Source organism: Cryptomeria japonica, chromosome 11, assembly GCF_030272615.1.
Source record: "Cryptomeria japonica chromosome 11, Sugi_1.0, whole genome shotgun sequence".
NCBI lineage: Eukaryota > Viridiplantae > Streptophyta > Pinopsida > Cupressales > Cupressaceae > Cryptomeria > Cryptomeria japonica.
In genome coordinates this window covers 27,937,092-28,081,270 of record NC_081415.1, presented here as the reverse complement: position 1 = coordinate 28,081,270, position 144,179 = coordinate 27,937,092, and the positions used below count along the sequence as shown (strand labels likewise).

The window sequence follows — 144,179 nt, the reverse complement described above, 5'->3', positions numbered from 1 at the left end:
AGTTGGTTAAAGAACAAGTGTCGTATGTGTCTTCAAAAGTGATAGGTATATGCTCTGCCCTTAATTGGGTGATTAAAAAGACAGACTCACTTTCTTTCTTTTCTTGTTAAAACCCCATTTAGAAGGCTTACCTCTCATGGTCTGCTATCACCTAGTAAGAGGGAACAACCTAAGTGGGATTTTCATCTAGCCACTATATAAATTATTTTTGGGGTGATGACGGTCATCTACCATCTGGTGTCATTTTTTTATACTGATGACTGACTCCTCCAATATCCTTGTGATACATAAAACCCCTTTGGGTTGGGAGACCTCTTAATTGAGTGAATTGCCACGTGTATAAACACTAGTATACCTTGAATATATACTAAACACATTTAGTTAGAGACCCACCTGATTCATCTTTGAAAACTACGATAATTTTCAATGCAAGGGCATAGAAAGTTTTGCCCCCAAAACACTCACCATAAGGCTCCCTTGAGCAAAGATAGTAATGCTCGACATTGTATAATCTTTTTAAGCTTTATGAGGTAGGGGGGGGAGATCCCCTATCAATTGACTCTTCAAAAAGGAAAAAAAGTGTACATGCCCATTTAGGTGTGATGACACTTGAGCTAAAGGAGATTCTAGGATGTGGATTGATGTATCACCGTTGAGCCATTGACCTTAGGTAGAAAAGTGTTTGATGTGTTTTTTCTTGTGTGTAGACCAATGAAAACTTGGGATTTGTTTGAGCCTTGAACATACACTCAATGTTTAATTTAGGAAAAATAACCATTTGTGTCTTCTTTGATTGTTGTGATTTCTTGTCATAAAAACAGAAAAATCATCCACAAAAACATTAGAAAAATCAGAAAACTTGACTAAAAAATCAGAAAAGGTTCAACAAAAATAGAAAAAATTTAGAAGACAACCAGAGTTGCACATTTGACAGATCTTTTAGCATATTTGATTCATTATGTAGTACATTTGTGCTATTCTGTAGTGCATTTTCCAGATATTTTAGTACATTTTATACGTCTTGTAGCTCATTTGATAGTTCTTTTAGCACATATGTCACATAGAGTAGCGCATTTGTCAAGTACTGTAGTGCATCTGAAACATATTGTGGCGCATTTGAGAAATCTTCTAGCAATTTTACAAATTGTTTTTAGCTTGTGTTTTAGTGCATTTACAACATAAATCAGAAAATCAAGTCTAGGGAAAAGTCAAACTTCAATTTAGATACCCTTTTTCACAAAGAGTCAGTTTCAGCAAACCATACACTTAGTCTGAATTAGTATCAGACAATTTTTTCAACATACCATTCATTCCACACATAGAAAACAACTTAGACAAAAATCAAGAATCTTCTAGTGCGCTCAAGATCTTCATCATCGCAACTTGGTTAGTTCCCCTATCAGGATTTATTATCCTTCACCAAGGAACTAGACTGGTATCAAATCTTGACAAAGTTAGTCACCATCATAGTGAGATCCATCATCTCCAAATTATCTTACTTTATATCATTCTTTGATAACTATTCCTTAACAATTCAAGACTATCTCTTCAACACAAGATCAAACAAGCACTTCAGGTAACTTGATGCAATCTTATCCGTAACTCCATACTAATCAAAAAAAAAACAAGCATTCATTTGACATTCATACAAAGTTCACACCTTAGCTTTTCCTCATCATTCTTTAAAAATTTGTATGGCTGAAACTAGACATCAAAAGAATAACAAAGAAACAATGTATTCTATGGAAAGGTTCAAAAACTATGTTTGATCCAACAAACCTCTTTGCAGAAACTTAAAAACAACAAGATGATTCTAGTGATAGTGATAGTGATATATCTCAATGACATGTTATTGAGGCTTCACAAGACCCAAAGTTTCACGAGATAATGGAAAAGGTTATAAAAAAAATCAATAAAAGTATTTCCTTATGCTTACTCAACAAGGAGTAAAACTCCCATCCGATTATGATGTCTCATAATTGAAGGGAACAACTAACACAAACAACACCAACACCAACATCAAAACAAACACAAATGAAAATGAGGCAAATACAAATAAAAAGGGTAAGAAAGAGAAAAATCCTTTGATTAATCTTGTAGGTACACTTGTGCAACAAATCCAAGGTTTACAACAACTTGCAAAGATACAAACTAGATCATCACCAAAGCAATATTCGCTAGAGGATATCTCTCTATATCCTTTTGACAGAAGTTTGGTTATGTTGCCTTTCCCTCCTCATTTCAAAATTCTAAATTTTGACAAGTACAAGGGGAAAGGTAATCCATGTGACCACATTAGAGAGTTTTACATTGTGTTCTTGGAAGTCGCTCACAATGAGACATATCTAATGTGACTTTTTTCCCAAGAGTTTGGGTGGCCAAGCTGTAGAACGGATTTAACATTTACCACTTGGAACTAGAGCATTCAATGAACTCGTGGACAAGTTTATAACTCATTTCTCCTACAATATCAAACATGAGGTTTCAATATTATACCTTTGTAATAATAAACAAAGAAATAGAGAATCTTTTACTAGTTTCTCGCAAAGATGGAGATAACTTGCAAGCCAGCATCCCTATGACATACCAAAACAACAAAAGATAGAGATATTTGTCCATAACTTAAATGTTGAATTGAGTTATCAAATACAACTGCAATGTCCACCTTCTTTTAGTAATGTTATTGATAAGGGACTTCTTATAGAAAAAGCGTTTATAGCTAAGGGACAAATCAAAATTTACAATGATACCACTAGTCAAGCTCAACAACAACAATAATGACAAATCAAGATTTTGGACTAAAATAAAAACATTGTGAATGATGGTGTTGTAGATGCTCAAAATCTCAAACCAAAACAACCCATCTTCAATCTATCAAGTTTGTAAGGCAATACCAACAATCAAAACAACAATACATATAAACCAAGAGCTCCATATGCTCCTCATAGAAAATTTACACTATTGGGAGAACCACTAGAATCGGCATTGAAGAAACTTCTTTCAAATAATCTTATAACACTTCCCGAATAAGAGATTATGAACCCATCGTCAAACCATCATGGTGGAATGATTCACATTTTTGTGACTTCCATAGGAGCAAAGGACATAAAACAAATGATTGCCAAAGGCTAAAAAATATTATTCAACACTTGATAGATAGGGGTGATATATCAATTGGTGGTCACAAATCTAATGATGAATATGTGGCTTTCAAGGATCCACTTCCAAACTATGAAAAGGGAAGCCCCTCAAAAATAGGTAAAAATAAAGTCAATTACACAAATGCATCATACGACTATATCATTGATCACATAGTGGAATATGACTCATATGCAAATGTAATTACAATTAAGAACAAACCTGAGTGTAATGTGACCACTCATTGAGGAAAGATTACCCTCCAAGGAGCACCTGCCAAACCATCTTCTGTATCCACTCAATATAATGTCTTATATGGTCTCAAAAAGACACCAACCCATATATCTATTTTAGAGCTTTTACGTCTTTCACCAACTCATAGAGATATCCTAGAAAAATCTCTACAAGAAACTATCGTACCCCCAGACCTTGACTACACACAATTTAAAATCCATGATGGAACATCTCACTACACCTCATTTCTTGTCTTTCATTGAACATTATGATATGACCATAAATCAACCTCACAATGCAACCCTCCATATTGAAGTACTCATCCATAAGCATAGAATCAAATGTGTCCTTATAGATGGAACGGTTGGTTTAAATATATGTAAACTAGTCCTTGCATTGGGGTTTTCTAAAAATGTCATGGATCCCAAAAAGAAGACAACTATAAAGTCTTATGATGAAGAAGAAAGAGCTTCCAAAGGATCAATTGTTTTACCTATCAGAATTGGACAAGTGGAAAAAGATGTGGTTTGTCAGGTGCTTGATCTTGACTTAGCATACAATATACTCCTTGGATGTCCCTGGATCCATAAAATGCAAGTTGTTCCATCTTCATATCATCAATGTCTAAACTTTTCCCATAACTGTGAAGAAATAACTATTCAAAGAGATCCCAATCCTTTTTAATATTGCAATACTATTCGACCTAAACCTGAATTCATTGTACCTAGAAACCATGCTACTTCATCCTCAACTTCCCATACTGAAGCAACTTTATTACCTCCAATGTCCAAATATGTAGAACCAAATCTTAGGCTCAAGGAAAAGGGTATGGGAGAATACTCAATTGAACAAAAGTTTTGCATTTCCTAGTTACCTCCTTCACCCATATCTTATGGAAAACCTATGGAAAAACTAAAATCCTTGGTTCCTCTAAAGAAACCTCAAGTTCCTTTTATCAAATGGGGGACTTTATCAGATGAGAGTGAAGAAAAAGACATCAAATAATGGTTATATAAAGATGAAGGGAATGATTTGAAGATGCCTAAATCAGAAATATAACTACTTGTTGAACAGTATGGTAAGGGCTTTACTATAATGCAAAGGATGGGATGTGATGCCCGTTGGTTCCTAGATCAATAAATCCTAAACCATAGATGATTAGCCACTTTTTCATTAATATTTTAAATATACGACTTGGCCAATAAATAGGATTCAGTTTCAGGACTGAAATCATCTATACTTTTGGCTCTGCAGGACCAAGGTGGGTGTACCTCAACAATATCTTAACAAACTATTTTAATGCATACATGGATATTATTCTTTAAGTAGATTTCCCAATGAAAAAATATACTAATAAAATCTTATAAACTCTAGACTTTGGCTACAATCCTGGTTTTACACCTTCACTTAGCTATTGGGACTAAATTTCAAACTATTATTAATCCTACACCTACTACTACAAAGAGAAATGAAATGGTACTTGATAATGAATGATTTTGGAATAGTTTTAACGAGAAGACCAATGTTTATCCTATGGATAATAGAGTCTAATTGGAAATTAACCATGAACAACTATGTTGTATCTCAACATTATGACTCTTTGTTAAACACTTCATGACTTGCATATAATGTTCAAAGTGAAATCAATATAAATTCCATCACATTCACCCATACATGTATTGTAATATTCTTAGAACATAATTTAACTCCTTTACTTGAAAATATACCTATTCTTAAGAACATACATTCTCCATTAGAGACAAATTACAGTTCCATTAACAAAGTAACCCATACAACACATACACAAATAACATGAGCAATCTAAAACTAATTTCTTCTATTGATTTTCAAAAGATAAGATACATCACAAAATTTGTTCACAACAAATTTGTAGAGAGATAACTTTCTCTTATTTCTTTCAACTCCTAATACATTCTACTTCAAAAAAATTCAAAATCCCTTCTTACTTGCCCTAATTTCCCTTTTATAAAACAAGAGAGAAAAAACAAGCTTCAGGCCAAGTAGGATACTTGTTAAAAAATAATTGCTTGATACAATGGAGTCTTCCAAAAGGCATCTTTCATAAGTACATTCAAAAAATCACCTTAGGAAGAGGGGTTGGAAGGTGCCCGCAATAATAAATCCTTGGAAATGGTGTAGTAGGCCTAGAAGAAGAGGGTTGACCAATCTTCACTCTTCACTCTTCATCTTCTATTGCTGTCAAAATTAAAAAGTTGGTGTTGAAGGCAGCATGGGACTGGGCTAGGTACATGTTGATTGTGCAATCATATAGATACCTGCAAAATAGAAACTTGCAGAAGGAATGTGGCAGACACAAAAAAGGCAAAACCAGTGAGTATTCTTCTTCCTCTGGCTGCTCCTCTTCAAGTGAGCAGTATTGCTTGTGCCAACTGTCTATTTGCTCCATGGTGGGCCAAGTAAAGGCTCTCAAAGTTTACAATTTATCCATAGCCACTTTTGTCCTATTTGTAGGCACAATAGCAGCCTCCACAATTAATTTGTGGTATAAAGAATCAATCTCAAGAATTTTGTTAACAATTAAATGGTAAATATCCTTTTGATTATAGTCCCCTTTTACCAATGAATTCAACACTGCATTAATTGATTCCTCAAATTCAATCTTCCACTTGTCCAAATATTTGATTTGGTTGTGCTCAGTCAAAATTTTGGGGGTATCCCACTTCTACAAACCCCTAAAAGAGGCCATCTTTTCTTTAAACAACTATCTTCATTTTCGATGTGGAGAATCTCTTTTATCATTATGTTATAGTTTTTCCATATCACCCCGACAATTTGAGGTGCAGAAGACACATTTTTTACTGCTAAGAGGACCTCCTTCAGCATAGTGGCTTTTGGAAACCACGTGGCTCTCAATGGTTGAAAGAATGAAAGAATATCACCCAACTGGGTGCATAATTGGAACACAAAATAATATGAGGTGTGTATCTCATTCAATTTACCCATCATTGTATTAATGATCTACAAAATTGTTGCCCTTATAATCTCTAAATACATATTTTATGCATCCTCCTACATTTTCTATAAATCTTCTTTCATTTTTTGCAGATCCTCAAGTTGTTGTCCTGTCATAGAGGCAAAACCCTTGGCTACTATTTATTTATTTAGTTTTACATTTTCTATGTATAGCTCATTATGACTAGCAAAAAGAGCAACATGTTTCTACTTGAGCTCATCATGTTTCTTTTCTTCCTCCTCAGTAGCCATATTTGCAAAATGTGAGGCGTGAAATTCCAATGTAGCAACCTGTAAGGTTGTGGTGTTTGCAAGGGTCCTAACAATTGCATCTCCTACCCTTTGTTGTGTTGGCAAAAACAAGAAGTAAAACTGAGAGGGGGCGGTGAATTAGTTTTCACCAAATTAAAATAATTAAGCACAATCTTAGATCTAATCAACTGAAGCAAAAAGAAATATAACAACAATAAAAGAAACACACATAACACCAATATTTTGACGTGGAAAACCCGATTAAGGGAAAAACCATGGTGGGAACCTACCCACAATGAGATAATCCTCTGCAATAGTATGTGTAAATATTACAATGGGGAATGCACATGCATTTAGGCACACTACCTAGAGCTCATTGCTCAAATTACTAAGGCCCAGAAGGCCCCAACCCTCAGGGAAGGTTCACTACCTTACAATACGATTCAGACTACAATCCGGAAAGAATGAACTACAAAAGTAAATACCTGATGACAGTTTCGATTAAGCTCAAATGTCTACTCTACACCAATCTCTGCTCAACACACCACACTGAAAGATGAATTATTTTGTTCACACATACACCATTCTCAGATAATGCAGACTCAACACCATTATCACCAATTACATGAATATTACACCCATTTATATAATTCATCAACCTTGACTACAAGGTTAGCCAAAGCCATAACACCTAATTACAAAATTACATTATATGATACATAAATCAACCACTAGACCAATATAACGACATAGATAGCATAACATGAACCTAAATCAAATCTTCAAGTACTCATCACCACTGAAAATCTCGCCAAGACCAACCGCAACATGTTACACCACCAAAATACGGCATAACATGAAGAACATCACCAAATCATGAAAATCATCATAAACTCACACAATAATAAATGCAGATCACCAAAATAAATAGGACATGATTAGGAAACACCAAAAAGAATGGTTAGAACCATCCACAATAGTTGCACCAACACCACTTATGTAAACCTCCATCGATCAACATGCTAACATTCAAGAACACTCAACAACAACAACTCAGATAAGAAAGAAAGCTTCTGGAGCAACAAATCACGAACCACTTGAAATGAAGATACACACGATCATCCAAAACATTAGCTCAAAATTGCAAGAAAATATCATCGTATCGGAGCTCATTGGATCAAAAATCAAACTCTGTCAGCCACGGAACAAAATACCAAAACCTCAAATGTAGTCACTGGATCACTTAAATAAATTCTCTGAAACACCAAAACATAAGAATATGTTGACATCAATGACAAAAACATATTCTAGCAACAACAATGTCCAAAAATATCCCCCTTTGGCATTGATGGCAACATATGAATGTGAAAAACAGTCAATGCAAAGGAATGAATCAACATCAGCAAAATCCAACAGGCTCCCCCTAAGATCATGCACACAAAGCACCAAAGATAATACAATTTTGCACATGCTTCTCTCCCCCTTTGATAGCAATGCCAAAGATATAGACTAATCAAGCTTCTCTCTCTAAAAGAAGAAATGATCTTTCCCCTTAGAATAAATTCATAGCTCTTAAACAACTCACTAACTACTTCGGCTGAGTAGTAGTATCAACTCACCAACTCAGACAAAAACATAAGACTGTAAAGTCCACTAGATTGATGCATCTCAATGCACCTTAGTTCTCATTAGGAGGGGCAGAGACCCCTAACTTGTTTCTCAAATGCACAAATGTATCTGCAGGCAAAAGCTTAGTAAAAATATCCACAATCTGATCTTTTGTAGACACATACTCTAGTTTTACTTCTTCATCATTGACTTTCTCCCTCAAGATATTATACTATTAATATATGCTTCATTTTAGAATGCAGTACTAGATTCTTGGAAATATTAATAGCACTTGAATTATCATAGTAAATAATAGTAGGCTCATCATACACAACTCTAATGTCTTTCAGCATCTGTTTCATCCAAACTACTTGAGTACAATTCGTAGCAGTAGAAATGTATTCAGCTTCAACAATAGATAGAGATATAGCATCATGTTTCTTGCTCACCCATGAAAGTAACCACTTTCCCAAAAATAAAGCTCCATTGGTAGTGCTCTTCCGATCATCTACATCACCTGCCCAATCAACATCAATATAGGCACATAGCATAAAATCATCATTATTTGGATACCACAACCCATATTCAACAATTCCCTTCAAGTATCTGAAAATTATTTTAACAATAGTAACATGAGTCTCTTTAGGATCAGCTTGAAATCTGGCACAAAGGCACACAACATGCAAAATATTTGGTCTAGTCTGAGTTAGGTACAACAGTCCACCAGCCATAGATCTATGCAGGGTCTGATTCACTTTCTTAGATTCATCATTTTTAGACAATTGGCATCCAGTTACCATAGGAGTTCCAATAGGCTTAGAATCATCTAACCCAAATTTATTTAACAGTTCCTTCACATATTTAGATTGAGAAATGAAAATACCTTCCATCTGAGATTAACCCTTGCATACCAATCTAGCTTTGTTTCTTACCACTTCGTCAGCTTCATTCAGTTTATTCTTGAACACCCATTTAGTGCCAATCACATTTTTGTCTTTAGATCTTGGAACAAGCTCCCAAGTATTGTTCTTTTCAATCTGATTCAACTCCTCCTCCATAGACTTTATTCAGTTCTCATCCTTACATGCTTCCACAATATCTTTACACTCAATCTTAGAAATCAAACATATCTCTTCAGCAACAAGTCTTCTCCTTGTCATTACACCCTTGTTCTTATCACCAATAATTTGATTCTCAGAGTAATTCAATTTTACATACCTTGGAGTCTTTGGATTGTTTTGATTCTTAGACTCTTAAAGTCCTTCACTGGCAGCAGCAATAATCGGATTAATTGTCTCTACCATATTAATTTGTTGTAGGATCTTAGTTTGTGCAAACTTAGAAGCAATATCTTGTTCATCAATCTCATATCCACATGCTCTATTCTATTTACCAAGACATTCATCAACTTTTACATTTGCACTCTCTGTTGGCAATATTGCATTATAACAAACAATGAAAGATTGTTGGCATTTCAATAAGGATATTGAGAAGGTTGTTGATGATTATGGATATAACTGATTAAAGATGTTTTACTATCTTGATATTATTATTTTGTCATTGATGTCAAGAAATTGATTTTCTAATTCAGTATGATGTAGCCATATCTTGAGAAATATGATATGAAGATTATAAAGGTGTCGGTAAAAGACACAGGAAAGAATATGATGAATAAGGTATTCAATGGGCAACTACTACCGAGTCAGACAATGATGAGATCATGATGTTTAGATTGTTTTAACATCATACATATGTTTTAAATTGAAAGGTTAATACTATACTATGTTATCAAGCAAAGAACCTAGTCGGTAAACCCTAAGGAACCTAGTCGGTAAACCTTAAGGTTATCGCTATCGGTTAATCAAGGCGGAATGTCTACCGAGTGGAGTTTAGTATTCACTGAGTTGTTACCGAGTTGTAACCGAGCTATAACAGAATGCATTAAATGTTTACATGTGGTATTTAATGAAGGAAGCTGATGAGCTGGAGCGGATTAAATGATTGGTAAACTGTGGAAGAAGTTTGTTAACGAATCTAAGGCAATGGAAATTCGACATGAAGATCTACAACTCAGATTGAACCGCAATACCCTGGCACAAGTTCCAAGACTATTATGCAAGTTCCAAGGTGGGGTAAAATGTTTTCAGATCGAAAGATGCATTGAACCTGGACAAGATTGAAGATTCGATGGCTATGATTGATCATGGGAAATGTGATCAAGGAGATTAAGCGGTTACCTAATTGTTTATAAATAGGAAACTGTTAATAAACAATGTATGTGGGCAAGTGTATGCATAGGGATGCTACATAGTGATTATCGAGCACAGAAGCTTGAAGACCTATTAGAATAACAGAGTATAGAAGCCTAGCATATAGACAAGATTAGTTCTATGTCTAGATTGTATTGAACAAATAGGAATCTGCTTTAGCATTTTAGATGTGAAGTTGCAGATAGATTTTTATTACTGTTATTTTGTGAAAGTGACAGAAAATATCTTAACCGAGTGGACTTAACAGTCTTATATGTAAACCCTCTAGCAAGGTGACATTCTGATTGAGTGTTTGAAATCCTTTAACAAGGTCACTTCTAACAAAGTGGAGATCCTAACAGATCTGAGGGAAATCCCTTAACCGGGTCACATCTAAAAATATGTTTGTAATCTTTAATAGGATTTTCTTTTAACCAAGCATACTCTAGAAGAGTATATTTCTTAGTAGGTCCGAAATCCCACTGTGGTTTTTCCCTATTTGTGTTTCCACGTTAAATCTAGTGTTATGAGGTTTATATTGTTCATATGCTTTTGAGTTTGCATGTTTAACAGTTTTGGTTATATTACTGATATATATGTTACCAAGGTTGAATCTGATGTTTTTATGGATGATTAAGTTTGCATGATTCACCCCCCCCCCTCTCATCTTGTTGGCTATTGGATCTGTACTTATATTAAGTATCATAACTATCAATTGGTATCAGAGCTTTGGACTCCAGAAGGAAAGTTTAAAGGCACTTGAGTTAAAGATCCAAAGATGTATAAGAGGGATGCACCGAAGTTAAACAAGTCAAGTTTCTCTACATGGCAGAAAAGGATGAAGCTACATCTATCAGGAGTTGGAGAATATGTTGTATACTATCTGGAGATTGATTTTGTCACACCGAGCACCTATCCATTGACTATGGAAGAGATGAAGGCGAAGCAAGAACATATTCAAGCAATGATTGAAATAACATCTGCATTGACCAATTCAGAGTTTAATGATCTAGAAGGCTGCAATGATGCAAAGGCAATGTGGGATAAGCTCATATCAGTATATGGAGGAGATGAACATGTTCAAAGAGAAAAATTAGACAGTCTGAGAGGACAACTTGAATCTATGAGGATGAATGAAGGTGAGAACATAACTCAGTACAGTACAAGACTAAAGGAGATTGTCAATCAAATCAAAGGAGTAGGTGGAACTATTGAAGAAAAGGATATAACAAGTAAGTTGTTAAGAACCCTTCTACCAGCTTATGCAATCCGAGTCTCTGCAATCAATGAATTGAGGTCTGTACCTAATATGCCAGTTTCTTTGGATGCTACGATTGGTAAGCTACATGCATTTGAGTTAAGTAATTTTGATAACAGTGGATCTTCAGTAAATAAAGTTGAATCTACATTTAGCTCTTTTCATCTTGATGATTACAATGAAAGAAAGTATAAGTGCTCTGAAGGAGATCGCAGTGGAGCAAGTGAAAGATTTTGAAAGAACATGGAAGAAGTACACAAACTGTATGAAGAAATCAGAAAGCAAGAAGAGTTTGAAGCACTATTAGCCAAAAGGTTACCGAGAGGCAAAGGTAAGTATAAAGGAAAACTACCTTTGAAATGTTTCAATTGTGATAAGATAGGACATATGGCTTCTAATTGTCCTGACAAAGATTTTACTAAAAAGAGAGATTACCGAGATGACAAACTGAAAGATAACCATTACAGAGGACACCGAGACTTTAGAAGAAGAGATAGAAAGACATGCTTAATAGCTGATGAGGAATCTAACGATGATAAATCAGATGAGACTGATACAGAGGAAGTAGTTTATGTGGCTATCAAGGATGGCTCAGATGAAGAAAGGTATGAAGAAAAAGCCCTAATATCTCACATAAACACTAATGATTCTTGGATTATAGATAGTGGATGCTCACATCATATGACAGGAGATAGACACAAGTTTGTTATGTTAGAAGATTATGATGGAGGCTATGTTAGATTTGGTAATGATGCAATGATGTTTATTGGGTTGAAGGTTTGAAATACAATTTGTTGAGTGTAGCATAGCTAAACAACACAGGTTGTCGAATAGAATTTCATAAAGGAATTGTCAAAGTTCATGACAAGAATGGAAAGTTAGCTGCTATCGGGACACAAACAAAAGGTAATACATTTCACCTTAACTCAACTCAGAATAAGTGTTTGCATGCAAAGATTTATGATACCCGGTTATGACATAAAAGGTTTTGTCATGTAAATTTTGATAATCTGATCAAAATAAGTAAGAAGCACAGAGTAAGAGGTCCACCGAGTCTTGAAAAACCTGAGAATGCTATGTGTTGAGGATGTCAGATGGGTAAGATGACAAGATCAAGCTTTACAAGTAAGTCTTACACTTCTAAGGGAATTTTAGATCTAGTGCACACTGATCTTTGCGGTCCTATGAAAGTTCAAAGTTATTATGGTGATAAGTATTTCATATTATTTGTGGATGACTATTCAAGGATGATGTCAGTAATGTTTTTAAAGGAAAAATCAAAAGTTTTTCAAATGTTTAAATGGTACAAGGCAAGAGTTAAAAATGAAACAGGAAGACAACTGAAATGTCTTAAATTAGATAGAGGCGGAGAGTTCACATCTGATGAATTCAACTTATTCTACAACGATCATGGTATTAAAAGACAAGTCTCTGCACCAAGAACTCCACAGCAAAATGGAATAGCTAAAAGAAGAAACAGATCTATTGTGGATTGTGCTAGAACACTGATGATTGAAAAGAAGGTGCCACAAACATTATGGAGAGAAGCAATAAGCACAGTTGTTTACACCTTGAACCGAGTTCAATTGAAGAAAGGTACTTTGAAGACACCATATGAAATTTGGTATGATAAGAAACCTAATGTTAGTTATTTTAAAATATTTGGAACTAGATGCTATGTTCATAAAGATTGGTAGAAATGGCAAGTTTGATCAGAAAAGTGAAGAAGGAACTTTTCTAGGTTATTCTTCCAGAAGCAAAGCATTTAAATGTCTCATCAAATCATCTAACAAAATAGTAAAAAGTGCAAATGTGAAAATTGATGAATTTGCAGAAAGAAATGATGAAGGAAATTCCAAGGAACCAGAAGACTATGATGAATTTATCTATGTTCAACCGAGAAGTCTTACCGAGAAGACTGTTGAAGAAAATGAAGAGAATATCTAGTTACCGAGTGATGAAGAAGATCATACAGAGCCTACCGAGCCTGTATTAGCCAAGTATGTCAGAAGAAATCATGCACCAAGTCAGATTATAGGAGATAAGGATGATCCAGTGATGACAAGGAACAAACTGAGACAGAACACATGTTTGATATCTGAATTTGAATCGAGAATAGTGAAAGAGGCATTTAATAGTGAAGATTGGGTAAATTCTATGACAGAAGAGATTTATCAAATCAAGAAGAATGGCACATGGACACTTATCCCAAGACCGAAGGACAAAAATGTAATCGGTACAAAGTGGATTTTCAGAAACAAGCTAAATGAAAAAGGAGAAGTCATTCGAAACAAAGCAAGATTAGTTTGCAAAGGTTATGCTCAAGAAGAAGGAATTGATTATGGTGAAACTTTTGCACCTGTTGCTAGACTTGAAGGAGTAAGAACATTGTTGGCCTATGCTGCTTTCAAGAACTTCAAGGTATATCAAATGGATGTCAAAACTGCATTTCTGAATGGAATATTACAAGAAGAAGTTTTCATTGAACAACCTGAAGGATTTGTTGAAGACAATAATAAAGATCAAGTATGTAAATTGAACAAAGCCTTATATGGTTTGAAACAAGCACCAAGAGCATGGTATGAAAGATTGCACTCTTATTTGATTAAGATTGTTTTTATAAGGACAAGTGAGAACAGCAACATGTACATGAAGAATGATGAAAATGGAATACTGATCTCAGCCATATTTGTTGATGATATTATATTTTGTGGAAATGACTCTTTATGAAAGAACTTTGGAAATGAAATGAGCAAAGAATTTGAGATGTCATTAATCGATGAAATAAAGTATTTTATAGGTTTACAGATACTGCAAATGAAAAATGAGATTTTCATTACTCAATCCAAGTACATAAAGGAAATATTGAAGAAATTTGGAATGGATGATTCAAAACCAATAAGTACTCCTATGACTACCAACTGTAAATTATCTAAGAATGATGAATCTGCATCTGTTGATGAGACACTCTACCGATTCATGATTGGAAAACTACAATATGTTGTTCACAACAAACCAAACATAACACATGCAGTAGGTATAGTTACAAGATTCTCTACAGATCCTAAGGAAACACACATGACAGCAATCAAAAGAATTTTTAGATACTTGAAAGGCACAGAGGATTATAGCTTAGTATATCAGAAAGGAAATGATTTTGATTTAAAAGTTTATACTGATGCTGATTGGGCAGGCAACATTGATGACAGAAAAAGCACAAGTGGAGGAGCTTTCTTTTTAGGAGAAAGACTAGTGAGTTGGCTTAGCAAGAAACAAGGATGTGTTTCACAGTCAATAGGAGAAGCTGAATACGTTGCTACAGCATTGAATTGTACCAACATTGCATGGATCAAACAACTGTTGGAAGGTATAAATGAGAAAGTTACTGAGCCAGTAACTATATTGTGTGACAATACTAGTGCCATTAATATTTCAAAGAATCCTGTTATGCACTCTAAGACAAAGCACATATCTATCAAATATCATTATCTTAGAGAAGAAGCTCAAGAGAAGAAAGTGGTGTTGGAATATGTTAGCACAAAGGAGCAAATAGAAAATATCTTCACCAAGCCACTACCAAAGGACACTTTTGAATATCTCAGAAGCAAGTTAGGGGTCCTGCCCCTATCTTCTACTCACTGACCGAGTTCGGTGAAAGCATCAATTCGATGACTCTAATGAATATCTTTTGGGAGTTGATGATGAGTTATACACTTTAGGATGTTTTCTAAAAGTGTACTGAAATTAATACAAGAAATATTACAGGGGACGGGAATTGAAGACAAATGCTCTGACTGAGACTCAGTTGATACACAACAGTAGGAAATCACTTCTTACAGAAAGAAATTATGTTTTAGTTCTTTATTTTCTTTTTGGCATTATTGTCAAAGGGGGAGAAGACCTACAAAAGGGGAGAAGACTACTATAAAGGAGAGAAGACTAAGAGAAAACTGAGCAGACTACAGATTGGGAAGAAGAATGAAGAAATGAGGAGAAGTCTAATGTACGGGGGAGAGCATTTCAGCATTTCAGAATCACAGCAATCTGAATCTATTAAGGTCAAATCAATTGGTTTTGCCATCAATGCCAAAGGGGGAGATTGTTGGCAATATCGCATTATAACAGACAATGAAAGATTGTTGGCATTTCAATAAGGATATTGAGAAGGTTGTTGATGATTATGGATATAACTGATTAAAGATGTTTTACCATCTTGATATTATTATTTTGTCATTGATGTCAAGAAATTGATTTTCTAATTCAGTATGATGTTACCATATCTTGAGAAATATGATATGAAGATTATAAAGATGTCGGTAAAAGACACAAGAAAGAATATGATGAATAAGGTATTCAATGGGCAACTACTACCGAGTCAGACAATGATGAGATCATGATGTTTAGATTGTTTTAACATCATACATATGTTGTAAATTGAAAGGTTAATACTATACTATGTTATCAAGCAAAGAGCCTAGTTGGTAAACCCTAAGGAACCTAGTCGGTAAACCCTAAGGTTATCGCTATCGGTTAATGAAGGCGAAATGTCTACCGAGTGGAGTTTAGTATTCACCGAGTTGTTACCAAGTTGTAACCGAGCTATAATAGAATGCATTAAATGTTTACATGCGGTATTTAATGAAGGATGATGATGAGCTGGAGTGGATTAAATGATTGGTAAGCCATGGAAGAAGTTTGTTAACGAATCTAAGGCAATGGAAAGTCGGCATGAAGATCTACAGCTCAGATTGAACCGCAATACCCTGGCACAAGTTCCAAGACTATTATGCAAGTTCCAAGGTGGGGTAAAATATTTTCAGATTGAAAGATGCATTGAACCTAGACAAGATTGAAGATCTGATGGCTATGATTGATCATGGGAAATGTGATCAAGGAGATTAAGCAGTTACCTAATTGTTTATAAATAGGAAACTGTTAATAAACAATGTATGCGGGAAAGTGTATGCACAGGGATGCTACATAGTGATTACCAAGCACAAAAGCTTGAAGACCTGTTAGAATAATAGAGTATAGAAGCCCAGCAGATAGACGAGATTATTTCTATGTCTAGATTGTATTGAACAAATAGGAATCTGCTTTAGCATTTTAGATGTGAAGTTGCAGATAGATTTTTATTACTGTTATTTTGTGAAAGTGACAGAAAATCTCTTAACTGAGTGGACTTAACAGTCTTATATGTAAACCCTCTAGCAAGGTGACATTCTGATTGAGTGTTTGAAATCCTTTAACAAGGTCACTTCTAACAAAGTGAAGATCCTAACAGATCTGAGGGAAATCCCTTAACCAAGTCACATCTAGCACTGTGTTTGTAATCTTTAACAGGATTTGCTTTTAACCGAGCATACTCTAGAAGAGTATATTTCTTAGTGGGTCCAAAATCCCACAATGGTTTTTTCCTATTTGGGTTTCCACGTTAAATCTGGTGTTATGAGGTTTATATTGTTCATATGCTTTTGAGTTTGCATGTTTAACAGTTTTGGTTATATTACTGATATATATGTTGCCGAGGTTGAATCTAATGTTTTTATGGATGATTAAGTTTGCATAATTAACCCCCCCCCCCCCCTCATCTTGTTGGCTATTGGATTTGTACTTATATTAAGTATCAAAACTATCAGTCTCCACTATCTTTTTAAACCTCTTATTATAGCACCGGTAGGCCTTGCTCTTAGTAGAATATCCCAAGAAAATTCCTTCATCACATCTTGCATCAAACTTTCCTATATCTTCATCTCTTTTTATATAACATTTTCTTCCAAAAACTTTGAAATATCTAAGTGTAGGAACATGAACAAACCATAACTCATAAGGAGTCTTACCAGAATCATCTTTTATATGCACCTGGTTGAATGTGTAAACAACAGTGCTAACAACTTCCTTCCAAAAGGTTTGTGCAACATTTCCTTCAATAAAAATTATTCTAGAAGCATCCAAGATTGGTTTGTTCTTCCTTTCAACAACTTCATTCTATTAAGGGGTTCTAGGAGCAGATAAATGTTTTCTAATTCCATTCCTCTCACAAAATGTATCAAAATCACCTGACGTGAATTCCCCTCCTCTGTTAGATCTCAAATACTTCAACTTCAATCATGTCTTTGTCTCCACCTTTGCTTTGAATATCTTGAATTTCTCCAATGCTTCTAATTTCTCCCTTCGAAAAGTCACCCATGTCATTCTAGAGTAATCATCAATCAGAAACATGAAATACCTATCACCTTGCATGCTTCTCACTCTAGTAGGGCCACACAAGTCAATATGCACAAGATCTAACAATTTTCTTTTAAATGATGTTCTTGTTTTCTTCTCCAACTGACATTCTTTACATACCGGATTAGAGGGATTCATAATCTTAGGCACATCTCTAATAGATTTAGTAGAACTTATTCTTACCATACAATCAAATTTAATAGGACACATCCTTCTATGCCACAGCCAGTTTTCATATATTTGAGCAATCAAACAACTTTTCTCATCGACATTCAAGTGAAAAATATTACCTTTAGTCTTAGTCCTTGTTGCAATCTCTACACCAGAGGCATTCAGAATCCTGCATTTACCATTCTTGGATTGCAAATCATATCCCTTATCAACCATATGTCCAACACTTAAAAGATTATGCTTTAATCCTTCAACATATAAGACATCATCAGTGTTATTCTTACCATCAAAATTTATAGAGCCTCTACCACAAATCACACAAGCTTTATCATCTCCATATCTTACTATACCACCATCATACCTTTCCATACTTACAACTTTTTTGTTATCACATGTCATATGATGTGAACAACCGCTATCAATTACCCTTTCATCTTTCTCTTCAATCTTAGCAGCCAAAGTTTTCTCGTTAACAATGCAACTTGTAGGATTCACTTATACTAGTTCATCTTCTTTAATAGAAATAAAGATAAACTCATCTCTCGAATTCCCATTGTCTAATTCTTCATCTATCACACCTTCATCAGCAGCATAGTAGCATCCCTTCTGATTTATGTACTTTTGGTAGGGCTTGTAGGGCTTATCATTCTTATCATGCTTCTCATATATATCATGCTTATCAAATATATCATGTCTTTCATGCTTATCATACCTAGACATTCTTTCAAAAGAGCTAGAAGCAAAATGTCCTATCTTATTACAAGAAAAACATTTCAAAGGTAGCTTTCCATCATACTTATCGGCTCCCTTAGGCAATCTTTGAGCAATAAGTGCTTCAAGCTCATCTAGCTCTTTCTCATGCTCTTCCATCTCTCTTAACTCTCTTTCATATCTTGAAACCCTAGACAAACTCTCTCCTAGATCATACAATTGCTTCCCAGATATAGAGGCTTTAAATGCAGTCTCAGATTTACCATGTGATTCTCCAAATTCGCTCAACTCAAATGCAGCTAACTTACCAACCAACATATCTCTTGTCATAGTAGTCACACTTCAGATCTCATCAATAGTAGCAACTTTATCTTTATAAGTAGAAGGAAAGGATCTCAATACCTTAGCAACAATCTCATCTTCTTCAAGAGTTCCACTAGCACATCTTACGTTCATAACAAGCTCATTCATTTTATCCATAAAGGTAGTTATGTTCTCATCTTCTCCCATCTTTAATGTTTCATATTTTCCCTTCAAGCTCTTCACTTTAGCAACTTTAACTTGTACATCACCTTCATACAAGACCTCAAGATTCTTCCACATCTCATGTGTAGTCTAAAGTCCCATCACATTAGTCATCTCTGAATTAGTCAAAGCACTCAGCAACACTTCCTTAGCTCTTATGTTATGCTCAGCTTCCTTGATCTCATTAGCAGTAACTGGTCCATTTGGAGGAACAATGTAAAAATTCTTTGTAATCTTCCAAAAAATATTTACCAAGACACTTCAAATGAACTTCCATCCAGTCCTTCCAAACAGTATAATTATTTCCATAAAATCTAGGACTCTCCTTCTTGAACACATAAGTTTCCATCCCGGATCTTCTCAAGCGGTTAACCTTCTTCCAAATAATCTAGCTCTAATAACACTTGTTGGCAATAGAAAGAAGGAAAAATGAGAGGGGGGTGAATCAGTTTTCACTAGATTAAAACAATTAAGCACAATCTCATATTTGATCAACTGCAACAAAAATAAAGATAATAGTAATAACATCAACACACATAAAACTAATATTTTGACGTGGAAAACCTAGTTAAGGGAAAAACCACGGTGGGAACCTACCCGCAATGAGATAATACTCTGCAGTAGTATGTTTAAATATTACAATGGGGAATGCACATGCATTCAAGCACACTACCTAGAGCTCATTGCTCAAATTACAAAGGCCCAGAAGGCACCAACCCTCAGGGAAGGTTTACTACCTTACAATAAGATTTGGACTACAATCCAAAAAGAATGAACTGCAAAAGTAGCATCTGCTAATGCCTGATGACAGTTCCAGTTAAGTTCAAATGTCTTCTCTACACCAATCTCTGCTCAACACACCACACAAAAAAGATGAATTCCTTTGTTCGCACATACACCACTCTCAAATAATATAGACTCAACACCATTATCACCAATTACATGAATATTATACCCATTTATATAATTCATCAACTTTGACTACAAGTTCGGCTAAACCCATAACACCTAATTACAAAATTCCATCATATGATATATAAATCAACCACCGGACCAATATAATGACATAAATAGCATAGCATGGACCTAAATCAAATCTCCAAGTACTCATCACCACCAGAAATATCACAAGACCAATTGTAACACGTTATACCACCAAAATACCGCATAACACGAAGAACATCACCGGATCATTAAAATCATCATAAACTCGCACAATAATCAATGTGGATCACCAAGAAAAATAGGACATGATTCAGAAACACCAAAAAGAATGGTTAGAACCATCTACAATAGTTGCACCAGCACCACTTATGCAAATCTCCATCGATCAACATGCTAATGTTCAAGAAAACACAATAGCAGTAACTCAGATAAGAAAGATAGCTTTCAGAGCACCAAATCACAAACCACTTGAAATGAAGATACACATGATCATCCAAAACATTATCCCAAAACTGCAAGAAAAGATAACATCATATAGGAGCTCACAAGATCAAAAACCAAACTCTGCCAGCCACCGAACAGAAATACCAAAACCTTAAATGCAGTCAACGGATCACTGAAACAAATTCTCTGCAACACCAAAACACAGGAATATGTTGACATCAATGACAACAACATATTCTAGCAGCAGCAATGTCCAACATGTTCTATCTCATGCAACACAATTGGCTTATCTGTATTGGAAGCCTTTGACCAAAGTGCAAACACCTTAATGCTAGGATTAAACCTTGGTCCTTGCTTTCCAAATTCTTGGGCATATATAGGGTCTCTTTGCCTCATTACTTGATCAAATACAAAAAAAAATCTCCAAATTCCACCCAGGAACTAACATCATGCCACTATTTTTAATCATCTCCTTGGCCTCCTGTGGGGTGCAATCTATATTATCCTTATCAAAGTTTGCAATTTCCTTACCAGACATATTCTTCAACTTCTCCTTTAAACAAAAAGCTTTGAATTTTAGGGTCTTAATAAAGTTGTCATCTGACAAAAACTAAGTTGTAGTAATGATCCTTTCATATTTATCCTCATCCGTAGGGATAAAGCCAGGAATGATTGCTCTATCCACATCCAATGGTATATTTCAAGCTTCATCATCTCTAAAAGTTTATCTTGGAGGGGACGGCAGTAAAAAATTTGCATCCACTTCATCATCTGCTATCTCAACAAAATCAGACACGATTGCCTTCCACTTGTCAACTTTCCTAATTACCCCTACAACTAGTTGACCTACTTGTGGAATTTTTTGGGAGGGGACAACTTGCAAAGACTCTTCAACTAAATTTTTGTTTCCCTTTACCTTGAAAGATGTTGGGAGCACATAAGTGGGTATGTCCTCCTCATTTCCCCTTGTTGGTTGCTCTACCTGGGCTTCTATTTGTGTGATATTTACAATTTCTTCAAAATCTCTCATTTTGTTCAGCATTCTCGCAAAATAATTTTTAATGTTAAAACAAAAACCTTGGAAGTTGGGATCCTGCTCCCTTCTAGCTTGTTCCATACTCTTCAGGATATCCCATTTCTTCCTTCATTGGATAGCATCACTAGGATGACAATTCCTTATTAGATCTTCATATTCATCATGCTCATTGGATATGTCAACCTTCATCTTTTGGGTTCTAAGCTCATTGGTGTATCCTTTTGTATCATAATACCAATATTTTGCAATTATAAGGCAATATGTGTCCACCATGAGATCCTGCACCTTTTCCAAAATTTCACTTCCCACATTAAAACCTTCATACACAATCATCTAATGGAGGTGTGTCCCCTTCTTCTCTATTTGAACCCATTTATTTTCTATACATAGCATAATTTTCCACATGATACTCTGTGATGAGTTAGCTAAGAGATGCGAATGAGATTGAGGTGCCACGTCAGCTTTGTGCGCGTGAAGGATTTCCTTGAGGATCTTGCATGAGGAGATCGAGAGCATTTGGAGTCTACCTCGGGAATGATCATTCTTCTTGGTGGTATGAAAAGAAAGCATGATGAGTTACTGATTTCTATGTGCGATGATGAATGAACAATACAGATTGTCTTGTGATATGTTTGAAATTATAATACTCTATGTAATGTGTTTGGACGGTCAGGATTGGACCGCCTGTGTTGTAAACCTAAGATTCTTAGGGATTAGGGTTTATGCTACCGACCTAACTATTGTCTATAAGGTCGATGATATTTGCTATTGTAAAGTTGTTGGCAAAAGTTGTGTGTGTATCCGAGTGATGGGATTAGGGTTTATGCTACCGACCTAACTATTGTCTATAAGGTCGATGATATTTGCTATTGTAAAGTTGTTGGCAAAAGTTATGTTGAAAGAGGAAAACTACAGAGTGTGATAGCAGAGTAGAGGAAATGAAAAGGATCTGCCTTGGCATGTAGTGTTGTTATCGGATCAAAAATTTTACCTATTGTCTTCTAATCATTTCAACAGTTGGAAAATCCCTTTACCAGGTAGCTTTAATAGGCTTATTGTAAAACTTGTAATCAGGTGACTCAAGATCATTGAGCTCTTCAAATCCTCTAGCGAGGTAACCTCTAACAGGGTTTCAACCTTTAACAAGGTATATAACCATCCCTTAACTGGGTGGTCTCTAACAGGATCGGTTCCTAACAGTACTTTTTGTAAAGTGTTTAATCGGACTAGGCTCCTAATAGGGCGAGCTTCAAAAGAGTTCAAAAACAAGCTTGTGGGTATTCATCCCCACCATGGTTTTTCCCATTTGGGTTTCCACGTGAAAAATTTGTGTGTTATGTGTTATGCATTTTTCATGTAATGTTTATGAATTATTTGGTTGAAAGATTATGCATGTAGAGTTAATAGGTTATGGTATTACTAGTATACCACATACATATGTTTATGGGTGAAGTTGATATCAAGTATTGATCATATTTGAAGTGTTCAAACTTATTAGTTTATGGTATCTGATGTCTTACTGTGTTTAGCTGGTATTGTCATGGTTAAGTTCAGTAATGGTGACAACCAGTTGGTATGCTTTAACTAGATAAGTTGTTGAGAAAGTTTTGATTTACATGTACTGATTCACCACCCCCCTCTCAGTACCGGTTGGGGTATCTATTGTTCATCATTATTCATCAATTGGTATCAGAGCAAACCCAGGTCCTCGTTGATATAATCTTAACCACTTGAGGTAAAAGATCTTGTTGTAATGATGAAGAGGGAAGGTCGTAAGTTCAATAGAGATAACTTTAAGATATGGAAGGATAGAATGAAGATTTACATCAAGAGTATGGGTGCTCAACACTGGAGCTATGTTGAGAATGCCTATGTGACTCCCACTGGCACTCTGACTGATGATCAGAAGAGAGAGATCCAAGAAAATGGCAAGTCATGGAAGCCCTTATTAGCAGTCTGTCAAATATTGAGTTTATTAATGTACAAGACAAGGACACACCTAAGGATGTATGGCATGCACTAGAAAACATCTATGGTGGTGATGAGCATGTAAAGAAAGCTAAGGAAGAGATCCTTAGAGGTGAATTTGAGGATATGAGGATGGTTGAAGGTGAGACCATTCAGCAGTATGGCATTAGGATTAAGACTGTGGTTGGAGATATCAAAAGTGTTGGTGGAACTATTGATGATACCATTGTTGTTAGTAAAGTCCTTAGATCATTGTTACCAATCTATGCAATCAGAGTTGTTGCTATCCAAGAACTAAGGTCTATTGATAAAACCAAGGTATCCTTAGATTCTATCATTGCAAAGTTAACTACATATGAGTTGAACAGATTTGATGGCAGTGTTTAGAAGACTGAGTCGGCCTTTAAAGCATCTATTGTACCATCTAGAAAAGGAAAAGAAACTAGTACCAGTTATGAATCTAGACAATGAAGAGATATGGATGATGAAGAGTCTCTAATGGAGTTTGAAGCTCATATTGCTAAAAGACTTCCGAAGGGAACTGGAAAATATAGAGGTAAACTTCCTTTGAAATATTTTTCCTGCAACAAGATAGGACATATAGCTATTAATTACCCTAACAATGACAATAAGGATAAACCGGAGAGGTTTAGAAAGTATAAAGGAGGAAACTAAATAAATTGTCTAGTTGTTGTGGATGAAGGTGTCACTGATGAAGAATCAGAGGATGAAGAAAATGAAGGTATAGTGTTTGTAGTAGTAAAGGAATAAGTGTCTGACAAGAAAGCTCTTGTCTCTCTCATTGACAATTCTAATGAGTGGATAATTGATAGTGGTTGTTCTCACCACATGACTGGTGACCGAAGAAAGTTTCTGTCTCTGGAGGAATATGATGGAGGTGTTGTCAGATTTGGCAACAAAGCACCATGCTTGGTGAAAGGTAAAGGATCCATCTCACTGAATGGAAAGAGCAGTGCAGATGATGTCTACTGGGTAGAAGGTCTTAAGCATAACTTGTTGAGTGTTGCTCAGCTGAATGACAAAGGACTAGTTCTGGAATTCAAATGCGGAGTCTGCAATATAATTGGGAAGAGTGGTGAACTTATTGCCACCGGTAAGCAAACCAGAGGTAACCTATTTTAGTTGAATGCCAAGATAAGCTGGTGCCTAATGGCTAAGTTTGATGATAGTTGGATATGGCATAGGAGACTCTGTCATATGAACTTTGACAACATTGTTAAAGCTGGTAAGATCAAACGGTAAGAGGATTACCTTTGTTGAATGAACTTGAGAATTCTTTGTGCAGAGAATGTCAACTTGGGAAGATGTCTTCCTCAAATTTTAAAGGTAAGTCTTTCTCAGTAGAAAATTTACTTGATCTTGTGCATACTAATTTGTGTGGTCCTATGAAAACTAGAAGTATTCAGCGAGATAGGTATTTTACGATTCTTACGGATGACTACTCAAGAATGATGTGGGTCACATTCTTGTAAGACAAGTCTAAAGCATTTGGAAAGTTCAAAGCTTTTAGAGCATTAGTACAGAAAGAAAGTGGTAAAAAGATAAAATGCCTAACAACTGATCAAGGAGGATAAATCAAGAGGCAATTGTCTGCCCCAAGGACACCACAATAGAATGGAATAGCAGAAAGAAACAACAAGACTATAGTTTAAGCAGCTAGAACAATGTTGATCCAAGGAAAGGTTGCTCACACCTTTTGGAGAGAAGCGGTGAGCACTGCATTCTATACTATGAACCGGGTACTCATCAAGAAAGGCAAAGATAAAACCCCTTATTAGTATTGGACCGGGAAAAATCCCACTATGAGTTACTTTAAAGTATTTGGTTGTAAGTGCTATATCAAGAGAGGTCAGCATTTGAGCAAATTTGATGCAAAATGTGATGAAGGAATATTTCTGGGATATTCCACTAAGAGCAAAGCTCTCAAGTGCTACAACAATAGAACTCAGAAAATTGTTGAAAGTATGAATGCCAAGGTTGATGAATCCCCTGGGGAACTTGAGGAAACATGCAATGAAGAAGTGGAAGATGAACCGAGTATAACCTTCTGGGAATCGGTTAAGAAAGAAACTTGTAAAGATCTTAGTGTTCATGTACCAGTAGAAGCTGCAGTAAGAGAAGAAGAAGAAGTAAGAGAAGGAGAAGAAGAAAAGCTAACAGATCAGGCTAGAGTCATTCCTAGATATGTGAAGTTGCATCATGATCCAAAGTAAATCATAAGAGATAAAGATGCAGGGATACTCACAAGAAGAAAAGTGAAGGAGAACTCTTGCATTATTTCTGAATTTGAACCCAAGACTTCCAAAGAAGCTCTTATAGATGAAGACTGGATTAAAGCAATGGAAGAGGAGCTAGACCAGATGGAAAATAATGCAACATGGTCTTTGGTGCCTAGACTAGAATATAAAAAATGTCATTAGTACCAAATGGGTCTTCAGGAATAAGCTAAATGAAGAAGGCACAGTTTTAAGAAACAAGGCTAGGTTTGTATGCAAGGGATATGCTCAAGAGGAGGGAGAAGACTATGGAGAAACCTTTGCTCCTATGGCTAGACTAGAAGGTGTTCGAATACTACTTGCACTTGCAGTATTTAAGGGATTTAAGTTTTATCAGATGGATGTGAAGTATTCTTTTCTGAATTGGAATCCTAGAAGAGGAAGTCTATATAGAGCAACCAGAAGGGTTTGCCTTATCAAAAGATAGTGACATGGTGTGCAGGTTACACAAGTCCCTGTATGGACTGAAACATGCACCTAGGGCATGGTATGAAAGACTACACTCTCATATTGTGAAGATTGGATTTCAAAGAACAAGTGAAGATAGAAACATCTACTTGAAATCAGAAGGTGATCAGATTTTGATCTGTGAAGTGTTTGTGGATGACATAATCTTTGGAGGAGATGATAAAATGAGTCATGCATTTGCAGATGAAATGAAAAAAGAGTTTGAGATATCTTTGATAGGAGAGATAAATTTATTCATTAGTTTACAAATTCAGCAAATGAAAGAGGGTATCTTTATTACCTAGTCCAAGTATATCAAAGAAGTATTGAAGACTTTTGGCATGGAGGAAAGAAAACCGGTTGGTACACCGATGGTGACTGGTTGTAAACTGACTAAAAAAGATGATTCAACACTGGTGAATGAAAAGGAGTATCGGTCAACAAAACCTGGAGGAAGAAACCAAAAATCTTGGAAGAGGAACCGGTTTCTGCACCTAGTGTGGAAATATCAGAACTGGCAAACTAAGCTTCAAAAGGCTTAGGGGGAGCAAATGGTGAAAAGTTTTCGAACCCCCGGTTTACATCGGTAAAAGACCTTAATCGGTATGTGATACCTGTCGCTTGGCAGAAGATCGGAAACGGTCAAAAGGCAAATTAGGGTTTACGCCCTAATAGAGGAGTATTAATGGCGGTAGGTGAGAGACATGTATAAAAGAATTTTTCAAATCATTTCTCACTATTTGTTTTCAAGCGAAGCAAAGTTTTTCAAAGAGCAGAGCGAAGAAAAGGCAATTTGAACTGATATTTCAAGAAATTGACAAATTGCGAAGGAGATTCAAATTCAAATTGCAAACGGTCAAGCGGAGAACACAAAGCGGTGATTCAGCAACCAACGGAGTGTGGAGTGAAGGAGAATCAGAAAGCCCTAAATTCACGTTTTAAAGGTATTTCTCGAGTTCTTAAAATATTCTACAATGGCTTCCGCATCTCATACTAGTTCTAGTGCATCCATTGAGTCTGAAAGTTTCATTCAAAGGAAGTCAAAGTATAATGCCCTATCACAAGTTCCGGCTGCAGTGATAGTAGAAGAGGGAATTTTTTACTATATTGATTGCAAGATTAAAGACCTAGGGTCTCTAGCCATCCACTCCCAACTAGGTCTATTTTGTGGAAAGGATAAGAAAATCAAACCGAAATATAGTATCTTAGAGAAGAAGAAACTCCATAATGTTGTATACTTTCTGGAAGACTTTATAGAGGATCATATTAGGATCATTTTGAGCAGAGTTCATGGTGACAAGATGTACCTGGAGAGGATGCATGATATCACGCCACAGGAAATTCATGCAGTCACCGGTTTCTGCAACACAGGGGAAGTGTCAGCCTTAAGGACAATAAGAAAAATGGAAATGTCAAGGCTCACCGGTTCAGTGAGTGATTCATGAGGCATGACAGTCAACTCCATCAAGGATGATCTGGTTAAGTATGCCTGCATGGTGATAGGCTACAGAACATTCTCTGTCAGTAGAATTAACTCTGTATCTGCTGCAGTGGTAAATGTCGCTTACCGAATGATTAAAGAGGATGCATCATTTGACCTCTGCACCGGTATGCAGAGGCAACTCCTATCTAATCTGAAATCGATCAAACAGGATAATGCACTGAGATTCAAGTTCGGACAACTATTGTTTGGGTTGTTCTTCTATTTCCAAGGCTACTTTCCTGGAGTAGGAGATGTCCAGTGGTCTTCTGACCAACCGGTAACCAAGCAGATCAAGGAAAGCATTCAAGCAATCCGAACTGGTTACCCTGATGTGCTGAACAAGTATTTTGATGAGTTCAAATGGAAAATGAGTCAAAGGATGAGGATCTCAAGTGACATCATCAATAAATATGAAGATGACATCTCTTTCACCATCTACGTGGACAAATGCTTAATGGAGGTTGTTGAGCCGAGAATGGAAGAAGTGGAGCCAATGGGCTATGAGGTGATGTATGATATGTTGGAAGGGTATGCCTCAACCCTTATTGCCTCACCTCTTGATCCTAAGGCAAAGAGGACCAGAACCTATCTAGAAAGGATTGCACCGGTCAAGGAACCCTCTGTTAAGAAAGGAAAAGAACCGGCAGCAAAGAAGGCAAAGGCAGTGCCTGCAGCATCGACACCGGCTACTACTGCAACTCCAAGAGTGACCAAGCAGTCACCTGTAAAGAAGAAACTGGAAGTGGCACCGACAAAAGTCTTTGAAAGAAAAAGGAAGACTAATTCAAATAAACTGGACTCTGAAGAGACTGAGTTTGAGGAGATGCCACAGAAGGCCAGATAGACGAAGAAGATGAAGAAGAATGAATCGGTAGCGTCTGCACCGATAAATATTGATATCTCCTCATATAAACCTTTGACACATTGTCAAAGAACAATAAAGAATATTAGGAGAAAATTACTTCATGACTTAGTAGATTATTATGATGATTTTAGTGATGAAGAGAAAAAGAAGCAAGAAGATGAGAGGAAAAAGAAAGAAGAAGAGGATAAGGAAGAAAAGAAGAAGAAGGAAGAGGAAAAGAAGAAGAAATAAAAGAGGAAGATAAAGAAAAGGAAAAGTGGAAGGAAGAAGAAAAGAAGAAGAAGGAAGAGGAAGAGAAAGAAGAGGAGAAGAGGAAGGAAGCTGAGAGGAAAAAGAAAGGAGAGGAAGACAAGGAACAAGAAAACAAGAAGGAAGCAGAAAAAAAGAAGAAGGAAGAAGAAGACAAGGCAGCGGAAGCAGTGAAGAGCACACAGATGGAGACTCTGAAGGCAACCAGGAGTCAAGCCAAACCAGCTGATATCTCAAGTCCTATCGATCTCTAGTTTGCAAGTGAATCGGAGCTAATGCAAAGCATCAAGGTTGTTCAAGAGCTCCTTGAAATCATTCGAAGGAAAAAGGAGCAAGATATAATTCAAGCAGCTGTAGACAGCCTTACCGGTTTGATCCCTGGTACCAATCTTCCCAACACTGAATCATCACTAGCAAAGCTTAAGCTACTATGTGCAGTAGTGGTTGATTAGGTGCAGAGCCTGGAAGAAGCAGTTGAGGCACATATCAAGAAAGAGCATCAAAAGGCTCTTAACATTTCTCTGGTGAAGAAGTTGAATGAACTCCGATCTGAACTGTTGAAAGACCAAAAGGATATAAGGGATGCTTTGGATGAGGGAAATCTGCTACTAAGCAAAATCTGTCAACCCCATCTATTCTATGATGGTGTGCTAGCTAAGAAGCAAAATCTTCAAATGGACTTGCAGTCTTACTTGAGCACATTTAAGTCATCTTATGATTCCTTTGCAACTTATGGGTAAACCGTTCACCAGTTTCAGATCCAGTCAGCCAAAATGGAGCAAGAGATCAGCACACGGTCTAGATATTTGTAGGAGCTACAACTGGTTTTACTTCAACGTCTACAAATTCTTCAGAAGTGTTATCTCAACCTTGATGCCTTGACAGTTACATAGGAAATGAGCACAGTTGATGCCATGGAAGAACAGGTCTCCCAAATGCAAACAGAGAAAGAAGTGGCCACCTCCCTACTTGAGTCTTGGTCTCTATCAATGAAACAATTTTTGCAAGACTATAAATCAGTTTTTGACAAGTATTATTCCTTGTTGTCATAAACTTTTATTATTTTAATATCAAATGGAAACAAGGTTGTTCAGTGGTACTTTGTCATTGTTGGCAAAGGGGGAGAAGTACTCTATTTTGGAGAAGTATAGGGGAGAAGTATCTGGTTTTAAAATTTTGCTATATGCTTTGATATATGCTATATGCTCTGATATCTCAATGTTTATGCTCTGTATGCAAAATTTCTATACATTGTATTGATTAAGGGATAGTGTATATGCTTAGGGGGAGCAATTTTGTTAATGGCATGTTTTTGTTGTAAAACACTTAGATGTCAAAATTTTATTTTCCTAAGTGTTTCCATCAATGCCAAAGGGGGAGATTGTTGGTATTTTTGATGTTTATGTTGTGATTATCATTGATGGACACACACTTGCATTGAGATTCCCTTTATATGTATGAGCTAGAGCTCAACCGGTATCTGTTCCAACCGGTATGTTGTATTCTAGTCTTTAGACTATTGGTGATTTTGCAGAATGTGTTTCCCGGTCTGAAGTGGCATGTCGACCCCAAGCGGTTCGTAGGTCTCAAGTGGTACGACGGAGCAAAGCGGCATAACACATTCTTACCAGTCTTCATTTTTGTCAAACCGGCAACCGGTATTTTGTATGAACCGGCAATACTCTGTGATGAGTTACCAACCGGCATTTTGTGATGAGTTACCAATCCACCGATTGTTTGACGGTGCCAACACACTGGCGGTGCTTCTTGTGTCGTGTTACTGAGTATGTCTAGATTCATTGAACCTAGGAAATTTAAATGTAATCCTTTTGGACCGACATGAAATTAGACTCCTTTAAAAAGACATCATGTCTAGGGTTTTAGGTTGTTGCGGAAAGGGTTTATGTTGTGACTAGGGTTTAAGGCGGTTGATGAGTTGTTATAAGAGCGATCTTTTCTGAGAAGATCAAGTTGTAATTGAGTGAGAGATAGAGAAGACTGAATTAATGCTAGAATGCATTAGCTATGAGCTATACTGGATCTAACCAAGCAGTCTGTGGTATTAGATATATCAAACACTTGTTGATTACTCACATCTTTGACAAGTTTGCAACCCTTAACCGGGTAGGCCCAAAAGCCTTTTGTAAAATCCTCTAAAAAGGTGGTTCACCTCTGTGAATCTAAAATCCTCTATCAAGGTAGTCTTTAATCGGACTTATCTCCTAACAGAGATTGAGATTCCTAACAGGATCTATTCTGGTGAAGAACATTGTAAGACCTTAACCGGTCTGGTTTCTATTCTGCAGATAGTGACGTGTGAGTTCCATCTCACCGTGGCTTTTCCCATTTGGGTTTCCACGTCAAATATCTTGTGTTATGGTTGTATTGCAAGCCTAATGGAGACAAATACCGCTATTTCCAAAGAACTCTTTGAGTCAAAGGAAATACTTGCTAAGTTCAACAAGAGCACTGTTAAGCTAGAGCAAAAGCTTGAGTCATCTAGACCAGCAAAGAATACCAATGGACTTGGTTTCTCTGGTCATGAGGAAGGAGAATTCTCAGGAACAAATGCTAAAACATCAAAGAAACAACCGGCATTCAAAGGAAAAGGTAAGCAAAAATTCAAACCTGTTTGCTTTAACTGTCTTAAAGAAGGACACACTGCCAATGTATGTAGGAGCAAAGCCTACAATAATTTTCCTTACTTTATTAACAATGTAGCTAGATCCAATAAGTTCAATGGTCATTGTTATGCATGCAACAAGTTTGGGCATAGAGCATTTGAATGCAAGTTTGTGATGAATAACACTGGAAGATATCCTCAGAGGACCCAAGGAGTTGGTCCTGAACCTTTTGTGAACAGGAACCGCAACCGGTTTAATGTCTTCAATCATCAGCCAAGAAGAAATGGCTATCAACCGGCAATCGGATGGAGAGCAAACTGTTGGGTTTGTCATGGTCATAGTCACACTACTACTACATGTAGAAGGAAGAATGGAAACATGAACAATGGACCTTGGAGAGCACCTAGAATGATTTTCTATCATTGCAACAAACCGAGTCATGCGGCAAGATTCTGCAGAAGCAGAAAGAGTGTATCTGATGATATACCGGTCACTCCGGAAGGAAAAATTGATGTTGAAATAGTTCAAGCGGACATGAACAAAACCTGGAGGAAGAAACCAACAATCTTGGAAGAGGAACCAGTTTCTGCACCTAGTGTGGAAATATCGGAACCGACAAACCAAGCTTCAAAAGGCTTAGGGGGAGCAAATGGTGAAAAGTTTTTGAACCCCCGGAACCTTTTTGGACCGCCTATGTTGTAAACCTAAGATGCTTAGGGTTTAGGGTTTATGCTACCGACCTAACTATTGTCTATAAGGTCACGGGCAAACAAATTGCTTCCTTTATCCTAAAGTATATCATTTGTCACTATGGAACCCCTCTCTCCATTATCATTGATAATGGAAGACATTTTAAGAATCAGGATGTCAAAGAGATTTGCGACAAATTCCATATCCAACACTGTTTTTCTACACCCTACCACCCTCAAGGAAATGGCCAGGCTGAGGCTTCAAACAAAACAATCCTGAAAATATTGAAGAATACAGTCAATGATATATGTCATGATTGGAATGTCCAGTTAAACCCTACCTTATGGGCTTATTGTATGAGTATCCAAACACCCACTAGTGCCATACCTTATGCTATAGTCTATGGTTCTTAAGCCATCTTGCCCATAGAGGTCGAGTTACCTTCTCTTTGAGTTTTGCTAAAAAGATTGATACCAGATGAAGATTATCATGTTTCCAGACTGCAAGAACTTGAGTTGTTAAATGAGCAACGTCAAAAGGCTTTCAATCATCTCAAAGCTTACCAACATTGCATGTCTAGGAGTTATAATCACATAGTGAAGCCTTATGTGTTTCAAGTTGGTGATGTTGTACTTAAGGAGAATCCCAAGAATCAATAGGATAGAGAAAAGAAAGGGAAATTTGAACCAAATTGGTTGGGTCTTTATCTCATTGTGGTTGCTTATGGATCAAAGGCTTATGAATTGTCCACACTAGAAGGTGAGTTGTTGGATGATCCCTTCAATAAAATGCATCTTTACAACTTTTATACTCGATCTTTTGGAAAAACCCTAATACAAGGGAGAAAGTAAAATAAAAATTTAAAAAAAAACAATAAAAAGTGCAATAAAAGCAAGTGGTGAAAACCTAGAAACAGGCACTACTTGTGATAAACTAGCTCTTCCAATTGTTTGGATTCTAAGTTCTTATCTATATCCATAATCATTATATATATATATATATATATATATATATATATATATATATATATATATATATATATATATCCCTAATAAAACCTCGTATCCATATCCATTTGAGAATATCCATACTAAAAATCCTATTTGCATTCATTTTTCATATCCCTAATAATAGTAATCCTATCCATATCTTACCCATATCCATTGTATATATGCTACCAATAAAGTTTCATCCTGGCTTGTTTACTAGTGTTGAATCCATTCCATAATAAAGTTTTTCATCCATCTCTGCATATCCCTCCATCCATAATAAATTGGTCCTTCTCTCGACTACGGGCAAATCCTCAACCTGATTATAGAATTGGATCCTTGATGTCACATTTCGAAGGGTATCAATCGGAATTCTAATATAGATTTCTAGACAACAAGTTGTTGGATATTGTTGCTACTAGGATATGTTGTTGTCATTGATGTCAACATATTCCTATGTTTTGGTGTTGCAGAGAATTGTTTTGGTGACCTGATGATTATAGTGAGTTGATCTGGTTGGTTTATGTATTTTCTATGTTGAATCAGATACTTCATTCTTTATTGATTTCATGATTTGTGGTGATTTGATCGAGTTGAGGATTCTGGTATGGAGATTGGTTTTCAGTAATCAGTGTTGCAGTTTTCTGGTGTTTGATCTGTTGGGCTTCGATATGATCATATCTTGTGTTACGGATTTGCGAGTGTGTTTGTGATGTTCATGTGCATCTTCATTTCAAATGGTTCATGATTTGATTCTCTGCAAGCTATCTTTCTTGTCCGAGTTGTTGTTGTTAAGTGTTCTTGAGTGTTAGCGTGTTGATCGATAAAGATTTGATTAAGTGGTGTCAGTGCAACTATTGTGGATGGTTCTAACGTGCTTGTTGGTGTTTCCTAATCATGTCCTATTTGTTTAGATGGTTTGCATTGATCATTATGCATGTTCTTGATGATCTTATGGGTCCGGTGATATTCTTCATCTTATGCAGTATTTTTGGTGGTGTAACATGTTGCAATTGATCTTGGTGAGATTTCCAGTGGTGGAGTGTGTTTGAGGAGTTGAATTAGGTGCATGTTATGTTGTCTATGACATTGTATTGGTCTGGTGGTTGATTTATGTATTGTGTAATGTAATTTTATAATTAGGTGTTGAGGGTTTGGTCGACCTCGTAGTCAAGGTTGATGATTTGTATAAATGGGTTTAATATTCATGTAATTTGAGTGTTGGTGTTGAGTCTGCATTATCAAAGAGTGGTGTATGTGTGAACAAGTGAATTCATCTTTTGGTGTGGTGTATTGAGCATAGAGTGTTGCAGGTCAGACATATGAGCTTAACCAGAACTGTCATCAAGTGTTAGCAAATGCTATCATTGCAATTCATCTTTGTCGGATTGTAGTATGAATATCTTTTTAAGGTAGTGACCCTTCCCCGAGGGTTGTATCCTTCTGGTTCATTGTATTTTGAGCAATGAGCTCTAGGCGGTGTACCTAAATGCATGTGCATTTCCCATTGTAATATTTACACATACTACTGCAGAGTATCCTCTCATTGTGGGTAGGTTCCCGTCGTGGTTTTTCCCTTGACCGAGCTTTCCACATCAAAAATATTGGTTTTATGTGTGTTGCTATTATTGTTGTTATCTTTCTTTCTATTGTAGTTGATCAGATCTAAGATAGTGCTTAATTTGTTTAATCCGATGAAAACTAATTCACCCCCCCCCCCCCTCTCAGTTTTCCTTCCTTGTTGCCAACACAAGAAACATAACAACAAGCTTTAAACAAAATATTAACATGGAACATTGGCATTCTACATCAAAACATCTACTGGAATGATCATATATGTTATGACAAGAAAATATATCTATGGCAAGAAGGTTCAGTGGTTGTGTTTTGATTTTTGTTATCGTGATTCTTATGCTACTCAAGGATGTTTGAGACTAGAGAACCTATGATGGAGCATGGTTACTTTCTTTGTTAGCGTCTTATGGATTATTCTTTGGTAATGTGTAAACTCATCTAAGGACATGATTGGCAAAAGATCATCGAGGACATTATGGGTTTATATATGAATAGGGATAATCCTTGTATGTTGAAACATGCAAGTGATACTCAGGTCATCTCAAGTTAATTATATATAGATGCTTGTATTAACTTGCTAAATCAAAACCCATGTAAGAGATACTCAAGTCATCCTAGTTTAATTATACCTAGGTGCTTCTATTTTCTAATAACATTTTAAAAGCTCAATGATGAAAAGCACTCCAAAAATATGTGAGACAAGATGACATTTCATGCATTTAGATTAAGTGTTGCATTTCATTATATTCATTATAAGCATTTTTCATTCATAAGGTTATCCCTTATTTATGCCATGAGATCAGTGGTTGTTATGTGTATTCATTAACATTTTATGATTGAGTATACTAGGACACAATAAAAAACACCATTTTCATGTTAGTTGCATCATTCATATCATTTTGTTATTTTTTAATTATTTGGTTCATTCATTCATTCATTGTCACTATTTTCTATCTCGCATGTACATTGTTATCATTAATCATATCATCATCATACAAATAGGTCAATCATGAACATATAAGATCATAATCGAATTGCATCACAATACATGCATCCATTTCATTTTAGCATGCAAGATATCATACATCAATAAATCACATTATATATCAACAATAAATAGATCTTATATTCATCTCATATAAATGTATCTCACACGTACAAAATAACCATGTATCACCATCATCACATTTTGTGAGTATTTTTCATTTTAATCAATCAAAATTAAAAAATCCATAATTATCATTCGATCATTCATAGCTCATATGAACATCATTACATACAAATGCATCATAAACATGTAACCATAGAAATCATAACATCATAGATCATCATACCAGTGTATATAAGCATGATAGAATCATCATCTAAATCATCATAAACATCATTATAGGTATCATCATATATGCATAAAAAAAAATCAACTCATAAAACAAATATATAGAGTCCATCAAAATACTCTACATATCATCATACAAGAATAAAATGTCCAAGTATACAATGATATTAACATCAGTATCTAGAGTCAAAATTTGTATATCAAAAATGAATCAAATCAAGTCTCATCCTATGAGGAGCTGCCTCCAAATGTTGATGCTCTCTGATGACCTAGTCCAGTGGCTCCTACTGCACTTGAAGGGCCTGCCCGTGGATCTCCTCCAAGTGGATGTGGTAGTCCCATGACACTTGCACTCTCAGTATGTGTATGCCCAAATCTCTCATGGGAAGTCTTGGCAAAGCTCCCTACTCTCTGCTCCAAAGGTATTGTCTTCTCATTTAGAGATCTCCAATATAATATATCCTTCCCAACCAAAATCATCTCCCTAACAGTATCACCCAAGGGCCCATGAGCTGCAATCTGTTGTAATGTATCTAGAAACGCCCCCCCCCCCCTAGCATAATGTTGAATAGCAATATCCCTCTCAACTATAAGATCATGTAACTATCTTTGTAGCTAAGTAATCAGCACTAGCTACGCTATCTATGCTCTCAGAGCTGCAATTTGTCCCTCATCCTATCTAGGAGCATCTATATGCAGTTGTGCCTGTAGCTAAGGTTGATTTGGTACCTATCCCTGAATGTCCACCTATGCCTGTATCTTTGGAGGGTCTCTAACTACTCTCCTCTATCTCACAAATTGTGGACCCTCATCCCCACCCTCATCATCCCCTCCCATGTCTCCACCATCACCTTTACCTCCCCTATCTCCTTCACATATACCTCCATCTCTCTCAGCTCTATCACCTCCTCTACCACCTCTACCCCCATTTCCACCCCACCATCTCCTCCACCTCTGCCTCCTAGCTATACACCTCAGCATCTCCTCCTCCTTGGTCTATCATCATCATCATCATCATCATCATCATCATCATCATCATCATCATCCTCGTCCTCATCCTCCTCCTCCTCCTCATCATCATCATCATCATCATCATCATCATCATCATCATCATCATCCTCGTCCTCATCCTCATCATCATCTTCATCGTCATCGTCCTCGTCCTCATCCTCGTCCTCGTCCTCGTCCTCGTCCTCATCATCATCGTCATCGTCATCATCATCATCATCATCAAATTGAGGAGGAATCTCACCTAGCCCTGTAAGTCTCGAAAATGGATGCTCATCAAAATATTGTGCATACTTTGACGTCGTCTTCGCATCTATCACATGTGGTTGTAGATCCCATGTCTAATATGGTAGTAACAAAAAATCAACTCGTGCTTGCTCAAATGATACAAAAGGATCCCAATCTGGTATGTCCTTGTATGTTTCAGGATACTCTGTTGTGCCCTGGAGCATCCCCCATGTTCAGCCAAATAGACGATAAACCCAAGTAATCAGATGCCTATCTATCACATAAGGTGTCTTCCCTATCAACCATCATGATTCAAATATAAATGGCAACTCTAGTCACATAAATATGTCCAACTTAATTAAATGAATATTTGCTATTTATTTGATTAAAAATACACTAGCCATGAGTTAATTAAATTAACATTTAATTAATTCATCTTCAAAATATTCTCCTATTGATTAAATAAATTATTCAATTTATTTTAATTCATTCATTAAACCAAGTTCACAATCAATTAAATGAATAAATCCTATTTATTTCATTTAAATCCTCTTTCCTCTTTTAAATAAATTAAATAAAACGTTTATTTAAATCATTAAATCCCCCCCACTTGCATTTTCCTACAAATGCAAATTGCACCTATTTATTGAAATAAATGAATTTTATTTTAATAAAATCCTATTTTCCCTCACCCACCAAATCCACTTGCATTCCTAAACCCCCTTCTAGATTCTTCTAACCCCTTCCTAATTAGCCTAATCCATCCACTAATTATTGTCACATTCCTAAGCAACTTGGAGTCACTTCTCAAAGACTTCAAAGTCTTTGAAAAACATTTAATGCTTTGTGTGTTCAACAATTTAACCTCCAAAGTCTTCCAAAACCACTAATGGCTCTTACATGACCATTTATGGCTCTTACATAACCATTTATGGTTATTTCAACTTGCACTCATGTGTCTCCTCAAGCGTTTATTGCTTTGACCATGGTTATCCCTTTTGCCTTTGCACAAGAGTTTATCCATTGGATAAAAGCTTTATTCTTTGAATAAAGAATTTATTCATTCAACTAACCTTGACCCTAACCCCCAAGTTAACTCCCAGGTCATGTCAAGCATTTAATGTTTATTCCCTCTCCTCTCAACCTATCTCACATTGACACTTATCATCCTATGATTGGGTTGAAAGCCCTCACATGGATCTCAAATCATTCAATCCTGACCCTTCAATCTCAACCATCCATTGCTCCATTTTTCCTATAAATAGAGCTCACATTCCTCATTTTCAAATCCTCAAGCCTCAAGCATCTTGAAAAACTTGCATGCATTTAAGCTATAGGCATTTTGAGAGAGCATTTTAGCATAATCAACTAATAATATTGTCATTTTGGTTAAAATAAATCATTTTAGTATCAATAGCTTAGTATTAGCTTCTTTATTTACATTTAGAGCAAATACTTCAATCTCAAACCTCCATAAGCATCCATAGTGCAAAAAGTTGTTGAGAGCTACACTATTATGGAACTTGGAGAGGAGAGGAACAAGGGAGAAGAAACCAAGAGCATGTTAGGAGGCATTTGGAGATGCCTCATCATATTTATCTTCTTAGTTAGATATTTTGTCGTACTTTTGATATCTCTTTTGATATGCCTGTTTAGATTAGTTTTTTATTGATTAACACTAACGGTTTCTTGTGTGTTGTGTGTTATTTATCATTGACTAACCTTCCCTTTTTGCAGAGCGTCAACAACTATGTGTCATCATCCTCCCACAACTCACAATCAACATAAGGTCTCCACGTCACTACATCAATGGTATCCATGGCATGCCTCGAATACTCTAGCTTTCCCAACTTAGGCTGGGAAACTAATCCATGATAAGCATAAATATACGGTTGTCCTACTCCTTTGAATCGCATGCAAATAGACAGCGTCACGGCGATATGCTCCCATGACCAAATCTGCAAAAAAGTGACCCTAGCCGACAAATTGGTTGTCCCATCATATACAAACTGATGTAGGTCATGATATAGATGTGCTAACAAAAAAACTCCCCACGCATATCGAGTCACATCTATAACCATCTTCTCCAAAATGCGCCCCCATCCAATAGGTAGCCCACGTGATCTCCTCCTTGGACATATGAATCCACCAATCAAACCTACTAGTACTGACAACAAGGGCTCATAGTACTGGACTATGTCATCCCATCTAAATTTTGAACCATCCATGTCATCATCCTCAAAAACTCTTTGTAATGTCGTTGTCCCACCTCTCTCATATTGATCATTCTATACCAGCTTTCCTGAGATAGGTATCCTCAAAATCCTATAAACATCCTCTAATGTAACTAAAATCTCACCGGTAGGAAAATGGAAGGTGTTATGCTCACTATGCCATCTCTTAGCAAGTGCTATCAGCAATCCTTTGTTCATATGAATCCTAGGCATGTATAGCACATACAAGAGACCGCACAATTCTATCCACTCTCTCGCCACTAAATCTAGATCCGTCCACAAGCATTGTGTCTTCGAGAATCACTCCCTAGACATCATAATGTCTAAATCATCCTGCAATCAATCAACAGTCATGAGCGCTAATTATCACATGAGTTGCATCTATCCTATTCAACCTAGTAGGTACACAAGTACCTAACCTATCAACTCTTTGGAGACTCTATATATCTCACTGAGCTTCTATCAGTTGGCAGCCATCAATCATTACACCAACTCATCACCCAAAATCATCACTCTATGCAACTTCATCAAAAGCACTACTTTCTCAAGAAAAAGCATTAAAAGAATATGCATATGTGCCCAAATTGTAAAAATGCTACAATACATAGCAAAAGTGCTAAATCCTAACAAAGGCATAAAAATAACATGCATATGCACTAAAATAGTAAAAGCTACTTATTGCCAAATGTGCTACTTATTGCCAAATGAGTTAAAATATGATTCAAATGTGCCAAAACTTTACATGCGTTAAAAAAAGTATCAAAAGCGCAATTTCGAGGCAAAAGTGTTAAAAGAAGTAACAAAAGCGCTAAAACATCTTCTAACACATTCAAAACCAAAATTTTTGGCCTAGCATTAGAATATATTAAATGCTCAACAACAGGCAAATTCAAGATATACGTATTGGGGGACTGTACTCCTCGGGCCTCTCAAAGCGGCGAACGCGCTCGAACCAATGTTCGTGCACTGGAATAACCATCTTTGCTGACAACACTTCGCTCTACTCACTCACCCTTCTCCACAAATCTCTCCAACTCCACGTGTGAAAATCACTTAGATGTGGACCCAACCTTGCTATATATAGCCAATTTAACCCTAATTGGAGGTGTAATGACTGTGTGCTGCTGGGGCAACATTTCACAACTCTGAAGCCTATTTTCTTTGATTTCTTCATCTGATTTCTTCTATTTTCTCATTTGTGAGATCACCCGACCTTTTCATGCTTCACCCCAAATTTTTTCTAAATTTTTAATCAATCGATCTCCCAAAGGGGCATATTGACATCATACCAACACCAGAGGCAAACTGAAACTTGATTTTTTTTCTTTGAAAAAACATGATAAAACACATTGTCTCAAAGAGGGGTGAAATGTATACACTTAAAAATGACTAGAGATAATTAAATAAATATTATTTATTTATTTAATGGCTTAATTCTTCTATTAATAAATAAATGAAATAATTTATTTATTTGATTCACTTTCCTTATTCCTCTAAACCAACTTATTAATTAAATATTAATTATTTAATTAAGATTCATCGTAATTCTTCTAAAGTCTATCTTAGTTAAATAATCTCAAATTATTTAATTATTCATATAACCTAAGTCTTCAATTGAAAAATCCACATTCCTCAATTATCTTCAACATCATCCCTAGTGAATAGGATGAGGAAACTTATGTGTCCTCTTTGTTAATTTTAGCAATTAGATTAACAATAAATAACAGAAAATTAGAATGCAATGAAGAACAAACACATAACACACAGATACCCTAGGAAAACCTCCCTCTTGGAGGAAAAACCCAACATCAAATTTCAGATCTTATTATGCATTAATCAGAAGTATCTTTGCAATGTGCTTCAACACTTTTAAAGCAATCAGTAAACTATGCACAGTAGTATAATGTCTTCAACCTAGGGCAAACATACAATGATGAACTTATCTTTAAGGATCTGATGTTCGCTGTCACAAGAAGGGTTGTTGTCTCTGAGATGAAGTTCGTTGCACCTAGGGTGAAGTTCACTTCACCTTCAAGGATAATTTGCAGCCTTCAAAGATGTTTCACTGTCACTAAAGAATGTTTTGCTAAACCCTGCTGATGAAGGAGGATATTCACTAAGCATAGATGTATTCGTTGTATGTGTTCACTGAATGAATTTGTTGTGTGTATGATTATTATACAATGATTGATGCCTTGTATATATAGGAGACTTAGCCCAATATTCATAGCAAGATATAATTACAAATTACATGTATTTGATTTGCAAGGTAATCTAAACTGGCTATTATTTCAACACTCCCTCTTAGCTAAACAGGATTCAATTAGCTATAGTGTAATCATGCATCATGGACTTCTTTATGAGATTCATCTTATACTGCCCGTAGAGGACAAATGTAACCTGCAAGAAAACAATCAAAACTTTCCATTTTGCATTGTCCGCAGAGGATGGATCCACCTTGCATTGCCCGCAGAGGGTGACTCCACCATGCATTGCTCACAGAGGGTGGAAGATGCTACTTGATGCATCACTGAGACTGAGACTCCCTCTCAGTCGTAGCTAGATTCTCCACAATTCCAAGCCTATCTCTAAAGTATTCAAACTTCACACAAGCAAGGGGCTTGGTGAGAATGTCTGCAACCTGCTCCTCAATGCTGACATATTTTAGCTGTAAGGCACCTCTTTGTACCATATCACGAACATAGTGATAGTGAGTATCCACATGTTTTGATATGTCATGAAACACAGGATTAGCAAACATTTTAATAGAACTTTGATTATCACAGTGAATAACTGTGGGTTCCCAAGGTTGTCGAAACAACCCAGCAAGAAGTTTTTGAAGCCACACTGCTTCTCTTGAAGCGACACTAGATGCAATATACTCAACTTTGGCAATACTCAAGGCTATTGAGGACTCTTTCCTACTGGCTCGAGAAATCACAACAGAACCCAAACTGAAACAGATACCTGAAGTGCTCTTCCTATCTGTAAAAGTTCATGCCCAATCAGAATCTAAGTAACCTTCCAAGCTAATGATAGTGTTGATTGGATACTTCAGCCCATAGCCAACAGTTTCACGTAAGTGTCTCAGAATATGTTTGGCTGCAACAAGGTGAACATGTTTTGGCTTGTTCATAAACTGGTTGAGTGCACTCACCGCATAACAAATGTTTGGTCTAGTGTTCACCAGGTACATCAATGATCCCATCAATTGCCTGTACTCAAAAGGATCTACAAAATCAAAGTTAGCTGCAGATAAACTCAATTTCTTCAAGTTAGTTTCCATAGGAGTAGACATAAATTTGCAATCCAACATTCCAAATCTATTCAGAATATCAACAGTATATTTTCCTTGACTTGGAATGATTTCATTAGGTCTTTTCCATACTTCTAACCCTAGAAAGTAATGCATTAGACCTAGATCCTTCATTTCAAATTCAGTAGCTAATTGTTTCTTACATCTAATGATGAGACTATCTTCACCAATTAGACATAAATCATCCACATATAAAACCAAAATTAGCATTTCATTACCAAATACTCTAAAGTAAAGGTTAGGATCAGCATCATTCTTATAGAACCCTAGACTTACTAAATACTTATCAATTCTTTCATGCCAAGCTCGAGGGGCTTGCTTGAGGCTATAAAGAGCTTTCTTTAATCTGCACACAGGAAATTTTTTGCTATGAATCTCATAACCTTCTAGTTGCTCAACATAAACTTCTTCCTCAATGACACCATTAAGAAAGGTTGTCTTTACATCCAACTAATGTAACTTCCAACCTTTCGCTGCAGCAATAGTTATAATAGTTTTAATAGAAGTATATCTAGCAACATGAGCAAATGTTTCCTCATAATCTATACCTTCCTTTTGAGAAAAACCACGAGCAACAAATCTAGCTTTATATTTCTCAATACTACCATATGTAGCATGTTTAATTTTAAACAACCATTTAAAAGAAACAACAAACTTACCTTTAGGTCTAGGCACAATATCCCAGACATCATTCTTGATGATGGATTGATACACTTCGTTCATAGCTTGTTTCCATGTTTGTTGGTTCATAGCTTCTTCTATGTTTGATGGTTCAATCTCAATTATATTGCACATCATTGTAACATAGTTTGAGAAATTCTGAGGTCTTCGACTTTCTCTAAATGCTCCTTTGGGAGCTACAAACTGTTATGCTTCTTGAATTGTGCTCCTAACCCAAAGTGGTCTTTTCTTGCTAACTGCAATATCTCTAGGTCCATCAGTTGGATCCAAGGGCTCAGAAGGATCACTAGAATCAATGTGTTGAGGATGCTCAATAAGCTCCCTCTGAATCTCAAGGTTAGTATCAATATCCATATTTTGATTATCAACAATTTCCGTATCATTGTTAGCAAGATAACCTTTAGATTTCTTAAAAGCAATATTCTTTTCAAAAGCAACATCTCTACTTACCTCAATATACCTTTGTCCTGGAATGTAGATGCGAAAAGCTTTGGAGGTCTCACTGTATCCAACAAGTATGTCTTTCTTCCCGGATTGTTCTAGCTTAGTTCTATTTTCCTTTGGAACATGAACATAGACAGGACTTCCAAAAATCCTTAGGTGACTAATGTCTAGTTTGACTCCAGTGAAGGCTTCTTCAGGAGTCATGTTCTTCAATAGTCGACGAGGACATTTTGAATATATATTGCAGTTTTGGAAGTCTCGACCCATAAGAAGGTTTGAAGATCTTGATCATGAATCATGGCTTTAGTAGCTTCAACAATGGATTTATTCTTCCTTTCAGCTACTCCATTTTGTTGAAGATTGTCGGGAATGCAAAACTCCCTCTTAATTCATGTCTCTACACAAAAATCATAAAAGGTAATTGAGGTGTATTCAACTCCATTATCGGATCGTAACACTTTAATTCTTTTACCAGACATATTCTCAGCTAAGGCTTTAAATTCTTTGAACCTACTTAGTACTTCATCAGATTCTTTTGTTTTCAGAAAATAAATCCAAGTCTTTCTAGAAAAAATCATCTATGAATATAACATAATATAGAAATTCACTGAGAGAAGGAAGTGACATAGGTCCACATAAGTCAGAATGGACAAGTGCTAATTTTTCCTTGGCTCTACTTTCACTTTTCTGAAATGGTCTTTTAGTGTTCTTACCTAATGCACAACCTTTGCAAGTATCATCATGAAAATGACTAAGTTTAGGCATACCTTTAACTATATTTTCAAGTGAAGGAAGTGCCTGGAAGTGAAGGTAACCAAGCCTTATGTGTCATAGCTAGCTAGATTCGAGAGCCTCATGAATGAGTGTTTGAACAGGGTGAGCTAAAAGTTTATACAAACTATCATATATATTTCCAATAACACGAGCAAATTTAAAACTAGATTTCTTAGGCCATGCAAGTACTCCACCCTCAGAAAATGCTACTTGGTAACCTTTATCTTCTAAGGCAGAAATGGAGATTAAATTTCTTTTAGTTCCAAGAACAAATAAAATATCACTAAGATGCAAGGAAATACCAGATTCTAAATTTAAAGATGTATTACCAAAACCTCTTACCGAATACCAAGCATCATCACCAATTACCACATGAAGGTTGGACTCTTTCTCCATTAAGTCTGAGAGGTGCTCCCAGTACCCCGTGATATGCCTGGATGCACCACTGTCTATCAACCAAGTGTTGTTGTCAGTTGGCACATTGTTGGATAAGGCAGAAATGAAAAGGAAATCTTCGTTATCCTTTGAATCTGCAACTTCATTCAGGTTTGCTTCTCCTTGCTTGGGTAGATTCTGACACTCCTTAGCATAGTGTCCAAATTTATTGCATCTAAAGCAACGGACATGTGAAAGATCCCTTGGCTTCTTCCTTGAAACATGAGCAGCAAGAGGTTTGAAATCTCTATTTCTTTTGAATTTGTTTTTCTTCCAATGATCACCCTTCCTTTTGACACATTGAGATGCAAGCATGTGATGGTCACCTCCATGAGTGCCCATGAGCATTCCTCTTGCAGCTAAGCATGATTCTTCTTGAATGCAATCAGACCGAAGGCGATCAAATGTGGCAAATTCAAATCTTCCGCTTATGCTTTGAATGAATGGATCCCAAGAATCAGGAAGTCCATTTAGTGCAATCATGACAATGTCTTTGTCCACAACTTCATTTCTAATGGAGTTGAGTTGATCCTTCAATTCTGAAATTTTCATGAAGAAAGACATTACTGAATCTCTCTTACCCATTTTGACTTGTAGTGATTGTTGCCTTAGGGTAAGTGTTCGGCTTATGTTGTTGATCTCATACATTCCCTCTAAGTGTTTGAACATCTCCATGGCTGAAGGTAGCTTGGAGATGATTGGGACAAGATGATCCTTTACAGAATCAATTAGAAACTTCTTGGCCTTAAGAGCATTCTTCTTGAATTGCTTTAACTCTTTTGGATCTGAGGGCTCAGGCAGATCCTTATCTTCTACAAACTGTAGCAAATCAATCTCCTCAAGGGCAAGGAGGGCACAAACATTCCAAGAGGTAAAATTAAGAGCCCCATCAAATTTGTCTTCTACTTTCAGACCTGTCACCATCTTGAAAATAAAACAGCAAATTGAAGGTGAAAGCTTACTGTTAATCTAATTACTTAGAATGAACTTAAAGCTCTGATACCATGTTAATTTTAGCAATCAAATTAACAATAAATAACAGAAAATTAGAATGCAATGAAGAACAAACACATAACACACAGATACCCTGGGAAAACCTCCCTCTTGGAGGAAAAACCCAGCATCGAATTTCAGATCTTATTATGCAATAATCAGAAGTATCTTTACAATGTGCTTCAACACTTTTAAAGCAATAAGAAAAAACTATGCACAGTAGTATAATGTCTTCAACCTAGGGCAAACATGCAATGATGAACTTATCTTTAAGGATATGACATTCGTTGTCACAAGAAGGGTTGTTATCTCTGAGATGAAGTTCGTTGCAACTAGGGTGAAGTTCATTGCACCTTCAAAGATAATTTGTAGCCTTCAAAGATGTTTCATTGTCACTAAATAATGTTTCGCTAAACCCTGTTGATGGAGGAGGATATTCGTTGTATGTGTTCACTGAATGAATTCGTTGTGTGTATGATGTTATACAATGATTGATGCCTTGTATATATAGGAGACTTAGCCTTTTAATTCTCCCAAGTCGGCTTGCATGAAGAACATATTTAATTACAATTCAATGCTTTAAGGTTGGCACCAAAATTGAAATAGCCCTCACGTTACAAGTGACCTTAATATAGGTCAGCCCCAACACGTTTTAATACAAGTTACATTCAATATAGGTCTTGCCCAATATTCATAGCAAGATATAATTACAAGCTACATGTATTTGATTTGCAAGGTAATCCGAACTGGCTATTATTTCAACACTCTTATTTCCTATATACTCTCTCACATCCCTACATCTTAGAGGGTGGTTTTGTCCACATCAACCTAGTCAAAGTGACTCATTATCTACTTGTCCTAGGAAGCCTAAATCTTCTCCAACCTCTCTAGATTGTTGACTCCTTCATGTCTTAGGAAACCTATATTCTCTCCAACCATCCTACATCTTTCGAGTTCTCATCCTTGGTCAAGGTGAGCATCTAGTCATGTGTCTTCTCTTTCCATCTTTTCCTCTATCTTTTCATTGTAGGAGGAACATCTTCCCCCTTTGTCTCTCACATCTCAACCAAATTCTTCTCAACCATTCATAATCTCAAGATTACCTCTCAACCCATTCATCTTTGCCACCTTGGACTTTAGCCATGGAAAAACTATAAAAGGAAGCCTTCAACCACCATTTCAAGCTAGTTAGTAGGCATTCAAGCATTCAAGTAATATTGCAGTCAAGCACATCCAAGCATCTAAGCAATCAAGCATTTTAGTTATCATAGCATATCCATTTTAGTATCTATTATCATTGCAATCATAGGATTAGAATCCGCTTTTGCATTTCATATTCCACATAGTTCATTCTTGTGTAGTCATCTTGAAACCATAAGTGCAATATTCGGAGAGCAAATAGCAACAAGGTCACATAAGATAGAACAGAATGGAACTTCATGGGAGCAACTAATATATGTAAATTAAGCTTTGTGTTAACAATTTCTTCTTTGTTTCAATTTAGTGTGTTTTAGATTAGATAGCATCCTAGAATAGATTTGTAACTATTTGGTAGTTTTTAATATATTTCACATTTAAAGTATCACAACATGCTTTGAATATATAATGCAATTGAATATATTTGAATTTATAAATTATTGGAACCCTAACACTTAGCAAATAATTGGTCTTATGCATCACATTTCAAATGTTGACTAACATCATTGCAGTTTATGTTGGAAAGACAATTGTCCATTGGTAAGTTTGTATCGTAAACATCATTGCAGTTTATGTTCGAAAGACAATTGTTAATTGGTATGTTTGTATCCTAATGAACTATAATTCTTATTTTAATTAAGCTTGTGATTTTAAGACAAGATTTAAGTTTATACGAAAAGAGGGTATTACATGTTTGGCTTCTACGACTCTACCCATATTTCTTATAGATGTGTATATATAATAGATCTCCTCTTAGATACACATTTTTCACGTTGATAAGTCCTTACAGAACAACTTGCAAATATTTCCTTTAAAAACTTAGACCCTTCCAATCTTTAACATTCTGAATGAGAAACTAAACTTTTACTACCCTTTTTCGAACCTTGTAACTCGAACAAAGATAGTACTTTTCTTACCATTAAATACTTAAAATAAAGAAATATAACAAAATTCCAGCATGAATATTAAGAGCTAGTAAATTAAGCTGGAGGAAATCTGCACCTTCAACATTTTAAAAAGTTTGATTCAAACTGTGTTCTGAAAACTGCAATTCATCCTCTTATTTCAATGCGTAACCTCATATGGATTTTCAGGTGTATAAACTTGCATACTTTGCAAATTAATTAATACTGGTCTCCAAATCTTACACACTAGCAAACACATATTTCTTTGACAATTTCCTGCACCCCCTACTATTTAAAATTGTCATTTTAACGTCTGGCTATGGTGAATTTGCATGCTGCTTTTCAAAATCTTCAACACGCCCATTCAAAATTTAATGCCCAGCAAAATTTTCAAAGCGCCAGCAAATGAAATGGTAACGGCCAGCAAATACCACGTCAAACTTCTCGTGAAACACTGATAATTTCTTCAAACAGTTTCGGGGTTTTACTCTACTCTTCCTCCTTTCCAACACATTTTAAATTTTGAAATTTCATTAAGAAAGAAAGAAATATATCGATAGTTTTACTATGCCTGTGTTAGATTGGTGTATTAAAACATCACTTTAAAAACAAACAATACAATATACTAACAATCCATTTTTCTTTGCGAGCAACTTCTCCATTGCTTCCTCACAGGCCTAGCATCATGAATGCTCCGATACCATATCAGAGATTAGGGAAGAGGTTAGAGGGGAGTTTAGATAATAATACGTTAATATATTCCATTCAATAAGACACTACATATTTATTGGATTTCTATATCCTATATTACAGAAAACCTCTATGACAACAACTAAATATATGAGTTGTTTGAACGATCCACATAACCAAAATCTTACAAAAATGATAAACATGCTAACAAACCTAACAAATAATGTAACATTCCTAACAGCCATAATATATACATGAGTTGTTAATACAACTCACCTTACCTCTTCATTCCCACACTATTATTCTAACCCATGTGAACACTAATATGAATTCCTAACAGAGTTAGTTACAAACCTATTGCATGACTATTTTCATTTAAAAATAAGATGTTTATAACGTAAGCACCTTTGAAGGTTCTAGATGTAAATTTCCTCTTAACCTTCTTATCACTACATCATATTTATTTGCACATCATTTTAAATAAAAATTAGATCAACCAGAAATAACAGTTTTTTCAACAGTGTGCCCTTGATCATTGTATGGCTATAATTTAATTCTTTTTAATTATAACAAAGGTGCACAAACGAGTTAGTGTAGAAGCAAGTTACCGTGGCATTTGAAGTGTTGTACTCAAATTCCTTAAGGGGCAAAGATGAGCCCCCAAATTTTGGCCTCCCAAACTTTGATCAAAACAAAGACAAGGTGCAATTGGTGACCTCGGTCTTGCAAATCCACATCATGTGCATACAGAGACATACATAAAATTTGTGACCTTCGTCTCTCAAATCCGCATTATGTGTATACAGAGACATACATAAAATTGGTGGCCTTGGTGTTTCAAATCCACATAGACATACATACATTAGCATATATTCGTCAATATGTATACTTGAGTGTGTGTGTGTGTGTGTGTGTGTGTGTGTGTGTGTGTGTGTGACAAGGTGGCAACTCAATCCATGATAATTTCATTTTTACCATGCCATTAACTGCCAATAAATGAGAAATCAAGTGACAGAAGTTATCAAAGAAAAGGAATCAATTGAGACAAATTTCTATAACCACTTAAAACACCTGCAATTTTACCTATCTAAGTTTGTAACTTTCTATTTTATTTTGATCCATTTCCACTTTCCCTCTTGCTGAAAATTAATAACTTATGCAAGGGACTTATAATCCTTAAATAAGGTTCCCCCACTTAGAGGTGAGCGAAATGTCTGAAATATATTAAAACTTCAAGAATGTAAGATTTCTATTTTTCTCAGTGACCCCAAGATAAAAACTATTTGAATTCTATAACATAATTGGACACTCCTCAAATGTGTATGTACATTCACTTCATATTTTGTAGGCAAAGAACTCCTCTCATATTAAACAAGAAACTTACATGTATAGCAGTTGCAGTCACAGGATGCTCAAAAATAACCACCATTTCGAATGATGCAATGCCCCCTGCCTGGATTAGTGTTGGGTCAAACAAAACAGTTATGTGCCTCAAGTTCAAGTCATTACACTCATTCAAGGCTATCAAAGTGATGAACCATCACAGATGCCCATTGAATTGAAGTTATTATGAGATAAGTTCCTCAAGGGCACCAAGCAAAATTATACTCCATCAAGGATCCTAAACAAGTTGTTTATGACCTGAAAAAAAACCAAAACTTTTACTATAAAACTTAAATTGGCATTGCATGGCAAACAATTGAAAATCTACAATACATCAGTGTTCTAAATACTAAACCAATGTCTTTAGAATACAAAAGCCCAAAATAAATAAATACCTAGAAATAATCAAACATAGTTGTTGAAATGGAAGTAAATGGCACAAGGAAAAAATTATCGATAACAGAATACAAAACAAAATATTTAGAATAAATAATACATTTTATGACCTGAAAAAAATATAATATTATATGAAACTGAAGATGGCATTGCATGTCAAACAGTAAAAAATCTTATGGGCATTGGGTTCTAAATTCTAAGCCAATGTCTTAGACTAAAAACTGATGTGATTTCCTTCCGTTTTTATAAGGAAGGGAAAGAAATCACTCGTGGAAAAAGCCCTATATAAATAAATTAAACATGTGTAAGGAATGCTAGAATTCAGAAGATACTTTGACAAATTCGATCAGGACTACAGTACCAATTTGACTAAAGATGATTGGAAAGAGGAATAATTTGAATAAGGTTTGACAAATTAGGAATGGAAGAAAATAAAAGAAGCTCAAAAAACACATAATCAAATACAAGCTTTTGATGTATCGACAAACATGTTAGATACATCCTATTAAAATGCATTCTGAAACTCTCCACCAAGAGTTCAACAATAATTACTATTGACGTGTGGGACAAAAGGGCCTTCCTTGACCAACAAGACTAGACTTTAGAAAACTACATTTGCTGAAGTATAAATTCCTTCGGGAGCTTTCTCTAGGAAGAATCTATAAATTGCTAAGGGTGAATAATTGGATTTTACTTGTGGACTTGATGTGTTAATTATGTGGTGTATCTTAAAGTGGTAGTATTGGTTTGTGTTAATTATTAAGAATTCTTGTCGCAGATTCTTTTGTACATATTAATTCATTTCTTGATCTGCTTCATAAACAATTTAATGGCTTACAATCAAACCATTTGCCCTTGATTATTCTTGGAAGAGAATTTGCAAGGCATGATTTCATGAAAGTAATTCTACACTCCTATTAGGAGAATTGAATAATTTTAAAAACAATCTCTAGCTATACACATTAAAGCCAGTTTAAATTGTTTCCAACAAGATGAAAATGTTTTTTAATAATTGATATCAGATATGCCAATGAATCTCTGACACTTAGGCTGCTTTAACCCAAGCTTTTTGGTATGATATTAGAAATTTGAAACCCATCACCACGGGAGGAGGATACGGGATTGAACAGATTATTAACATAGGACATCCAAACAAAACCAATGACTGCTTAGGAAAGATAGAAAATAGTTGGATTAGTTGCCTTTTGTGGCATAAACTTATTAATCAACAAGAAATAGCATGGGCTTGCAGCTTGCATCCCATTGACAACTCCTTAGAGAGACAATTAGATAATTATTGTTATTTCCTCTCATGGATGTGCTTTTGGTTAATCTACTCAAAGGGTGCCCATATAATTACATTTTAATTTTTATGTATTTTGACTACTGTAATGAAGACAGGACAGTTTTTAATTGACAAAACAAAATACCATGACAATCCCTATTGTAATAATGAGTGTTAAAGTTTGAAAAAGAGGTGTCAATATGATTGAATTCTCAATAAATGCTATAACATGTGAGAAGATGCCCCAAAAATGCTTGACCTATATCTCAAATTAACAAAAGCATACGGTATAAGAACATACAACACAGTTGCTGCTTGCATATCACTTGGAGCTCGTTTTGACTTATGTTTTTTCTTCTCACGTTTCTTATTCCTGCAGCAGTGAGACATGGCCCACAAGATCTTCATCAAAATAGACATTCAACCATTGCATTCCTATAAGATTATACCATAATTAATGTCCAGAATTCTCTTAAATCTCAATCTCTTAGAAGAAGGTTGATTACATACTCGTCTTGAAGCCCTGAATTCCGACAATGCTTAAGCTTTCTGTCAACATGTTTCATATCTTTTGCTATGGGAGTCCTGCCCACCTGTAATGGAAAACTTAGAAATTTTCAACTGCACAATACAACTGACTTAAATTCTCGATCCTAAAGTTACAAAAAATTTAAATTTTTTCTAATTTGGCATGTGGAGCTCAAAAGACTTGGTGCTACTCTAGCATTAGAGTATACCACAACATCAATGTCATTAAGAATACTGATGAATTCATGTTCAGTATAAGTGTTATTCTGCCGGCTACATATACGCTTCAGATACCTGTAAACAAACAATATAAACAGTAGTCAAAAGCATACAAATTGGAAAAGATCCAAAACAATTACAATTTTCCATCAGAATTTATAGCATAATCAACGAGCAGTTGCAAACCTGTCAAAATCAAATGCCGCATATTCTTTATTAACTCTCCGTAAAGCAGCCAATGCTAGCTGTAAAATATAAATTACCCAATCACCAAAAGGCCTAAACAACTACACAGGATAAAATGAAACCTCACTGCTATACAGTTTACCTTTTCACCCTATTGCATGCATTGTACAAATATTGGAACAAAATTGAGAACTATCCCTATAAACCTCCCAGTTCAAGGGCAATCAACTTTAAGTATCAATCTTAAAATTAAATCTGACAATGAAATTACATAGAAAACAAATGATAAAAAAATACAGAGATTATAGATAGCTGGTAAATAACAAAAAATGTTCCAGAATACTTGAGCAGAAATCAAAAGGCAGGCTGTGGCGAACAGCGTACTAGTTTGCAGTTACAAACTAACTAGCAAAAGAAAACTACATCAGTTAAGACAATAAGCACCTACCATGATATCTTTTCGTATTGCTGCAGGCATATCATTGACAATGCAGACAATACCCAAAGGATAAAGCGAAATATTGCCTTACAGAAGGAAAAAAGGCTTATACTGAACAATTGCATTACAACTTCCTTACAACATAAGCAACTCACTGCACAATTCAGGCTAGGCATCACGCATGCTAATCTATTTCATTTTTTCCCAAAGAATAAATGGTCCAAACAGTACAAGTCAAAACTGTAAGTTTTCTTCCTATTACTAAAATGCATTAGCATAGGCTGAAAATGCTTGCAATCCTCAATTAAGTTCCGGTATATTGTTAATCAATGGCACAAGGGTAGCAATCTAGTATAGCACATCTGTTCTTATATCTCATGGAACACATAACCAATGTCTTCAGCAAAACTGCAAATCAAATATTAGAAGTCACTCACAAAGCAAATATGATGATATACTTTCTCACGGTATTGTTTAGTTTTAATGGTAAATGGGAGTTGTAGGATCCCTCAACTATGAGAGACAATGGTGAGTTAATACTCATGCTTTCTTTTTAACACTTGCATGCATTTATCAAAGCACGCCCAGTGATTATTGTGAAGTGGAAAATTGAACCCTAGTGACTCCCAACCTAGGAGAGAGAAAAGAAGTCACTGTGATGATTTTCACTTGGGAGATACTCCACATTCAAAAGAGGGACGTGAATCCACTAGATCCAAATCCAAAGGAAATAAGGATATGAATACCAGATGGATTGCAAGAATTGTAATGTGATTTACCCTCTTTTGTAATAGATATGTTGACTTGTTGACTATGTAGAAAAGAGAGATAAAATGGATGAAATAAGGAGCTACCAATTCGGGACCGCATTGTAACTTCGGATCTAGGACATTCAGACTGATACAGATCTGCCCTGCAAATTTGGAGAAAAGTCGTCGGGACCGTGTTGAAAGTGTACACGGTCCTCCGGAAAATCCGTGCACCGAAAAGGGTTTTTCCGTCTCTGTAAATGGAGTCCAAACCTGCAATTATAGCTGCGCACCTGCAACCTACACAGAAAAGAAGGGAAGAGGGGTTGTGGATAGGGGTTTGCCTCAGTCAAACCCCAGTTGAGGAATCAACCTTGAAGGAAAGTAATTGCAAATGCTTAAATGTAAATGATAGAAATGTATACATTGTAGATTTGCAATTGATTGATGATGATTGCTTTGCTTCTTGAATGTGATCACAAATGTTGTATGAAATGGCATGTAACATGACAAAACCCTAACACACACACACACATGCTTGCAAATGAATGTTGTAACGTTGCTCCAATGAATGAAGAAGAAGACTTGATGGATTCTTGAAGACTTGAACACTTGATGAAGACCTTTCGCTTGAATTTCACCTATCGTGTATTTCATGTCTATCGAATGAGGGAATTGAATCTCCTTTTATACATGCACCAGAGAATTAATTTTCATCCATCAAAAGCTAACAAAGAGAGATTGAAATCCCCGAAGAGCAACCCATCTTAGGGCCTCCCTAAGAGGGAGGACAGGGGCCCACGCCCCTGTCCTGCCCTATCTGGGGGCCCGGATAGGGTCTTGAGGCAGCATGAAGGCTGAAACAAGGGGAGACTTAGAATGAAAGCGCAGAGAGGGGTCTTGATCGAGAGAGAGATGCAGTCGCTTAGGTGAGGACCTAAAATGTGGTTGAAATTGTGGGGGTCGCAATTTCATGAGGCTACAATTATGAAAGTGAGATGCAAACCCAAATCTTCATCATGGTGGTGTTCCATCTTTACAACTCACCCAGTGGACTAAAGTCAAATATTTAAGGTAATTAGAGCAGTGCTTGTAATGTTAACAAGGGTGGGCTTGCGTCTGTAATTTCAGCGTCTGTCTTGTGCTGTTTGCACTAATAAGTTCAATGGTCCCTCTCAGTGTCCTTACAGCCAGTTCAAGGAGTCCAAGAGCTCATGGGAATAGAATCTTGGGGTTGTGGTGTGAAACTCAAGGGCCAAGGCTCGGGAGATTTTATTACATAGTAGTGGACTTTAGTCTGTAATATTAGAGCATGTGTCCCATGTGAATTTGCAATGGGAAGATTGACTTCTACCTCAAGTTGTCCCCGTAGCCACTTTGAGATGATTGTAGTTGTGCTGGTCCACTTTCCCCTAAGAGAATCAGTTTAATGTTAATTCTGGTTTTCACTTTCTTTGTACTTTTGCATCACAACAACAATACCACTTCATTTATGGTGTTTGACTAAAAACGTAAGGCAGATATATCCAACACAGGAATTCCATCCTCCTATATGTTTGTCATTTAGCAACAGCTACAATGGTTCCTAGCTTACAGACCACTGGTTGTATGCCTTGGCATTAAGTTAGCTAACATGCACTTTGAATTATCTTCGTCAATATCTTCACAGCAGAGTTTCTGTCTGCTATTCTTTGGAATCCGTAGATAGCTTATCTAAAGGTGCATGTATCCATTGCACTGCACGCACAAGATTTCAATCACCATACAAGATCGGTTTCTGTCCTCCGTATGCTAATATCTACTAGAAAATATATCCATCTTATCAAACAGCCCCACCAGCAATGCTTATGATAAAAAATTTACTTCATATACCAGCTACTCATACAATCAAATGAAATTTTGTCCAACAAGCTAGAGTACGAAATTTCCTTCTTATGCCACTATCTCCTTGCCAGTTTATAGAGGTTTATTGCCTTCTTGGGGCCTTCGCTGACATCTTACACCTTCAAGAGGATGCCAAACACCTCACAGCAATGCTACTTCTCACTTGACTGATGCAACTAAGTACAACTGCAATCAATTACAACAGAAACAAACCCCTTTGCAATGTCCCACAAGGGGTAATATAGCTTAGCTCACACATCACAAGAGAGTTCCAGAAGAAAAAGAAAACATCTTAGAACACCAAGAAACAAATGCTAAGTGCACAAAACCTAATTGCCTTCCAACATCAAGTTGGTCAATGACACCATCTTGCGTGTTTCCCAATGAACGGAAAACGAAAAAACTGAGAAGAGGTGCTGGCACAAAATTCAAAAAAATCGAATCCCAATGCAGGAGCAGAGGCAGATGCAGGTACAGACTTCAAAAAAAATGAAGTACGGCGGGCACGAATTTCAAGAAAAAAATTCCGGCTGACCTAGAAAAATTCGAAGACAACCCAGAAATCCTTGCGAAAAACCCAAAAAGAATCTGTTGTCGGAATCTAGATCCACTAGCACGAAAATCGAGGCAACCATAAAATTCTGACGACGACCCAGTTGAGATCTCGAAAAACCCACCACGAATCTGTGCTCAGAAAAATTTTCGACTGAATCTGGAGGGTCGAAACCCTAGCCGAAAATGCAGATTTCCGTCCAAAAATGGCAGAAAAAAAATCTGCAGGCGGGAAAAAAACGCAGCGTGGTTGCACGAAATGCAGGAGAGACGGGTCGCGGGAAAGGGCAGAAAATAGAGAGAAAAACCTCGTAGTTGCAGCCAAAACGAACTGTCAAAGTAGCAATTTCGAATAAACAAAGAAACTTTTCAAAAAAAAAACTGTTAAAAATTCATGACGAATTTTTAATTGAAAAATTATTTCGAAAATAACCAAGGCTCTGATACCATAATACAGATGCAAAAGCATATGGATTTCAAAGAATCGATGTTGTTCAATTAATCGAGGAGACAAAGCTCCTTTAAATAGAGTTACAAAGACGATGTTTCTAAAAGAAACAATTGTTAACTAGAGGCGAAATTAGAAACAACTTAAATGACCATTAATAACACAAAGAGAAAGATATTATTCTAATACACTCAAGTTGATTTCCATATTACTAGGGATATGTTTTCACAAATTTTTACCCCTTGTAAACCTATCCACAAAAAATGACTATAAGCCTTTCTGTAGCTGCCCCTATAATTCGTGGCACAAATGACATAACCAAACCCTTACACCCCACTAAATTATTTTTGTCTTTGTCTTTAGTTGTTGCAAATTGCATAAGAATTTTTTATGATTGAATATGCCCATTGCATTAGTTTTTAGGAGTTCAAAAAGGAATTCAAATGGGTTATTTGAACCCCCAGTAGCTGCAACATTCCAACACTTGAAGAACCCCAAAAAACTCTAGATTTTCTCTTGAATCTCAACCTCTATACCTTCACTACCACAATCATCAACTACTCAATTGTTTTCTTTTTAAATACAGCTCCAAATGCAAACATAAAACAAAAAACCAAATAAAAACTCCCTAAGTGCTTGAAACTTTTAAATAAACAACAAGGAATTTGAAAAGATTTGTGCAAATGAATGAAGGATAGTAAACTTAAACTCAAATAATGTAGTTTTGATGCTCTCTTGTCTTCTTCTCAATGTTCTTGTTTCTTCTGAGTGTTGCTCTCTTTCTTTGTCTTCTCACGAAATGCAAAATGGCAAAATGTGGATGCTTTTTTTGGGCCATCTGGGCATCCCAGCTGTCCCAAGTTGTAAAAGGGTGTGGGGATCCTTGTGAGCCTCTTGACCCTTTTATTTTCTCATTTTTGCGTTTTTTTATAGATTTGCATTTTAAAGGCTGGCTTGTAGGGGACTCCTGGCCATCCTTAGGATGGTCACGAGACATCTAGGCATCCCTAGCTATCCTCGGACCCATTTCCTACTATTTCCAAACATTTTTGTACTATACTAGGGACATTTCCATTTTTTTCTGATGGTAGGGAACAACTATATGATTTTTCCTACCCATATCCACACCCCCAAAACTTTTCCAATGGAGGATAGCAAAAACAACAGAAGGGACATGTCCCTAAGGCACATGGAATCAATTGCATCACTTATAGCAGCCTTTTAATGGACTAAAATCAACATAGGATAAAAATTATCTTCTTCACCACAATTACAACTGGCAACATATTCACACTTCCAGCTGCTACAAATCTTAATCCTTGAAAATGAAGATAGTTTTGGCTGCATTAACCCTGCTAATTCAATATGCAACTCTCCTAAACGAGTTTGTTCCTTACATATACAACTCAACGCTATAAGTTTCAACAAACTCCTAAAGCTTCTACACCTCTTCAATGGCTTGACTCTAATTCTCACTCATATTGCGTTGGCTCTCACTTTGGCTTTGGCTCTTGGCTCTGGCTTTTCAAACCACAAGTATGCTTGAACTTGCTCTCTAACTCTGCACTACAATTGATTAGAAAACCACTACACACCATGAGATGCTAGCAAACTCAAGCATAACAAAAGGAGCTGCTTTGATATTACCTACCTATAGTGACAAGAAAGGACTAACTCTAATACCACCTTCCCCAAAAGAAAATTGGGTTTTGATACAACTTTTTCCAAAAGCAAAATTTCTAACAGTTGGTATAGAATGCTCTAATACCGTGCAAGATTTGTCCATGGAGATAGCTACCCAATATCAATGAACTTCAATGAAAACACAAGACCCACCCAAAATGAGAGAATAACTCTATTCTATCAAAGGATGCAAATATACAATATGATCACATGATTGAGATTACAATGCAAAACCCTTGTATATATAGGCAAGAGTGAAACATAAGACAACATAAGAATATGAGATGTCTTAACCTTATGAATTACGACAGAAAGAGTGAATGCCCTAAATAAACTTAAGAAACAAGGCGTGAAAAGGACCTAAGAGGTAAATAATTAAGTAATATACCTCATTCACATCAACAAGATTGGCTTTGATACCAATTGTTTTGTAAATAGGAACGGCTATGATGCACTTGCAAACATCAGCAATACAAATTTAATGAGAAGCTCTACAAACTCCCTCAACATGAACCAATACTACCTATAATGAATGTCAATAGATATAACAGGTACAAATCAAGGAAAAAGAAGAGAACTCAAAAAAGGAGAAATAAACATGCAAACACAATGATTCGACCTAGAGAAAAACCCAACTCAAGTGTAAAAATTCAATATAGAAATGAAATAATCTCCATTCCAATATTGGAAGCTTGGTTACAAATGAACAAATGTGCCAACTGGCTACAACAAGCTCCCACAACTGGTTCTCAGACCTTGACTACACCTGCAAGTACTTTAACAAATGGATCTTCTACTCCACACTTCCAGCAGTCCAAGAAACTGGTTGCATTAACATTACTACTTTAATATGCAACTGCTAAATAGGTCTGAATGAAGCTCATCCATCACACTTATAGCAATATTCTTTGTCCTTCCTTTAGCTTCCTTCCTTTAGCTTCCTTCCTTTATGGTCAAAAGTGTATCTTAACACTTTACATTCCTAGGGGAAATGGAAATATGAAACACCAAGAAGAGGAATGTCAAAGGACACTTAGCTAGCCATTCAAAACAAATGATGACATTTTACATCTTTTAAATAACTATTGACACGTTCAGCTGCATTTCAGTCAGTTTTAATGCAAGAATAATTTATCAATACAATAATCTTTCAAATGGAACCAACTTCTAGCTAAAGGTCAAACACAACCCATACAAGTAAAATCGCACTCTTATCAAAGATGCAATTGTGAAAAAAATATATATATTTTGTGACTGAAAATCACGGCCTATAGCTGTCCCTTCACTAGAATAAACATCCATCTTTTTCCTGAAATCACACAAGCTTTCAAGAGAAATTCAAATATGCGAACACTTTCAGGTTTTGATGCCATATGAGCTCTATTTCCAAATTTGCAATTAATGAGGGCAATGGTCCAACTTTTTTCCGTGACATTTTCCTTAAGCTGAATGCATTCCTCCTTCCCCCATTTGTTTCCAAATTGGACAAGGAAAGGTCCCCAAGGTGTCAAGACCAAAACACAATACCTAGAGTTGTCACTGAAAATTGCAGCACTGCTACAGGTGAACTTCCAGCTTGATACAGGTGAACTTGCAGCTAGACTCTGCTGTTTCATTTTTCAGATCATTTAGCATTCAAAATTGCTTAATATTACTAATAATTATTGCCTAATCCTTTTATAAGTTTGTTTGACAAAGAAGAAAAACTTTTTCTTTTAATTTTGCTCTTTGAATTTTCCAACTCCATAGAATCTGAATAAGTATCAGCTATGTCACTAGAAACAGAACTTCCAGGTTTAGTCACATTCTAAAAGTTGTTTCTCAAAGACACAGCACGTGTTAGGCCATTTCTGGGTGATCTAAACTGCCAAGCAAATCAGAAAAACATATTAAATTAGTTCCTTAGTTGTCTATGACATAGTTGAACTACTCGCGACTCGGCTCGACTCGCCAAGCCCCTGGGAAAAAAACTTGTGGAAAACTCGAGGAAAAACTCGGCGAAAAACTCGGCAATGTAAAAACACGCTTAATTTTAATAAAAAATGCATTTTTTTTGCAAAATTTAATGACAAGATGCATCCAATGAGTCGATAAATAATAACACAAAAGAAACAAGCTGATTCTAGATATATTTAAATGCAAAGTGTCTACAAAATCGTATCCTCATGAGGAATGCTGATGGCTGGAAGCAAAATAGTAAATAGTTTTTGTAAAACCAAAAGTAAATACATCATTACAAATTACAATTACAACTTCCTCTTCCCAGCTCTAGGTCAAACTAGAGGAGAGGTAAAACTAGAGGGTCTAGTCCTAGAAGTCTGTAGTGGGCATGACTGTGCCTCCTCGCTTGGTATGGCTGGCTCATCCTCCATCCTGAATGAAGCTATGTCTCCACCTGCTTGTGGCATTGGCAATGACTCCTCATCCTCATCCTCTTCCTCCTCAATGTCATCCAGCGTGAAACCAAATCCACCCCCCTCCTCCATAGCATGCCTCTCCAAATCAGTGTTGTCATCCTCAGAAAACAATGGAGGCTGCTCATGTGATGTCCAATCACTGTAAGGATCTATATCATCCAAGTCAAGTGGACCACCTAGTACTTCCTCTACCTTCCTTACGCGCAATCGAAGATCATATTGCACAAAGACAAGGTCATTGAGGTGTTTTTGAGCTAGCTTGCTCCTCTTCTTCGTGTCGATGGCTTCAAACAAGCTCTAATTGTGCTCACAACTGGATGAACTACAAGGTTGACATAAGATTCTGAGGGCAAATTTTTTGAGATTTGGGGTCTTTCCACCCCAACTTTGACACCAAGCGTCTGCAAATTAAAATTAGGTTGAAAGTAGCACCCCTTGTCGGGGTCTGAGGGTGAGAAAAAGAGGGGTAGAGAGATAGGTCTAGATCTTGGTGGAGATCTACAAACGCACAATATTTGAAATTTCATCATTCATACTCATAGTTTCAAACTTTCAACTCTAAAATGTAGAATACCAAGATTTCTTCAATGCTAATTATGTTGTTATATGGACTTGGAGCATAATCAGACTCGGAGGTTAAATTTTCCCTACTTCCATCAACGCAGTTTCCCCCTATATTTTTTGACAGGGGTTTGGGGGCAGCGCCCCCAATTTGGGGTCAAGGGGCATCGCCCCAGGAGGCCAAAAATACTTTTATTATTTTATAAAGGCGTCGGGTGTCGTAAAGTATAAGAAAGGAAAAAGACATATCGAAATACCACTTATACTTAAATGTTATATTTCATGTGTATATTCTGTTGAAGAGAATGAAACTGAACTGAAAAAACAAAAATTAATAATTTTGACATGTTTGGGCCTCTCTTTTTTTAGTCTAGCCGAGTTTTTAAAGAAACTCGCGAGTTTTTTCTGTGAGTTAAAGTCAGAAAAACTCGGCGAGTTTTTGAAACTCGCTGAGTACTCTACGAGTGCGTCATCTATGGTCTATGATACAGAAGTCGTTACTGTGCCTACAATTCTGACTTTTGATCTGTCATCCTATACTCTCCACTGAAAGGCTTTACACTCGGTCAGTCTCCTCTTGGGTCTTTCAAATATTTTTGCTTCACAGATTTGCTTTCTGGAATCTTGTAATTGATCCTGGTATTCTTATCTCAGATCTGTCTTCGATCCCAATGAATTTGAACAGGTCATTTGCATCAGTACACTTCAAGCCATAGAATATACATAAAGCCAGACTATGTCAACTATAGTCTTTCATATGTTAAGAAAAATGAATTGCTTATAGATTAGTTTGATGGTTAACCACTAAACCACAAATGTGCAGCAAGTTCGATGTAATTATTTGAGATCTTGGATCTCAAATCTTGACCAAATGAGAAGAAAAGGCTGGGATGAGGAAAGCTATAGAGCTAGCTGACAAAGACAAATAGATAGTTATCCTCCATGAACATTTTTGGAGCTCTTCCTTCTTTGGACGAATTTGTCAAATTGGTAACTTCTGTCATCTAGGTAACTCTTAGTTCTAGTCTCTCCACATTTGCCTTCGTTGTAGATATAAATATGTTTTTAACTTGAAATTTGTGTCTATGTTTACATCCCTCTTGGTGTTATTTGGTGGGTGAGGTTTTCAGTTTTTTAATTTTTTATTCTTTTATTTCCTCACTTGTGGCTCAATCTCTATCTTGGAATTGGTGTTTGTGATTTATTTCTTAATGCCTAGGTACAGTCAAGGTAGCCTGTTTTATGGCATATGAACTGGCAATAAATGCAATTGTTTATGGAAGGGATGGAAAGAATAGTAAACCCTTTTCTGGTTTAAATGCACAAGGCCAAAGGAGGGACTGGTGGGGATGAAGGTCAGGGATTCAGGAAACATTTTATTCAACTTGTGCAAGCAGAGTAACATACAGTGTTACCAACGTCTGAACATTTCTATGCAAGAAGCTACCATGGAGGAGTGATCAACAGCTTATTTGAAGGTGACACATCCACCAAAAGAAAACAGGGATGTGTTAAGAAGCCTTCTCTTCCCAAGAAACTGCTAGTTTTTTACCTAATCCACCAAATTTTGACCACAGAATTCACACCCATTATCTGACCTAAGAGTTACAATCTAATGACCTAACTCTTTTTCAGCTAATGCCTTAAACTTCTAAAATTCATTAAAGACATCTGAATTTGCTTTTAGAAAAAACACCCACATTTTTCTACTGAAATCATCTACGAATGGAAGAAAATACCTAGCACCAGTGACCAATGCCATATTCATTAGTCCACAAACATCTGCATGAACCAGCTGCAATACCTTAGATGCTCTCCAAGCTTGTCCATCTGAGAAAGGAGTTTGATGTTGCTTCCCTACTTGGCAAACTCAGCACACACCATGTGTCTACTACTGAATCTTAGGTAAGCCTTCTACCAAATTCTCTTGAGCCAACTAAGAGATGATACGTTAAGGTGCCCATACTGCTGATGCCAAAGTGTGCTTATGGAAGAGCTCTTCGCAGCCATTGCAACCTCCTGAGACTAGCCAATATCAATCAGCCTATACAATCCATAATCCTTGAGGCATCAGCAATTGTCTTTTTGGACTCCTTATCAATAATGTGGCACTTGTGTGCACTGAAGATGACATCCAACTTCGAACAATAACGCATCATTTGACTAGTAGACAACAGATTAAGCTCCATGCCCGGAATATAGTATACATTGAGGAATATGAGATTCCTCCCACTAGATGTTATCTAAACGTTGCCCTTGCCAACAACCATATACTCTTCACCTCCTCTAAAGATCACTATGTCGGAGCAAGCCATGTACTTCATGAACCAATCTCTTTGTGACTGAAATGTTGAGAAGCTCCAGAATTAATGTACTAAGCTAATGATTTCACTTGGTCTGCCAGTCTTTTGGCCATAAAAGTGTAAAAGGCAAACTCCTTCTGCTTAGCGTGCTCTCTAACATGGGCCTTCTGTTGAGACTCTCCATAGTTGGATTGCTCATCAACCATTCGTTTGCAGCATTGCTTCTTCATGTGGCCAAGCTTTCCACAGTAGTGACATGTGATAACCTTTTTGGATCTACTCTCAAGTTTGCTATGTCCTTTTGGCCAAAAGGACTTGCCTTTACCTTTGCCTTTGTCCTTGGCTTTGGCAGTGAAGGCCTGTTCTACAGTTGATGATTCGTTGTTGGTCCCAAACTGTTGTTTCCACCTTTCTTGCTGCAGAAACTTGTTGCACAGTGTAGGAAACTTGAGGTCAACATTTGTGCATGTAATGTCGAGTGTCTCAATAAAATGTTCATATGTGTGGTAAATTTTTGAGAGTGATTACCACCATGCCTGTGCAACCAATAGCTTCTAGCTGATCACATATATCCCTGATCTTCATAAGATGCTCCTGCAGAGACATCTTATCGTCCATCATTATTGAAAACGTGTTCTTTAGAAAGAAAGCTCAGCTCTTGTCTAACATCTCATTAAGATCCTCCAGAAGCGTCCATATATGCGATGCTGATTTGCCAGATGGCACTTGTGGAAGTATGTTGTCGGTGACTAACTGTTTGATGAGCATAACTACTTCCCAATTGTGTTCATCGTACTTGTCCTGATCTTTTCTCGCCACCTTTGAACAAGGAGTCGTACCCAGAACAACTTGCTCTAGACACCAGCATTCAAATATTGTGAGCATGTGTTGTTTCCACGTGTTGTAATTTTCTCGTTGAAGCGTTGATTATTCTCCAACATGAAGTTGATCAAAGATGCCATCCTTCATGCTTTCCAAGACAAAAAACGAGGTAATGCTGCAGCAACAATGAACAAAGCTGACTTTTATGGTCAAAAAATAGTCAAACCCTAGCACAAGCTTCAAGGCAAAGATCCCAAGACACGGATCCTGAGGTGCACATCAAAAAATAAATCCTTAGTGCAGAAAAAAACATGAGCTCAAAACCCACAACCAGAAACCCTAAGTGTGCAGAAGGAGCCATGAAAAATATTTGAAAAACATTACGGAAACCCTTGCAGAGGTCCTAGGAGAAAATACCACGCATAGTAAAAAAGGGCGAAAATCATGTAGAAACCCTTGACCATGATTTTGTTGCACCCACGTTCTACTACACCTATGACCACAGAAACCCTCAACCACTATTCTGCTACACTTCTTGACGCAAGTAGATACATTGTGGGAGAAAACACCATACACACAGCCACAAACTTTGTGAAAAACTCACAAACAAGTGCGCAAAAACAAATGTCGCTAGAAACCTCATTTGCGTGAAAAAAACAGACAAGAACCCGACAATTTTACAGACCCTTGTCGCTGCAAAACCTTCACACGCAGACAGAAAAAGTAGTCCATTGCAGGCAAAAGAAGGAATCCATAGCAGCCAAGGAAGAAAACCCATCACAAACAAGGAAGCAAACCTGTCACAAACAAGGAAGAAAACGCATCGCGCAATCTTCATGGGCCTTGCAATCTGCACACAACTCCTTAATGTTGGAAGACGTCGTGATTTTTAAACAAAGCCTTCAAAAATTGTCTGAAATGAACCTGTGATTCTTCAGCAAGAGAACCCTTTGATTTTCAGAAAAAAACAAATTGTGATAGAGACCCTTGAAAAAAACCATTGATTTTTATTGTAAAAAGATCAAACTAAAAAACTTCTAAAAAATTCTTTCGCAAATTTTAGGATATCCCACGAATTTTATTTGAAAAAAAATCGCCAAAAAAATTTTTAAAAGGCTTTGATACCATGAAATGGTAATTGTTTGATTATTTATGAGGTAAAACGAATTACATATAGGCAATTACATTACGATGTTTCTAAATGAAACAATTGTGAACAGAAAACTGAAATAGAAACTATCTAATCAGACTAAAACTAAACTTACGACTAACTAATGACCATTAGATAATAAATAATTACTCTAATAAGAATTAGAAAATGATTTTTCTAACATGACAATATTTTGCTGTATGGCAAGTCATATCTTACTTCAGCTAGGCAAGTCATTGACAACTACAAGCATGAGTGATGCGATTACACCTGAATTTGGCTACATGCTTGAGGGAAAAAAAACAAGAAAAAATCAGCACTTCCATTTACTTTTTTTTTTCTCAGAAAAGGATGCATTTTTGTCTTCCCTTCCTCAGAAGAAAGGAGTGTGTACTTTCATGATCCTAAACCCTTGAGGGGAAGTAACCACCCAACTTTGCTTAAGATGTAGGATTAAAGACAACTGACAATGGCTGATTTTATAACCAAATTTTTTATTTCTTTTCTTTCATTCTTGTAAGAGCTATTTGGACATTTGAAATCAAGTAAGTGCGTATCTTGTCTGGCTTTCTTCTAAGAATGAATATGAATGACTCTAGCAAAAATAGCTTTAATGATAATCAGCTCCATTATGTAAAGATCAATAATAATGTATATGTTACCCTTCATTTCAAAATATAATAGTTTTTTCAAGCATAAATGGATGACTGTAAAACATAAGACAGTGACCATAAATAATATAGCGAAGTTGATGATGAAGTACAAAATCCCACTGGACGATATTTTGTATCGAAGTCTAATGTAAACCACCTCAATTTCAAATTGATCTCAAGAGGGGAAGAATGTAATGAATATAGTTACCTGTCCTGGAGGAAAAATGAGAGGTGCATCAGTTAACATGTTCTTGTCTACATCAAATTTAGCAGCTTCTCTATGTTCCTGAAAACATATGTAACATTTCCTTAAGAAAAAATGAAAATATGCTTTCAGTTGACTAACTGGTTCAAAATGCAATATTTTGTTCCTGGTCAACTCATAAGAAACTTTAGAGAACACATCAGGAAGCAAACCAGCTATTGATTGAAGTAAATAAGCAACATTCAATCTAACATGTATAAAGTCTGTTAGCAAATAAACACTTCCGGAAAAATAATGAAGTATATTAGTATTGATAATGCAAAGAATTTTACAATAACTGATCTTAGGCATGAAGCATTGGGAGTTTGGAGAGGTTGCCTGCCAAAACAAAATATATCTATAACAGCTACAGTCCAAAAGGTGGTAGAGCCATAGAATTACAAGTATATCTAGAGACAAAAAGAAGTCCATACCATAGCTATAACAGATAGAACTCAGAAAGAAAGAACGAAAGAAAATAATATTTATAGTCCACAAGTGATCAAGATTAGGTCAAAGGAAATGGAAGGTACAACTGTTGCAATAGCAAAATACTAGAGGAAAAAGGGAAAGCAAACACAATTAAGCAAGAAAACCAAAGAATACACAAATGGTGATAGACGGCGATAAACATAAAATGGTAACCCCAAAATAAGTACAAGTATAAAATATAATACATGTGCAGGAGTACCCTGCAAAGCTGTGGGCACAGATGAAGATCAAAACTGACAACCCACACAGGAAGCCAATCATATTACCATCAATCACTGTTGAAGTAGTGATGCAGAATCTCAGAATGCTAGTCTTGGGAGTCCAGAGCTAAGGAGGGTGAGCAGGACAATCCTAGGAGGCAGACATTTCCCCTAGAACATCCCAACACTAGAGGCCAAAGAAATGCTGGTGGTAGAACAGAAACTGGTGATATGAGCTTCACCCAAAGATTTACCAAGATTAATTGAGATATAAAGGATTACACTGTCAGTTAACAAAGCGAGATAGAGAGCAACGCATATGTATTATAGACAAAAATTTAAAGATCACATCCCATAATTTTCATTTTGTTCCCTTGCTCCGATTGCAGTTCTTGTTAGCAGATACACAAATGAAATCTTTACACCTAAACAAGTGCAAAGTACAGTTTAAGGCTGTCATCAGTAATCTCAGTTTCCACAAGAGTGGATCAATTAAATAACTAGCATACCTATATTTTATAAATAAAATTTATGTAGAAAACGACAAGAGATATCAAATTTAAAAAATCTTTACCTTACAATAGATTAATTAATTTCATATGATTAATATTTATTAAAATTTAGTCTTATTTTAGGATATGAAATAATTTGCATGCAAAAAAACAAAAGATTCTTTTAAATCTATATTTAAAAAACATAAATTTTTGAATTAAAATTTTCTTTTAAATCTAGATTTAAAAATATAATTTTAGAATTTAGTCTTAGAATATGAAATGATTTGCATGCAAAAAAATATAATATAAGTTTCTTTTAAATCTAGATTTAAAAACATAATTTTTTATTATCAATTTGTGTTTGCATAAGCTCTTTTGAGTGCCACTTAGTGAAAAAATAGATATTTAGGTGCTTTGTTTCTTTTCTTGATTTCTTATGGCTTTTTGTTTTTCTTACAAATGTTTTTTTGGGTGTCATTGTAGTGTTATACCTATCGGAGTAAATACATAATTAGAGGGAATCCTAAAGAGGTACAAAAAGTGCATGGAAAAATCATATTTAGTATAACCAAACCCAAATCTGAAGACAAATGTGTTGGTCATAGCTGCTGCTAAGATACGTTGCTGTCATTGATGTCAACATGTTCATGTGATTTATTGCTCCAGTGATTGCAGATTGGTTTATTGGGATCATAGTTCGGTGTATGGAGTATTTCTAGCATCATTACATCTTTTTGTATAGGTTTTGGTGATCCGGTAGCTTAATTGATCATATTGTAATGTCCCCTACTTGGTTTAGGCATGTTTTGACCATAATTAATCTATTTCCATATACTTATGACTTCAACTAAATTGGTTAGAAGACAAATCTATCCTAACAAGAATCAAATCGTTGATATTCCATAGTTCAATCAATTAATTTATTAATAAGTAAATTGTTCCTCTATCATACATCCATAATAAGTTTACAAATCCAGATCCTTACCTATCTTAGGACCATGCCCTCAATGTTTATGAGTCATTGATCCCTACCGTGTCTTGGGACTCATACTATTAATTGGATTTAGACCGCCACTCTTTGAAAAATCTCAATTCCCAACTTCTTGAATACTGACAGCAGTACCAAGGATTATATACAAAAAAAATCTTCTTACTGTTTATTATCTTATGAGATCTTTTTGATTTACAATTAATATGTATATGTATTCTTATTGATATTACATCAATATTATCCTTATTCTAATTTGAACAAATAAATACATTATATTATATTATAAATCATTTATATATTTATTAATTACCAATTATTAATACATTTACTATTATCTTTTGTATAAATCACTAATACCACCACCACCTAAAAACATAAGTTGTTAGTATAATGGTGGCTGTAAAGGCAGACAGATCTGACATGCATCAGATCTGGTCTGACACTATATATTAAATATGACTGTCATTCTTATTGCAGTCTATATTAATATTACTATTAAATTCTGCATAAACATTATTAGGCACATATATAAGCATATGTATTAAGCCATCCTCATGCATACCACCGAGAACAAAAATGTTTGCTGTCTATGGCTTGCCTAATAGTTCCGATTCTCCTCTTCTATTTGCCCACGCCCCTTTCTAACTGATTTCATTTCCCTTGTATATCCTCTACGTACGCATTCAAGAAAGAATTGCATCCTTTTCTCACCCAAAGGTTGTGATAATAATCACATCTTCTTCTATTTAAACCGATTCAAAACAATCAGTTAAGTCAAGTTTACTAACAGTTTTGATTAATATCATTAGTATCGATAATAAAGCCTTTTTACTTCACGATCATAATATCATTACTACCGATGCTAGTAAAGCCTTTTCTCTTCACGATTTTAATAAGTAATTCAATAACACTTTCTTATCGCCCTAATATACTCTTAGGACAATATATTCAATCCTTCGTAATTTAAACAAAACTGTGACTGGTGATGATCACGTGCACATACTCTTTCACGTCTTTGTTTTGGGCTGTAAAAACTTACTTCACGTCTTTAGTGTTTCTGCAACTTACTCAAATATGAATTCATTCTAGAGGAATTATTTCTTTAATGGAAATTAAATATAGATCATACGACATGTTGAAAATCTTTTCAATCATAGAGCGCTATCATGGTTGTAAGATAAGTTTAGAGATTTTAACAGAATCATATGCCTTGATTTCTGTTTTGAATTGTTGTACATTATTTTTTATGTAATATGTAATATTCTTTTATAATATTTTCGAGTGACTATAATATAATATTAATTTATTTGATTTGAATATTTCAAGAATATTATTATTTAAATAATAATATTTAATAAATAATTAAGTTTCAAATAATCATTCTTTGGCAATTATATGTTAATTAATAATAATTATTATTTCATTTATGATATATATATAACGATCAAGGAGGGGACATGACACATCATATGATTCAGTTTGCAGTTTGGTTTTTCTGATCAGTGTTTTGCAGAGTTCGGTATTTCCTCTAGTATATTCCGATGTGATCAGATCTTGAGCTGAGATTTTGAGAGATTGTTTCGGATATTCTTATGTATCCTCATTTCAGATGGTTCATGATTTGGTTTATCTTTCTTTGTGATAGTTGTTGTTGTTTGAATGTTTTTGAGGTTCAGATGTTGATCGATGAAGATTTGATAAGTGGTGTTGATGCAGCTGTTACTGAAGATTCTAACGTGCTTGCTCGTGTTTCCTAATTGTGTCATATTTGTTTTGTTGATCCGCATTGATCGTTGTGCGAATTTTTGGTGATTTTGTTAAACCGATGATGTTCTTCGTGTTATGCGGTATTCTTGGTGGTGTAGCGTGTTGCGGTGGATCTTGGTGTGATTGCCGGTGGTGTTGCATGTTTGAACATTTGATTTAGGTCCATGTTATATCATGTATATCATTATATTGGTCTGGTGGTCGATCTTTGTATCGTGTGATGTAATTTTGTAATTGTGCGTTGAGAGTTTGGTCGACCTTGTTGTCAAGGTTGATGAATTGTATAAATAGGTGATATAGTCATGTAATTTAGGTGTGGAAGTTATGTCTACATTATCAGAGAGTGGTGTACATGCGAACAAACGAATAATCTTTCGGTGTAGTGTATTGAGCAGAGATTGGTGTAGAGCAGACAAATGTGCTTAACCGGAATTGTCACCAAGCATTAGCAAATGCTATTATTGCAGTTCATTCCTTCTGAATTGTAGTCTGAATCTTGTTGTAAGTCAGTGAGACTTCCCTTAGGGTTGTAGCCCTATGGGTTATTGTATCTTGAGCTGTGAGCTCTAGGCAGTGTGCTTGAATGCTAGTGCATTCCCCATTGTAATTATTTTCACATACTACTGTAGAATATCATCTTATTGTGAGTAGGTTCCCACCGTGGTTTTTTCCTTAACCAGGTTTTACACATCAAAATCTTGGTGTTTTGTGTTGTGCTACCAATTTGCTTGTCTTTGTTGTTGCTGCACTTTATCAGATTTGTATTTGTGGTTAAGTTTGATAATCCAGTGAAAACTGATTCACCCCCTCCCCCCTCTCAATTTTCTTTCATTGATGTTGCCAACAATTGGTATCAGAGCTAGATCCTCCGAAAAAAGCTTAACCACTTGAGGAGATTCGAGATGGCAACTGGAGGTGTTATCTTTAAGGAGAGTATGAGATTTGATGGAAGTAATTATTCTATATGGAAGAACCGAATGAAAGTGCACTTGAGATGTCTTGGAGAAGACTACTGGAAGATTACAAAGAATGCCTATTGTTCCTCAGAATGGACGGGTTACTGCTGATGAGATCAAGGAAGCTGAACATAACATTAGAGCTAAGGAAGCATTGTTGAGTGCCCTGACCGATTCAGAGATGACTAATGTAATGGGACTTCAAACTGCACATGAGATCTAGGAGAAGCTTGAGACCTTGTATGAAGGAGATAAACAAGTCAAAGTTGCTAAGTTGCAGAGTTCGAAAGGGAAGTATGAGATGCTAAAGATGGGAGAAGATAAGAACATAAACTCTTTTATGGCAAAGGTGAATGAACTTGTCCTAGGCATCAGATGTGTCGGTGGAACTCTTGAAGAAGATGAAATTGTTGCTAAGGTGTTGAGATCATTGCCTCCTACTTACAAACATAAGGTAGCTATTATTGATCATATCCGACGTGTGACTACTATGACAAGAGATATGTTGGTTGGAAAGATTGTTGCATTTGAACAGAGTGAATTTGGTGAATCACATGGAAAGTCTAAGACAGCATTTAGAGCATCTGTATCCGAAAAGTAGAAGTATGATCCTGATGAATGTAGAAAATCCAGATATGAAAGAGAGAGAAGAGAGATGGAAGGGCAAGAAAGAGAATTGGATGAACTTGAAGCATTGATTGCCTAGAGATCGCCTAAGGGAGCTGGTAAGTATGATGGAAAATTGCTTCTGAAATGTTTCTCTTGCAATAAGACAAGACATTTTGCTTCTAAATGCCCGGAGAGAATGTCTAAGTATGATAGGCATGATAAATATAATAAGCATGATAGGAATGATAGATATGAGAAGCATGAGAATTATGATAAGCCTTACAAGTCTAACCAGAAGTACAAACATCAGAAGAAATGTTATTATGTTGCTGATGAGGGTGTTACAGATGAAGAATCAGAAGGAGATGAAGTTGTGTTTATTGCTATCAAAGAAGATGGACTGGTACCTGTGATTCCACAAGTTGCACTATTAAGGAGAAAACTTTAACTATTAAAGTTGAAGAGAAAGATGAATAGGTAATTAACAGCGGTTGTTCACATCATATGACCGGTGATAAAAGCAAATTTGTGAGCATAAAGAGGTATGATGGTGGAATAGTAAGATTTGGAGATGACAAAGCTTGTGTGATCGTGGTAGAGATTTTGTCCTTTGATGGTAAACATAACATTGATGATGTCTTGTATGTTGAAGGTTTGAAGCATAATCTTTCAAGTGTTGGACTGATGATTGACAAAGGCTATAATTTACAATTCAAAAATGGAAAATGCAAGATCCTAAATGCCTCTGGTATAGAGATTACATCTGGAACTAAAACTGAAGGTAATATCTCTCATTTGAATGCTAGTGAGAAAAGTTGTTTGATTGTTCAGATTGATGAAAGTTGGTTGTAGCATAGGAGAATGTGTCATGTTAATTTTAACTCAATCATTAAGATCGGTTCTACACACGCTGTTAGAGATCTGCCTAAAATTGTTAAGCTTGTTAATCCGATCTGTAAGGAATGTCAAATGGGTAAGCAAACAAAAATTTCTTTCAAGAGTAAGCAGTATACATGTGATGGATTGCTAGATCTTGTGCATACTGACCTATGTGGACCTACAAATATTAGAAGTGTGCAAGGTGACAGGTATTTTATGTTGTTGATTGATGATTATTCCAAAATGATGTGGGTTGTCGTTTTGAAAGAAAAATCATAAGCATTGGACAAATTCAATATATTCAAAGCAAAGGTTGAAACTGAGACAAGATTGAAGGTGAAATGCCTGAGATCTGACAGAGGAAAATTTTGTTCCAATATGTTTGATTCATTTTGTGAGAAGCATGGAATTAGAAGACAATTATCTACTCCTAGAACCCCACAGCAAAATGCAGTAGTTGAAAGGAAGAACAAGACTATCTTGGATGTTGCAAGGACTATGTTGATTGAAGGGAATGTTCCGAAGATCTATTGGAGAGAAGTTGTTAGCACTGTTGTTTACACATTCAACCAAGTGCATATAAAAGGTGATACCGGTAAGACTTCTTATGAGCTATGGTTTGGTCATGTTCCTACTGTGAGATATTTCAGAATTTTTGGAAGTAAGTGTTATATCAAGAGAGATGAGGATATAGGAAAGTTTGATGTGAGAAGTGATGAAGGAATTTTCTTGGGATACTCAACAAAGAGAAAAACCTACCGGTGCTACAATAAGAGACTGAGAAAGATAGTGGAAAGTGCAAATGTGAAAGTTGATGAGAATTGTGGAAAAGAGATCAAAGCATGCGGATATGATGATGTCAAGCATGTTGTTCTAACTCCTATTCAAACTAAAGAATTGAAGCAGAATGATCTGGTAGAGATAGCTAACCCAGATATTGTTGCTGCTAGCGGAGAGCTACAGGAACCTGAAAATCAGAATAATCAGAAGACTTCGAGATATGTAAGATTGAATCACTCTGAAGATCTTATTATTGGTGATAAAAATAAAGGTGTGATGACTAGAAATAGGCTAGTTGTTGAAGAGGTGTGTTTGATTTCTAAAATTGAATCTAAAGATGTTGAGGCTTGCAAAGATGAAAATTGGATAAGAGCTATGGAAGAAGAATTGAATCAGATTGAAAAGAATAACACATGGGAACTTGTGCCTAGACCTAAAGATAAGAATGTGATTGGTACTAAATGGGTATTCAGGAACAAATTGAATGAAGCCGGTGAAATTGTCAGAAATAAAGCAAGATTGGCATGCAAAGGATACTCTCAAATGGAAGGAATTGATTATGAGGAGACTTTTGCTCCAATAGCTAGACTTGAAGTTGTTAGACTATTGCTTGCATATGCTGCATATAAGGATTTCAAGGTATATCAGATGGATGTCAAGTCAGCCATTTTGAATGGTGATCTTGAGGAAGAAGTCTACATTGAGCAACCTGATGGATTTTCATTATCAGATGATGGAGATATGGTATGCAAACTGAAGAAAGTTCTTTATGGATTAAAACAAGCCCCTAGAGCCTGGTATGCTAGATTGGATAAGTACTTGTTGAAATTAGGATTTAATAAAGGTAATGCTGATAGTAATTTGTAATTCAAGGTTGAGAATGATAATATCTTGATTGTTGAAGGTTTTGTTGATGACATTATCTTTGGAGGAGATGATAACTTGAGTATGAAGTTTGTCGATGATATGCAGAAAGAATTTGAGATGTCTATGATAGGAGAGATGAATTTTTTCTTAGGTTTGCAAATTTCACAAACTTGAAAAGGTATTTTTATATCTCAAACTAAATATGTGAAGGAATTACTAAAGAAGTTTGGGTTAGAAAACTCTAAACCGGTTGGAACTCCTATGGTGACTGGCTACAAATTATCTAAAAATGATGAATCTTTGAAAGCTAATCAAACCTTGTACAGATCTATGGTTGGTGGACTGTTATACTTAACTTAGACTAGATCGGACATTATGCATGATGTGTGCATGGCTGCTAGATATCAAGCAGATCCGAAAGAGAGTCATGTCACTGTTGTAAAGAGGATATTCAGATACTTGAAAGGAACTGTTGATTACTAAATCAAACCTTGTACAGATCTATGATAGGAGAGATGAATTTTTTCTTAGGTTTACAGATTTCACAAACTTGAAAAGGTATTTTTATATCTCAAACTAAATATGTGAAGGAATTACTAAAGAAGTTTGGGTTAGAAGACTCTAAACCGGTTGGAACTCCTATGGTGACTGGCTACAAATTAACTAAAAATGATGAATCTCCAAAAGCTAATCAGACCTTGTACAGATCTATGGTTGGTGGACTGTTATACTTAACTTAGACTAGATCGAACATTATGCATGCTGTGTGCATGGCTGCTAGATATCAAGCAGATCCGAAAGAGAGTCATGTCACTGTTGTAAAGAGGATATTCAGATACTTAACTTAGACTAGTATCCGAGGAATGAGGATTTCATGTTATGTGCTTACACCGATGCTGATTGGGTTGGTGATGTTGATGACCGGAAAAGTACCTCCGGTGGTGCATTCTTATTGCGTAAGAAATTGGTTTCATGGGCTAGTAAGAAACAAGATTCAGTTTCCTTATCTATTGTTGAAGATGAGTAAATTGTTGTTGCTAGTAACTACACTCGAGTAGTTTGGATGAAGCAAATGTTGAAGGATATCAAAGTTATCTATGATGAGCCCACTATCATATATTGTGATAATTCCAGTGCTATTAATATGTCAAAGAATCCGGTGCAACATTCAAAGACTAAACATGTATCAATCAAATATCATTTCTTGAGAGAAAAAGTTGGTGAAGAGGAAGTGAAGCTAGAGTATGCATCTACAAAGGAATAAATTGTTGATATTTTCACTAAACCTTTGCCTACAAATACATTTGTCTATTTGAGAGACAAATTAGGGGTATCTACCCCTCCTGATAGGAGCTAGATGCATTGAGTTGCATCAATCCGGTAGACTTCATAGTCTTATCTTTTTGTCCGGATTGATGAGTTTATGTTGCTCCTCTGGTAGAGCAGTTTGTTTATAGTTGGTTATATGTTTAAGGGGGAGAAAATCATGATTTGTTTATCTAAGGGGGAGAGTTTGGTTTTCTGTTTTGAGAATCTTTGGCATTGTTGTCAAAGGGGGAGAGAAGCATGTGAAAAATTGTTTTATCTGCTTGATCTTAGGGGGAGTCTGTTGGAGATGTTTTCTTTCTTTGCATTGATTGTTTTTCACATCCATACGTTGCTATCAATGCCAAAGGGGGAGATTGTTGAGCATTGTTGCTGCTAGGATATGTTGTTGTCATTGATGTCAACAACTTCCTGTGATTTATTGCTTCGGTGATTGCAAATTGGTTTATTGGGATCATGGTTCAATGTATGGAGTATTTCTAGTATCATTACATCTTTTTGTATTGATTTTGGTGATCCGGTAGCTTAATTGATCATATCATATGATCCAGTTTGCGATTTGGTTTTTCTGATTGTTGTCCTCATTTTTGTTTTCAAAAATAAAGGACCATTACATAATTTTTTTGTGAAAAATAAAAATTTTACTGTGGCACGCTTCCCGAGGCAGAATTTTGACTAATCCTTGGATTGGCTTAATCCTCAGTCCATCCTCGAACTCCGTTTCGAATTTCGTCGCATTCTGAATTCGTTTGCTATGTCTTTCCTTCAATTTCAGGTGTTTTCTCCCTGACTACAGATAGAGAATTTTCCTTGAACTGCAAGTTTTAATGATTTCCATTGTTTTAATCTTTGTAGGGAAATTTTTAGCTAATTACAAGTGCACTTTATTAAAAAATAAAAAACCTGTAGTTTGCAATTTTTTTCCCCCTTGTTACTTTTTGGCTTTTTTAGTTAAAATAGGGATTTTTTGGTTTAGTTACAAGTAAACTTGTAATTCTTTTCTTAAAACCCCTACTTTAATGGTTTTCGCTTGTAATAGGGATTTTAAACCTCTATTACATGTGTGCAAGTGAATTATAACTTGTTGTAGGAATTTTATTGTCCCTTTACAAGTGATTTTAAACTTGCGCATCTCTCTCCAAAACCCAATTTTGCCTAAGAATGAGAAAAGTGACATTTAAAACTTGCTATTTGGTCCAAAAAACCCAATTTTGCCTATAAAGTGCATTTTTTAAGATTTTAAACTTGCTATTTGGTCTAAAAAACCTGATTTTTGCCTTATAGTTGAAAAAATGCATTTTAAACTTGTTATTTCCTCCAAAAAACCCAATTTTCATTGTTTCATGCAAATTCGAACTTGCTATTTGTTCCAAAAAACCCGATTTGCAAGAAAAAAAACTTTTTTGAGGATTTTAAGCAAGTTTTTGTGGAGAAACTTTTGGAGGAAGACGGCATTTAGGATTCCTTCCTATTTTCATGCATTTGGAGACATCTTTCACGCCATTTGGAAGTTAAGATTGTTGGTTTCTTGGTTTATAACAGCAAACACGTTTTTACCAAAAACCACGTTTTTCTCCTTCAAGGATGCCACAAATCAGCAATCTCCTAAATCGTTTTGGCTTGGTATGCTAAGGCGTTGAGGTTAGAAAGAGTCTTGGCCACTTCTCATGCCATTTCCCTTGCATTTGACACCACGTTTTTATGCAAATGGCGTTTTTATAAAACGTGGCTAGGGTTTGGCATTGTGGATTGTCTCTATTTATTAGATTGTCTTCTTCATTCCAAGATTGTTGCATCTTTTGGAGAGGCATTTTCAGTTTGAAACAAGGTATGTTTTCTTTTCTTTCCTTGTCTCATTTTCTTATTTTCTTAGTTTTCCTTTCTAATTGTAAATTTGTAAATATGTTGTTCTTCCCCCAAAAATCGGTTTTGTGAGAGAGATTTTTCCCCTTCATAAGCAATTTTTGGATTGCATTGTTCTTCCCCATTTTCCCTCTTTACTTGTATTCGGGATTTTAAATCCCAATTACAAGTTGGCTGGAAATCTTTGTTCTTCCCTTACGGTTAAAGAATTTAACCATTTTTGGTTAAAATTCCAAGTTGAAAAAGTGTGAAACACCCTTCCTTTCAAAATCGGGTTTTAAGAACCGGATTGCATGTTGAAAAGTTCTTGACATTCTCGAAAATGACATTCTCGAATTTTCCCATTTTTATCCATTCATGTCTCCCATATCCGTACTTACCATTTTCGTCATTTTCCACAAGTCTAATTCTCATTTTCCATCCATTTCTCCATTTGCAAATTTACAAGTGTACTTGCATTCGGGTTTTAAAAATCCGGTTGCATGTATGCCCTTTCCAACTTGTATACTTGCGAAAATTTCCCCAAGATCCGAAATTCGTCAAAGTCAAGATTTCCCCATTTTCCATTTATTTCTCATCTTTCTCTCATAAAATAGTGAAGTGCAAGGATTGAAGTTCTTCCCATTTTAAGAAGGAAAAATGTTAGTCGCGGTTGATTATGATGTTACCTTAACACTTTTAAATCTTCATCGCAGTATACCAGGCAAAGAAACGAGACTCGCTCGAAATCGCCCAAACTCAGCGAGTCCGAGTCCGAGTCAGGCCAAACGAGTCCCAGGGGCTCGGACTCGGACTCGGCCGAGTCTGGCGAGTAAACTCACCAGACTTGCCGAGTTGGCGATTTTGGCCCAAAATCGCCAAACTCGGCGAGTCCCGAGCCCTGGACTCAGCCGGCATTGGCACAACTAAAAAGTCAAAAAAAAAATAGTTTGGAAAGTTTTTTTAAATCCGTTTTTTAATGTTAATTGTCTTCTAGCCCTAAAAGTGACTTTCATTTCATTCACTTGCAAAAAAAGGAAGAGTAAAGTGAGTTGGGAAGAAAAACAAGGGTGCATAGAAGAAAAACCAGCAAGGAAGAAGCTCAATTTTTCTTCAATTTGTCACATTGGAGCTGCATTGTATTTCAATTTGGTGCATCAAGAGTTGGATAGGAAGAGTTTGCAACTCATTTCAAGCTTGTTGTAAGAGGTAAGATTGTTTTTTTTAACATTATTTTGTTTCTTATATGCAAAAATTCCATTTTCTATTCATTTATTTTGAAAGTTTTACATTTTCTTGTATGCTAGTGTGCGTCGACATGATGCCGAACCATGCCTAAAAGCAGTCTCTGAAGCCATACGTGATTGTTATGTAATGGTTGAGGAGATTGAAAGAAAAAAGAAACAAAAGGAGGATCAAGCGGCCATTGGGAGAGAGACAGTTTTAGGAAGAGAGACATAGTTAGGTTGTGTTGGAGGCCCTTCTTCCTTACCTCCATATCGTCCCACTCAGTTTGCTACTACTCGTGCTTCCGTTTCTGCTTCTGCTTCTATAAGTGGCAGTGCCACCGCCACTTCTCATGCTCCTATCACTAGTAGTTGTAGTGGGAATGTTACCATTGGACCTAGGATTCATAAATCTAGGTTGGATTCCTTCTTTGTGCCTCGCACTATTCCTGGGTCCCAACCGTCGCTTGAGGGCATGGGTTGGAACAAGGAGGTCCATGATGCTGCTAAAATGGCAATTGGCAGGTTTTGGAGCTACAGCTGTATTCCATTCTTTGTAGCCAGGTGAATGTTTTACTAACTTTTATGTTTGATAACTTTGATTGTTTTAATTTTTATACTTAACTTATCTCATTGAATTTTTATACTTAACTTATCTCATTGAGTTTCTTTGCGACAAGTCTCCTTATTGGCAACAAATGGTTGATGCCATTACCATATGCGAGGCAGGGTTCAAAGCCCCTAGTGAGGGTGATTTGAGGGGACCAATTTTGTCTCAAATGGTGGATGATGTGAAAAAGGATTTAGATGAACAACGCCACATATGGAGCACTAAAGGTTGCACCATCATGACTGATGGTTGGACGGATAGGAGAAATAGAACTCTCCTTAATTTTCTTGTTTCTTCCGCAGGTGATTGATTAATTTTAGTTTCATATAGTCTTTAATTTTTTATTTTTTATCTAATGGTTTATTGAATGATCATTGACCTAGCTTTATTTTTTTATTTCAGGGGGCACCGTTTTCATCAAGTCCATTGATGCCTCCGCCCATTGCAAGAATGCCACCTACGTATGTGAGCAGATAGAGGAGGTGATTGAAGATGTGGGTGAGGAGAACGTGGTACAGGTGGTGACCGACAATGCAGTAAATTATGTTGCTGCGGGTAAACTTTTGATTACAAACTAATTTTGTTTGCAAATTAATTACTATCTTGTAGTTTGTACCTCCATTAATTACAATTTACAATGCAACAAATTATGTTGCTGCAGGTAGACTATTGATGGAGAGGCACCCATCTATAGTTTGGACTCCATGTGCTGCTCATTGCATTGACCTCATGTTGGAGGATATTGGAAAAATCCCATGGGTCAAGACGTGTAGAACGGGCAAGAAATGTCTGCAAATTTGTATATAATCATTCATGGGTGTTGGCTCTTATGAGACAATACACAGAGCAGAAGGAGTTGCATCGTCCAGGAATCACAAGATTTGCCACAAACTTCCTCACATTGCAGTCCATGCTTAGGTCTAAGCCTGCCTTGAAACGTATGATTGTTGGTGAGGAGTGGTCTTCCTCATCCTATGCTACCACCCCTACAGGGATAGAGATGGCAGACTGCATTTTTGATGAGCGAGGCTTTTGGGTCCCTTGTGATGAGATAGTGAAGGTAATTTTTTTATAAATTCTACAATTTAGCTTCATGTTTTATAACTTATTATATGTATTCTCTTATTTGCTCATTTTTCTAAATTACACAATATTTTCAATTTTGTAGTTTGTTAAGCCCTTGGTGGTTTTGTTGCGAGTTGCGGATGGAGATAAGCCCGCAATGGGCTATATATATGAGGGCATGGATAGGACGAAGGAGGCCATCAGATTCGTCTATGGAGCAGATGAGAGCAAGTATGGTCCCATTTGGGAGATCATTGATAGGAGATGGCATCATCAGCTACATAGGCCCATCCATGCGGCAACCTATTATCTGAATCCGGCATTCCATTTTATCCCTTCTTTCAAGGCTGATGCGGAGGTCCTTAATGGGCTATATGCAATCATGGAGAAGATGGGACCTGCTGGTACTTCTCAGATAGACCTTTTTCGAGAGCTACAAATGTTCTCAGATGCAAAAGGGGAGACCTTCTCTCGTCCTGTAGCCAAAGACGGTAGGACAACTATGATGCCAGGTAAAAATAAATTGTTAGGCTTAATTTTAGTTTTATTCAATACTATATTGTAACTTGTTAAATGAGTTCATGAGTGAGACTGATTTTATTTATTTTTCGCATTTCAAACTCAGATCATTGGTGGAACTTTTTTGGCCCAGAGACACCAAATGTTCAGAAGTTAGCCATTCGTATCTTGAGCCAACCATGCAGCGCATCAGGTTGTGAGCGCAATTGGAGTATGTTTGAGCTCATACACTCCAAGAGGCGCAATAGATTATCTGTGGAGAAGATGAATGATCTCGTCTTTGTTCACTACAACCTCCGCCTGAGAATGAGAAAGAATGCAACAGTTGACATGTCTCCTATCATTCTAGATGAAGTTGATCTTGAAGCAGAGTGGGCCAATGAGAATCAGACAGCTCCTAGGACTCCTACAGCTGTATTTAGTGATGATGACATTGATTGGATCGACCAGGTAGATATAGAGGCTGAGGCTGTAGCCATGGCAGAGGAGGAGCAGAGACAGGAAATACTGAGACTCAGAGTGACACGGCTGTTCCTGATGTTGGTGAGCATGACACATCCGTTCGGCCCATTCCTGATGTTGGTGAGCATGGCATGGTGTCACGGGGAGCGACTATGGCTGCTGAATCATCCAGGACCTACTTTAAACGCCTTCGCAGGGGGCCAGGGCGAGAGGGTGCACGGCCCTCTCAGCCATAGGCTTGTACACTTGTAGTTGTATTTAGTATTTACTATTTACCTTTGGTATTTGTATGAAACATTTGATGATGATCATATGATGACATGGATTTTTTATTCCATGAGTTTTGTAATATTGTATACATTTGACAATATTTATATATCTATGTTTCTTATTTTCTTCAGCTACAATTTGCATTTATGCTTATGTGATTGATGTATACTTGTGTATGTAATCAAATGAGCCGAGTTTAATGATGTTTTTGTGTCTTTAAGGTGTATTCAATAAAGGGTGTCTGAAACAAGTTTTAAATCTTTAAAAATCTCTAAATTTCTTGAGTTTTTCACTTTCCCGAGTCCAACCGAGTCTGGAGCCGAGTCTGACGCCGAGTCCCAAGTCCGAGTCCGAGTCCAAGTCAGCCTTGCCGAGTCCGAGCCGAGTCCGAGTCTCGATTCTTTGATACCAGGTTGTCTTTCAATGTCAGATTTGCCTTCATCCCCAAATCCAAAAAAGATGAAGTACAGATATGACAAGTACCAAAACGAAGTTCCGCCTTCCCAAGTTTCCTCTCCTTTGGATCGTATCAGAGATACAGAGATAGGGCATGTGGATATGTCAAAGTTTGTCAAAAAGGTTGAGGATCCATAGGATAACAATATGTAGCGGCTGTTGGACAGCCATATCCATCATGCATCTTCTTTCCCGATGGCTGCCCTAGAACCTGGATTTGTCCTCGCTTGCGCCCATCACTTTGACAAGGAGACAAGAATCATTAAAAATGATGATGGCAAAGCAATAATCCGCCTTGATGCAAACACAATTGAGAAGATCTTCAGAATACCTCCTGCACCTATTTACATGGAAATCTCCAAAAAGAGTGCAGCTAAGTATTATGTGAAAAGGGAAAAAGATTCTAAATGACATATCAACAGGTGGATCCAAGAGCCACGAGCCGCCTTCTCAAGGTGGGCCAAGTTGTACCGCTGTGACTTCAAATGGGAAATAGGAGACATCATAACCCTCTTCAGCAGGATAATGGGCCTTGAGCATTCTAATGTTTTTGAGCCCTGGATATACCAGTTCATCATGTTCATAAGACATTCCCATCATATATCATGGAGAGAAGTCATCAGCAATGCCTTGTGTGAACAACTTTCAGCAGTCTCTTCCACCATGACTTTCTATATGAAATCATATTTGGTGTACTTGGCAGCATCACTTAGACATTTTCCAGGTCTTTCTACCAAGGGTGATCGCTCGCTTATACCAGTTTGGGAATATTATGATCAATTGCCTTTGAGACCCAGCAGATTGCATTTCAGAAGAGTTCAAGATGCATTCTTCGGTTACTTCATGTGTTAGTTTGACAAAACTCTGAAGAACAAAAGGGTATCAGATGAGGCATGGGAAAGGGTGAGTGAATATGGATGCTTGTTTCTACAGTTCCCGACCTTCACCTATATGAGAATCGAATGCTATAGTGGGCAGCTATACATGCTTACTAGATACCCAACTGATAGGATCATTCTTATGGAGTTGGGAAGACAAATCATGGCTGTCCACACTCATCAATCTGCTAGACATAAGGTTGGAATGGGGATCTCTACAACAAACCCATTAAAAATTGGTCGATATTCTCTTGTCACATCTGTTAAAGCTAAGGCGATGGAGACCGAAATGCAGGAAATTAAGCTCAAAAGGTTTAAGTCCAAAGCTGATTTTGATTACTGGGGTATGAAGGAGAAGATCAAGAAATCCTTCGTGCACGTACATCGCATTGAGGATATCTGGGTAGATCTCCGTACAGAGGTCGAGGTTCTGAAGATGGATTACTGCAGGCTCGTTGTTGAGCAAATTATTGATTTGAACTTGGTGGATATTCCACAAGGGATGATTGACGATGGGCACGTGCTTGATCCTGAATATATTTCACGAAGGGCTGAGGAAGCTCCACTTCCTTTGATCCAATGATCACACAAAGAGTGCATATCCATTCTTGAAAGATTTCAGCCTATCTTGGCTAACACCAACGCTTGGCTGAAAAGTAATGCTGCTAGACTCATAAAAATCAAAATTGGAAAAGAAGATGATTCTACGAGGCCTCTTGGACGTAAGTCTGAGATTCAGGTTGACAACAAGGAAGGTGCATCATCTTCGGGCACAAGGATCAAATTGCGAGTTAGTCGGGCAGTAGTGCTTCCTCCTGAGGAGACGACAGTTCGTAGGAAGGAAAAATCACGGTTTCATGTTCAAGTGGTCGACCTAGACAATCCAAAAGAAGGACAGCAATCTGATGATGCTCCCAAGTCCCCAGCATCGGACTCACCTCATGAGATCATTCCCCTAGTTTCCATTGAGACGCCCCTTTCTCGTCCTGATTTGCTTGTGGATGAATCTCTTCAAAATGCCATTCCTATTTCGACATACGAGCCACCTCCTGATCATCAATGAGAGTGGGCTGGAAGTTCCTGAGGACAGCTTGTATCCAGCTATCAGAAATTGATACCTCCACTTCTGATTTTGAAGAATTTATGAGGCAATCTTCATGCCCATTGGTAACTGAGAAAACCGTGGTCGCCATCCAAACAAATATTCCTCCCAGGATGACCACGGTTATTCAAACAGAAACTACTTCTCCTTTGCCTACAGCTGCTACTGAAAGAGAGTTGATGACTTTACCTCCATGGCTTAGTTCTTTTACTCCAAAAAGGAAGAAGCAAGCAATCTCACCTGCTGCCTTTGATTATCAGCAACTAAAACAGTCTAGAACCAAGGTTGCTAAGAAGGCCAAGACTATCTCCAGAGTAAATGTTGATAGTACCAAGATAAAGGTAGCTGAAATTATTGAACCCATTGCAGAAAAGCCACTGGAAGAAATGTCAGCTACTGATTACAAAGTTACAAGGATAGAATTGGGTAAACAAACGCGTGAGGTGATTAAACATGATGCTCAGTTTTCTGTAGCTTCATTGGTACAGCGGTGTGATGAACTTCTAGCAAAGAAAAACAAGCTAGAAGAGGAAAACCGAGAACTCATGGCAGTTGTTCATAAAATCACAAAACCTACTGCTGAGGGGAGTAACTCCATAAGTTCTTCCGGTTCCCAAGAATCAATTCGTGGAGTGGAAAGGGCTGCTCAGAAGGTACAAGCATTGGATTCCTGGGTTGATCAGCTTCATGATCTATGTGCACAAGTGATGAAAGACATTTTTCAGATGATGTCTAAGTTGGAAACCATTGAAGAGAAATTGGATCAGACTTACGATACTTTCAAAAAGAATCTCGAAAGTGTTGAAGAGAGTTTGACAATTTGGCGTACCATGCCCCAACAACAAGAGCATGCCATCATCTCTTTCAGGGTCATGTACTTGGAATTTGAAGAGCTTCTAGAAAACAAGGCCCTTGTTCTTAAATCCCTCATTGAGGAGATTGGTGATGCAATGAGATTCCAGGGTAAAGTTTTCCGAGATATTGTCTCACATTGTGAAAAGGCCTCTTACAACATATTAAGTCAGGATGGAGAGCTAATTCCAGAAGAAGAAGTTCTTGCTGATCTACAGATGAGGATTCATAATGAATGGAGGAGCGAACAATTCTCGGTCGCTTCAATTCAAATGTTGATGAAACACCAAATCTTTTTGCATGAAATCCAGTCCATCCTGGATAAAAACAGCTCTGCGCTCCTCTGATGTCATGATACCATTGTGAAGACCATGGTTGTTGCCAAGAACACCCATGAACCGGATCCCGATGAACTACAAATGATCATCCAAAAGTTTGAAGGATTTGTGTCTTCACGTGCTGCAACTTAAGTGTTTTTCAACACTTAGTTGTATTTTTCCACGTTTGTAATCTTTAATTGTAGTTCTTCTTTTGACAAGTTACATGTAAAAGTCTTTTTGTAAAATGCAAGTTAAGTCATCACTTGCACTTTTGTAATTACATGTAAGGCAACTACAAGTTGTTTTCAGTTAGGACTATAGTTGGAATAAGTCTTAGTTAGTTATTGAAGTCTTAGTTAGTTATTGAATAAGTCTTGGTGGTTGAGAGATTCTCTCAAGTTAGTTAGGATCCTCCCACCTTTTTCTCGAGGCTCCTCTTCTATAAATACTTGAGGGGTCTATTGTAATTTTTATCTTTTGGAAAGCAAGCAAAAACTCTGCCAAATTTACAGCAAAGAAGTCTTTGAGCTTTCATGTGTAAATTCAAGAATTGAAAGGAATAGAAGAAAATTGTTCAAGCTTTGAGTCTTTGTGCTACACACTTGAGTTTGTGTTCTATATTATCTTTCTTGCAAGTATTCCTTAAAGAGCTTAATCACATCTGATTTGCAGTCTTTGTGCTGCAAGTAGTTGAGGTTAATATAGATTAAAACAAATATTTTGTTGAGAAAAGATGCAAGTCTTTGTGCTTTCACTCGTTCTTAGGAGAATTTAGGAGTAGATTTTGTGAGAAATAGTTGTAAGTCTTTGAGCTTATATTACTTCCCATTCTTTTAAGTAGAAAAGAATAAGATATTTCAGTCTTTGAGCTGTTATAATTTGTTCTTTATAGCATTAGTATAATCAAGTCTTTGAGCTTGATATTGTTGTCCCGTCCTGAAGGAAGTGATGGAAGTCTTTGCGCTTTCAGGAAACTTCATTTCCTTTTTCTCATTTCATTTTGAAAATGGTTACTGTTGTTTATATCAAATCGCTATAATTTTCTGTGAAGGGAAAATGATATTGTCTTTCTTGAAGGAAGAAGAAAGACTGTTGTCCCATCCTATTTTATTTTCAAAGTTGTAGTTAGATAGGGGGAGCCTTCCCTTAATTAGGAGAGTTTTACTCACACATTGTGGTTGAAACCACAATTTTGTATATTTCCCCAAGTGTACAAAATTTACAACCAACATTGATCAGTGGTTTGCAGAGTTTGGTATTTCTTCCGGTTTATTCCGATGTGATCGATCTTGAGTTGAGATTTTGGGAGATTGTTTGCTATGTTCTTGTGTACCCTCATTTCAAATGGTTCGTGATTTGGTGCTCCACAGGTTATCTTTTTTCGTGACAGTTGTTGTTGTTTGAGTGTTTTTGAGGTTCAGATGTTGATCAATGAAGATTTGATAAGTGGTGTTGGTGCAACTGTTACTAATGATTCTAACATGCTTGATGGTGTTTCCTGATTGTGTCCTATTTGTTTTGATGATCTGCATTGATCTTTGTGTGAGTTTTTGGTGACTTTGTTGAACCGGTGATGTTCTTCGTGTTATGCGGTATTCTTGGTGGTGTAGCGTGTTGCGGTTGATCTTGGCATTATTTCTAGTGGTGTTGCGTGTTTGAACATTTGATTTAGGTCCATGTTATATCATGTATATCATTATATTGGTCCAGTGGTCGATCTTTGTATCGTGTGATGTAATTTTGTAATTGTGAGTTGAGGGTTTGGCCGACCGTGTTGTCAAGGTTGATGAATTGTATATATAGGTGATATAGTCATGTAATTTAGATGTGGAGGTTGTGTCTACATTATCAGAGAGTGGTGTATGTACGAACAAAGGATTTGTCTTTCGGTGTGGTGTATTGAGCAGAGATTGGTGTAGAACAGGCAAATGTGCTTAACCAGAACTGTCATCATGCATTAGCAGATGCTATTATTGCAATTCATTCCTTCCGGATTGTAGTCTGAATCTTGTTGTAAGTCAATGAGACTTCCCTTGGGGTAGTAGCCTTCCAGGTTATTGTATCTTGAGTTGTGAGCTCTAGGCAATGTGCTTGAATGACGGTGCATTCCCCATTGTAATTATTTTCACAAACTACTGCAGAGTATCATCTTATTGTGGGTAGGTTCCCACCGTGGTTTTTCCTTTAACCGGGTTTTCCAAGTCAAAATCTTGGTGTTGTGTGTTGTGCTATCAATTTGCTTGTCTTAGTTGTTGCTGCAGTTTATCAGATTTGTATTTGTCGTTAAGTTTGATAATCCGGTGAAAACTGATTCACCCCCCCCCTCCCCTCTCAGTTTTCTTTCATTGATGTTGCCAACAAAATGAACTAATAAATGAAGAAAACAATTTGGATACAGATCAAGATGATCATAAAAATCATGATGTAATTCAAATATTTGGGCAATAAAAGTAGGCATGCTTTTGTTTCCAGCCTTAAGAACACCTAAAGCTATTGAACATTTTGGACCTATTATACCAAAACATATAATTTGGTAACTACTTGCCATACATGTTCTATTGGTAACTAGGTTGAACCGCACATGCATACTTTATACCCTTTTGAATTTGTGGGAAAGAAGTCAGGCAGATATATGGAGGACTTTCATGTAGTGACCCTTCAGAGTTTATGTATTCTGAGAGTCATCATAGAGTTGGCTGATTACATGGTTAAAAAAATGTAAATAATCAGGATGGACAAACTTGACTAACAGTAAAAATGCAGTATAAAAAACTTTAATTAATATTACAGCCATTTTATTGATAAAATCTGTTTGGTGCTAGATGATTAGAATACTAATAAAATTCATACACAGAAACAGACTTACTGGATCTCAGAATTGATTTCTCACCTTCAGCTTCTGTAAAGAATCTTGTTTTGGTTGGAAAAAATTCTGCAATGCCAACACTAAATTAAAACCAATGATCAAGAAAAGATAATTTATTAATCATTGCAATTATTTGTTGTTTTACACTCATCTAAATAAAATAATATCATATTTCCTAGTTTATGTGGTAGAATATAAGATAAGATAATAAGACACAAAAACCTCATCATAAAGCAACAACATGAAATGATTATACAAATAGAACAATGAAAAAAATAAATGTCGAACATTCTGGATCAAGGAAGTCTTAACTTCATGAAATAATTAACAAATCCTTTATTTTTGTTTAAATATCACCGAAAAAAATTTCCCTGCTAGTCTACTTTGGCCAATAGATGGCTGCTTCATATGTATTGTTTCTTAATTCACTGAAACTTCTATGTCCAAGTCTTGAGTTGGACTAAGTAAGAATTGCCTCTGCTTTGAGTATGGTCAACGTGTCTAGTTTTCACAGTGAATAAATACTGCAAAACTTTCAGGCTCAGAAATAGTAGTTATATGGCTGTCTTACAGAAAATAAACAGAACATGAGGAGATCATTGTGAAAAATATCACTGTCGCACTTGAAAGAGTTCATTGTTCTAATTTATCTCCCAAGAAATTTGTCTTATCATAATATATTCAGATAAAAATTTCTTTCAAGTTCCACTTGGTGACAGCTCTGAAACTCTAAATAAGCTTATACCAATGATACGGATATCAAAAATGAGTTATCATTAATTTTCACCCTCAATGAAGTAAGAATTATGGCAAAGTATCCCTCCACAAACATAAAATGTTAGATTAAGCGAAACTATCTTAGGACAAATGTAAACCTGCCAGATACAAAAGTAAAATAATGGTGATTATTGAAATGATAATATTAATAGATTGATATTCGATATTTAACAAAGGAGATTCAATCTCCTTAAATAGAGAAATTATAAATAAAGTTTTTAAAGTAGAAATGAATGACGAAAAGGAAACTACCTAAACAACTAAAACTAAGATGAACATTATAGAAACATTACAATATTATTTTAATAATTATATCATATAGACTCCAATAAATTTCCTCCAAAACTCCTTCTGATTTCTTGTGGGACTCACTCATGTTTATCTATTTTGTATGATCTGCAATTAGGTTAAGTAACAAGGTTCATGTTCATGTGACTTCAAGGAGCAAAAAATTTTGAACAAGATCGTCAGCCTAAAAATTGTGATTCATATCGAAGTATATCAAATTATCATCTCTGTTTGTTTTATTATTTATACTTTCAATTAAACAAATAAATAAACAAGAATGATGACATAAATTACATTAAAATCTATTAAATATAAAAATTTAAATAATTGAATTGAAATTAAAATTTAGTCATAGAACTTAAAAGGACATAACCTATTAAAAATAAATAATTGAATTGAAATAAAATTTAGTCATAGAACTTAAAAGAACATAACCTATTAAAAACTATATTAATAATTTTAAACTAATTATTAAACATTACAAATTTATAACACTAAATTAAAGAACATTAAACTTAATAAATTATAAAACATATTAAAAATAAAAACTAACAAAAAAAAGCTGTACAACCAAAGCATGGGAAAGTCTGCTGCTGCTGTCGGTTGTCCACAAACTGAATGGTATAACTTATAATTTCTAACTAAGGCGTTACTTTATGAGGTAATGAGAACCTCTTACATTAATAACCTTTGTCTAATCTCGTAACATGTAAAATTCCCTAAATAGGCTTTGATTGCAGTCAGTTGCATAACCAAGACATAGCAGACAGTTATTTATGTAGCACACCTTACACATTATTTTCTTTATTTGGGGTCTTCATTATTTTCTTTATTTGGGGTCTTCCTTATTGGCATTGATTCTAATTCTATTTTAGCTATCACTAAAACATATAGCAAACTCAAACAGACATTGATATCAATTTATTCCTTCGGAGAAAGGTAGAGAAGTCTTTTTATGATGCACCTGGTTGGGAAGTAATGTCCGTTGATTAAGACTTCACATTGACTTCAATAGAAGAACAGAGTGATACATTTCTGGTTGCAGCCGATTCACCAAAGCGTTTAATGTCTATGCATATGCATCAGGTTAGAAGACGCTGCACTTCTACTGTATGCAAATCCTCTAAAATTCTCCACGTGATTTCCATTTCCCCCACACCACGATGATGGCATTCTCTTTCCTCCGCATTTATCGACGGCACTACCCGTGTGCAGTAGGGCAAACCTCCGCGTCATTACCCGATATTGGGTTACCAAGGGCCGCTTAGACGCTGCAGTATTTCCGGATTGCAGAGGGACTGGTGCTAAGTATGATTCCCATGACTCCGCGGTTTAGTTTGGGTGACGCCGTGTATACTACTTCCCGTGATTCCATCGTGTATGCAACCCGTGATTCCGCTGTTTGTGTTTGCACTGATATGCACTCCGCAATATAAACCAGGGAATCGCTGTGAACTTCACTCTGTAATAAGCCAGATTGATTCTTCTCCAGAATCGTATAACCAATAGGTCAGTCTAAGACTGACTAAAGGCAAGATAGCTCTGTGTGTTAACACACGCAGGATTCAAATATTTCTTCCATGCATACTTCCCATCTCCTGACGCCATTCTTTTATTTACACAAAGTTGGTTATATTTCCCGTAATAGTTAAGAACTATTTACGGTGTTTAATAAGATACTTTATTAAAATGCCTTTTAACAATAGAACATGTATTATTAATTATTTATATTAATGAATCGAAGGTTAATATAAAATAATTAATATTGTTTAACATTTGACAATCATTTATTTAGGGGACATTACAGTCGCCCTTGCCCACAAGCAACTATAACTCCGGATGTTGAAGAACCTGCTCATTTTCCCAAGTAGCATCATCTAATGGTAAATTCTGCCATTTAATGAGATATTCCCTGATTGTCCTATTCCGCAAATGCCTGTCGCGGGTCTCCAAAATCACTTCAGGTATCATTGCTAATTTTCCTTCCTCATCCAGTGGTGGTAGATTTTTTGAAACTTTCACTTGTTGACCCAAAGCTCTTTTGAGACACGATACGTGGAACACATTATGTATTCTACTTTCGGTCGGTAGCTCTAATTCATATGCCACTGCACCAACCTTTCGAATTTCCTGGTATGGCCCATAAAACCGAGGCTTCAATTTCGCAGCCCCACTAAGCTTGAGAGATGACTGCCTATAGGGTTGCAGTCTGAGATACACCAAATTTCCTATGTCAAAGTGACACTCAACACGCTTTTTATCGACATACATTTTCTGTTGATTCTGTGCACATTGCAAATTTTCCTTAAGTGCTTTCATTATATCTTGGCATTCCTGAAGTATATCACGAGATTTGGGTACATTACTCTGATCGAAAGCAAGATCAATAAAAGATAGTGCATCATACCCATATAATGCTTTGAAAAGAGTCATACCGATAGATATATGATATGTAGTATTATAGCAGTATTCACCCAAATATAACCAACGAACCCATGCTTTCTGATGTCCAGACACATAATTACGAAGGTATCCGTCAATCCACTTATTTACTATTTCCATCTGTCCATCGGTTTATGGATGATAACTTGTGTTGTGATTTAACTTGGTACCTATCAATCTGAAAAGTTCCCCCCAAAATATACTCAAAAATCTGCTATCTCGGTCACTGATTATATTTTTGGGTAAACCATGTAAACGGAACACCTCTCGAAAGAATAGTTCTGCGAGCTGAACAGCTGTGAATTCTGTAGTGATAGATAGGAAATGTGCAAATTTAGTTAATCTATCAACCACAACAAAAATGCAATCTTTACCTTGAGATCGTGGTAGGCCTGTGATGAAATCCATGGATATACTTTCCCATTTATGTTTCGGTATAGGCAATGGCTGCAATAGACCTGCAGGATAAGTATGCTCTGCTTTATTTTGTTGACACGTGATGCATTCTTTGACATAACAAAGGACATCATTCTTTAGTCCTTTCCAGATGAATGTTTCTCTTATCTGTCGGTAAGTTTTGAAGTAGCCGGGATGCCCTGCTAATGGAACATCATGCACTGATTGGAGGATTTTCTCTTTCAACTTCGATCCTGGAATCAAATAAATCTTGTCTTTGTAATAGATAACATCATTTACAACCTTATATTTATCATCTTGTGTATTACCATCTAGCAAATCACAGGCAAAAGAATCCTTAGAATATTCCACCAGCAATAAGGATTTCCAGTCAACTGTTACTACAGATAATGCATTTATTTCATGCCTTCTAGGTAGTGCATCTGCAACAACATTGTTTTTACCTTTCACATATTCAATTTCAAAATCATAAGCTTGGATCTTACTGATCCATTTTTGCTACCTGTCATTCAAGTCTTTCTGTCCCAAAAAATATCTCAAACTGTTATGGTCAGTTCTGACTACAAATTTGCCACCAACCAAATATTGCCTAAATTTTGCCAATGCGTGCATGATTGCCAACATTTCTTTGTCATCAATAGAATACAATCTCTCTAGATTATTAAGTTTCTTGCTTTCATACGCTATAGGATGTTTATTTTGCATTAAGACCGCTCCTATTCCTTCACCAGATGCATCACATTCGAAGACAAAAGGTTGATTAAACTCTGGAAGTGCAAGTATTGGGCAAGAACTCATTACCTCTTTCAACTTCTCAAAAACTTGTTGTGCCTCCTCCGTCCAACGGAATGCCTCCTTTTTATTAAGATCTATCAGCGGTGCCCCGAGCTGTGAAAAGCCTCTAACAAATCTTCTATAATAACTGCATAATCCAAAGAATCCTCATAAATCTGTAAGATTCCGTGGCGGTGGCCAATCCAAAATGGCTCTTATTTTTTCCTGATGAACTTGTACACCTGTAGCACTGATCATATGCCCTAAGTAAAAAAAATTTGTCATTCCAATTTCACATTTAGAGGCCTTTGCACAAAGTGATTGAGATTCCATAATACCAAGAACAATATCAATATGTCTCAAGTGATCTTCCCAAGTTTTGCTATAAATTAATATATCATCAAAGAAAACTAGCAGATATTTCCTCAACTGTTTGTTAAAAGTATGATTCATGCAAGACTGAAATGTTGCCGGAGCATTTGTTAACCCAAACGGCATAACCAAGAATTCATAATGACCATAATGACAACAGAAAGCAATTTTATGGATATCTTGATCTCTTAACTTAATTTGATGATATCCTGACCTCAAATAAATTTTAGAAAAATAAACAGCACCATGTAATTCATCTAACAACTCATCAATTCGAGGAATTGGATACCTGTTTTTGATTGTCTTCTTGTTAAAAGCACGGTAATCTATACACATGCGAAGAGTCTCATCCTTCTTTTTGACCAATACTACTGATGATGCAAATGGACTAGAACTGGGCACGATATGCCCCATATCCAACAATTCCTTAATTGCCTTTTCTATTTCATCTCTGAATGTTTTAGGATGTCTGTAAGGAGTTGTGATAACGAATTTTGCACCTTCCTCTAATTCAATGGTATGTTCAAATCCTCTGTCAAGCGGAACTCCTGGAGGTATATCACTGAAAAACCAGATTATGTGAATCTAATACTTTCAACAAATCATCTTGATAATTTTTGGATTCAAATCCTGATACCTTGTTGGAAATTAAACATTGTGACGACCATGCCACATCACCATGTCTGAAAATAGCCTCCATTCTTTTAGCACTAATGATCCTGGGACCACCGTTAGACATACCTCGAAGCACTACTTTATTATCCTTAATCTTAAAAGAAAATTCCAATCTTTTAAAACTCTAAGTGTACTCATCTAATGTTTCCATCCATTGAATGCCCAAAACAACATTTGTATCAGCCAAGTCAATCACATAAAAATCATCAGAAACAGTATAATTGCCAAGAGTAATACTCAATTTAGGGATTTTATGAGTACTGGATAAATTAGTTCCACCCGCTACTTTAACATCAAAACCTTCATGTTTTTCAATTTGCGATCCATGTTTTTCCACAAGAGCTGCATCTATAAAATTATGAGTAGAACCACTATCAAGCATGACAACCACACGCTGCCCATTCTGAAAATATTATAATGAGGTGTTCCTGTCATAGGTGCTATTACCCCTTCTCCATGTTTAGTACCTATCCCTGATTTTGTGTTCTGTGGTACAGATTCTATATTAGGATAAACATTCATCGTCACTGGCTGACATAACCTCAATGTAATGAATTTTTCCCTTTCCCAAACATCTATGTCCTAGCTGCCATGACTCTCTACAGCTGAAACATAGTTTTTTCCTTCTGAGTTCTTCCCTCTTTTCTTTATCTAACTTGTTTTTAGAGAAATTATCTTTATTGGAAGATTGTTTGTCATTTTCAGGTTTAGTTGATGGGGTTTTATTAAAAACTTTCCCTTTTGAAGATGGTTCCAACTCTCTTGCTCTTTTAATAGCTCTTTGCAAAGTAGGAGGGTTCAAGGACTTAACCCAACCTTTGAGCGAATAAGACAATCCATCTATGAATATCACAATTTTGTGTCTTTCTGAAATTTCTGTTACTAAAACTGCCAATTTTTCAAATTTAGAAATGTATTGTTCAACAATTCCAGATTGCTTAAGCTAAGTTAAATCTATAAGATGAAGTTCAGGATCTTTAGAGTCAAATCTATCAATAAGTTTCTCAGTGAATTCAACATATGTAACAATCTGATTATGACCCAAGGTTACCTGCCCATGGTGCCACCATTCGTGTGCTACACCATCAAGATGTAATGATGCATATTCGATTGCTTCATCTTCCAACATAGGATTTAATTGGAAGTATGTCAAGTTTCTGCACCCAAGCTCTAGCTGCTGTTTTCACTCACCAATCAAAATAAGGGATAGACATCTTACCTATTTTCCTCTACAATTCACTGTTATTCCCACGCTATCCCCTTGGCCTATGTTTCATTCTGACATCCAAGTACTCTCTAAATGTCATGGTTGATCTAAAATCATCCCCTGATAATAACCAATCTTGGTGTATCTCATCCTATAATTCTCTAATTGTCGGTTTGTTTTCTGGTTGCACATTTCTAACAGTGAATGTTGGCATAAAAGGTCTGGTTGTTCCTATTCTTTTCGGCTGATTATTGACAGAATGCTCATCTCTAACCCCATTGTTTGCCCCAACATTATGGTGTTGATTATTTCCATTATTTTGATGCTGATTAATAAATTGGGTCATTAAATTAGTCATTTTGTTGACGTTGTCCTACATATCTTGTTGACTTCTAATTAAAGTTGTTATGAGATCCCTATTGTTTTCCAGTTCCCCCATACCATTTGTTTCAAAAATAATCTCTTCGTCAGTTGCAGTATGGCTGTCCTCAATTTCAAACCGAACAGAAGAACTACTTTGTGCTAAAGGAGAATTTGGATATCTGTTTTGTCAGACCCTAGTATTCCAGAAATTATAATTTCCCTGGTGCATACTCAGCTGTGCATAGATTTTACATGAATTTCCAACTCTAAAACACCCTACAGGATGGCAAGAAATCTAAGCTCTGATACCACTGTAAAATTCCCTAAATAGGCTTTGATTGCAGTCAGTTGCATAACCAAGACATAGCAGACAGTTATTTATGTAGCACACCTTACACATTATTTTCTTTATTTGGGGTCTTCCTTATTGGCATTGATTCTAATTCTATTTTAGCAATCATTGAAACATATAGCAAACTCAAACAGACATTGATATCAATTTATTCCTTCGGAGAACAAGGTAGAGAAGTCTTTTTATGATGCACCTGGTTGGGAAGTAGTGTTAGTTGATTAAAACTTCACACTGACTTCAATAGAAGGACAGAATGATACATTTCTGGTTGCAGCCGATTCACCGGAGCGTTTAAAGTCTGTGCATATGCATAAGGTTCGAAGACGCTGCACTTCTACTGTATGCAAATACTCTAAAATTGTCCATGTGATTTTCATTTCCCCACACCACGATGATGGCATTCTCTTTCCTCCGCAGTTATTGACGGCACTACCCGTGTGCAATAGGGCAAACCTTCGCGTCATTACCCGATATTGGGTTACCAAGGCCCGCTTAGACGTTGCAGTATTTCCAGATTGCAGAGGGACTGGCACCGAGTATGATTCCCATGACTCCGCGGTTTAGATTGGGTGACGTCGTGTATACTACTTCCCGTGATTCCGTCGTGTATGCAACCCACGATTCCGCTGTTTGTGTTCACACTGATACGCACTCCGCAATATAAACCAGTGAATCGCTGTGAACTTCACTCTGTAATAAGCCAGATTGATTCTTCTCCAGAATCGTATAACCAATAGGTCAGTCGGAGACTAACGAAAGGCAAGATAGCTCTGTGTGTTAACACACGCAGGATTCAAATATTTCTTCCACGCATACTTCCCATCTCCTGACGCCATTCTTTTATTTACACAAAGTTGGTTATATTTCCCGTAATAGTTAAGAACTATTTACGGTGTTTAATAAGATACTTTATTAAAATGCCTTTTAACAATAGAACATGTAATATTAATTATTTATATTAATGAATGGAAGGTTAATATAAAATAATTAATATTGTTTAACATTTGACAATCATTTATTTAGGGGACATTACATAACAATAAACTAAAAAAGGTTCAAAATAATGAAGATAACATTCTATTATATTAACATTCCTACGAAATGTCAAGACTGAATAAAATAGGGCAAAAAATAACAGGTCCTACAAAAAGTCAAGACTGAATAAAATGTAGACTAAATTTTAAAAAATGTTCTATAAAACATAACTGAAGCAGCATCACTGCAGCAACACAACTGCCTAACTGAACAGCAAATGCAGAGGACCAGGGCAACAGAAAACTCACAACAGATAGAGGCTGCACCAAGTCCTACAATAACAAAGGGTAATGCCATTAATGGAAGTAGCTTCACAGCAGCAACAAACACCAGCCAAATTGAACAGCAAAATGTAGAGCAGAGGATACATAAAACTCGAAGCAAATATTTACAGAAAACGCAGACTACAGGTACAACAACAAATGTTAATGCAAAGCAATGGCAGTCACAGGTTTCAAAAACTTAAAGGAACACCATGCAAATATTTACAGAAAACACAGACTACAGGTACAACAACAAATGTTAATGCAAAGCAATGGCAGTCACAGGTTTCAAAAACTTAAAGGAACACCACTCTTTTATATTTTTTCTTTCCCTACAAATTATTGGGCTTTCTCAGGATTTCAGGCAATACAATTTTTTGGGCCAATTTTCGACGAACTTTTTACCTTTTTCATTAAGTTCACCAAATTTTGACTTTTTACATTACAATTTGGCCAACTCTATGACACAGCTTCATTGTATTCAAATAAATAACTATTTTTTCATACAGTGTTGTCAGGACTTGTAAGCGTTTAGTTATATGAAATGCATCAGGGATAAGCACCATAAAATCTCTCCAGTTTCACATGCACAGCCGCTTATACTGCTCGACAGATCATTTCGTGTGTATCCATTTTACTTCTAGGAATCTAAAGAGTTGGTTAAGTGATCAATTATTCTATTGACAGAAATTTGACTACATATGACCAAATATTTTCTCTGAACACCTGCTGGACATATATCATTCAGATGCAGCAAAAATTGAGCCATCTAGAATAACATTTATAAAGTGTACTTCCGAGACCACTTCACCTCCATAGGACAAACATTAACAACAAAAGCTAACACACTAGTAGTACTTCTATAACACTTTTAAATATTCATCATGCACCCATCAGAATCATAATGTCCCTATCATGCCAATTTGGCTTCACAATATAACCGATACCATCAAAGTTGTAATATATGCTTGTTAAGAGACCAAATACATTTTTTTTATCAATGGCAAGTGTTAGTAGCAGCAGTAACAAGTGAGAATTATTTATATAAAGTTTAGTTCAACAGTGTTAAAAAAGGTCCTCAAGAACATGACCAATACTGAGTCATTTCATGACATTGCCTGCAGTCAAAAATGGTACTCAAAATATCATGCAAAAGGGAATCCTCGGATGTGCAAGTGGAAAATGTTTTTCTCAATCATTTGATAACGAGCAATCCATATTGACACCAGGATGATAACAAACATTCCATTATAGATATTCCAACAAATTAATCTATATCATCATCAGTCGAGCCCGAGGTGCCAGTTTAAACGCTGAGAAGCATATTCCTCACCCAACCCAAAAATTATTCTGTGAAAATGAAAATAATGATACAGGATGCAACAGCTAGGAATTTAAAGAGCAGATCTCCTAGCCTTGTTTGACGATTTCTTTGTCAACATATTTATCACCAAAGTCATGCATTTGAGAAGAAAACTAAGGAATTGGACTCAGAACTGACACACTGCATTTTATTATATGGTATTTAGACTGTCCTAAGGCAATAGTAATTGAACTTACTCAGCAATAATGACCAAGTAATTTTGTTCAGCATTAGTTATTTAGTATTGAAACTCTCTCGGTAGATACAAACCTAAAATGCCTGTGGGTTAACAAAACTGTTAAATACCATTCTTACACAATATCTCTACTCTTCTCCTACATAACATAAAAATGACCAATAAAAATGCAATCTTCATTATTATCTTGATCCTAAGGCTTATTGAAAGATTAAAACTTGCCAATATAGCAATTCCAAGATTCCCAAATAATTTTGTTTCTTTTGAAAGTTAAAAACTTTACCTCAGGCATCTCCAAACTTATATAGAACTGGCTAACCCAAACTTGCACAATCCCAGAAAAGTGACCATTCAGTGTAACAAGTGTGAAAACTGTTGGTAGATTAGCTGAGCATGAACTCAGACTTCAACTCAGCACATATTCAATACTAAACACCCTTCATTCCAAAAATGATTTCTACAGAGTTGTTAGGACCAGTGTGACTCAGGCTTAGCACAGACACGTCTCATTTAGGCCTGCTTGGACTCAAACTCAGATGACTAACCATGTAATCTGAGAGTCCTGTAATCATGCACCCATCTGACCTTACCATTAAATGGTATTTTCGATTGAAAATAACATGTAGCTAATGGCTCTCCTAAGTTGTGGCCTCACAAGAAAAAAAGAAAGAAATCAAGCAAATATGAGGAAATATATTACCTCAATATCATCTGCAAATCCATCAATAGAGCGATATGGTGAATAGACAATGAGATCAAATCCCAGGCTCTGTAAAATTTTAAGACATAAAAGTTACAAATGCTGATTCATAATCTTCTGAACCAACCTGAATTGCACGCTCCTACAAAACACCAGATGAATGAACACGAAATAGGAGCATGCATACCTGAAGAACAAGCATTTCATTTCTCAAGATGACTTGATGATCTTGTTGAATGCCCTTGCCAAGCTCCTCTGCTGAAACGTGGAACTCCTCCACTTTGCAAGAAGTGTATATACAAGTTAGCCTGTTGAGACAATCTTTTTAGTACTATTCAAATAGTTCATAAAATATCCAACACGATAATCCATCAGTTAATGATCCACGGAAAAACCTGATACATTTCATCATGCTATTTCTTTGCATAATTATATTATGGTGCTGCAATATCAATCAGAAATAAACTTTGGTTCACAAAGCCCCATTTGACTTTGCCATTTAGACACTGATAAACTACATTGCTTGGCAAACAAAAGCATCATAGCATTCCATAATGACCTGGCATCTGATAATAAGATCAAAGTTGTAGCACTCGTACTCAACTTTAAACCTTAAGGAACATGTGCCAGATCTTTGTGATAAACAGAATACTCAGACGTATTAGCAAAAAGCAAAACTGATAATTTAGAAGCACGAAAGGTGAAGAATGCATCGACAAAATTGAAGTACTACCAAAAGACACTTTTTCAATGTTTGGGACATTGGAAATACAGTCCTTAATTCTTATAGTCCATGAGGTCTAATAGGTATCGTACAGTTACTGGCAATGCATCAATAAAAAAGGATAAGAGAGGACACATTTCTCTACAGATTAGTGCCACTTTTTCAATGTTTGGGGCGTTGGAAACATGGTCCTTAACTCTTATAGTCCATGAGGTCTACTCGGCATGGTACAATTACTGTCGATGCATCAATAAAAGATATATGAGAGGACACATTTCTCTAAAGATTAGGGCCACAAATATTTAAATGTGTTTTCTTCATTCTCATAAATCACAACAATAAAACTCTTAAGAAACCAAAATAGTACATACAACATATCATCAATAGAAGTTATAAAACACAACACAATAAAGTACTGAAGTACCAAATATAACATTAGCTACTAAGCCCCCTATGTGCATATCATTGCAAACTTATCAAAAGTAGTAACAGACAAGACTCTCGTAGATGCATGTTTGCAAAATTAACTATTTAACTGGGACCCACTGCACACTTCCACCCAAGCCCTGGATGGTTCCACTCTAGCAAGTGAGATATGATCCATATTGAATGTTCCAGTCTTACAATACTCACTAGCATGAGGACGTTACACAGAATCATAAGGTATTAGGTTGCCAAAAGGGGCATTCAAACACATTATGAAATCATCCCACTTCACGTGCATCACTACCACACCCTGAAGAACCCCCAACATCTCTCTGGTTTGCTTGTTCAATGCCAACCTCCTCTCTACAATAACTCGCATCTGCTCCTGTTGTCTTTTGGAAAAAAATAGCTGCAACTTGTAAGAGCAAAGTGACCAAAAAAATGCCTTGAATGCCTAAAATGATGAAGTAGTTGTTATATTCTATTCTCTTCTTCTTACTGCAGTTATCCTCTTCGCCTCTCCTTTCATTCTCTTTTCACTGCTCAGTACTCACAGAACAGCAAACTTTTCAAAATGTGAAATGAATTTACTTTTCATATTTTTTAATGTGAATGTATCTTCTTTAAAGCTTAGGGTTTTGAATGGGATATGAGGTTCTTGTGTGCCTCCTCCAGCTTTTTTTATATTTTTCTGTTTATTTTTATGCTTTTTGAAATGTAATTTGTGATTCTAGGACTAATGGTTGTTCTCAAGGCAGATGAGGGGATGCCATTAACATCCTTGGAAGTTTCTAGCAGTTTCAATGCCATTAATAATTTGGAATGGGATGTCAGCAGCGGCTCAAGAATATTTTGAGGCATCCTTGCATTGGACAAGGGATGCCCAAAAAAGGCCAGGGGATGTGTCAACATGTATCCATGACTTCTTGATGGTGTTCTTACAAATCTAATTTTCAATTTTTTGCTTTTGGGGTAGAAATGGTTAGTTTCAAAACAATCTTCCAAAGACCATAATTTGATCAACCAAATTCCATTTTTCATCTTGTTTTAAGCATTTGAAAGGTATCAAAGAGCTTTTTGTTTTAGTGGAAACACTATCAAGTCTTAGCAATGTTCCCTAAGGACATGTCCCCTGAGAAAAATCCCACATTTCTTAGGACTAGGATGCCTCGGAGCAACAAGATAAGGACCCCTAACCATCTTGGAAGGAGCAACCCCCAAAAGGAAGTTTTCCCTAAGGGAGGAAAGGCATCTCCACAAACTATGATGTCCCCTTCTAGTTAGACATTAGATAGTCAGCAAAATTAGCCTATCAGTTGACCTTCGTAGGCTAATGGGGTTGGTTAGAAGGTCCTTTGAGGCAAAGACCTAGTCAATGAATGGGTTATTCTTCTTCTCCAGAGCTCAGCAGTTCCAGACTTGGCATTTGCATGGTTTTCAGAGCTCAGTTTCTCATACTTACTATTTATAGTAAGTCAGGGGATGATTGAGAGGGACCCTTACTATTTTTAGTAAGGCAGTCAGATGAGCAATAGATGCAGCTATTGACCCTCTGGTTCAAACAGGATTGAAAAATAATGAATATTAAAGGAGTTACTAATGTTTAAATAGCCTAAATGACATTAATTATTAAAAGTAGATATTAATAAGTTATAACTTAATGTTATAACTTGAGGGTCTAGTTGTCATTAAATGGGGGCCAAATATTCAATTAATTATTGCTGCTTATTCCAAGGTAGAGAAATAATAAATATTAAAGTGAATGTTATAACATTTTAATGACCATTTAATGTGCTTTTTAAGGATTATCAACCTCTTCTTAGAGTCATAAATACTTTGCCTTGGGAGTTGAGCCATTCATTCTTTTGTGCATCTTATTTCATGAATTTTCTCTGCGAGAAGAAGCCAAGGGTTTCTGTCTTCAAGCAGCCATTGGAGAGCGTCAATTCTTCAGAGCTTGCAGCCATTCTAAGGTGGTGAAATATCCATTGAAAGTGGCATTCAAGAGAAATTAATACAGAGGTTCTATTTGTGCAAATTGGAAGGACAACACAAAGGGGTTTACAAGCTGATCAAGGGAGTCATATTTTTAGGTGAAGAATCAAATAAGAACAGCTATCTGCAAATTAGTGGCAATCATAAGTAGGCCGTACTTCCCTTGTACTTGGTGCCCTAGGTATTAGTGTGATTTTGAAGAAGGGAGCATTAAAAATTCTGAAAATAATTTGGATCAGTTCGTGGGGTCTCAAGAAGGACTAGCGCAGCATTTGGGAGGCCTAAGGGAAGCAATTCAAGGAGAATAAAATCAGTATTTTGCTGCTACTGTATCATACCAGGTTCTTGTTTGACATTGTAGTTGTTTTTTGAGGCATCAATCAAGTAGAAATTAATATGTTGATTTGGTTGGCAAATAAGCATTGTAATTTCTGATATTTACTTGTATTCAAGTTGAACTACTTCATTCCCAGCGTTGTAGACTTTTCCCTATGCTTTCACTTAATTGCATGTTATAATCTAAAAACCAAAAAAGTACAAAATTCAGAAAAATCAAACAAATTTCAGTAGTCTTCATCCAAGTTTTCAGATTTTCACAGTTTGGAGGACTTAGAGTCTCCACACAAACCCAAAAATGTCATAAAAAATCAGAAAAAAATTAAAGCAAAAACCCTAAATCCTAAACAAAAAAGGGCCACCAAGGCCCCTGCCCTAAAATACTTAGAAATACACTAGCCCATGCACTGTGGCAATCATGAAAAGATGAAACAAGGAAAAGAAAATTCCCTGCAAAATGTTTAAAAAAAAGTCAATTAACATAATAAATTTTGAAAAAACAAAAAATAGGTAAATATCATGAAGGTCTTTGTGACTTCAAAGACTTTAATGTGGGTTGCCCCAAACCCCTGAGATGGGTGTTGCCTCTCATCCCCCAAAAGGCTACCAATACCCACTTTGGTTTAAAAAACAAATAATAACAATGTTTTTAAATGTGCCAAATTATATCGCAAGTAAAGAATACCATTTATATACCTTTGGTTGGCCAAGTTGATCTCCATTTTCAAGTAATGCTATTATGTTTACACCATTACAGCCAAATGATTTAGAAAATAAATTTAAAGACCTTAATGAGTACGTTTGTAATTCTAACATCCACATTAGCACTGTAACCTGTTGTGTACCTCTTTGTCAAGTTCATCTCTTAGTGAACTCCTTACTTGGAACATTTTGAAGCTTCTCACTAATGTTATAAAACAACCCTTTAAAAACTTGGTTCACATTGGTGTATCCACTTTTATTCATTTGATGAATAATATTGAACCCTGGTACTCTTTTGTTGATGGCGAATGGCAACAAGTTTTATCATCTTTGAAAACAGCAACTACAGAAACAGTGTCAAATTACGCTCAGATTGTTTACAACATGGCAGTCATTGAGACATTTGACAGTGCAAAAGATGATCCTACAAAGTTCTATAGTGTAGCCTCAGTCAATAGTACGATTTCCACTGACAATAGGAATGAAGGCATATTAGGATTCATTGTCTCTCACATAGTTGAAAAAATAGGTGGTTACTCACAAAACTTGCAAGTCAATCTGGCTCACAACTAACCCATTAAAAAAGTCAGCCAAATAATATGCAGAACTTGTGGTGATTTTTCTCAAAAACTTGCAAAAATATTTGGTGCAAAAAATCACAATTTCCATCAAAATCTTGCCCATGGTTGTACAATATGATTATACAACGAAAAAAGGCCATTTCGCATTGTTTTCAAGTTTTATTTTCTGAGCGGTAGGGGGCGTCAATTTGCAACTGCACTAAGTCACAAAACAATTCATTATGTTATCGTTTGCCATGGTAATGGAGGCCAGCACAAGGATGGTACCATTCAGTTGTCATATCTGCCAATGTGGTTCCCTCTTGCTCACTCTAATCTTTCCCATTGGCAGCTCAAGGTTTTCATTACCAATTCCTTTCTAAGTTGGAGTACCAACGGGAAGCCTGAGAATTTGAGTAATGTAGGCAATCAAGAATTTGCATGACATGAATGATTGATAATTTGAGTAACAACAATGGGAAGCCCAGATCTATATGTGAAAAAAATCAGAAATATGTTCCCTAAATTTAGTAATACTTGTCTTTTTTAAGAATATTTTTACAGATTTATGTATTTATAATATTTGGAAAAAATTGCGGAGTTATTGCCGACTTTTTCCCCAAATATTTGCCAAGTGGTGCAGCCAGGTTATTGAAAAGTCTGTGTTTTCAACTATGATGTATAATGCAAAATGTCATACATCAATTAAACTTTGAAAAAAGTTCTTTCTTTTCTTCTTTTTCTCACATTGCTTGCATAGATGATATATAGCAACTTCTTGTATTATTTTTTGTAATTAATTTTTCAAATAATAATTTTAATATATTCTTTTAATAGATGTTCCCCATACATTGCCAACTTTTTGCAAACAATTGGACATCCCTAAGTGCCCCCATCTCAAAGACTACGTGGAACATTGAGTGTTTGACAAATTTGAATATTGATTGAGAATAGCAAATTATTGAGAAATAAATTGAATGAATGATTCAATAATCAGATAATCTATTCAACAATATACAAGCGTATATAAAGAGATTACAAGGACGACGTTCTAAATTAAGAACAAGTCGTTTAAAGTGAACTACTAAAAGCTAAACGCTAAATAAAGCTTAAAAGCTAATTAACTAAAAAGAAAAAGCTAAATGCTAAATAAAGCTTAAAAGCTAATTAACTAAAAAGCTAAATGACCATTAAACAAGGAACTAAATATAGGTGACTAAAATATAATTAAATATTCTAATACCCTCCCTTAATGGTCATTCTATCTACTAACTACCCTACATAAGACACTGCAAGTCTTTTGATCACAAATGAAAAGAACACTCTGCTGTGGTGGAGACCTTCCCTGGATCTAAAAAGTGTTAATGACCAAGAATACCAAAATCCATCCAACTTGACGTTGGGTAACCAAACTGAAACCTGAAACCATGATTTTGAGGAAAAATCGACAAACCCTCCAAAACTGAAGATACAAATCATCATTTTTGTGGAAAAAAATGGTAAAAACCCTTAAAACGATTTTTGTGGAAAAAATCGAACAAAACCCTGAAACTTTGCATGGCAAGACCCAAAACACCACGTGGTAAGACACAAAACATCACGCGGTAAAACATTAGACATCATGCAAGAAAACACCAGACAACATCACGTGGTAAAATACCAGACATCACATGGTAAAACAGCAAACCTCATGCGGCAAAATAGCAGACATCACGTGGTAAAACAACACTCCCTGATTTTTGAGGAAAAATCAAGCAAAACCCTCCCATGATTTTTTTGTGGAGAAAAATCAGAAAACCCACGCGAGCTTTGCAAACGACGGATAATAATTTTTAAGGAAAAAATTCTAAACCTTGCGAACAATTTTTGAGGAAAAAAAATGTGAAAACCCTGGGACCTGTAGGAGAGGTCTGGCCTAAATCAATTTGGTCAAGGCAACGATATTCAGACATCGTAAACATGCATTGTTTTCCAAGTGTTGTGGCAGTTGTTGAACTTATGTCTGTGTTCCAACATGATGCTGGTCAAAGATGCCATCACAGAAACCAAGGTTGATCGAGGTCAATTGAGTGAAAGCAAGAGACAGAAGAATCTGATTTTTGTTTTTAAAAATCAGAATAGAAGTAGCTGCTGAGAAAACTGAAACCCTAAGGAGGAGAATTTTAGCACGAATTCCAAGGTGCAAATTTCGAAGTTTGGAAGAAACCCAGAAATTAAAATTTTCTGCAAACTTAAAACCTGAAATTTTTCCTGAAAAATAATCAGAAAATAAATAATAATTTGCAGAAAATAAAAAAAATACCTCTGATTTTTTTTGTAAAAAAACCAGAAAAATATTGACGATTTTTTTTCCCAAAAAAATGCAAAACAAAATAGGGGCAGAAACCCTAGGTCGGATGTACAACATAAACGGCCCCCAGAAGACACCAAAATTCCTGACATCCACAAAATTAGCAGAAATCATTAACTGTTTTTAAATTTCAAGGCAAATTCGATGGCACAAAATTCAAGGCATGGAAAATGAGGCACCCAGAAAAGCTCTCAAAAAACCCACCAAGAATCTGAAATCAGAATGTAGATCCGACAGCTCAAAAATTGAGGCACAGAAAACGATGCACCCATAAAACTATGACAACGACCCAGTTGAGGTCTCAAAAAACACACCAAGAATCTGCAACCAGAATAAAATTACGACTTGAACTGAAGGGTCAAAACCCTAGTCGAAAATTGTAGAAACCCTAGGAAAATTTTCAATCTATAAAAAAAACCTCCAGGTTGCAAGCCCGAAAATCTCCAAATTCCTAAAAAAACATGAATTGTTGCCCAGCACAAAGAAATTCGCCCATGAACCAGAAACCCTCGAAACCCTCAAAAAACCCTCAAAAAAGCAAAATCATTTTTTTTATAAAAAACAATAAAAGAAAATTTGGAAAATATTCCAGAAAGAAGGCCATGAATTTTTATTAAAAAATTCGCCAAACTTTAAAGAATCCCATCGACCCGCTCTGATACCATGAAAAATAAATTGAATGAATGATTCAATAATCGGATAATCTATTCGACAATATACAAGCATATATAAAGAGATTACAAGGACGACGTTCTAAATTAAGAACAAGTCGTTTAAAGTGAACTACTAAAAGCTAAATGCTAAATAAAGCTTAAAAGCTAATTAACTAAAAAGAAAAAGCTAAATGCTAAATAAAGCTTAAAAGCTAATTAACTAAAAAGAAAAAGCTAAATTCTAAATAAAGCTTAAAAGCTAATTAACTAAAAAGTTAAATGACCATTAAACAAGGAACTAAATATAGGTGACTAAAATATTATTAAATATTCTAATAATTATGACATCAAATTCAGGTATTTTCACCATAAATGAACAAAAATATGAAGGTCAAGAAGATGATATGGTGAATCTATTGAAACGGAAGATTCTGTGGAGCATCACTTATAATGAAGAAAACAGCCCCATTAAGAAAATGGCAAAAAAAAATGGCTTGAAAGGGAATCCAATCTTGTGAACTTATTATCCATCACACAGATATGTGAGACTACTTATGGTATCTTGCGATGATGGAAACAAGTAAAAGCTTCCTCAAGTGACAACATAGAGGACATTTCACTTAGGACAACAATTATATGCCAAGAACTCCATTGATCAAGAAGATGAGCAGTTTGGGAAGTAATGCACCTTCCCATGTCTTATCTTCTATTTACCAGCTAGGTCTTGAACCTAGGACCTCCCATGTGCATGTTGGGTGCATTTTACCATTGAGCTACTGATCCTCCTTGTGACTGAGGTTTTTTGGTTGGCTCCTTGTTATGATTTGGATGTTGCTTATTTCTCCAACTTTCTCCATACCATATTATTTTCCAAGAGCCAGCTAAGACTCGTACCTAGGATTGCCCATGTGTGTGTTGATGTTCTATTCCATTAATTTACCAATTCTATTTGTCACCAAGCCTTTTTGGTAGACTCCTTAGTATGGTTTGGGTGAGGTGCATTTCTCAAAAAATATGAAACAATCACGAGGACAAGAATGATGTTTCTTATCCATGTACAAGCAATGATGAACTTTTTTGCCCTAAACGTATGATAACGGATTTGTAGAAAACCAAATTTGATATGCTTGAAGAAGAATCCATACTTCTAAGAAATCAAAATGATGGCATGATAAAAAATCAGGCATAATAATCTATGCCACCAATGATATCTTTGATGAAAAATTCTTTAATCAAGATGCCTCCTCCATTATATTACATTTTGAAGGGCTGATAGACTACTTCCCAATGACAATCATTCTTGGATAAAAAATTTATTGATCAAATAAAATGACGCTTGACAATTCACATAAACAATAGAAAGATTGGATATTAATGACAAAATTTCAATACTGTGCATGCTACCCCCAGCACGTCATGGTCTATGGTCAAAAAGTCCTCTGCATTTTATAAAAATTGACATTACATCATCGGAACACCAATATGGGCAAGTGTATATACAAAAGCTTAATTAGATGCACATGAAAATCCAGCCCCCGCTATGAAGAATCTGATATGGATACATTCCCCAGCATATATTCCAGCTCATCGAGAGTCCTTTGTTTATAACCACCCCACTCAAAATTTATATCTTTCTTTTTCAAATAGTTTAACAGGTACACAATATGTGCCACAATAGCACTGTTTTAAGGATATCTTTGATAATGCTCAGAATACACAAAAACTTTTAAATTTTAGTGCCATTCTTAAGAACTTATAGTATATTATTGCAATCTTACCTAGGTCTCTTATAAATCTTCATATCCCGGTAGCTTAGCATATGCGTTGTATCAAAAGTAAAACCCATTGTTGGCGAGATTAAGCAATAGCCTTACTACCCATATCTAGTAGACATCTTTGGAAAGGTAAATAATAAATTCTACAGTTCACTGAAATCTAACCAGAGTGTCATACAATCCAAGTAACCCTTTGTAAGATTCCATAGATGCTATTTGCATTATGATTATGGTTTTTGGATTTTCTTCCTCAACATAGTTGATATAATTATGATAGAGATTCCAGCTAGCTCCTTCTTCCTCAACATAGTTGATATAATTATGCTAGAGATTCCATCAAAAAGAGTATGTTTCATTTCTAGCTCGCTCCTCAACTGAGTTAAAGATATTAAAAAAGGATCTTCCACTTACTGCATTTAGAGCTACTGACTGCAAGTTGGGATCTTTTAGTTGTTGCACTTAAAGCTCTGTAATAAAAACAAATGTTTTAATCTATTATTAACACATGCAATGCACAACTACTTTACACAAAATAGAGACCAGCAGATTTTGATTCACACCATATTGATTTTCAACTAACTGGAACCACATCTCCAACAAGTTGATATCAAGTATCATTGTGTGCTCTAATTGCAGTTGCATGCTCTTTAATTCCTTACACATTCAACTGAATACACCTTTATGCTAGATGCAATTTTTTTCTATTTGCTGCCATCAATTATGGCTTCACTCAGTTTACATAATAATGTGGTGTGGGTTATATTTCATACCTGAATTTACTTTCTGTGATAGTGGTTCCTTATGCTCAATTACTTGCCACTCAGCATTGGCGCTTCATCCATCTCAATTTAACATGATTAAAATTTGTAGAGTAAGAAGGATAGCGTTGGTTCAATACTCTTTCTTTTGACTTGCTCCATAGGTTCTAAACTTCTAACACACTGTTATAAGCAGAAAAATGCTCATATTCTTCAATCTGCCAATAACTAATCAGTAGTGTGATCATATGTCACCTTTTGAAGTTGTGTGAAGTTTGAATCATTATCTAACTACATAACTTCTTGGTTAACTCATGTCATGCCTTATCATTGCTATGTGTAGAAGTTCACTAGAACTAGACACCTCATAAATGTGGATATCACATCAACAATCATGAAAAGTGATAGCCTTTGTTGACCATGATCTTCCCATTAATACATCAAACACAGAAAAAAAGGAAATTTTCCCTTGAAACCAGTTTAATGAAAACCATGGTTCAACAGTTACACAAATATCCAGTAACTTCAGTAACTTTCAACTTTTCAGAAGTTAAGAAAGTTCAAGTGCAGTGGTTGCAACTTACATAATATGCTTAGGATCATGCTCCATTACTGACCACCGTAAATAAAAACGTTTGAAGTATATTATTGCTGTTGCCTGCAAACAACCAATGGGAATAATTGCTTCATAACTTAAGTTAACCAGAAGCCCCTTATAAAAACTTAAACATCAACAAACCTGAATTTTATGTGGAAATTTAAAAGCTCCACAGACTTCTTGTATTTTTTGTTCATAAAATATCCGCAAGAGTAACTCTTCATCAACAGTGAGAGGCTCTGGGAGATGCGCCTGCCTAACAAAACCTGCAGAGAAGGCAAACAAATTAATGTCTCAGCATTATGATAGAAAAAAGATATTTCCCAATCACTCCCCTCTATTACAATTTACTTCAGTGTACACATTATAAGACAAATAAGGCAATGGCTTCCTTCAAAAATATACAATTTTCATTTCTGTTAGTAAAGTCTTAACCTATATTACTTTGGCATTACAACAAAAAAAATGAAACCAAAGAGCAAGTTAATAATTTACAATTCCCTTAGACTCATTCCTGCAAGATGATTTTTATTGAAAATATGGCAATCCGCAGACCTTAATGCAACAAAACTCCATATGAAACCATTTGAACATCTTGAAATAGCCCATTAACAGTAGTTTAAAGATTCAAATGCACGTTATACCATTTTCTCCTGCAGCAATTGATTTTCCAGGGTATTCCACTGACCCATCAAGTTCAACTTCTAATTTTGTAGATCCATACTGTACAAAAACAAAAAAATATTCTCAATATTTTTAATAAAAATCACCATGTCCAAGATTTTAGTTCTTCGTGATAGCTAACTCTCATCAATGGTTAGACAATATACAGGTGAATTTTCTTCAGCATTAGAAAGCAAGAAAACATCTGCAAAATAGATATTAGCGAACATTTTGATAGAGTTTGTGTAGGATTAGAGTCAACCTACATCAGATGCTCCTCATTAAACAAGAAAAAGCTCTAGTCTTCTGACACAATTTTACTGTTAGCAGGGTAAACCACAAAGCAAGAAAACATCTGCAAAATAGATATTAGAGAGCATTTTGATAAAGAGGGAGTGTAGGATTAGAGTCAAGCTACATCAGATGCTCCTCCATTAACAAGAAAATGCTCTAGTCTTCTGACACAATTTTACTATTAGCAATATATACCACAAATTGTGGCTCAAAAAGATCTGCATCTAAAAGAAATTGGGCATTCAAAGCCTTTTGTGGATAAGAAATATTGCCAAACTCATTAGATGAACTCTGCTGAATTTGAAATGTAATTGTTAAGGATTATTAAAATGAGCTTGAGAATTTGATAGAATCTTAGCAGTTATTTTGGCACTATCAATCAATAACATGTCATGAACTCAGCATTATGTGTCTCAAAAGAGGTTATTTTGTGTAGAAATGTCAGCAAAACTTCAAAAGTAAAATTGAATTCTGAAACTTCATCACACATAATAATTTTCAGTGATCGAAGCAAGTGACGACTTAAATGTACAATATATATATATATGTTCAGTGACCAGTAAGCAATTATATAATTTGGTATACAACTAACATCTATCATCATTCACCAAAAATTGTCAATAACACATTGATAAAGCATATCTTCATGAGAATGCTGCAAGGACTCCCTTAGGAAAATACATAAGTTGCTGGTTCTAAAATGGGGTCGAGTATGCTGCTACAGCAAAAAATTCTTGGGAATAATACGGCTGGGTATGGCTGTATTATATATATACACAATTGCTGGTTCTAGTATGGGTAATGTCTAAGTCGCCACACTCGAGAGTTAGATCCCAATTCTTTGCCACCCCTCATTGTAATCAAGTTTTTTATGTGACAAGAGATCCCAATAACTAGTAAGGGGTCTAGAAGTGGAGACCACAATGAGATTGAAGAGCAAAATTAGGTATTTAGCACTTTTTTGTTAATAAAAATGCTTTCTAAAAAATGTTATTATTTTTTTGTTTTTCTTTGGGCAGCCCTTGGGTGCCCTAGGTTCACCCAGGTATACTTGGGCTCCCGCCTGGGCACTAGTGGCGTACTGGACCCAGACCCAGACCCGAACCCAGACAGGTATCGGCAGGGTTCCAAGAGAACATAGTAACATAGGTCAAAATACATGCAAACTTGATAAGAAATTTACAATCTATATTTTTGGAAAAAAGAGGAAGCCTGTTTCCAGGTAAAATCCACAAATAATCAGAACCACATATAGGTAAAGTTTAATAGAAGGGAAAGAATCTTATGCCCCATGCCCAACAACACGTAGGCCAGATATCAAGGTGATTTGATAAGTTAGCCTAAAATGATATGCAGAAGTCACGATAAAGTATTTGCTAATGTTCAGTAATACTGTATTTTATAATCATCATTAGGCATACATAAAATAATTCCTTGATGTTCCTAAGTAGGTATATTGTGTGTTTTCCACGCCAATATAGATTATTGTGAGCATCGTATCTTTTCATTTTTCTTGTGATGGGTCAATACTGGTTTATCTAGAAAGCATTATCAAATAGAATAGGATACATTTATTGCTCCCTGGATACTTGGCATTATCTTTGTCATATATTGGAGCCTCATTCACCACCAGCACCCTATTTCTATTTGTGATCTCGGTTAAATTGTACAATAACAATAAAAGGTAAAAATGATAACACAAAAAGTACAAACAATTTCAAATTTTAGTATGTGAATATGTTAAAAACGTTGACAAATAAAAGACATACTCCTGAAAAGTAAAAACAGAATAGTTGACCAGCTGCGAAACTCCTTTGCCTCCATGTATAAACACTTATAATAAAACTAACAGCTTCCACAAAAATAATAGTTGAGTTTAAAGAGGAGAATAAAGTGTTTGGGATAATCAACAGCTTAGTTCTACCTGTCTTAGTGTTGTTGCAGCTCGTTCATTTGCAGCTCGATATTTTTCAGCCTGAAAAAGACAGTAAACCAAGTTTGAGTTTACTTAAATAATTTTCTATATTCAGCCTTTACATATCACCAGTCCCTGTACAGTCAATATATCTGCTTTCTCAATCACAGATACAATGCTATCAATGTAATTTTAGCACATCATCTTTCTTCTAATTAAACATATTAATATATCTCTGCTTCCACACCTTCACAATTCAAAAAGGTGTCAGATCATAAGCTTGGTAAATATTGTATATAAATGATCGTTAATGGTAATTTTAACATGTTATCTTTCTTCCTAATAACATAAAATATCTATGTCCACACCTTTATCAATCCAAAAGGTGTGAGATCATAAGATTTATGAATCCATAGCGACACTTACATATGTTGGTGCAAAACTACAGAAACAATTATTTCCATCTGAAAATAGTAATGCTTGATGGTGAGATTCCACGTAAAAAAAAATAAGGATTGAAAATAATATAATAGCACAGATCCATCTCACAGTGCATCTGGCATTTGAACAGAGAAGCATCCAAACATTCAAGGTACCAATCCTTATAATTTTACATCTACATATTTGTGAAAGGTAATTTTACCACTGCTTAAGCCTTCAACAGAAAGGTAACTTTTAATTTCCATATATACTTTACAGTTTGATTGTGTCATTGACAGAATGTTTTAGATAACAGCTTGTGTCATGTCCCCTTTCTAGAGCTAAAGAATTGATAATATGATTTTAAGTTGGGCTGAGCGATTTTACATATAAGGGGCAACTTAATAATATCATTATAATTAATTTAAAAAGTGATTTTAAATACTTTGGAGGGAAATTTTAAAACATGGCTTAATTTGGCATTTTCACTTGGAGCATTTGTGCTCAAATTCACAACCAAGGACAAAAGCCCATGGCTTTTTAGGGTCTTGGAGGATGAAAAGACTCTTGAACTTTATTGTTGGAAATGAGGATAAAAATCCTCATTTTGTTTAGGGCATGCTCACACAGACGTTGTATTGGAGATAATTTTTGAAGAGTTTGCATCAGGTTTACAGCTGGGTAAGTTGATTTTCAGGTAACTACCAAGGACACCATAGCTGATTTCAGCGTTTACACTTACTTTGAGGTGTCATGATCATCTACAGTATTTAACATCTTATTCAAGGAGGTCGCAGCTGTTATAGGTATAGTTTGGGGTTGTTTGCAGCTCACAGTTCTGCAAGCAAGGGAGAATGACATTAGGAATATGTGCAGCTGTTAAGATGAGTCAAGGAGCTGTCAATTGTTGCCAACGCTGCACAGCACAAGGGTTTATTTATCAACAGCTGCCTCACACCATCTTTCAGCAGCAGGCCAAGGGTTAGATAATCTGCCTTTTGGGATTACCAGTGCCATATCACCAAGGAAGTCAGAATTGTTGTCACTGGCTTAGAGGAAAGAGTGTGGTGTCATGCCCCACCTGAGGTTTAAATAAATTATTTTCTGGCCAACCCCCTCAGTTCTAGCGCCCATCTGGGCAAGGAAAAATAAAAAACATTAATTAAAAAACAAGTTGGCCGACTTGGTTAGAAGGGTTGCATCTTTTAGTGAAAGGGCACTCTTGAAGGGTATAAAAGGAAGGCTATTGTAATTCATTTGGGAATCAATTCAATTGCAAAACAATTCCTATTTAAGAGCAGAAGAAACTAGGTTCTGAAATAGGCAGACCTATCAAAAGAAATAAGATCAGATCTTGAAATAGATATATATCACTGTTGCCCAGAAAATTGTCTTATCAATAAGACTTAACAATTTAATATTATCATGAAGCCCAATTTAAGAAATTAATCTTACTCGATTCTCTTCCCAATGCTGCGAACCAAGAGACTCCACAATCATCAATCTTTAGTCCCTAACCAACCCTTAAGTACATCAGTCACGATGCTAATGAAGCAACATGCAATTAGTCTATAGGAGGTATTGGTTAGTTTGGAGAAGACATCTCTCTTGGGAAGAGATAAGAATTGTAAATTATTGTACTCCCTTGTGGACTACATAAACGGAGATCCATTTAGTGGAAGGCATTGAAGAACAGAGATATTTATTAACGGGGTAATTGTTTTCAATTTCCAGTTTACTGTTCTTTTTACTTTGTTTCAAAATATTAGGAAATACAAAAAGAAATCATATATTTCCAGCCATTCTAGAACAGGGAGAGTACAGCTTATATATCTTATTAATTATGAGTGTTGATATTGATTGACTGGAAACAAAGTGATGAAAAATTTAGTTAAAATTTGGCACCATAACAACAACTATAGGTTGTTGAGGGCATTGGATAACAAAATGAGTGTGACGAACCTGCAATCACATAATTATGTCCAACAGTGTTGATTTTCATGATCATTCAGGACTTCTGAGATGCAAAGCCACAAGACACGTCCACAAAAAAATCTAGGACTAAAACATTCTTCATGCAGAGCCAAAAAAATCGGAGTAAACAAAAAAACACAATGAGGCTAAAAGTTCTTTGGATATTATTATTAGAAATTATTTTCTTTCCTCTAACTCTGCTGGTATTGGGCATCTCTACTGTTGGCACTAAGTATTTATCTAGTGGGGCAAAACGTTCAATCCAGGGTAAAAAATCTTCTACTATCTCTAAAATGTCTTTAGCCTCGGCTGTTGAGTGCTCAGGGCTTTCAGCTTCAGTTCCGTCTCTGCTTGATGTTAAGTGCATGCAGAACATCTTAAGGTCTGGGAAAATTAAACCTTTGAAGTGCTCAGAGAACCTCTTTTGGTTTTTGGGTTGAAGTATTGGAAGGGAAGTTTACTATCAAGGTTGCATGGGTACTCGGACACGTATCCCGCACCAGAAACTTGGTTGGAAACGTCTCCATAGAGAGGAGACTTCCCGCTAACATATCCGCCCGTCTCCCACCATCTCCAAGCCAAACAAAAAAAAAAGGAAACCTTAAAATGTTTAAAAAAAAAAAACAGGCAACAAAATAATCAAAATGTAGTACAAACGGAAAAAAAACAATGCTCAAAACAAATGCAGGTCACAAGGATTTCCTAAAACGTTGCAACAGCCATTACTAAATTATTATATTATATTTAATGTCATTATATTTAATGTTCAATGTCATTATATTTTCAGAATTTCTATAAATTATTAAATTATATTTAAAAGAAACTGGCATCTCCGAGTACCCACGTCTCCTATTTTGAAAAAATAGCCATACCAGTACCAGCACCAGTCTCTAAAGTCTCCAAGTACCCCCGTACCCGTGCAACCTTGCTTACTATGCAGTAAATAGTGTGGTCTGTAGATTTGATCACTTTTAGTTTTAGCCTAGCTTCCCTGAAATGCATAAAGGATGAATAGCAATTGGAAGCCAATCATGGATAAGAGTGTAGAAATGTACCCCTATACACAGGATTTCTTCCTAGCAGTGTTTAAATCCACTAAGCGTAAAGATTTAATCCTGAAGGGCCAAGGGCAGGTTATGGCTTTGGTGGAAGAACACCCTTATCATGAAGAAATGGTATCCAACTTCAACCCTTTAACAGAATATTTCAAGGTGGTGCCAGCATGGATTACACTTCCTAACCTCCCTCTTCAGTTTTGGATTGAACCTTGAACTCCCTTGGGAGATTTAAGTTCGCTGTTATAAACCCTTCTGTTTTCTCCCACACCAGCTTTGCCCATATTCAGGTTGAGCTGGATACTATGAAAGATCTCCCAGATAAAATCTGGTTTAAAGAAGACAAAAGAATATGGAAACAACTGAATTACAAATCTAACCTTCCAATGTTTCAGGTTCTTTAAAATGAGCCATATGGCATTTGACTCTTCAAGCCTAAAACAAAAATCTCATGGCAAAGCATCACGCTAGAAAGATGCTACACACCATCATTAACAAATTAACCATGCTGAGGTCTTCAGGTAAGTTGTCTCAGCATCCCCCCGTACCTCCTATGAGTTCTAGCCCAGCTCTAGTGCCTTCTCCAGAAGCTTCAACTAAGCTCTTTACAATGCCTCAGGAGAAGCAGTATTAAAGATTCATTTTTAAGGCTAAAAATTTTCCCCAACCCTCCTCTGCAAGCAATTTAGATGTTGATTGTTTGCCTCCAGAGGATGTTGTGTTTGTGTACCCATTCCCCTTTCTCAGTCAGAAAATATTTTGAGTGATGAGATTCCCACTATGTTGGAAGTGGTGTTGGGACAAGATCTTAGGTCGCTTGAGAAGCCTGTAGTGGATGTTAAAGAGAGGATGGTACAGACAACAGTATCCTCTCAAATGGGTCTGAGATCATAAGGCAAGAAGACAGAAGGTTAGCTGCAACCCTTGCATGTGCCAAGGCCGGGTGTTTGCTTTGTAGTGATTTAAAAGGTTGATAAACCTTTTTGTTAGTGTTATCTTTGCAGGCATGGAGCCCTATAGACACCACATCTAAATTATTAAAACAATACACCATTTCAACTTATAATAAACTTTGACAATGTTTTCTGATCAAACAATTTGCTTTTGTTTTTTGCCAGGAATATACCTAATTGTAATCATCTCCATATGCCAACAAGTGTTAAACAACCATTACAAATATGGAACTAAAGGTCATGTTGTTGAAAATGGTTAAACAGAAAACATGAAGTTGCACACACCACATCAAACATGTAAATAATGCACCAATCGCTGACCATTGTTGTAGCTTTGAATGTAACAGCACTTCTGAAGACAAAGAATGCATTGCATGCAATTGATCTTTTAAGGATTAAACCTTGACCAAAATATATTACACAGCCTTAAACTTAAATTTAAACAGACTTGGTATAGACTGATACAATCATATTTGCAGGCCTTTCATAAAGGCCAGCCAAGCTCTGGGAAAAGACAGCCATTGATCAATGTAACAATGCACGTGAGAACAACAAATACATTGCCTAAAAATTCAAGCAATCTTTTACAGTTAAACCTTTATTAAAAAAAGCCACCTAAATAGATTAAAATAAGAATTAAACAAAGTACAAAGCTTCTAAAAAGGCCAACAAGATGCAGATATAACAATAATTTGGAAATACAAATCAAATCATACTGCCTGCAATTAGATTATTTGATGAGAGAACTTCTAGGCTAGTTGGGTAACCAAACTCCTTAATATGATTTTCAGTAACTCCCGTCAGATTTTTGACTCACTATATCCATATTTTGTGGATTTCCTTTTTTATACCATCCATACTATACCATAATTTGCACTTCATCTGCAAAGTTTCTCAGTGTTGTTCACCATTCGCTTCTGCTCATGTTTCATATCATAGGGTATCTTTTATAAACGTGTCCCACTAATGTTTGTGAGCATGCTCAAGCCAATACAACCTAGCATTGTTGTTAGGCTATATACTTCTTACTGCAACTATTTTGACACAAAATACAAATCTTTTGAGGAGTCCAATAGAAAGATTAACATTATTGCTTAACATTTTTGTGATCACTGTACAGTAGCTCACACATTGAAACTTTTCAATGCCCCATTCGATTTTCAAATCCATGATGCTTTTGTAATGTAATGAGCTTCAAGTTTTCAACCATACTGTTGGTATGAGTGCAACCAACACATGAAAAAGTACAACCATAGCATCACTAAGTAGGGCGGTGCTCCTCATATCATTAACCTATCCCAACCTCCACAATCAGTCCATTCATCCAAGATTAGGGTACGCCTGTCCTACAAGTGAAGTGCAATATGAACTAATCAAGTGTAAGAGATAGCTTTTATCCAATATTGCAAGCCACAATTACTGATATTTTATGCCCAGGGGCTGACATCTTCATACTACATATAGGATTTCTAGCCAATATAACTACAAGGATTTATGGGTAGTGCAATTCACACTGGTCACGCATACAACAAAATGGAGGAACCGAAAGAAGTAGCAATAAAGAAAGAATTTATATTAATGTACATTCAAGATCAAAATAAATCAATAGAACTCAAAAGTACAGCAATAATCAAAAGTACTACAAACAACTTCAATGACCAAAAGTAAAGTATCTAAATTAAAACTAGGAAAGACACTTCTTAATTAGTAAACCCTAGACAATCTAGTAAAAATAGAAACCCTATAATACAAATCAGTTATATGAATAGAAGGCTTATTATTAGGAAGAATTATTTACAGAACCAAGAGATGGTGTCCTTGAAGAGCAAATCTCTAGCCTTGTCTTAGTTACAACCATTATAAAAAAAGTAGTTTTTTAGGTCTTAGCAAAACCAGCTGCCATTTTGATGTATGAAACCTTCCTTGGAAAGACAACAAAATTTCTTCTTTTTGTTTGTCTTATATTTTGTTTTATTTTTGTACCCTTCGGTTTCAATCTCGAGAATAATTTGGACCTTCCCACATCACTTTAAAATGCCACTTGAGGGGAAACCATTGGCTTCAATTGCCACAATGGAGGATATCTATTCCTCTATGTTCATCCAGGATTTCCAGCTGAACTTATCTTGCAAGAAAAGCACACCTAATGATGGTTGTGATACCTTAATTAATTTTACTTGTGAAGATGTAGAGACAAGCATTTGGACATGGGCCTCTGCTTTAAGAGTCAATGTGATTTTCAGCCCACCCGATTGACAGAATTGATGCCATGTGAGTTTTATTTATTTACCAAGTACTTGCACCTTGAATTGTCTGATGAGATATAACTTAGAGCAGGAAGTGATCCATGTCAAGTCCCTTTTTCAAAATCTGATGAAAGACTGTTTGTTAAATGAGTCATCGAAGTTTGGAGACTGCAGCTATTGTCTGACCCATGCCAGTAACATGTCAGAGGTTGAGGATCGGAGTTGCTGCCCAACGCAGGCCAAGGATTTGTCAGAGGTTGGGGATCGAGGTCGCTGCCTGATACATGCCAAGGACCTATCAGAGGTTGAGAATCAGGGATGCCACCGAATGCATGCCAAGGAGTTGTCGAAGATCAGGAATTGGGATTGTTGCCTGACTCATGCCAAGGAGCTATCAGTGATTGGAGTTGGGAGCTACAACCTGACACATGCCTGGAGTTGGGAGCTACCACCTGACACGTGCCAAGTCAGAAGGAAGGAGGAACTTCAAACCTCCAACGAGAAAGGCTGTAAGGCCTGTAAGGACAACCTATGATGTAACATGCAAAAGGCCCACTAAGGCTGACCTGTGATGTAGCGTGTGGATTTCAAATGTGGGCCTTGGCACCAATTTAGGTTAAGGCCGTCTAGTTTTGTCATTTGGGTTGCAGCATACAAAACTAGCAAAACTTTGCATTTTGAGATGATACAAGCGAATATTGTTTTCACTTCTAGAGTACTTCGTGTTTGAAATTTCTTCTGTGGAGGAAAACCCACAAATGCATTGGAGCTTCAAGAATTTGCAAGGAAGTTCAATAGTTCATTCGAGCATTGTTTGTTGCAGAATTGTAGTTGTTGTGTGTGGTTGTTGTACTGACTGTCATAACAATCCTTTAGCTGTAGTAATCACTAATCAGATTATAATCAATATAGGTTGCTACTAGAGTTTGATTTATTTTGTGCAAGTTTGTGTTATCTAGTTAGTTATTGGTGTTGTTTGAGTATGATTGATTGCTGCTATTTGGATAGAGCTTGCTGAAGATTATTATTTATATTGCAAATCTGTTATTTTTATTGGAAATTTTGGAAAGGGACATGACAGTACATTACTCAATTTAACAGATAAACATGCCTTTCAAGTTTCAGGCATTTGAACCTAAGGCTTGGCCAAGAAAACACCATTAGTTTCAAGCTCACCACATTGACAAAATGCAGTGTTACTACTAGTTGTTTCTTATTAAGTTACAGAATCTGAATATACTGGGAATTGGGAAGGCTCTATTAAACTGTGAAATCTGAAAATAACCAGAATTCAGAAAAATAAAGTTGTTTTAGAATTTTGAATTAGACTGGTTTAATTTATAGTTCTTAGCACTAGCACCTTGCAGATATATGCAATCAGTGTGTTATTTTTACGTTTTTCCCTTCATTGAAAAGTAATCAGAGTATATCTCAGACATCTTATTGTGGCACAGGATATAGAGGGTCAGCAACTCCTCTCTTCAAATTCCAGATATTACAGGAGCAAGTGATGGTCACCATTTTCAGACATCATCTAGATGAATGTTGGTTCTCAGTGTTATGCAGAGTCACCAGAAAACTCTGTTATGCAGACAGTGATCTCATCCCCATACCTATATGACTATATCCACATCTCCTAGTGGATGATATATAGATATACTATAGTTGCAAACTTGTACTACTATTCATATATTGATGTGCCTCCTTTCAAAAAGATATTCTTGTCCCTACACCTGTATATGATGCCTCCTGGTCGCTAATGTTTTAGAAGAGGCACTGGAAGGGATGATATGTTCCAGTAAGGATTTCTCAGTCCAAACTTATTATCCTGGTCCATTCTCCTCAAGGAATCATTAGAATCTGCATTAACCTTATCATAGTGATTGATGAGGACACAAAATTTTCTTATGTTTGTGACTACAACCCAACTACAGCATTATTCTCCATAAACCATCTTCTCTTGGCCATGAGAGTGATTATTTTTAACACCAAAGATAATACACAACAATTAATGCACATTTCCTTAACAAATATTATAGAAGGGCAGATATTTCCTCATTTTGCTGAAATTATGGCACATTCAATTTTCATGTCTTTCATCAGTACCTCGAAATACAAATCTATGCTAATTGATTCAGATATGTAAGGTTCAGTTTTCTGGTGGTGGGCTTCTGTGATTACAATATTCAAACTTCAAAAATTCAAAATAAGCAGACAAGTTAAATTATGCTACACTGTTGTAAACAAAAAAACTCTCTACAAACTCAAGCAGTGAAAGTGATGGAATTTTCATTTTCACAACAGATACCCTGGTTCAAATTTCAGAAGATACGATTAAGTGTTTGAATTGGGTAAAACACACATCCAAATCATTGAGTGCAGAATTCCCAATGAAATGAAAAAACTCGGCTTCATTAGCTTAGGCCATTCTTCTCTGGAGATCATCCAAATATGTACTGATCTTTTCATAGTTAATAGTGAGGATATTAGCCTTTCTTGTGCATGTACAATGTTGCTATAACGGTGTGAAATTCTGGCACGTTTGTTTTGTCATTTTTTTTATATAAATAACTTGAAAAATATTAACCTAGACTAATTGTTTCAGATTATCTCGTGCATTTTGTGCTTCTATAATTACAACGTTCGAGCTTAAAAACAAGCCAACAAATTCAAATTATGGTACACTATTGCAAACAACAATCTCTCTAAAATGGTATCGGACGGAATAAACTCGAGGTAAAATTAGCTGGATTTCATAGAGAACCGGGTTCAAATTGGTGGAGATATGGTACTACACTAGAATTGAGTAAAATGCAGCATTCAACTCGTAGGGCACAGAAAAAAAAAATGAGCTGAGAGGGCACGAGTTCAAATCTCAAGAAACGTGATAACTTAAAAATTTGTTAAGGACAGGTAAAATACTCCATCTAACTCAGTCGAAGCAGGATACAAATTGAAAGTAACAAAAGTTACTACAAATTAATGGAAATTGACCAAGTTTTCTTGTTAAAACTTGAAATAATATTTTAAAATATCCCTGCAAATGTTGGTCTTTAATTCAAGGAAAAGAGCAACATGTAACAGACGCAATAAATTTAATAAAACTGAAACTATTATTAAAAACATAATGTACCAAACTTAAAAAACTTAAATCTCTATAATGTGTTTCTAGTTCTTCGACGAAAAATCAATAGCATCCACAAGCACAGCAAATGTAAGAAAACTGGATAAGATTATTGGAAAAAAAAAGTGTACAAATTCTTTTAAAACTCAGAAGTATACCTGCAATATCTATTATTTTTTTACGGTTATAACTTAACAAATTGTTCTTTGTTCAGAATAAGACAACCGAATGCAAATTGTTGTTAATTATTTAATTTTTTAAATAACCAAATACAATTTGTAGTATTTCTTCCCCCAAAAAAAAGGCTTCCCTGGCACAAATTTAATTAAAACTGAAAAAAGGATCCCAAAGAATAATGTACCAAATCTTCGGAAGTGAAAAGCCAGTGCTCTCGATGCGTAGAAGTCGCATAATCTCCCATTGTACTGTACAAATCAAACTGAAACTGATCACAAATATTGCGATTTGATTTGTTTGGAGTTTATTTATTGATCTGCCATATGATCAGTAAAACCCTGAAATTTCGATGTAGAGTAGTGACAAAAAATTTGAGGTTTTCATTTGAGCTTTCGGTTTTCCTGGAAGCGCGATTCCATAAGTGCACGAAGATTATGGGATGTTTTTATAAGTGGTGGAAGACTTTCGGATGTTTCTCAGAATTTTTTTAAAGATTTTATATATTGGGCGAAGCTGTAGCATAGAATTGAAGAATTTGAGTTTTTTATAGGTTTATTTTAAAATCAGAACTTTAATAGTATTTCATAAAGTTTTAGGTGTTAAATTTGTAAGTTGGAGATGGTGTTCTTTTGGGTGGGGTAATGATAACTTTTTATTTGTGCTGTTGATTTTATTATGATTCTTAAATTTGTTCTTGGGTTGGAAGAGCACTTATATAAGTCAATATTAGCTCCATGGACAATAAAATCATTGCTTATTTTTAAGCAATTCTCTTAAATGTTGTTTTTAAATGAAATCATTAATAATATTTCTTACAAATAAAATTTGTAGGCAAGTAAAAATAAGAAAGAAAAATATGGTGAAATCAAGTGTTATTTTTACCAATAACCAACCCTTGTTTGCTTATTTAAACAATTGTTGCTCCATTAAAATAGGGAAAGATTCCAATTTATCATAAGTGTTCCCATGTAATTTTTTAATTATGGGAAAAGGATAATTTAGAATCTTTCCTTGCGTTCATAAAGCAACTATTATTTAGGAATTCAAAATAAGTTGTGACAAGAAGGAGAAGCTAAAGATAAGCCACAACTTACATATTGCCAAAAAAAAACCCCTCCTTTTTGTCACAACTTGCATATTGTCAAAAATGCCATATGGCTCCACAAATTTTTTCCCTTTTTGAACAACTCTAATCTTGATTGCACGTTTTTTTTTTAATACTATTAATACAACTTCAATATGACTGCTAATATGTAGAAAAATTAAACATTCATGAAACCACTAGCTCTACAAATAATTCCTAAATAAGTTGAGCAATGGTTGTTAGCCAAAATAAGCTAAACAGTCACAAGACGACCTACCATAAAATCATTGTTTTCTCCAATAGAAGAAGGCAAAGCCAGCACATATTCTACTTTGAAGGAAATATTTTTCAAGAAATTATGGAGTACAAATATCTCAAAATTGACTTCAACAACAACCTAAGTTGGGAAGGTTATAGAAAAAAGAGAACTTTAAGAGGATGAAAAGTGTTTTATGCTCTTCAAAATATATAGATAGGCAAAACTATGGGATTGGAAAACTATCCAGACTCTTTTTGGGCTTTTAGTACTTATGGTAGTGCTCTATGGGTGTGAATTATTAGCTAGTAATACCTAAGACTTAAAATGAATTTTTTTTGAGAAAATCTAAAAAATGCTTAATCACAAGCAGAGTTCAAAATTAAAAAAGTTCACCTCCATATATATTATGTTGATTGAAACATGGCTTGCTCCTATTGAAGCAATTTTTATGGTATGTCTCTTAAGATTTAAAATAAATTGAACAAATGAAAGAAGGTACATGGCCTAAGGATTTTGCTATGATATCTGGAGTAGAAGAAAGAAGATATGGATGAAGTAAAATAGAAAATGGATGAATAAATGGAATATCTACTTGAATGCATGCCTCACAAATAGCAAAGAGATAGAGCCTTCTATTATGGATAAGTTCCATTAGCATACATGGGGTAAAATGCTAGGGAGAAAGAAAAATTAGTATATCAAGGAGTTCAATCCCACATGTGATCATCATCAAAAAGCGTACATAGTGGCTAATATTCCATGAAGATCCAAAATTCATATTGTTATTGATTAGGGACCAATTCTCATCAACTCCAATGAGAAATAGGGTGGTGGAAAAGGCAACAAGAATCTTAGGAAGAGGGTGTGTGCAAGAAGTTGAGTCCATTTTTTGGCCAAAAATTGCAAGTGTTTTTCTTGTTTTTAATAATTCGTTCTAATTGACCTAAAATTTTGAAGCACTTAAAGATTAAATCTTTAAAAAAGTTAGAAATATGAAATGTATTACTCGAAATCTAGTCTCCAAATATGTAATTTATTTTAATACCTAGGTGATACAAATTGAATTTCAATATACATTTCTAAAAACCACTATTTAAAAGTCACTTTTTTAAGATCATACCATGTTCATGTATGATGAGCATAATTTGAACTAAATAAAAAAAAAAAATTGAATCCTTTTGGGAAAATATTTGTCACACACTAAAGCTTGTTAAAAAAAAAATTGTAATATTTTTCTAAATATTTTTTTCTTAATTTTTTATCGGGCATAATTGTTGTTTTGAAAACCCCTCATGTACGAGAAGCATAACTTAACCTAAACTTATCATTTTTGAAAAAAAAATCGAAGTGAACAGTATTGTCTCTATTTTTTTGTCATATAATTTTTTCAAAAAACATATTAAAAAATTATTTTTAAAAAAATTGTCATTTCAAGTTTATGGACCTCTTTCATTAGAAGTTATTTCAAAAATAGAAAAATTAATTCAATTAAAAAAATTACATATTTGAAATCTAAACAATCACATTTATAATGGATTTTAATTTCATTGAAAAATTATGCAAAAAAGGTCCTCAGATATATGTCCAAGTCAATATTTTCTAGGGACATTGTCATGGCCTTCAAGTTGCAGGTCAAACCAGGTCCAAGACTAAGGTCGGCTCCCCAAGCCTTTTTAAAAGCAAAATCCAAAATAAAAACTAACTCAAAATTTGAATTTTATGGAACGAGATCTCATATCATAATTGGGATCCTATTTACTAATCGGGATTCTATTTCCTTTTTTTTTTAATTTAAATAGTCAAAACGCAAATGGGATCTTGATTATAAAATGTTAATGGGATCCCATTTCATTTTTTACCCTTTTTTTTAAATGATTGTTGTACTTTTACTAGTAATTATTTGCAACTTCATATGTTCTCTTGTGCGACAAACAATGACAATTTCAGCATTTTTTATTGATTATTGTCTTTTTCATGCTCTTCTCTTGCAATATTCTATCCAATTTTAGAATAAGCCAATCATTGAAGAACTTTGGAATAGAATAATGTGTATTGATGATCCATTTTGAGGAGGATTAATTTTAATGATTTTTTTTTTTGAATTCAATCAAAGTACAAGTCACAATTTATTAATCATGTGATCTAAACATTGTCAAAAGAGGAAATAACTGAGGTTCATGACCCCTAAGGAAATTGAAGCACATAAAGAGGAGGAAAAATGACAAAGAGATAAAAGAATGAGGATTTGAGAAATGAATAATACTAATGCATCTGAATCCATGACAATTAAAGAGAAAAACATTGAAGATCCCATGGGGGATAGGATGGACGTAGGTGATGCAAATATGGAAGATGTGAATGTAGAACATAATACGATTACAGAAACTAATCCTAGTTTATCCTCAAATCCAATTACATCTTAAAATCCACCTTTGAAAGATATAAAAAATGTGATTATAAATGGTATTCATGTTGATTATTTAATAGAAGATGAATATACCAATGTTATTATTGATAGTGTTCATGAAAAAATGGTATAAAAAATGAAATCCCTCGTGTTAGTGAAAATGAAAATCCTTTTGATGCTAAAAATGAAAATCCTTGTGAACATGATGAAAATGAAAATCCTTGTGTTGTTGAAGATGAAAATATTTTTTGAAAATTGAAAGTAATGTTTTAGGATAATTTTCTTGATAAGATTTCTTAGAGAGAGATAAGAGCGTATGCTAATAGAATATACAAAGGATTTTTTTCTCAAAAAAATTGTCATTTCAATGTGAACTGATGATGCAATTGATGATAATATGGAAAATGAGAAAAGTAATGAAAAAGTTACGCATTTTCATGAAACCAACAAAAAAAGATGAATCATTTAAGCATGCTATGTCTACTATGCTGGAGTAATTTTAGGACAGATATCTAATCATTAATTAATTAGGTCATTTAATAGCTTTTTCACTTAAGCTAAACTTAGGTGCATTTTATTATCTAAATTTTGATTTTCTAATAGTAGTTTTAGATGCATTTGAACTTAATTTAACTCCTACTTTGCAATGCTTTAGTTCTCCTAATTTTAGCATTAGGGTTTGCACCTTGGATTTCATTCATCCTTAATAAGGATTCATTCGTTCATTGTAATTATACCTCCAATACTGTATCTTCAATCATTTTTTATGCATAATACAAAATTCTCTAGTTGCTATATAGAGCATATTATCTTTGCTAAATCTCTTTTGTGTGACAACTATTTTTTCTTACAGATGAATCTTGGCTCTTGTGGTTGATCATCAACTTCTAAATGGTATCAAAGCTTTTGTCAAGTTCTTATCTACATGCATGAGGGATCCAACTTGAGGTAATTTTTTTGTACACTTTGAGCTCAAACAAAGATTTTCATCACGTTTGTAATGTCGAAATACAATAAGATCGACTACCATTTCATCAAAATTGGAGCATTTGAAAAATTGGGTCAAATTGGCTAAAGGCACAAAAATTGAGGCAAAATCCATGGGTAGCTAAAAAATCTGGGCACTTTGAAACAAAATAAAGGCCACCATCATGTGCAAGAGGTCCAAAAACTTTAAAGTCACCTATCTTTTTTTAAAAATCAGAGATTGGGGAATTCTTTGCAAAAATTTCAAAAAGTTTCCATTTTCGACAAATTTTTATTTTTTAATTTTTTCTATTTTAAAAAACTTTCTATTTTTCAGAAAGTTTCTATTTTTGATAATTTTCTATTTTTGGGAACTTACTATTTTCGATAACTTTTTATTTTCGAAAAGTTGTTGTTTTTTGAAAATTTCCATTTTTGGGAACCCTTCAAACCTTCTAAAGCCCTAATTGACATGCAATTGGTTTTTTTACCATAAATTTGTCATACGAAGTAGAAATCGAGCAAATAAGATATCATCAGAAAGTTAGTTTGAATGCCAGTCTTATTTTTCAAGTGGTTTTATCATATTCTACACCAATTTTTTTGCATCAAGCCTTCAAAGTCACCCTTCATTTTTTCGCTTCTAGAGCCATTACTTGAGCAAATTGACTCTGTTTTTTTACTGGACACACATCGTCAAAAAGCTATAAGAGTCTTCTATTCAGATATCCAATCAATTATTCCAAAAAATCCACTAGGTACTTAGTGATATTAGTTTTGTTTATTTCTCAATTTTGTGATTTCTTAGCTTATAAAAGTACAAAATGATTCATTTTTTTTGTGGGGGGTAGAATCATCATCTTTCAAATTCTTATATTTCTATAACACTAGCCTAATGATGAATCCTTCTATTGAGAAACTTACTTTTCATAACTATCATAGTTGAAAGACTACAATGATTAGATTGCTTCGATCTAGGGGTTTATGGTCTTGTTTAAATGAGATGACCCAGCTTGACTAGTGAGTTTGAGATCATTCAATGTAGGAATAAGATAGATCTGGCTATGGGTTTTATGCCTATGTGTTTCAAACAATCTTTAGTTTCACATTGATTCATACACCACTATTAGGTCTATGTGGCACAAATTTGAGCAACTTTTCGGGGGTATTAATGAGGCTTGTGCACTTTAGCTTGAGACAGATTTGACACCATTGGTTCATGATTCATTTCCTTCCATTTAGGACCTTTTGGAGACGTTCACTTCCATTAGATCACAATTATAGGGTTGTGACAAGCAAAAGATTCATAAGGAGAGCGTCTTTCTGATTTTGTCCAAGCTTCAAGGCCATTTTTAATTATTTGCTTCGTCATTCTATTTCACCACAGATGCTTTGAGTATTGTATTCACTATGCCTTCAGTGGAGGTGTTTTGTGAGCGCTTGACATGGGAGCAAGCCAAGCTATCCAAACTTGATTTAGTTTTTAGTTCCCAATATCAAGCCTTGGTTGCTTAGACTCCTACATCTATAGGGAAACAAAAGAAGAAGAAGTGGAAGAATGGAGGTAGACTATCTACTCCTTCAGCTTCAAAGTCACATGGACATGATTCAGATTCTTCCACCTCTTCTAGGAGATCTTAGTTTAGGAAGGATAAGCCTAAGTGTGCCTATTGCACCAAACCAGTACATGATTAGTATTTGTGTTATGCAAAGCATATTGATAAGTTGAAATAACTTCTTCAAAAGAATAATATTCAACCTCCTTCATCTAGTACATCCTCTTCCACCTCTTCAAGACCTGGACATTCCAGGTCTTCATCTATGGCACATGGTGAAAACAAGATGAAAGGACATGCTTTCTTTGCATCAACGTATTCTCAGTCCTCTAGGTGGCTTCTAGATTTAAGTGCTTTGCATCATATGATATCATGAGTGGGTATGTTCTCTTCTTTTGAGCATCATCCTTTTCCACTGGTTTTGATTGGTAGTAACACTTACGCAAGTATTTATGCGAGTGGTTATATTGAGGTTGATAGTGGCACATTTAATAATGTTCTTTGTGACCCTACATTATCTTCCAACCTTCTTTCCATCTACCAGGTTACTCAGAGTGATACATGCATGATAGTTGAGTTCACCCCTAATTTAGTGATCGTTAAGATCTGCATAGTAGAGAACTTGTTGTAGTTGGCAGTGTTGATCACGCATCTCGATTGTATAAGTCCTCTCAATTTACTCCCATTGAGCATGCGCTTAATCCTATCTCCCATGCACAGAGAGTAGAACAAAAATTTAAGGAGAGGTTTGGTCACTTGAACCTATGTGTGTTTCAATCATCCTCAGTGGTTCATGAGACTTGTGTCGATTCTCCTCCACCTCCCGCTTATAAGAGATAAGTTCAGCTCAATAGGTTAACCATTCCCTTCTAGTTTCAACAAAGTGGGATGAGTACTTTCCAAATATTGCAGCATTGTTTGATACATCATACACTCTAGACATTGGGGACATGCTTGAGGATATTTTATTCCTCCTTGCTGGTAGTTTGAAAATTCCTATCATCCTGTCTTCAATGCATTCAGAGATTGCTCATCATGTATCTTCATAATTGTTTGGAATTTATTCTATCAATTTGGCATCTTTTGATTCAGATAATTGGACAGTTGAGCAGTCTTACATGGTACATATCACAAGACTTTTCCTTCCATCTCTTTTCATGGATTTGTTTCAGCCTTGGCTACTTGATTTGTCTCTTCTTAAGGGGAGTAATTATGGTTCATCTCTCTTGGTTCTCCATTAAAATTCATCCTCAAGCCTTGTGTCTTTGGTATTGGAGCTTCTTCGTCAAGGGAGGGATGTACATTGTCTCTTATTTTCTCTCCTATGGGGGGAATCTTGATTGTACTTATAATGTGATTGATTCAATGCTTGGGCAGCCACTTGGACACCTTGATCTTAGTCATATGTGGTACCTTTTTCATTTCATTGCATCTCTCGCTTTTTGGAGACGGGTTTTTTTCCATGTGTTTTTTCTCCTTTTCTTCGCTTAAAGAGACCTTATTGGTGTGAGTTGCATTTATTTGCATTGGTTTGTACATGAGTATCTAGTCAGGGCTTTGTTGTTGAGACTCATTCATGCATGCATTTTGCATTATATTGACTCTTTAGCTTATCCCTAAGTTAATCTTAAGGGAGGGTGTTGGAGTAATTTTAGGATAATTATCTATTTATTTATTAATTAGGTCCTTTGATTGCTTTTTCACTTAAGCTAAACTTTGATTCTTTTTTATTATCCAAAGTTTTCTTTTATAATATCAATTATAGATGTAGTTGAGCTTAATTTACCTCCTACTTTGCAATGCTTTAGTTTTCCTGATTTTATCATCAGGGTTTACACCTAGGGTTTCATTCATCCTTTACAAGGATTCATTGTAATTGTACCTCCAATATTATATCTTCAATCACTTTTTGTGAATAATAAAAAATTATTTGTTATAGACCATATTATCATTGCTTAATCTCTTTTGTGTGACAAGTGTATTGTTTGCAAATGAATCTTGGCTCCTATGGTTGATCATCAAATTCTACATATTGTTGCAAGTGTCATTGAGTCTATTGGAAAAAAGATTTGATTTAGAGATAAGAATATGCATGATGAGCTATAAGAACTACTATAGTGAATAAAACAACTTTGAATAAAATAATTTTAAGCAACATTAGTGAAGTTTTGTGTTGAATTTTGCAACACAAGCACCTGCAAGATCAAACATCAAACAAGAACACCTTCCACAAATGAGAGTTGTGCAAATGAATGTTACGTTGTTGAAAAGTAAATAATGCATAATGAATTACAATTGTATGTGTGTGCAGGAAAAGTGGTGCAAAGAAATAGATATTTTGGTTTATGGACAAGTCCACAAACCAATGAGACTCTTGGTGCAACTTATGGAGCTATGTTGAAATAGCTCAACTCCCCAAAGGACATTCCATTGTTCTCTATCTCGCAGGATCCCTCGAGGCAATGCCTTTTCTCTCATATCACTAAGCAAAGTGACTTAGGAATGACAACTATGAGAATGAGGGATATTGATCAATTTATCATGAATGCATTCCTAGATGTGTATGATATTAAATATAGTATGAATTAAACTAGCATGGATATGATGATAAGACGAAAGATTAGTAAAATCTATCCTAACATTTTATACTAGTCTAATATGATAATGCTATGATAATAGAAATGCTTCTAAAATGCTTATTTAGATGATTTCTATTCAAAGAGAGGCTAAATGTTTGATTAAAATGATTTATATTAGATGCTTAGTAAAATGTCTATAAGTTTGATACTAAAGACTTGGATATCAAAATGAGAGAATGAGAGCTCTATTTATAGGAAAAAAGGGCAATGGATGGTCAAGATTAGACAATCTTAACAAGGGCCAGGATTGAAAGTTATCAATCCATGTTTACAATTCTCACCAATGAAATGGTGACAATTGTCAACATAAGAATGCTTGAGAGGAGATGTAAGAAACATTAAATGCCCAAGAAGACCTCATGGTTACCTTAGAAGGTAAGGGTTAAGGTTAAGTTAGGGTTATCCACTGGACAAACCTTTTACCCAAAGGATAAACTCTTGTGGAAGGGTTAAAGGGATGACCAAGGTTAAAGCCATCGATGCTTGATGAGACCCTTGGGTTAGATGAAGGTTGAGTTGGAGAGAAAGTCTCTAATCATGCAAGAGGGTTGAGTTAACCATTAATGGTTTGGAAGACTTTCAAGGTTAACTTGTTGGAGACATAAAGCCTATAATGGTTTTCAAAGACTTCGAGGGTTTGAGAAGTGACTTCCCTTTGCTTAGGGATGTGACATTATTTAGGAGATGGGTTAGGCTGATTTAGAAGTGATTAGAAGAATCTAGAAGGGGGTTTAGAAAGGCAAGTGGGATATGTAGGAGAATGCAAGTGGATGGAGGGTAATTTTAATAAATTACTTTATTTCAACAAAATAGAAGCAACTTGCATAAATACAAGTGGGGGATTTAAATAAAAAAATTAGATTTATTTACTTGCAATGAACAGTTTAATTAAATGTGAATTTAATTAAAAGGGGAGAAAGAGGAATTAATTAAATAAAATGTTTTATTTAATTAAAGGCTATGGAAGGCTTAGGTGAACTTAATTAAATAAATTGAGTAATTCATTTAATCAAATAGATGAATGTGAATAATTTAATTAAATAAAATTTAATTAAAATAGAGGAATGAGGTTAAAAATGAATATTAAATATTCACTTAGGAAAGTGGTCGTTTTTATACGTCTACATTTTGCCCTTCTTTGAAGTGACGTGTGTGCACATGTTGATTCAAAGAAAAATTGCCAGATATGATTTTTGTGTCGAGATGTCAATATGATGATGTTGTGCCCCAGATTTGATGAACGATATTGATGATGCCCCCTCGGGAGATGAATCAAGTATTGTGAAAATTTTGTCGATAAGTGTTTTCGAAATTGATTGCATTTTGAAATTTTGACTGTGTTGAATGCAATGTGTTTGATTCATCTCCCAAAAAATGGTGTTCGAAAAGGTTAAAAGTGAGAAAACGAGCAAAATACATGCCCCACCTACTAACCCTTTTTTACTTTTACCCTATAGAAAGGTGAAAAGTGATTTTATTCTTGTCATTTGCACATTTGTCTCCTTGTGATTGTGACACCTTGGCTCTGACGAAAATATCGGTTCCTCATGCTTCTCACTGACTCGAATGCATTCATCGATACCGGAGGCCTACCGCGTATGGTCCACCTGTAAGTCATCTCAATTTTGCCCTGTGTGTTTTTTTATTTTGTCGATTTTAGTCACAATTTTCATTTTTTGCTTCTAATTTTTCTGGTTTAGCACGTAGGGTGTCTCGCGTAGCGCATATGATAAGCATTGTAGTGCGTAGGGTTTTGTAACTAGGGTAGCGTCTTGGGTCAGTCTTGTAGTGCGTCGTAGGTGCAAGATAGTGCATACGTTTTTTAGTGCATAGGTGAAACAGGGTTGCACGTGTGAAAGTTAGGATAGTGTATTGAATAGGTTAGCGCTTAGATGAAAGATTTTAGCGCAATGGTGATGCAGGATAGCACATTGAGTCTGATAGCACATTGAAGAAAGATTATAGTGCATAGGTGGAGTAGGTTAGCACATGTCTAGCAGCCTAGCGCATTAAAAGACTGCTTTAGCGCGTGGGAAAAAAAGTTGGTAGAAAATGATTTTGGAGAATGCATTGTGGGGGGAAATAGATGAGGTAGATGGCTTAGGGGTGAATAAGTGCCTGCTGAGTGTTTTGGGATGGGTTTCAAGCCAATGTTTTTCCTGTTGTGATGATTACCGAGTCTTGATTGGGAGTCTGCCAAAATTTATGTCGTGTATGAAGTGTCAAGCTGATTGATTGCTTTGAATGAGGATCCTGATTTTCTGTTGATGTGGATCTTTGATTTTTTTGCCTTGCGATTGAATTTGATGTTCGATATGAGTTTCGATTCATGATTTCCAATATGGTTCTTGATATGATTCTTGCGATATGGATTTTTGAGTTGCTTGTGTTATGGGTCCTCGATATGATTGCTCGATATGATGCTTGTGTTATGAGTCTTTGATATGATTTCTCAATATGGGTCTTTGATATGATTTCTCAATATGATGCTTGCATTATGAGTCTTTTATATGATTTCTCGATATGGATTTTTGATATGATTTCTCAATATGGGTCTTTGATATGATTTCTCGATATGATGCTTGCATTATGAGTCTTTTATATGATTTCTCGATATGGATTTTTGATATGATTTCTCAATATGATGCTTGTGTTATGAGTCTTTGATTTGATTGCTCGATATGGTGCTTACGTTACGAGTCTTTGATATGATTTCTTGATATGGATTTGATTTTTGATATGGAACTTGATTGTCGATATGGAACTTGATTTGATGCGTCATTGTTTCAAGTTGATTTTGTGTTGATTGGATATATTGGATAGATGTGGGAACTGATGATGGACATTTGTTGTTTTGCAGGCACAACTTGGTGTACTTCAGTCACGAGAGTGATTTTCGAGACCATGGTCCTTGATTCCACGTTTGACACAGACCGATAGAGATATTATTGAGAGGTGTGGTTTATCCTCATTGTTGGACATGCCTCGTTATATTATTAACTGGGGTTTGCTGACAGCTTTGGCAGAGAGGTGGCACAGTGATACGAACACCTTTCATTTGGCTACTAGCGAGATAACAGTCACACCTGAGGACTGTTATCACATTCTATGGATTTCAATCATGGGGGCCTTATTGTCGTATGAGTAGACTGAGAGTGGGATAGAGGCTCTTCGTCGCATCTTCCAGGATGATCAGATTTGTGGATATGAGATCCCGTGGCAAGAGTTTATGGATCTTGATTATGCTCTTCTACCCTCTGTTCTAGCAGGTTTTATTGGTGGATTCTTGTGTCTCGACGTAGGTCGAAGGGACTAGCTGTTGGATGGGGTTTAGTGTTGGAGGACATGGTTACATAGGGACGCAGGTTTGCATGGGGTTCCTGCATGTTAGCCCACCTTTACAGGGAGCTTCACTAGGTGGTGTATCTAGGATACGACAATTTGTCAGCAAGAGTGATATTATTACAGGTGTGTGCTTGGGAGCACATTCCTGTGGCAAGACCACTTGCAGATAGGGATAGGCCAGTTGGACGGGCCTATGCATATGGGTATACAGGTATAGTTTTCTAGCGTAAGCTGGGAAAACTAGAGCACTGGTGGAGATCATTAGATGATATTGATACGGTTATTTGGAGACCGTATGTGGACTGCGAGGTATGGCAGAGGATGGGCTAGAGATGCCTTACGTTTACATGTCTAGATATTTGATTAGGCAGGTGCCTTTTATTATCAAGCGATTATTGCATAGTTGTGTGCAGTGGCAGTATGGGAGACAACAGGGTATGCCATAGGGAGCTTGCTTATATGCTTGTCGGAGATAGGATGTGCCCAAGTGGGGGCCCACAATGGATAGCATAGCTGCAATAGAGGAGTATATGACACTAGCAGGCCAGATCTAGGATTACGGAGCTGCGGTTGTGGATGCGAGGATGACAGAGGAATTCTCAACCTACTTCGTGGCACATGCAGTGGCACGGATATCGGATCCAACATAGATGATACCTGTTTTTGATGATGAGGAGGATGAGCAACCAGAGAGGCAAGGGGGAGTGAGATAGAGAGATGAGGAGGGAGAGGAGGTTGGAGAGGGAGGTGGGGTTGATGGAGGAGGTGATGGAGGAGGTGGTGGAGGTCGAGGAGGGTTGGGGAGAGAGGGGGGACGAGGTGGAGATGGAGGGAGAGATAGAGGATGAGGTAGAGATGGAGGGAGAGGAGGAGGAATACTCCTTGGTGTTGGTGGTACTGGTAGGGTAGGTGTAGTGTTAGCGGCTACAGGGGGTATAAAGGAGGATAGGCAACCCGCCCAGAGGAGGAGATTAGACGTCCTACCTCCACTGGCGCCTCAGACAGGGACAGGCATGGGTGGGAGTACGACACAAGTACCCATTCAAATTAGGGTACCTACCCATCGACAACACTCTCAGATTAGAGCTTTACAGGTCACGGTGCAATAGCTATAGGTACAGGTGCTAGCACAACAACACTAAATTACACAGATTACAATAGAGTGAGATACGAAGAGAGAGCGTCAGGGTCGGGCAGAGGACCTTGCAAAGAGATTGCACAGAGTGACAGGTGGTGCCCTGATGTGGGATACACTAAGGGAGATACGATACACAACCAAGGAGGCCAAGTACTACATGCGGTTATATGAGGATCCAGTCCCTAGAGAGCAGAGAGCTCCTAGCTATGCAGCCAGTCGGTCTGGTCGGAGTCAAACGGGGGCAAAGAGCAGAGGTGTTACGAGGCCTTCTCAACGTGATCCACCTAAGGGAGATCCAAGAGCTAGGATATCTGGTGCGAGACCATCAGCCTCAGGAGATAATCATACCTGAGAGACTTGTCTCTATTGTATTTTGATCATTTTGTTGCATTTTGACAGACATGATATCCCTTGTATATTTTGACCATTTTAAGGTATATACGGCATCGATTTTCTGAGCCACATGTGATGTGCTTATGGATGATGATTTATGCATTAATATGATGTTTCTATGATGATGCTGCTTAGATAAATGCTCTTGATTTGATATTGACTGATATGATTTATGATGAAGATGTGATGATATAATGATAGGTTGTATTGATTGGATTTGTGAGATGTATCTTGAAAATGTATGATAATGATATGATGCGAGATGTATCTTGACAATAAGATGTATGATAATGATATGATGTGAGATGTGTCTTGAAAATGAGATGTATGATAATGATATGATGTTAATGCAAGTTTTAAATTATATGCAACCTAATGCAAGATTAAGATGATAATGATGTGCATCTAAATGCTAGATAATGATGTGCATCTAAATGCAAGATAATGATATGCAACCTAATTGCAAGTGCAAAATGATATGCAGCTAACTGATCACCCTCTTTTTCTCGTTGGCAGTCTTGTGTAGTCACATTTTTTTGCTTTGTTTTGGTTTTTCATCATTGAGCTTTTGATATGTTGGAAGTTTATACAAGCATAATGGTATAATTCAACCATAATGACCTGAGTAAAATGTACATGGATTTTGATATTGTAAGACAACACAAGCGTCGAGGTATAATTAAACTAAGATGACCTAAGTGTTGCTTGCGTATAAACAGATAAGATTTAACCCTTTGTATGTGCAAAGTGGAACAATGTCTTCACTGATATGTTTCCAATCACGTCTCAAGACAAAATTTGCACGGTACAAGTGATCACCTCACAAACAAAAAACCAAAAAAAGTATTAGACTCCTCCACGATTTTCTTTAGCTTGACGCAATGTTTGAGAAATTCAGGAGATCTAATGTTTCAACAATTTGAAGTGCAAAATAGTCAAAACTTCATGCGAGATGTAAACAAATTATAATTCATAAAATCATCCATCATGTGTGTGTTGAAGTTTTTAATTGGATCAATGTTTTTTTTTCGCAGCTGATGAGCTGTCGTTGACAAGATTTTCTTAGCATGTTGTGATTCTTGTTTGCTTGTTGTTGGAATATTTGAAGTCAAAGGAACGCTGCCCCTAGGTATAGATACCGATCGATGTGGATATTTACAGTGATTACCAAGCCATGGTGGGATATAATGAACTGATCTTCAGATAAGCAAGGACAATGACTACGCTAAGTATGTCCGAGATAATCCTGCCTATGAAGTGTTGGGCGATGGCCATTAGCTTTGACTTCGGATGCAAAAAGATATGAGTAATGATACATAGAGGAGTTTTTCCCTCACAAATAGCGTCTGTTTCTAGGTTTTCATCACTTGTTTTTATTACACCTTTTTGTTGTTTTCTGATTTTTTTAATTTGTTTTTTCATTTTTTTTGTATTTTTCACTTTTTTCGTGCATTAGACCACTCAAGTATATAATTTCTTTAGATAGATGTTGTTGGTTGGTTCGTCAAGCAAATCGCCTTCTGAAGTTGTTAGTTGATAGGCGCCTGATCCATAGGCTAATATGATAACATAGGGACCTAACCAATTAGGTTCAAACTCCCCTTCTTTTCTCGATCCTGTTGATTTCTGGGATTTTCTTTGAGTACAAGATCTCCGACTTTAAAAATCCTAGGGATGACTTTGTGGTTGTATCTTCTCCACATGCGCTATTGGTATGCTTTGAGATGATCATAGGCATGTTATCATTTTTCATCCAGAAGTTCTAGTTCTTGCAATCTGTTGACCCGATACTCCTCGTCTGTTATGAGACCTTTTAAAGATACTCTAAGTGATGGGATTTCTACCTCCAGGGGTAAAATTGCTTATGATCCATACACCAATGAATATGGCATAGCTCCTGTAGGTATCTTGATGCTAGTCATGCATGCCCAGAATGTGGGATTGAGTTGCACATGCCAATCCTTACCTGCATCATTTATTGTCTTCTTTAGGATTTTCAAGATTGTTTTATTTGATGCCTCGACTTGACCATTCCTTTGTGGGTAGTAAGGTGTAGAGAAACGATGTCAGATTTTGAATAAGTCACAGAGTTCTCGTATATCCTGATTTTAAAAGGACGTCCATTGTCTATGATAATAGAACTGGGAATGCCATATCTGCAAATTAGATAATTGAGAATAAAAGAGGCAATTTGCTTTTGAGTTACTGTGGTCAGTGGGTCTGATTCAATCCATTTTGTGAAATACTTTGTTGCAGTGATAATGAACTTGTGTCCATTTGAAGTGGAAGGATGTATTTTCCCTACTAAATGAAGTCCCCACTGACAGAAAGGCCATGATGTTGTAAATGGCTGCAACTCATGTGCTAGTGCATGGATAAGATTGCCATGGATTTGGCACTTAGGACATTTCTTTGCAAATTGATAAGAGTCTTTCTCCATTGTCGGCCAATAATATCCCATTCTCGGAAGTTTTTTTAGCAAGAGTAGGACCACTTGAATATGTGCCACAGACACCCTCATGAAGTTCGTGTAAAGCAAAGTCAATTTCATTACGATCAAGGCAACAAAGCAGAGTACCATCTAGACCTCAACGGTAAAGGGTATCAGCAGTTAAAGTATAACGGGCGACTTGCTGGATAAAATTATGTTTTTGATTACGAGATAGGTCAATGGATAGGGTATTGGTTTTAAGATATTCATACATTATTCTGTATAAAGGAGAGTCTGGACCAGTTAAGGCATAAATGACATGGGATGCAGGATTGTCATAGGCTGGGGAAAACAATTGCTCTACCAGGAATTCATAACGACTCTGTTGCTCTGGAATTTGTAGCAGTGAAGTGATAGTAGCCATTGCATAGGCCACTCTATTGTCCAACCTTGGTATTTGCTTGAAGGTGATGTGTACAAAGTATTGTTTCAAGTCATCCACCATTCTTATGTATGACAATAGCTTGTCACCTTTTGTCTGATATTCATTGTTGATCTGATTTATAACTAGTTGGGAATCTCCATAGACTTTCAGTTCCGTAATTTTCCATTCCACAACCATTTTGATTCCTATGACCAAGGCTTCATACTCAACGATGTTATTAGTGCATGGAAACATGAGTCTATATGATCTTGGAATGGTGTGTCCTCAAGGGGTGATGAACAAGATGCCAACACCTGAGCCATGTTGAGTATAGGAACTGTCAAAGTACAAGGTCCATTGCTTGAGCGTAACACTAAGGACATCCTTATCTTGAAATTCTACCTTTATTGGTTGCTTGTTTAGTAGTGGTGCTTCATCTAATTGATCTACAATTACTTGTCCCTTTATAGCCTGACGTTTTGTGTATTGGATATCAAATTCACTGAGAATCACGACCCATTTCGCAAGTGTTAGTGAACAGATTTTGTCTTTCTTTTAATTAGATTGATTCACAACTTTGTTACCCTCTTTGAAAGACAAAACTTCAACTAAACAGTTGGGTAAGTGTGACATACATCACTTCCCTCTGAATTTTAGACAGGTACAGCTCCCTCCATTAGTTATTCAGGGAATAATCTAACTAAATAAACTGATATGCTTTTAACCCGAAAGCACGTAAGGCTGCCTACTTCATTCTTATATGAGAGGCTAATAGTTTACAATCTTCAAGATGTTTCACCATGAGAATCAGAAATAATTGAAACAAATTTCAATAACTCTGACTCAACACTTCATAAAATAAACAATAACAATAAAGTTCCTCTTCAAACATATACCCTTTTAAACAAAACAGAAAGAAGCCCCAGATTAATAACAACATTCACCATCAGAAAGATACTCACAGACATTTTGATTAGATTAGTATTTGCAAAGAAACACTACTTCACGGAATCAAACTCAAAGATTTTCCACCTTGAAATGCATATGGTCTTTATTTGTATATTCCATGCAACAAAGACATAAGATACACACATAAGTTCTGTAAAGCGGAAAATCGCGATCGAACCCTAAGTGTTCCCCCCACCACTCCAAGGAGAGAGAAAGGAGGTCACTAGGGTTGACAGTTTTCACTCAGGGGAGACTTTACATTCAAAAGAGGGGTTGAAACCCACAAGATCCAATCCCACACAATGCAAGATTGGATTCTAAATGAGTTTCAAGGGTTAAGACAACAAGGCTACCCTCTTTTGTAAAGAATGTAGATAGAAGGATTAAGCTAGAAATGCATGAAAAGTGAGAAAGATTCACTTATAAACAGAGATAGGAATATGGGATGAAGCTGCAGACCTGGAATTAGCAGTAAAATGTCGAGACGATGCTGTCCTGCAAATTTGAGCGAAAGTTGACAGGACGATGGCGCCCGACGTGCACGCGGTCCTCCGAAAAATCTGCGAAACGAAGGGGGATCTGTTCGTCTCTGCACAAGGATTCCAGATCTTCAATTACAGCCGCGTACCTGCAACCTACACACAGAAAAGAGAGGACGATTGGGGGGTTAGGGATTAGGGGTTTGCCCTTAGGTCAAACCCCGGTTTTGGAATTAACCAAGAAATGAGAAATGTTGTAAATGTAAATGATTGTAATGTAATAAAGTACCAATACCTTGTTGTAAGAATGTTTGTATTCTTACATGCGAAGGTGTAATTGTTGTTGTTTGTCGTATGTTGTATGTGGTATGTGATCTCCTCTTCAATGGTTGAATCCTTGTCTTGAATGCAACACTTAGCCTTGAATGGAGACTTAGAATGCTCAATTGCTTGAAGGAATGCTTGAATGCTTGAATGTTTGAATGTTTGAATATCATTTTTGCCTTTTTTTCCATCCCCCTTTCTAGGAGAGGAAAAGTAGTTTATATACTTGCCAATTAGGGTTAAAAGACTGATTTTTCCGACCTTAGGCCGACCTGGGAAGATTATTTTCCAATTTGCAAACATAAAGACCCGAGACCCAAAAGAGACCGGGCCCAAAAATAGGGCCAGGGACCAGGGCGCTGGGCGCCATGGTCCTGGGGGACCAGGGCGCTGGGCGCCATGGTCCTGGGGGACCAGGGCGCTAAAAAATGTAGTTTTTGATGTCATGAACAAGTTTCGGGGTCTCCATTCAGGTTTAGTGTTGCGTCGCCATTGTGAAGACCCAAATGCGGTCGAAATTGCAAGTGTCACAATTTTAGGACGCTACAAGTTCTTTCCAATTTCAGATTCTGGAAAAAATTGATCACTTATTTCAAATAATTTTTTTTTTCTAAAATCTAAGTCTATCTCTAACTATTATAACCCCCTCTCTATCTCTTTCTTTGCATATTTATCCTTCTTTTCCTCTTGGTGAGACACTTTTAGTTCCAAAAACTGAATCCTGGCATATCATATGCTGATAGCTGGATATAAATAATTGTCTTCATTCTTTCAACACTTTCTTAGCTTCAATGTAATCTTTAATCATAATGTTTTAATCTCGAAACATTATAACTTAAAATACATAAGCTTTATGAATTAATTATGGGCTCCATCATTACAAATATAAGTTGTGCCTTGTTAATATTTGAAAATAAGAAACTCAGTTGTTGTTGGTCACTTTGGAAAGACCCGCACTCAGTCAACCATATCTTTTGAAGGAGACATAATTCGGTTAATCTCTTTGGTGTAAACATGAGAAACTTGTCTGTGCACAACATATCCAAAAATGGGAAAAAGCCAACAGTGGAATGAAAAGCTATGCCCCCCGAGACATGATGGTTTTTCTGTCACAAAAATCAGAAAATGTTCTTTGTTCTAGACTTGTATTATGCTAAGCGTATCTTGCAGACCAGATTGAATTTCCACAATTCCTTTGGTGAGAACTTATAAAAATAGGTTTCATAAAACATATCTGAAATCCATCTTGATCCAATGATAGAAGTGAGATATATACCCCCTACACAGAGACTGATTTTGATATCTCAGAAAATTGGTATTTACAGGCTGCATTGAAATTTATAAACATTCTTCGTGCTAACTCTTTCACAATCCTCTCGGAAAAACAATCAATTGTTGCCTGAGTAAATGGTGAATCAATATTCCTCTTCCAAACTTTTTTTGGTTGACCAAATTTGTCCACTGATTGCTTTGCCTCTCCATTTTGGTTGTGCATTGAACCTTTGAACTTCATTGAACATGTTGAATATCCCTGAACTGTTCGAACTAAGTTCAAACGTTTCACAGCCCGGAGAAAGAGGATATGAAACATCACCTGTGACCGTGAAGTAGAACTGTAGCAAAATTTGGGTGAACGTTAGTTTGAAAATCTCTTAGACACCACTTAGAACCTACGGAACCTAAATGAACACTATGAACTCTGTTCAAAATGGTTCAAGGGGTTCATGAGGTTCAACAGACCATTGAAACTTAACGCTAAGGATCTAGAAACGATTTACAAGTAGATTAGGGATTGAATCAATGAATTTTAAACAAGACGAGGACTCAACTAAAAATTTTGCAAGGCAACTTACTCTTGTTATGAGGGATGAATGACAAGATAACAGCCAGTCGATCGGTGAGAGTTGCTTTG

General features: G+C 36.0%; 2 protein-coding genes across 3 annotated transcripts; one reads left to right on the top strand and one right to left on the bottom strand.

Moving 5' to 3' along the window:
• Positions 1 to 50,298: 50,298 nt before the first annotated feature.
• On the bottom strand, positions 50,299 to 124,398 carry LOC131070831 (cyclin-H1-1). Of its 2 annotated transcripts, XM_058006497.2 has the most exons (14): positions 124,059 to 124,398; positions 113,935 to 113,985; positions 111,698 to 111,776; positions 111,195 to 111,319; positions 111,040 to 111,113; positions 100,364 to 100,484; positions 100,177 to 100,245; positions 88,977 to 89,018; positions 67,088 to 67,165; positions 53,219 to 53,277; positions 53,023 to 53,107; positions 52,796 to 52,878; positions 52,587 to 52,658; positions 50,299 to 50,862 (listed from the first exon to the last, which is right to left on the bottom strand). In XM_058006497.2, the coding sequence occupies exons 1-14, from the start codon at positions 124,116 to 124,118 to the stop codon at positions 50,856 to 50,858; spliced, it is 1,005 nt and encodes a 334-aa protein (XP_057862480.1). In that variant the 5' UTR covers positions 124,119 to 124,398; the 3' UTR covers positions 50,299 to 50,855. The 2 variants fall into 2 exon arrangements, with proteins under 2 accessions (XP_057862480.1, XP_057862481.1); XM_058006498.2 differs by lacking the exon at positions 88,977 to 89,018.
• On the top strand, positions 80,326 to 80,783 carry LOC131859803 (uncharacterized). Its single transcript, XM_059213888.1, has 2 exons — positions 80,326 to 80,464; positions 80,565 to 80,783. The coding sequence occupies exons 1-2, from the start codon at positions 80,332 to 80,334 to the stop codon at positions 80,738 to 80,740; spliced, it is 309 nt and encodes a 102-aa protein (XP_059069871.1). The 5' UTR covers positions 80,326 to 80,331; the 3' UTR covers positions 80,741 to 80,783.
• Positions 124,399 to 144,179: the final 19,781 nt, after the last annotated feature.

Coding starts and splice junctions, on each gene's coding strand:
- LOC131070831 (XM_058006497.2), bottom strand. CDS start 124,118: ATGGGAGATTATGCGACTTCTACGCATCGAGAGCACTGGCTTTTCACT. Junction 111,114..111,194: donor AATTTCCACATAAAATTCAG/GTTTGTTGATGT, acceptor GGTTGTTTGCAG/GCAACAGCAATAATATACTT. Junction 89,019..100,176: donor GATTTGCAGATGATATTGAG/GTAATATATTTC, acceptor TTGGCATTGCAG/AATTTTTTCCAACCAAAACA.
- LOC131859803 (XM_059213888.1), top strand. CDS start 80,332: ATGGTGGATGATGTGAAAAAGGATTTAGATGAACAACGCCACATATGG. Junction 80,465..80,564: donor TTTTCTTGTTTCTTCCGCAG/GTGATTGATTAA, acceptor TTTTTATTTCAG/GGGGCACCGTTTTCATCAAG.